Source organism: Lathyrus oleraceus, chromosome 4 (assembly GCF_024323335.1).
Source record: "Lathyrus oleraceus cultivar Zhongwan6 chromosome 4, CAAS_Psat_ZW6_1.0, whole genome shotgun sequence".
NCBI classification, from domain to species: Eukaryota; Viridiplantae; Streptophyta; class Magnoliopsida; order Fabales; family Fabaceae; genus Lathyrus; species Lathyrus oleraceus.
Window position 1 is genome coordinate 497378780 of NC_066582.1, and position 144179 is coordinate 497522958.

The following is a 144179-nucleotide window of genomic DNA, read 5'->3' on the forward strand; positions in this document are numbered from 1 at the left end:
TGAAGGGAACTCATCGGCAAAGAACCAATTCCCTCTCATATAAACCCTAAGAGTGCTTTACAAACCCAACCGGGCAATTCAATTTCATTCGATCTCTCCAGTCAGGTTTGCCTTATTCCCATTACTTTATGCTTTTAATTTGAATGCTCTGAATGTATGAGGTATTATGGGTGAATTTGATATCCTTTTGATGCATGTGTTTGACAAGAGGTTTAGGCCTCCTACCCTTGGTTGCTTTTTGTGAGCTTTTTGTGAATTTTAATGGCATGATTCATGTGGTTACATTTTGATTTGGGGGCAACTCTTGATTACCCTATCCTGTTTGCTCTAACCTGTTTTATGTTTGTTATGGCATTGTTTTCTCCTAATCCCGTCATATTACTCTAACCTGTTTGTTGAGTTTTTGTGAGGGCTCACATACTCTTGCAGGGATAGCTTGCTTGGTGTTCCACTTTATATGTGGCGTACCACCTGGAAGTCTATTCCGATTACCTGTACTGACTCGCTTTCTTTGATGGTGTTTAGCTTGGAAAAGTATTTGGGTTTCTTATTTATCTAATTGTTGTTACTTCGGATCTTTATCCGTACGGTAAATCTCTCGATCCCTTTACTTTTCCCGCATGTTACCGATTTCTTAGGTTTCGTATAGCCTCTCATGGCATGTCAATTAAGGTTGCACGGTTCCTTCATCTAGGACTGCCTTTTTGCATGAGCATCCCTAAACACCCCAAATTCATTGATTTTTCTTCTCCTAAGAACATGTTATCTCCTTCTACTACAGGCGAGTAAGTCTCCAAAGGTCGAGCATCCGGTAGATTGCGTAGTAACGTCGTTCAACCCTTACCCCATAGGTGGTCGAACTACGTTTTGCTCTGATTTTCATCCCAGATGAGATACGTAGGCATAAGACGCGACGTCTTAGCGAGCACACTCCTCTTTAACCCATAGGTAGCCGAGCTACGAAGACTCTGATTCTCAGATTCAGATGAGATACGTATGCAGTGGATGCGACGTCCATGCGAGTCATTTTCTTTTGACCCTTCTTTTAGTAAGTAGTACATTAGATAAACATACACACTTTTCTCATCCCTTCAATCATGTTTGCACAAATAAATTTTCAAAAAAAAAACAATAACCTTTGCAACAAATGTGAAAAGGGCTTCCTAGGAGTACCTAGGATGCTTTGGGTGCCTAACACCTTCCCATTGCATAACCAATCCCCTTACCCAGATCTCTGACATTTTTACTAGTTTTGATTCGATAAAACTTTTAGGTTTTTGTTCGCTTTCTAACCATTCCTTTGGATAAATAGAAGTGCGGTGGAGACTCAACTTGTATGATTTACCTTGGATTTAGTCAATATCTCTAATGGTAACGAATACCCCGCTACACCTAGCACCCGTCAACAACAACCCTTTCACCTTCTCGTATGCACAAAAGTAAGTTGTTTAAATTGCTATATATTTACTTACTTCTTTAACGATTATTATCTCTAACTAATATTTTTACCTTTTTGGTGCAGATGGTCGGCACGTGGTATGAGTTATAACAGATGTCCTAGACATTGTATTACCCAGTATCGCAATATGTTGGATCACCTTCGACCGACAGACATAAGGATGATAACCTCATTATTTCGTTTTAAATTGTTAACTTTTTCTACCAAGTTTATAATCCAAGTTACTTTCACATTTCAGTTCATTTGGCGTTCAAACCTAAATTTGGATCATGACCATGAAGTCAACGCAGAAGACGCAGCCGTATGGACTGCATGCACACCGATAATAAGATTCACAACTGTGGAGATGCACAACAGTGATCGTGTGAAGTTGTAGTTTGGTATGCTTCAACGCATCCCAGATCCCCCAGCAAGCCTAGGAGAATGACATCTGCGCAAAGGTAACGACCAATGGAACTTCAATCCATGGCAAAGCTTCGCAATATCTGAGTTCCGCAAATGGAAGCATCGTCATGACCATGTCTTAACTGACGTAGTGATGCCAAATGAAGAAAAACCAAGTCGTACTTATATGGATTGGTACAGATCGGTTGGTTTTCAGTTCATCGCCGAGGATATGTACCTGTACGACCCACGTCAACAAACTTACACACCACACACCTCAACATCTAACCCCTAACAACATTGTCAGACTGGATACCCACAACCCCCTGTCCGTTAAACTTTCCGTTCCACAAACACACAAACATACAACCCAAACATGCTATACACCCAAACCAATACCAAGAGCATACCCCATACCACCATCAACAAATTGATCATCAACCAAAAACCCAACATCGCTTCGCACCCAACACATCACCCTACCAAAGCCTCCTTAGCCACAACACTCAACGATCATTCAACACCAACCGTCCATCCTCCTACCATAGCCAAGAAACCCAAACCTCATAAAACCAAAACCTCCAACAACCCTATCTCTACCAAACACCCCAACAATCTTTCCAACCTTTCCTCGACGCATCATTCACACCCATGTCTCCCTTCAACCGTCTCGGTCGCCCGCCAATGAGTCAAACACAACCCAACTACTTTGGCATGGGTCATGAACTCGGTTATGGCGGTACACCTTCGATGCATACTAAAGACTATGTCGATTTGTCTAACTATCTCAAAATGTCATCTCCTGTAGTTGGTAGTGATGCTCCTGGCCCCTCAGATGCTCAAACACCAGTGGTAAATCATCAATGCGGGTTAGAGCCACAGGTTAGGGTAGCTAGGGGATGTGGGACCGAAGGTCGGTTAGGTGATCCTGGTCATCACCATTAGGTTTTTTTGTGTAAACGGGAATTTATATTAATATCAGTTGGTCTTATTTCGAAATTATGTATCACGTCGACCGTTTAACAAAAAAAATGCAAAATATACTGAGGTGTCAATCCAATTGACGCCTCCTTTCAACTGATATACATGGGCGTCAATTGAATTGGCTGCACCTTGTGCCCTAGCCAATCCAATTGGCGCCTCTACTTTATTTTTAATAGGAGTCGCCAATTGGATTGACGCCTCCTCCTAAAAGTGGGGTACTTTGAGATTTTTTTTTGAAAACAGAGTTATTTTGACAATTTTCTTGAAAAACTGGATTATTTTCGTAAGAAATTCCAAATTAACGAGTCTTTAAATAAAATATTATATTTACTAAAATATTTACTTTTCTTACTCGTTAACATTTCAATGTTGATTTTTATTTATATCCTTGGACCAATATCCCGAAAACCAATTTCTTCCACACTTTTGTGTATGTATTTTAAATTAATTTTATTTATTGATATACAAAATTAAGTTTAACTATTTATTTATTGTTTTTTCATATTCACATAATTATAATTATTTAAATTAATATTTTAAGTTACAATAAAATTTAATATAAATAAAATATTAAGATATGAGTTAATTTTGTGGAACTCAATATTAACTTTTAGAGTTTTACTATAGGAGTTAAAATTAATTGAGTTTATTTTAAGATAATGTGACTCAGAAAAACCAACAAAATAATTCAAATATGTATTGCACCACCGTTGAATGTCTTCTAAGAGACTGAACAATCATGTGTTTGATTTTGTAGTAAAAAGAATTTTAAATAAATTGATTTTGTAAAGCTGACTCAAATTAAAAGCGAGTTGATAGTAAATTAATTTAGATTTTGATAAAGTTTTAATAGTAAATTTCAAATTAAAGATTACGTTTTAACTGTTTTAACTTAATGCACAAATTCTAATTTCAAATACAGTTTTAAAAGCATAATTAATTATATTATTGAAAAATAAAACACCTTAAAATGATTTCCAAAATCAATTCATAATCTCTAGAATTCTTTCAGTCTTCTCTAAAAATTAAACTAAAATACCTTAAGAGAATAATCTCAATGTCCACTTATAAATAACTCATATATAGTCAAAATAAAACTCTAGATAAAATTGACCTAATAAATAAATTATTTGCACTTACATTGTTCTATTCAACTGAATTCATTATTTATAAATTAAATAATAAAATCAATTTATTTACCCTTCCAAATAATTCAATACCATCAATCCATAATTCTGGTGTGGAAATCTTTTACATAGTGAGGCATAAACATAGCTAGTAATGATTTTTTTATAAAATATCTTAATTTTATATAAAATACACGATTTATACTAACAAAACTCTTCGAAAGAATATAAAATATGTAGGGTCATGGCCATATTTATTTTTTAAAATATACTTTACTGAATTTTGCTCAAATGTTAGTATTAAAGAAGTGATAAAAGTTAAAAGTAAATATTCAAAATAGTTATTTTATAAAAATTATCTTCTATAAAAATTAATGTATGATAAAAATAATTATATTTATAGAAAAGATTGAAAATTATTAACAAAATTTTAAGCTTAGATTGAACTATTTTATAAATCGTAAATTATATATATATATATATATATATATATATATATATATATATATATATATATATATATATATATATATATATATATATATATATATATATATATATATATATATATATATATATATATATATATATATATATATATATATTCCTCATATGTGTGAGCATGTGAATAATTATTATTTAATTTTTTTAATTAAAACAATATAGACAAAATTTAAAGTAAAAAAGTTTTGACCTATAAACCATTTGAATTATCTTTAAAAAATATATGTTAGTAAAAATAAACCAGAAATTCATAAGAAAATCATAATTATTAAATTTGTCTTTTTTAAAAATCAAAATGTGTATAAATATTTTACTAAATAATAGTTGTGCACAAACACCAATTTGCAAATTTGCAAATGTGCATGTCTGAACTAACTATACCTTACTTATCCACTTATAATATGAATGTGTTCCCAAACCTTCATGCGATTTGGGAGAGTTGGATCCCCTCTAAGGTCGTGGTTTTTAAGTAACTTTTGCGAGATAGATTACTTTTTAAGAAAAATCTATTTAAGCGGAATATTATTATCGATTATGAGATGACATCCTTTACTTTTTGGCAGGATCATGTAGAGTTAGTCTTCAATTTGTCTGTGACCTGTAGCTTCATTTTTAGTGCCTGGAATAGGATTTTTAGGTGATTAGAGGATGCATCTAGCTCTTTCCAAGGATCTTAATTTTTATTTTACTTTTATTTTTCTTCTCTTTAGGTTCTAAGACTAAAATTACAGTTGTGTTTATTATGATTTGGCATGTTGTGGTGTGGACTATCTAGTATGTTTGTAATGATAAGATTTTCATCGGTTCATCAATAAATGTGAAAGAGATGAATGATAAAAGTATTTTTTTGACACGGAATTGGTTCCATCAAAAACTTAGTTGAACTCTCTATCATTCTCCAATTGGTTTCATAACCCTATCACATGTCTGATTGAATAACGATAGAGATTTCCGCCATGACTCCATGGTATTATGTGGTTTATTGATATTTCTTTGTGACTCTTGTCTGGGTTCTCTGGTTCTGGTGTCTGAGATCTAGTTTGGTTCTGGTTGGGTGGTGTATCACTGTGTGAGTAGAAGTGTAGCTCTCTTGTTTCTCTTTTTATTGGTTGTTTTGATTGTGGTTGTCTGTAGTGGTTGTTTATTTTGTTTTATTTTATATTGTGTGTTTGTTTGTCTTTTGCTGCCATGTAAGCTTGGCACTTCTGGTGCTTGTTGTATCTTGTACTTTCATTTGTGGGCTTAAGTCCTTATTTATTTTTATATTATTTGATCATTAAGAAAAAATTACTAAATTTGAAAAATATTATATATCAAACATCATATTGAAAAAGATTTATGCAGGAAAAATCAATTGATGCAACTGATGAAAGATTCACCGCATAAAAATTGTGTTTTATCGTCGATCATTGACACTTAAATATAAATAAATAAATACATCAAAAATAAAATAAAAAGTAGGCAAACTAAAACTGTGGAGGAGAATGAACTATTTTTCGCACCAATATAATTCAAGGGGGAATAAACTAACGTCGGCTACCGCCGCCGTTAATATTTAAATAAATAGTGTCAGTCATATGAGACATTAATGTTTTTTATAAGACATTAATGTTTTTATAAATAAATAAAAACATTTTCGAACTTGGGAATGTAATAACATCGAATTTGGTCGACGCTATTGTTACATATATTAAAAAATAAATATTAAATAAATAAATATGTGAGTCGTAGCACCCCAATTTTGTCAAGGGATAATTTTTTCTCAAATAAATTAATATGACTTTTACCTTTTATATCGCATTTTTAGAAAATCTCAAAATATAAATAAATTAGATTTATTTTGTTATCACCTTTTATTAGAAAAAATTTAAAAAAAATAGTTTTAGATTTAATTCTCATCTTAGTTATTTTCTTTTAAAATTTTAATAACACAAAAAATAATCACTAATTTTTGAAATTTTGAATATTTAACTAATTAAACATCTGAAGGATAAAATTGGAATTGAGCTTCAAACAACAACTCTAATGTTAACGCTATAAAAGGTAGGTTAAGAATTAATAGTTGGGAGGAGCCAATATGGGAGCCGCCACTTGTTCTCAATTTTCCTTTCACGTGTTTAAGAAAAAATAGATAGAGAAAAACAAAAGAAGAGGGGGATCTCTCTCCATCTCTCCCTCACGTATTTCATAGAGGATGAGAAAACTCAACCACCGCCTAACCTAGATTTTTGGCGTTCCTCTTCTCACCATCAACCATCGAATCTTCCTCTGCTTACGACCTAATCTTCAACCTCTAATCCCTCAACATAACACATCATTTTCACCATTTCACCTTCAACACACTATTTCACCTTCAACATACAACAAACATAACTTTCATAATCTTCATTATCATCGCATGACCACTCCCTCATTTACATCACCACAATATCAAAACCATTTACTTCATCTACATCTTCAAATCAACAACGACAATCACAAACCTCAACAACCATGAACAAGCTTCAACAACCATAAACAACATAACAACAAAAGACAATCAAAAGATAACAAGAAAAGAATGAAATAGAAGAAGAATGGGGGGAATTTGAATTATCATTGAAAGCTCGCCTCCAACGACACATATTTGGCCGTCCTCTGTACTTCTAGCCACCACGCTCAACCGACATGCCTCCTGTCGCATCTCAAAAAATACGATTCTTTGCGAAGTCATGAAAAAATGATTCGAACAGAATCGCTATCAAACTTTATTTAGTCTAAAGAAGGAAAGGGAAAAATTGATAAAATCCTTTAAAATAAAAATAAGATGGTCGTCGCAACCAAATTCGGGTTCAGGAATCGATTACGCAAGGGGAAGGTATTAGCACCCCTCACGTCTGTTGTACTCAACGGGGACCTTTTAGTTAAATTTGCGATTGAATGTTAGCTTATGTTGATTATTTTCTTCGAATGTTCAAAAGTGCAACAAGGAAAAGAAAATGGGTCGTAATTTTTTTTATTAGGGTGCTTGACAGGATTGCAAGTCTCGCTCCTACGTATCCTCAGGTACAATGAGGAACTCAAAGCTTCATAGTTCATGGGGAAGGCTACTGTTTGTTGGTTTATTTGTTTTAATGAACAAGTATTTAGATCATATTCTAACGTTTAAACATTGGCTTGCATGCTCGCGGTGGAGACTTAAGTTTTCTTGTGAAAGGTTTTCGATCGCACGAGGGCGAGAAAATAAGTTTGATGTGTTGTATGTTTTTTAAGGGTGAATGATGAATACTTGGTGAGAACGAGACGTGAGCCTCGGGACCGGTTATTCGGGGTATTACTGGAATGCTAGACTTCAATGATACCTTTTTTATTGAATGTATTCATAAAAGTGTTTGATGGACAATGAACATTCAAAATATTGTTCAAAGGTTCCATTGGAATGCTAGACTCCAACGGCCCCTCCTTTCGTCCAAGTTTATATGTTAAGTGTTTTAGAAACGAAAGAAAGAATAAACAGTTAATCCAAGACGTGTGCCTCGAGAGCGAGTATTCAAGGATCCAAGGAATGTGAGACTCCAAGGATCCTCTTCTTTCGTGTTTGTTTAAGAAAAGATATTTTAACGCTACGTTTTAATTGGGAAAATATTTTAATCGAAATGAGAATGATTTAATCGGATTAAAAAAGAAATACTTGGTGTTGAACCAAGATTTTAGAATAAGTCATAAATATTTATCCATTTATTTAATCAATATTATTATATATTTATTTACTTAATTTTACAACAAATAAATAAATAAATAAATAATCAATTAAAAAATAGAATAAATGATAAAAAAAAATCTAGATTTTATGGTCAATTATTCACTTAATTATTTAATAATAGGTTTTTACTTAATTGACTAGGAATAACCAAATAAATAAATAACTAAAAATTAAATAAGCAAAAAGAAATAATAGAAAAGGTCTTTTTAGAATTATATTTTTAAAATTGTCATTTTATCATTTACTTTAATTAATTTTATGATTGAAATAAAAAGAATTTATTAAAACAAACAAGAAAAGATATTGGACAAACATCAAAAGAGGCCTAAAAAGAAGAGGAAAACGTAGTAGAAAGGAAGTGCAAATAGTCACTCGGTCCAAGCCCAAACCAAACAGCCTAGGGAGAGCTGGTCAATTGTCAATCAAAAGGGAGGGAAAGTCAATCTTTCTGACTCCATCCCTAGCCCTTTGATCAAGTAAGAAATGGGATCTACGTGGGATCCCTAGTTTACTAGAAGTCAACAAAACGTGGTAGCACCAAGAGCTGACCACTTAGTTAGGAGAAGCCATATAGGTGGCGCACATGCAAACAAGGAAATAGTCATGAACATGATCCAGAGAGAGAGAGAGAGAGAGAGAGAGAGAGTAAATTCCATTTGAACATTTCAACTCTCTCTCTTCAAAACAAAATACGTTGAGCTCTCTCTCTCTCTCTCTCTCTCCTTTCAACTTCTGGTGATATTCCTCGTTCAACCTTGCCGATATGAGACGATGGTTGGTGGCGGCACAACCATCCTTTCTAGGTGTCAACCACCCCAATCACAAAAAATAAAACACAACCCCCCCTATTTTACCTCCTATATTCGAATCTGGCTTCAATTTATCATAAAACCAAGCCAATCGAAGGTATCAGCATACCCGAAGCCTTAATCACACAAAAATCAAACCAAACCCTAATTCATTCAATCCTCAACAACTAACAACGATTCAAACAACCAACATACCAAAACAAGTATGAAGCAACACAAATCATTTTAAACAAGCCAAGTCAACAACAAACAAGTCTAATAGTTAAAGGTACAAGGCAAAACAAAATATTCAACATTTCATGTCAAACGTGGTGGAATTTTAAAAAAAGGAAGAATAACTACCTAAAATTTCAAGTGAAAAGGTTCTTTATCTTTGCTCTTTCTCTTTGTGCACTACTTGGTCCTCTTCTACTCCTTCTAACCTTTACGTTGTTGTGTACTGATAAATTTAGGCTTAGGTTTTTCTGACTCTGAATTTCAGTGTGAAATTCATAGTAGAGTGAATATGTGAGTAGAGCTTTAGGTATAAGGTTTAATAGTGGAGAAAATATAAAACTAAGTTAGTAGAAAATATCACCCTGATACTCACGAAGATTAGTTCATGTAGGAACTAATCTATAAGCAAGTTGGGTCTACCTAGAATTTTTGCAGAGTTTTTGACTCTTTAAATGTTCGGTTCATCCCCCTTTTGGAATGAAATAGGAGCCAATTTATAGGGTGAAAAATCATGACTCATACGTATGATTTTCTATTATAAATTATCTTGCTCGTGTGAAGAAAAGTTGAGGTGAAATTGATAGGATGAATCCGTTAGAAACATTGGTTATTTTGTGGGATTTTTGTGATTAATTTAATGCGTTTGAGTCCCCCTTCTATTTTGCATCTTTGTGTGGTCCCAAAATTGGCTATGTGATGTTATGTATGGATACAACCATGTGTTGCTCTTTCAATTTGATTTTGGATGTATGGCGATGATATTTTTTGTGTTTTGCAATATGTATGAGTATGATATGCATGCTGCTACTTGAAGGGTCCCACTTGATTCCTCTCTTTTTTATGTCATGATATGATATGATACTGTTGAACTTATATTCATCCTATATAGTGTTGTGATGCTTATGATATGGTTGTTTATTTGCAAGGATGATCATGAAGCATATGGAAGTGGCGTGAAGATGCTAAAGTTGTGCGTGAAGCTTCATGGAAGGACCTTATCACACTTGCATTTGCACTTTAATTTTCTATGTTTTGTACCACAAACCTTGGTGTACTATTTTATTTCAAAACTTAATGATCAAAATATACTATTATTTAAATGTGTAGAAAGGAATATTTAAATTTAAATTGTTTCAAAAACTTCTTATCATGTACTCTATTACTATACTATATTAGAATGAAATGCAAAAGTTATAGACTTAATATATTTTAACAATACAAAAACTGAAGATAATATGCAAAACTACTCCTAATAAAATATGTTCTAAAATAGTACTTAAAATCATCTAATTTGATCATGGTAACAATGCTCTTTTACTTGAATATTCCTTCCTTTTCTCTCTTAGTCATGCCAAAAAGGTTTAAGTGTATTAAGACCAATAAAAGAGAATATGAGGGAAAAGAGATACAAGGATCAAAATTTGTAATGAATACCTAAATGGCCAAAGTTAAAAGTCAAATCAATATCTTGACTTTAAATGCAAAAGGTGAAGGAAATAGTCAAAATCGAAAAGTCAAATCCTTGACTTTCAACTTTATGGATCTTATGCAGATGAACTTGTAACTAAAAAAGAAAAAAAAAGGCATGATCAAATGCAATGGTCATGATAGTGCTGATGAAAATGAATTATGTAATTGAATGAACTGATAGGACAAAATTAAGGTATGACACCTCCTCCCTTCATTCCTCCGTGAAATTGACCGCCACCATTGTTCTAGTCGACGATCACTCAAGTTGTCGATTCTTCATTTGTGTGTGTGTGTGTTTCAGTGCATTTTGTTGTGTTTCTTTCATTTTTCATTTTGTTGTTATTTTTGATAAATGAAATGTGAATGTGTATTAAATATGGTTTAAAAAGTCAACATGTTTATTTTATTATTATTTATTTTGTTTTTTTATTACTTGCTATTAGTATGAATTTTAGGGTAGAATGATTTTGCTATTGGGCCGATTTCCCATTCAAATTTGATCCATCTAACAATCCCTACATATACCCTCCTATTTTACTTTTTGAACCTCTATTGTTTTTGATTTTTTTTTTTACCTTTTTTACAAAAACATTTTCTTGGATTAAAAATGGATAATCGGGTGTACACCCGTTTTATCCTTGGAACAATCAGTGTGAGGCGTACGCCTCATTTTAACTCGAGAGTTTGTCTTTCATAAAAAAACAGACATAATAATAATGGTGTTTAAATTTTGTAGTTAGAATCAGTTGAAAAAATGATAATCGGGTGCCCACCCGTTTTGTTCCTCGAATAATCGAACACGAAGCGTATGCCTTGTTCTATTTCGAACGTTCCTATTTCGCATGCTAATAACTATTTTTAAACTTTTTTTTTAATTAAAACTCAGATTAAAAAGAGTTAATTGGATGTATATCTCCTTTGTCCTCAAGTAGTCTGACGTAATATGTACACATTATTTAAGGTCGATTACTCGTCGTGCGTTAAAAACATATTAATTAAAACTTGGATTAAAAGGAGATAATTAGATGTGCATCTGGTTTGTCCTCGAGTTATCTGAAACATGGTGTAAACCTTGTTTAAGGACAATTATATGTCTTTCGCTAAAAATAAATAAATTAAAACTAGGATTAAAAAGGGATAATCAAATGTACATCAACTTTGTCTTTGAGTAATCAGACGCAAGGTGTACACCTTGTTTAAGGTCGATTATTCATCTTCCACGCAAAAAAATGACAACCAATCAAACAACTTTCTTTCCGCCATAGCGTAAACAAATATTTTTTATTTTTGATCAAAGGAAAATGTTATATCCATTCTAATGCGATTTATAAATAACACTTCATTCCGCCCATGCGCGACCAACAAGTAACATTTTTTTGCTCGAATGCGACCAAAATATTCTTCCACTAAAATCAACCAATAAACAAAAAAAAATTCTACCAAGAATTGCATAGCTTAAGTTCCCCATCGCACCTGGGGATACATAGGAACGGGATTCAACGTCTCGTCAAGCACCCTAATAAAAACCTTATTTTAGATATTTTCTTTTCATATAAATGCTTTTAATAATTATAAGAAACCAATTATTTAAAGCTAGTATATATTTCAAAACTAATTAAATTGTTCATGTTGGTTACAAAGGATGTTGTGGGGTGCTAATACCTTATTCGCGCATAATCAACCCCTAAACCTAAATTTGGTTGTGATGACCATATTTTTGTTCTTCAAGGGTTTTATCGATGTTTCTCTTTAAAAAATAAACTTCAGTGACGAATTCAATGCCATTCGAGCATTCATTCGCTCAGGTATTTTTCACACTACAACAGTTGGTGACTTCACTAGGAACCATAGAGGATCAAGCCTAGTTTAGTTAGTTATAGGTTTTAAATGTTAACTTTGTTTATATTTCTTCTTATATTTTTATGTTTTCTTATTATCTTGCATTATTTTATGCTATGTATAATTCTGTATATATTCATTTGTGGGTTTGAGATTGTTACTTGAGCGAAGCTCTATTCCATAACTTGGAGAAAAACTTAAGTTTAAGTTCGGAGATTGCGTCCCTAGATGCACACCTTGTATGGTTAGCATGAAGACTCCACCTAGAGTAGATATTTTTGTTTGCGAATCTTTATCAAAAAATCCCAGAGCTAACCTTTGTGAGTGGTTTGGGTAGAAAATACTTAGAACTATCATGTCATAAGGATCCTTCCTATATAGGTTATTCTATCACACAATCACTTATACCATCCCAAATACATACCTTTATGAGCCCACACATGACATTGCATTGCATGCTTCATCATGAAATCTTTTCCTTAGCATACACAATTTGTTTTTAGGGAAATTTAAGGCTAATATTATTGACAAGCATCTGTTGAAAAGTGAAAATGGGTTCAGAAAAGAGGAAAACTTTGCAACTGAAAGCCAAGCTACTCGAATTTGGAGAATGAGGATCAACTAAGTGACATTGATCTTTGGTTAGATGAACGGGTTGATTTGTACTAGATTGTGATTATGTACCCGTTTTTTTCATTTTGGTTTATTAGTTTATGATTTAAACTTTAGTTATGCAAATTGTTGTTCACTTGCTCTGCTAGAGTTAGTTTTGTTGTTTCTTTGAATATTGTGGAATATGTGTATAGACTCCTAATTTCCGCATATTATATATTGATGATAACAATCAAAGTAGGTTTTTACCTCCTAATATTGTTATTCCATTTTGTTTGGGAAGTCTTGAAAAGAGAAATTAAATGTACGTTTTATTCGAAACAGGTTTTGGTAGTTCTAATTTCTAAAAAGAGAAATTAAAAGCAGGTTTCATCCCAAATAGGTTTAGGTCCCCAAAAAAAAGTTTAACCTAACGTCGGCTATAATCAAACCTACATGGTTATGTCAAGAACTTGAGTATTGCAGAAAGCAGGCTAGACGCAACTGAGCATGTTTGTACCATAGCGTCGTCTTTTGGGTATGAATGTCCCATTAGCGTTATCCCTAACTGACACTAAAGTTAGCGCCGGCTAGGCGCTACACTTTGCTTCGAGCTTTTTATTGTCTGCCCCAACCCCGACGTAGTCCGACGCTAACACTATTTAGCATCGATTTTATATGTTTTAGCAAGGGTTTTATCGATGCTAAAATAGTGTTTTCTTGTAGTGGATCCTTCATACTTGATTAACTTTCACAAAGATTATATGAACACTCTTGACATTCATATCTCTAAGTTAAAAATAATTAAGTAGGAACAATTGTAGCATCCAATTTTGTTTGGGGATGATTTTTCTCAAATAAATTAATATGATTTTAACCTTTTACGTTGCATTTTTATAAAATCTCAAAAAATAAATAAATTAGGTTTATTTTGTTATCACATTTAATTATAAAAAAATAAAAATAAAAATATGTCGTTTTATATTTAATTTTCATCTCTATTATTTTCTTTTAAAATTTTAATAACACAAAAAATACTCACTCATTTTTGAATTTTTGGATATATAACTAATTAAATATTTGAAGGGTAAAATTGAAATTGGGCTTCAAACCAAAACCATAATGTTATGACTATAAAAGGTAGGTTAATAATTAATAGTGAGGGGAGTCAATAGGGGGCCGCCACTCATTTTCAATTTTCCTTTTACTTGTTTATGAGAAGAAAAAAAGAGGGGAAAAAAGAAGACAAGATTTCTCTTCATCTCTCCCTCACGCATTTCATAGAGGAGAAGAAAACTCAACCACCACACCACCTAGATTTCTGGTGTCCCTATTCTCAACATCGACCACTAAATCTTCCTCCCTCACGACCTCATCTTGAACCTCTACTCTCTCAACATAACACATAATCTTCACCATTTCACCTTCAACATACAACAAACATAACCTTCGTAATATTCATTCATCATTACACCACCATTCCCTTATTTTCACCATAACAACCACAACATCAACACCATTTACTTCATTATCATCTTCAAACCAACAACAACAATCACAAAACTCAATAACCATGAACAAGCTTCAACATCCATAAACAACATAACAACAAAAGTAAATCAAAAGTGAACAAGAAAAAATGAAACTGAAGACGAAGAGGGGAATTTGATTCTCCGTTGAAAGCTCACCTTCAACAACATAGATTCGGTCGTCCTCAGTACTGCTAGCCACCACGCTTAATTGTCGTGCCTCCGCCCTTCATTTATTGTTTTTTATTTTTAAAATTCATTAATCAAATTATGAATTAATTTCAGAACTTGGTTAATATTATGTATTTTATTGGTTAATAAAATTGTAAAATTGGTTAATAAACTATAAAAAAAAAGTATATGGTTAATAACATATAATTTTATATGATTAATGCAATAATAAAATTGATTAATCAAAAATATTATATTTTTGTTATGAAATTAATTTTTTTAAAATATATCTTTTATAAATATTTTTTTTATTTAAAATAAAAGTTTAATATTATTTTATTTTAAAAAATACTATTCACCGTATAAATAAGATGAGGGTTATAATACCTCGATACACATTTTATTTTACTTAAAAAAAACCTTAAAATGTTTATGTTTCGCATTCATGACTCATGCTTTTTATTTTATAAAAAATATATATATTGTGGATGAGTCAAACGCCTTACGAAATCCAATGAATGCTTTGCAAATTGCTGTATAAGCACTAGTACTATTAGTTTAATTAATGTCCTACGTGAATCGTAATGAAGGCTAAATACACATTGCAATTGTTCACATCGAACGATCAAAGTATGAAAGTGAATAAAGTCAACGGCAGACAAAAAATTGATGTACACGTTGTGTATGGATGCATAATTTGATAAAACATTGTACCTTTGTCTTATAATAATTTTGTGAAAATAAACAAAGTTTTACAATTATAACTTTTTTTTTGTACAAATTACTTTTACTTTTCAATATATTACTAATTATTATTACTTTGTTATATTAACTTATAATATTATAAATAATATTATTGTTCACTTTTGATTTATGATATTAAAAATATAGAGTGAAGATCTATTTTAGTCTCTCACAAAAACAACAAAGTCTAGATTAATCCCAAAAAAAAATTTAATTCAATCCTTTATAATATTAAACGAAGTCATATTAATCCCATAATCATTGAACTCTTTTTAAATATATGATGTTTATTGTTACCTTGTGTACGAGACATTAATGGTGTTAGTAAACGGCCACCATAAAATTTTAATAACTTTTAAGGGACGAGTTAGTCATTCATTAAAAAAAATAGGAGTTGAACTATTTTTATTTTTTTCTTTGGCAAAATAGAAAGAGAGAACTAGGATTTTCTCTTCAATCTCACACTTTCATATTTTTTTGGTCTTTAATTTTTTTCCTCCCACATAACTACACTCGTTCGTTTCTAGCAAGATTAATTTCTGATGCCGACAGTGACGACAAATGATTCAATTGGCGAAGACAACATATAACATATCGGAGACCGAGACAATGGTAAGATTCTTTATTATTATAACCTTAACATCAATTAATTTATTTAGGACATACGACATACTTGTATAACAACAATTAAATTCATCTAAAATTAATTTATAAACTTTATAATATGAAGAATTTTATACAAATCTAAGTAATTTCACAACGATTAAGTTTTGATGGAGCATGATAGCATACTTTCACTCATAATGCATATATATATATATATATATATATATATATATATATATATATATATATATATATATATATATATATATATATATATAGATAGAGAGAGAGAGATCCACTATATTCATGGAGGAAAAACAAAGTCAATAGCATCCAAAATAAAATTTGATGGTACTATAATGTATGATTGAATATATGAGACTAACATGACCCAATTAAATTTTATAAGGGATTAAATAGGGGTTTCTTTAAGGACCAAAATGGGTATCAATTTGTGCCCTTAAATTTTAAAAATGAAAGTATATATATTACAGCAGGGTAACTTTTATGTTTAGGGAGCAAAAGACACAAAATTTTAAATTTTAAGGGGGGATAAAAAAAAAATTACAGCAGGGTAAATCGAATTTCGCTAACATTGTAGGGGATATCGTATATTTAACCCAAAAATAAATACTTTTCTAAAATAAGTAAAACCTTTGATCAACATCAAGGGAACTTTTCAAACAAATAAAATAAACCCTTTTGAAATTAAAAAAAAACTTGGTCAACACCAACTTTCCATTTCAAATCCAACTTCCAAACATTTCACAATCACTCCAATTTTCAAATCATTTCATCTCGCAACACAAATAAAAATGCTTGACCTAACATCAAGCCATCAAAAAACACTTGACCATTATCTAACATCTTTTCGCAAATAAGGATGAAAAAGTAACGTGGTGTAGGTCACGAGCACCCGAGAGTTAGGATACGAGATGTAGATTTCGATCATCCGAACACTCGTCATCCTCTAAAAAACTCTTAATACGGTTGTTGCAAATCATTTTCTTAATAAAATTGGATGAAAAAGGAACGTGGTGCATGTCATGAGCTCCTGAGGGGTAGGATACAAGATGTAGATCTCGACCATCCAAACACTCGTCATCCAACCAAAAATACCTAAAAATATCAAACCATTTTCCCAAATAAGAAGAAAAGGGAACGTGGTGTAGGTCACGAGCTCCCGAGAGTTAGGATACGATATGTAGATTCCGACCATCCGAACGCTCGTCATCACCCAAAAATATATCCAATACATTCAGACCATTTTGCCTATTGGCATACCTTGAAACTTTTTTTAAACGAAATATGTTTTGTCTCGAGACGATGTAAAACAACACCTCATCCACATATGTGCGAGTGAGAAAAATTATGTTTTCTCGTGAATGTTGATATTTATAAATCCATTATGTTATGATGCAAACATCCCGTCCTCTAACTGTTTTGGGTAAGCAATATTTTTCGTCGATTGTGATAAAATAGCTTTTGCTAAAATCGACCCACAAACAAACATTTTCTACCCAGAACTACGTATTCTTGAGTTCTCCATCGCATCCGGAGATACGTAGGAGCGAGATTCAAAGTCTCGTCAGGAACCCTAATAAAAACCTTACATTTTAGTCCTATTATTTTTCCCTTTTAATAACTCGAGAAAGAAAATATTTCAAAAGCTAACACTTATGTACAAACTAACTAAATAGTTCATATTGAGTACAACAGACGTGAGGGGTGTTAATACAATCCCCTTGGGCAATCGACTCTTGAACACAATTTGGTTGTGACGATCATATCATTGTTGTTCTTTTATGGGTTTTATCGATATTTTCCATTTCCCTTTTTCGGTAATAAATAGTGACGACTTTGTTAGTCATCTGCGAGCGTGCGATACATTTATAAGATCATATTTTTCGAGATGTGACAAAAGGTAGATTATATGAACGAACCATTTATCATGGAATCCAAGAAAGATAAGTTTTTTATGTCACTGATCCTTCTTACCCAAGATGGTAAATTGTGTGGATCTATGTACTTGTAGGTGCTAAAAGATCAGTCTATGGAGTTTTGATGACGACAACGCATGACAATAGCTTTCAACTTTAATAAGCACCTTACAACTAATTAGTAAAAGGACACAAGACAAAATGAATATAAAATATTAAAATATTTAGAAAATTCTTGAAGTTCCATGAACTAAGGTGTGAAAGCTCTCCAGATCGTGTCAACCAGTCTATCTGAGTGGACCAAGTATTATAAAAGTAAGGTAGTAACTTTAGAGTACTATGGCAACTCATAAAGACACACATTTAAAAAGATTTTCTAAACCAAAATCAAGATATTAGAACCTTTTTCAAAAACTTATAATCGATTGGAAATATGTGTCGATCGATTGGTAAATTTTTTGTAACTAGCCAATCGATTGTGACATTATGACAATCTATTAGAAAGACGACAGTAGATTGTAAAATCAATAAGGATAACACACTAAAGTCTTGTAACGGATCTATATCCAAAATTTCCTTTTAGATATTACAATCGATTGTATTTTAGTTCTCCAATCGATTTGAGCATTTTGCCAATCGATTGGAAATTGATTTCGGCCAATGGATCATTTCCTTTTTTGGTGGCTTCAACTACTATATAAGAGAGGGTCTTCCTCACTTCAAACCACACCATTTTATAACATTTTCATATTTCTTTATCTTTCTTTGGAAAATGTTTGTATTCACTTCAAATTGCCTTAGTGTTACTAAGTGAAGATTTACTTGTGAGGAAGACAATTTTTGTAAGCGGTCGTGTTGGTCGTTTATATTCTTAATGGTGAAATACCTTTAAGATTTAGTTTGGTTCTTTAGATCAACTTATCATGAAATCTTTATTCTTGATTTATTAAGTTTTGCCGGAAAAAACTTTGTTTTGATTATTGAGATCAACCATAAATCTCTAAGTGGTTCAAAGTTTAGTCTGGGATGAAAGTTGTCATTTGATTAGGGATATGCTTGTTAAAATATCAAGATTATATTGTATTAAGGCTTGTGGTCATAACCTTTAAATGCTCATAGTCTACAATGGAACTCTCAAGAAGATCTCTTGGGATCAGAACTATGCCAACGTTCAGTCAAACCTATATAAATCTCTGGTGCAATCCTTTTAACTATATCTCTTTATCTTTTGCAATTTACTTTAAACATTTTATTTTCGTTGCGATTACTCAACCAAAATTTACTGATACGATCTTAATCGAGAAAGATTAAAATTAATCATGAATTTTGAATACCACAACTTCCTCACTTCAAACCACGCCATTTTCTAACTTTTTCATATTTCTTTGGAATTTATTTCTTTCTCTTTCTTTGGAAAATATTTTTATTCACTTCAAATTGCCTTAGTGTTACTAAGTGAAGATTTACTTGTGAGGAAGACAATTTTTGTAAGTGGTCGTGTTGGTCGTTTATATTCTTAAGGGTGAAATACCTTTAAGATTTAGTTTGGTTCTTTAGATCAACCTATCATAAAATCTATATTCTTGGTTTATTAAGTTTTCTCAGAAAAAACTTTATTTTGATTATTGAGATCAACCATAAATCTCTAAGTGGTTTCATAGTTTAGTCTGGGATGAAAGTTGTCATTTGATTGGGGATACGCCTGTTAAAATATCAAGATTATATTGTATTAAGGTTCGTGGTCATAACCTTTAAAAGCTCAGAGTCTACAATGGAACTCTCAAGATCTCTTGGGGTCAGAACTATGCCAATGTTCAATCAAACCTATATAAACACTTGTCCAATAAATTATTCTACAAGGAAAACACATTTCTGATAGTGATGAAAATCAATATTTAAATTGTGAGACCCCTTCTTTCGCAACACATGTGTGTCTCTCGTATGAAAAAAATGATTCAGGCGGTGTGCATGCTAGTATTCATGATCATCAAAAGAGGATATGGAAAAACTAGTAAATAAATATTTTATATCACTTAGTAATATATATTTATTCATTTTACTTTTTTATCCTTTTTATTAATATTTATTTTTCTCCATCATGTAGAGATGTCGAAGGATACCCTATGATGCATAATTTTAGAAGTAAAAGTCTGAAAATTAAAAACTCATAAAGTGAGTGTTATATGATGCATATTGTTGATATTGAAGTTTGAAATTGTTGTTAAAGATTGAATTTTGAATATTATTGTTGTTGTTGAGATCAATAGTTTAAATATTTAACGTTGTTGTTGTTGATTATTCTAATTAGTTTCAAATGTTGTTAAAATTATAGGTGTTCAACGACACATTATAAATAACATAAGAGAGCTTTTGGATGACCTACAAAAAATTGCATTTTTGTTATTATTTTTGTTGGTTAATCATTTGTTTTAATTTTGTTGTAAAATTATAAGATGTGTGACGTTTTGGCTTTGCAATTGGTATTAACAATTAATATTTTTTGTACAATATTTGTGTTTGAGTTTATTTTTTTTGAAACGGGCAAAAATATATAATGCTTCTATTTTAGAAATGGGGAAAAAGTTTTATCCTACAGGTTAAAACGAAAATATAAAAAAATAAAAAAATAATAGTGATTTCTCCTCTGATAATATTATAAACTAAGACAATAATACTACTATATTAACTCGGTTTTTCTGATAATCAGAAGAGAATGTGGGGTATTATCTAATTCTGAAAATTAATAAAAATGTAGTTGATGGTGATTGAACACGTGACCATTGATTCTTTCTCCTTGGTGAAACTTCAATCTTCAATCGAAATAAAAAATTATGCATATTTTATGATTTTCTTCGTTACCTCATATATATATATATATATATATATATATATATATATATATATATATATATATATATATATATATATATATATATATATATATATATATATATAAGACTGAAGTTAACTCTAATTTCTAACTAGATAAAATGAAGTTTGTATGATTCTCGAGAGAAAAAAAACACAGGTGTTCTGATGATAAGAGAATTTAAAAAACAATATAATTTCACAAATTTTCAAATTGACCAAACTCTTGTGTGGCATATCTTAAACCACATTGCGTCCTATATCTACTACCACCCACCCAAAAGATAAATATTTATATTCCTATAAAGAACAAAAACACCCCTCAACTATATGAACATCTTATACCAAATCATTTTGTTTTTAAATGATTATGTTTTTGGCTCAAGACTAACGTTTTTATTTTATAATAACTTAATATATTGTGGATGAGTCAAACGTCATAGACTAGATAAAATCTAATGAATGGTTTCCAATTGTGTCCCACGTGAATCTCATACACATTGCTCGGTCAAAGGGGTGAAACCTTGAAATCAACCTTAAGACAAAAAATAATGTACACATTTTCTATGCATGCATAATTTAATAAAACACGGTATTTTTGTCGTATAATAATTGTCATTTGTGAACATAAACAAAATTTAAATATTATTACTTTTACTTTTAATCTATTACTAATTATTATTATTTAAAAGTACTAACTAAATAATATTATAAATAATTGTCACTAGTGAGTTTTTCAATATTCACTAGATTAATAAATTTAAATGAAAAATAACTATCATTTGTAAAAATAAAAATACGAATTATAAATTAACTTTTACTTTTCATTGTATTGTTAATAATTATTTTGTAATTATGCTAATTAAATAATAATAATAATAGAAATATTACTATTGTTCATCGGTGATTTATGATATTGAAAATATAACAATATGTAAGATAAATAATTAGATAAAATTACAATTATCATTATTTTATTTCTATTAAACCTGTAAAATTCTTAAAATATGATAAGCATTGAGTAACTAAAAAGTATTTTAAATGATAATATCCCCTATCTAAATACAGGAATCTGTTAATTATTTGGTGGTCTTTTTTATAAAATAATCTTTGAATTTTCAACTATATTAATATTATTTTACCAACCTACCCTTGTTTAAGTTTTTTTTCAATCTATAACAAATATTTTATAAAATATTAATTATTTCTCTTTTTTTTACAAAAGAGTTAGTTATTTTAAAATGAGATGAGTACTAAATAATAATAAATATTTGATAATATTATATATGAGACATATAAAACAAAAATGCAATATCTTTTTGAGATAAAAATGATTAACAACAAAAATATATTTTAAATCTCTTTAAAATGGGAACTTATATAGTAAGTTTTGATTTTTCAATTTGTTGGATATACATACTTTGAATTGAACACGAAGATGGCTTGGAAGAAATGATCTCTCTGCTTATTTTAATTTAATTTCAGTAGTCTGCAAGAAAAGTATTGGTTGGCTATCATATCCAATTTAAAAATCAAATCATATTTACTTATCATGTCAATATCAACAAAGACGTCTTTGAACTAGTCATTTTGAATGTGCTTAGTTAAAAATGAGTTTTATGTAGTTTGATTTATGTATGCATATGTTTTATTGTTCTAATTTATGTGGGGCTAATAATAATAATAATAATAATAATAATAATAATAATAATAATAATATGAATTATTATTATTATTATTATTATTATTATTATTATTATTATTTTAAGTTTTACAGAATAATGTTTAAATAATTTTAGCAATTATTAATAGATATGGGTACTCTTTAGTATTGATACCTTCAAATTTGCATCCGAAACATGAGAACAAGTGGATAATTAAATATTTTATTATTTTTACATGTACATAATCGATAAGACATTAGACAAAATATTTATGGGTAGCGATAGTTTTTGTCATCTTTAGTTGCGAACGAGTGTGAAAAATTGTACATGAATAAATATTTTTTTATTTATGTAAAAAATAAAATAATCAAATTTTTGTATGATTTATAAAATTATAAATTTGGAAAAAAAAATTGTTTTATATTAGTTTTTTCAAACAATTTAGTATAAAATCATATATTATTAAAAAAATTATAGTTTCCCACTAGAGTTTTAAAATTTTCAATATAAAATAATAAATTTTGAGAAAAATTATGATTTTACACTAATTTTTCCAAATTCTGATCTAAATTAATAAATTTTGGAAAAATGTTTAATTTATACCAAACTTTTGAAAAAATCGATATAAGATGTAATGTGTACCAGATTTTTAGGAAAATCTAGTAGGCTACTTTTTTGGAAATTATTTTTAAAATAAAAAGTAAATATGATCAATTATTTGATAAATTCGTTATGTATCATAGGATGTGATTAGTTTTTTTTTAAGAAATTTGGTATATAAAGTAGATGTGCACCTAATTTTTTTTAAAAATGATTGATTATTTTGTTTTCAGTTATTTAAAAAATACAAAATTAACACTATTGAATTCTTTTAATCTAAATTTAATGCACCAGTCCTAAACATTTTTTTGCTAAATTAAATTTATTTGAGTTAAATATACAAATCTGCTTAAAATGTAAACTTACCCAAAAATAGTATATATTTATAATAAAATATAAAAAGTTATGATTAAATTTTTTGAGAAAATAAATATTTTATTTATATTACATTATCAATAAAATAACAATAACATTAAACCAAATTAATAAATTTCAAGAAAGCATACATGAAACTACATCTTTAAAAAGCAGAGAGCCACAACAAAATATTTAACCTATAAAGATCAATTTTTTACTAACATTATAATATTTCTATCTTGGGAGAGAAAGTTGGGTGCCTATGGTCGGCCTTGTCCTAGTGGAAAGAAGTTTCGTTCCTTGGAGCTAAAATTGATAATCCCTCTAATTAGTTTATGGGTGGCCAAAGATTGAAAGTTGAATCTGGTTTTCTTATTTCTTAATAGAAAGACACTTGGATTAAAAATACTTCTCTTAGATCAAGATTTTCGAGTCTCTTTTCCATTTTTGATTAGGTCTATCGGTTTGTAGGAGAGGTAGGTAGGTGGGAGGGGAGTTTTGTGTTTTGGAGATTAAGTGGGTGATGAACTTCCTTTTTGATCACAAACAGTTTTTTTTAAAGATCTTATGTCGACGATTGTGGATTGTACTCCTTCTTTTGATAGAGATGAACGTAGGTGACGCCATTCTAATGATGAGTCTTATTATGTGCCTACCGCTTATTCTCCCCTTCTGGCTCGTGAGTTCCCCTCCGACCGTCAAATCACTTATGTGAAGGTAGTCCTTCAAGATCAAATCCCTGCCAGAGAAATCATGCTTGGGAGGGGGGTCCCTTTGGGCTCGAGGACCTTCTCTTGTCCTTTCTGTTTGATATTTCTTGAGACTTTTTCTCATCTCTTTGTTACATGCGAGTTTGTGGATACTTTTTGGTATATGATATTTAGTTGGTTGGGTTTGTGGTTTTACCTAGAGTTAGCTTGCCATTTTTCTTGATTTTTTGTCCACTTAGTGAGCGATTAGGATTATGGGGGGTTACTTGATGATTTTGCATGCCATGATATGGTCGATTTGGAAATACCAAAATGATATTGTGTTCTCTAACTCTTCGATGATAGTGAAAGATGTTGAAGACATGAGCATCCTTTAGACTTGTAAATGATATCTTGATAGGTCTATGGGCAAATCTTGTACTTTCTCGGTTTGGCTTGAGAACCATATTCTTATCTTGAGACAATAGATGAATGAGTTTCTTCGTCCTCCCTTTGATGTGTTCTTCTCGTATTTTGTCAGATTTTGGTGTTGTTGTTGTTGGTCCTGACTTGGAGAGCTCTAGCTTTGTCCTGATTTTTGGTTACTTTTGATTGTTGTATTAGTTTTGTTTTCTCTTTGTTTCTTGGTGGTAGTCATTCTTGGTTGTTTTGTCACTTAGGTTTATCTGGCTGAGTTAGCTACATCTTTGGCCTTTTCTTGACCTCTACCGCTCGTGAAGAGATATTGTTTTTTGGGTACACTCTTTTCCCTATGTACCTTATAGGGGTCAAGGGTTTTTAATGAGGCCTCTTATTTTATTATTTGGTGGAATTATCACTTGTCTCCTATTCTTACTTTGCAGAAAACATAATATTTTTTAGAAAAGATTACCCACAGAGGTGATCAAAATGCTAGATTCCCTAAATAGGGTCCATGTTTCCCTTAAATGCGATCAAAATTCTAGATTCCCTAAGTGAGGTCCTTAATGCCCTCAATGGCAATAAAAATGTTGGATTTCCTAAGTAGGATCCTTTCCTCCCTCAGAGGTGATCAAAATGTTGAATACCCTAAGTGGGATCTTTGTCTCCCTCAGAGGCAATCAAAATGCCGGATTCCCTAAATGGGATCCTTGCGCCCTCAGAGGCGATCAAAATGTTAGATTTCCTAAGATGGATCCTTTCCCCCTCATAAGAAATTAAAATTTTGGATTCCCTAAGTGGGATCCTTGCCGCCCTCAGAGGTAATCAAAATGTTGGACTTCTTAAGCGGAATCCTTGTGGCCCTTAGAGGCAATCAAAATTTGAGACTCTCTAAGTGGGATCCTTGTCGTCCTTATGGGTGAACAAAAATATGGACTCCCCATGTGGGGTCCTTGAAGCCTTACAATGCGATCAATGATGGATTCCCTTTATGGAATCCTTGTCGCCCTATTAGGCAATCAAAATGTTGGATTTCCTAAGAGGAATCCTTACCACCCTGAGATGTTGGATCCCTTGGAGGAATCCTCGTCCATCAAAGCATGAGATCTTAAAGGATGATCTCGAATAGAATGGAGGCGAGGTAATTAGCCCCATGTTATTGACAATCATGATGAAGGATTTAGGGATGCTTTTTGGCCCCTCCATAAGATAAATCATTGTACCTTAGAACATAAATCAAAAGATGAGGATATAGTGATAACATTTAACAAGCATGAAGAGGAAAGACACTCAATATTTAAAAAAAAAAAGGTATATTACAAGGAGAACAAAAGACAAGGAGTTATTCGTCATCCACTAGCCTACCATCCTGAACCACCTGAAATGGATCCATCTTACTTAAGTCCAGATCGAGGAAAACGTGGGCCACTTGTCTTCTTTCTCTCTCAAAATGATGGCCAGAGATTGCCACCACTTCTTCCTTGAGTGACGATATCCTTTACTCTAAACTCTTTATGGTGTTGTGAGCCATCTTGAATGATTTCTATAGACGCCTCGCCTCTTAAAACTAAGTGAAAGCTTTGGAAACCATTTCCTTGGTGTGTGCCTTCATAACATCTTTCCTTTCTCTCAGCGCCCGTACTTCCACCATACCTTCATGAGCGTTCTTCATTGCAAATTTCACCTTGGGATGTAGTCCTCAAATATTATGAGAGTGTTTCTCCCTCTGAGCTTTCCCAACTATAAGGCACTTCAGAGGTTGGACCTCTAGTTGGTTAGAAAACTTCACAGAGGGCATGCCAAGGAGCAACTGATAATAACCCATGAAAATTCTCCGAGAAGGAGAAGTGGCGATCGGAGAACTCCACCGTGTTAAAGGAATGATTATTCCACAAAAAAGGCTCGGGAGGGACACACCCACCACCAGTTGTCTTGCCCCCTCTTTCTATCTCACGGCTTCCGGATGGCCCGGAGGGACCCTCCTCCCTCTATGGAAACTTACGAGGGCGAGTCTCGCTATCCTAGGAGGTTTCACATTGCCTTTCCCCTCCATCAGTATCCACACTCTGGGTAAGAGGCTAGACAAACTCTTATGTTGTTGCATAACCTGTATCAAAACCAAAAACTCTCTTATATCATCAAAAGATATATTTGTCATAGCCTTTGTAGAGAAGTAAATATTGTTATCACATATTAAGCATGAGAATAAATCAAAAGGTATTCTTTCATATTATGATACATACCTAAGTACTCCTCCACCCCATTTCCATCTTCATGTTCCTAGGTAATGTGAATGCGAGAATCCAACATCCAAAAACATTTAAAAAGATATATCACTTACTGATCAAGGGGGGGAAAGAATGCTCGGGTCCACCCTTTGGATAATTCGAGGATACAATGCCCATGAGAGTGAAAAGAGGGCCTCCCTGTACCCATGTGCTCACTAGAGAGGCGTCGACTTTCCCTTTCACTTGCACGAACTTATCCTTCCAATCCTCATAGGGATCCACGAAGGGCTTCAACAAAAATCCACCTGGAAAAGGGCGCAATGTTTACCCATCCATTGTCGGAAAGAACTTATGTGCTAAAAAAGGTAAGATATACCCTCACAACGGGGGACACGCCCATGCTACAACAAACTATCTCAAAATCCCTAAGCATACTCCATATGTTTGCGGTAATCTGAGAAGGGGCGACGTTGATGGTCGCCCGGAAATCTACCTTAAAAGTGGTAAAGGGGACCAAAACCCTCAGCTCATTAATAACAGGTAGGTGAAGGTAAAAGTAAGGAGTGGATGGATCACCGAAGGTATCCATGTTGGCCTTTTTTTTCTCCAAAAACGCCTCCAACATCACATCCTCCTCAGGCCCTCTACTAGAAAACCTAATGCCACTATGAAACCTACTGATCATATCAGTATTAAAGTAAAATGATGCAATATCACGAACGTGAATCAGTTTGGTTTTTTTATCCATTATTATCCTGGGCAAAAAAACAGAAATTGCAATGTTCCTATTCTAGGAAGAATAATGGAATTCTCACATTCCTTCATTGTTATTCTAGACCCTGTATATTTTATGGAAGGTAAAAGTGGAAAAAAAGAAAAGAAATAGAATTTTTTGAGACAACACATCAGTTTTCTGTAAAAGCCTAGTAGTGAAAACCATAAATTCATCCAACGAGGTGATTTCCACGAGAATTGGAAAGGTCCTTACATCTAGGGGCGACCTCGGGGGCTCCACCCTGAGTGATGTCTCCCCAACGACACCCTCATAGAGCATGGGGGCTCTCCCTTGGGACAAATGAGGTACACGATTCGGTTATCTCTAAATAGTCATGTGAGAATGAGTTATACCACGACTTCTTAGAAAATAGGTAGTCAGCAGTCTCCCCTCGTCGTGGGGGAGTGGTTACTACCTCCATGGGTTTTCTAAATCCTAGGCCCAAAGACCTCTATAAATACTTCTCATTTCAACAGGAGAGGACAAATTAGAACTTACTCACAACATCCAAACCATAACGCTTGCATAACAAAGCCTCACACCTTACGTGAGCAGGGTCTCCAAAAACACAGTAACCTCACAGTACAGGACTTCTTGCCACTGCGGACAAATTCCTCCCATCATAAATTGTTATCAACCTATTTAGATCTCAGAGTGGCATAGATAACACGTACACTTATATTTTATATATATATATATATATATATATATATATATATATATATATATATATATATATATATATATATATATATATATATATATGATTTTTTTAATATATTATCTATCAATATAAAGTCTTACGCTAGACGAAATGTAATTAATGTTTTTAGATTGTATAACTACTACTATCAATTACTAGTTTTGTTTACGAACCACGTGAATCATGATGAAGGCTGCATACACATTTCACGTGTTCTAACATATATGATTGATCAAAGTGATGAAAGCTGGAAGTCGTAAAAAACGATTGTTGTTGGACTAATGAAATATTTTAAATAACATATATTCTACAATAGAGAGAGTAGATCTTGTAGATTACCTACTGTCAATGACTTTGGAAAATAATAGTACTCTGGTTATAAGTTTCAAGTTATTTTTGAATTTTTCATTAAATGTTACACATTATTTAACATGTCAATAAAGGTTGATCTCCTCTCTTCCTCTTTCTCCATGAGCTAATAATGTTTCATTGAATGCGTTTCAAGACATTAATAAAAGTTTTAATAGATTAAACTTTGCAGGCCGTGCTTCTCTTCTTTGTTTGTTTAGTGTGGTTAGCTTTTTTTATAGAAAATTTTATCCTATACCCCTACAATTGTACCCATACCCCTACATTAAAAAAATTTTGACCAAAATACCCTCATATAAATAGGGTATATTTTCCCTTTCAAAATTTTTTTACCATTTTCGTTGAAGACTTCCGGAGAAGACAAATATTTGGCGTTTTTGCACCGTATACCGGAACACTTAAGAGTAAGTCTTCCGGTTTGGATATTTGTATACTGGAACACTTCTCTAAAGAGTTCCGGTTTGTTGTCTTTAATGGACACTGAACCGGAAGTCTTTTAGAAAGTCTTCCGGTTTGTATACTTGTATACCGGAACACTTTCTTCAAGACTTCCGGTTTGGTTGATGTATACCGGAACTCTTCTTGGAAGTGTTCCGGTACGTATTTTTTTTATTTTATTTTTTTTAATTTTAATTATTTTTTTTAACATTATTTTTGCAGTGGTTCGAAGAAGAGGTGCAGATGGCCGGATTCCAGTCCGCACGTTAGACCGGGGTGCATCTTCATCTGCAGCTGCAGCTGAGCCGACTGGATATCCAGGAGGGCCGTACGATACGTCTCTTTTGGTGAAGTACGAGCATCATGTTGCTCGACATATATGGTTCGGTGAGGTAAGTAAACGGGCTATATTTGAAAATGAATAATAGTTGAATATTTTATAATTTGTTTTCTAATATGTGTTTTAATTGTTTTTAGGAAAGAGGACCAAAGAAAGAGTTGAAGGTTGCCGGACATGGACTGAAGTTGACTTCTAGGGTTCCATTGGCTCTTTCACCACAGATGGAGAGTTGTGTATCTAGATCCGGTTTAGCTTCACTGCAGAGAACGAGTCTGAACAAGATAGACACAAATCTTGTCTCTGCATTTGTGGAAAGATGGCATCTAGAGACATCTTCATTTCACATGTCGTTTGGTGAAATGAGCATTACTTTAGATGATGTCGCATGTCTACTTCACTTGCCCATTAGGGGTATCTTTTGGAGTCCTCAGAATGTGACTGAAGAGCTAGCTGTTGAACTTGCTGTTGACTACCTAGGAGTGTCACAGGGTCAGGCACAGTCACATGTTCGGAGCTGCAGGGGGTCGTATTACAAGTTGGAGTGGTTATATGATATATTCGTACATCATAGGGCTGCTTCCAGCTGGGCATATGCGACTAGAGCATATCTATTGATGTTGGTGGGTTCCACCATATTTGCTGATAAGACCTTTACACTTGTAGAGGCACGATACCTCCTCCTGTTTAGGGACTTGGATGGATGTTCAGGATATAGTTGGGGAGCAGCTGCACTAGTTACCCTCTACCGATATCTTGGAGATGCGTCCATGTACAGTTGCAAACAGCTAGGTGGATATCCTACTCTCCTATAGGTATATAATTTAATTTTGTTAATTAAGTGTTGGATTCATTTTATAAAATATTGTAACTTAATTTGTTTTATTTATTATGTTTTTATTTTGTAACAGTGTTGGATTCACGAGTATTTTCCAACTGTTGGAAAAAGAGGGGAGAATTGGAATCCTGCTGGAAACTGTGGTCTTCCCCGAGCGATGAGATGGTCGTATAGACAGGGAGTCCTGAAGGTCAATGATTTACGACCTATTTTGGACGAGCTGACACCTACCGACGTCATCTGGCGACCATTTGAGGATCATAGAGCATGGCGTGTATTTGATGAGATATGTCTTTACAGGGGCTGTTTGAAGTGGGGTGAAACAGTTGTTCCATACTTGCCTGATAGATGTTTACGTCAGTTCGGGTATAGGCAGTATGTTCCATCCCCACCTCTAGATTGTATGATGGCGACGGATATTGATGTTGATTGGATCAGTTACCATCAGAGTGTTGTCGATGTGATCGGTTCATCTACCGTGGCCACCACTCCATCTGAGGTAGAAGATGGTTATCTGGAGTGGTATTATCGTGTTTCCCATCCACGGTTGGTCCCTCCCCATCGTGACGCTCCTAGAGAGGTACCCGTTCCTGTATATGACGCCGGGCCATCTAATCCTGATTGGGCTCGTGTATCTACATTGATTCGTCGCTATCTGAGACAGGTTAATGCTGAAGAGGAAGATCCACAGTTTTCTGATTTATTTGAAGCTTTGCATATTTCTCGTTCACATTGATTATATGTATTAAGCTTTGAATATAATAGACATAATAATATAGATTTCATGTTTTGATTACATATTTATGTTGTGGACACATGTCTTTCTTCACAAACAACTCTTTTAATTTCTCCAGTACCCAGCAAAAATTCTCTGTTTGCTCAGACTCCATATACGCAAATCCAACAGCAAAAGTCAACTCAGTCGATGTCATGCCAACAATTTCAAACAAAGGTTGTCTATATTTGTTTGTCTTGTAGGTGCTATCCATAACTAACACAATCGGAAATATATTCAACAACTTAACTGAATCAGGATGTGCCCAAAATATCTCTCTCACCACTTCCGAGTCATCCTATTTTCTACTCCAATACACATATCCTGCATCCTCAATAAGCTTAAACAAATGTTGTATCTCACTCCTTGGACCTCTTATCTCTTTTTCTATCACACTCTTATGCTTGTATACTTGCGTAATCCGAGTGACATTCTCAGGAAACTTGTCTTGCAAGGAAAGCAAAATGTTTCTAGGTGCTACATGTCTCTTTTCCAAATCAGCGACATGTTGCTTCTCATCTGTGGTCAACCTACCAATAAACGAATGAACTTCTAATCTATCAGGTAAACCATGATTATGTAACCCACATTTTACATCAATCTTCCAACCAGATCCATCTTTCGCCGGAGTAGACCGGATTTTAAATGGACATCCACATTTCTTGGACGCACTTTGGGTACCACTATCACTAATCTTGTGTTTCCCACCTTTATCACAACCAAATATTATTTTGTTACTTCTCCCTCTCTTCCCCGTTTCAGTATCTGAACGACTGATAATAACAGTTACTTTATTGTCGATTCCAACCTTTTTAATCCATCTGATAACCTCTTCTCGTGTACCAAATCTTTCCGTCGTCATAAACGCATCAGTAGTATCTACACATATTTTGGGAAGATTTTCCATTTCTGTAAAAAAAAAAAAAAAAAAAAATTAAAAAAAAAACGTACCGGAAGACTTTAGGAAAGACTTCCGGAACACACATAATGCATACCGGAACACTTCTCCAAAGAGTTCCGGTATGCAAATTTTTTTGAATTTTTTTTTTATATGAACCGGAACTCTTTCCTTAAGTGTTCCGGTTTGCTTTTTTTGTGTTCCGGAAGTCTTTCCTAAAGTCTTCCGGTTTGGAAAAATACATACCGGAAGTCTTTTTGCAGGAGTTCCGGTGCGAGGGGTGTGAAAGTGTAATTTTTGCAATTTTCAACCAAATGGTAAAAATGAAATGGTAAATTGGTTAAAACCAATTAAGGATAAAATGGGAACTTTTAAATTTTTATAGGGGTATGGGGTTAATTGTAGGGGTACAAGGTAAAATTTTCTCTTTTTTATCTTGAATAAAGTACATATCAATTAGGGTCGGTCCAATCATTTCGGATGACCCGTTCTAATTTCAAAAATAGGTCCAAATTTTTTTTAAAAATACAATTATAATTATTTAAAAAATAGATATCAAAAATACAATTATATATTAATAAAAAATTAATTTAATTATAATTATTTTAAGTTTAGATCAATCTTGATTTTTGTATGTATTGAGTTTTTGTCATGATTTTTTTTAATTATTAAGTTTCTTTTATAATATTTTATTTATTTTTATTAATATTTATGAAAAATAAAATAAAATTTTTAAAATTTGGGACCATGTGCTATAGGACTTGTTGCACTTGCACAAGGCTGACCCTGCTACCAACTACATATCATCACGAGGATATATCAACAATCAAAAGGGGATGGCAAACTATTACAAGCAGAAGCAAATGATATTAATACAAAAGGTTTTTTTTATCACGGTTGAAAAATGGATATCATCATAGTTGGTGGTTCGTTGTAACAAATGGTATTATAGAAAGTGTATTATTTTTCACTCCAGGCTAGTGGTCGTAGAGAGAAATTAGGTAGTGCGTCATATTTTACCACACTGAGTATTATCAACCATGGTGAAATGTTATTAGGTCATGAATTCAATTCTTAGTCAAATCATGGGTAAAAAATAATTTGCGGACCATACTTCACTATTGAGAATGTAACAAATGTGAGTAGTGTGGATAATAGTCACACATTTGTTGGAAATATGGATACTTGAGCATTTATAAGTGAGAGAATTCACCCACCTATCACCAGGGTCGGTCTTGAGTAAGGGCAAGACGACCCTTAGTCTATGACCTCTAAATTAAGGGGCCTCATTTTGTTTTAAAAAAGAAAAATATATATCAAATATTATATTAAATAAATTATAAAATGAAAAATAAACATGAATTTGTTATTTGTCAAACAGTAGATGATTGGTTTTTAAACATGGTGGTAAAAGTTGTGGGTTCATTCCTCCTTGTACTTTTTTAATTAATGTTGCATAGTTGTTGACGTGTCAATGTCATGTACGATGTTGAAGGCGCGCATACCGTTGAAGCTATTGCTGGTTTTGTAAACATGGAAGGAGGTATTTATGTGAACTGTATAGAAGATTCTTGTATGCTTTTTCAAGAATCTTTAGCGTAAGATCATTCTTTCTTTGTTAATTTCATCATTTCATACACATTTTTTACAATTACTTACTTTTACAATTTTGAGTAATGTTATGAATACTTAGTAGTATAATCTAACCACTCCATGTTGTTTTTCAATTTTATTCATGTCTTATAGATTGTCACTATTATAGTATATATTTCCTTGGTAGTTAGTCATCTATTATGTTCTTCATATCATTTTGAATGTTTTTAATTTCATTATGTTAATGTCAATATCTTATATGTTATCATTAGTATAAACTATATTGTTAATGTAGGTACCATCGTGAAGATAGTTTCTCTTCCATCTAGTGTGATAGTTTTCTCCCTGATAACTTTGATAAGGCTGTTTTAGATGAAACAAAATATGTTCCAGTGGAGTTTTATGCACCGTGGTATGTATAGATTAATGCGATTTTATGTAATTTTATGATATGGTGATCTTTTTTCCATTTTCAATATTTTTTAATTTTATTTTCTTGACAAATTTATTGTTGTATTTAGGTGTGGTCATTGCAAGACTCTTGCTTATGTAAGGATATTCTTTTGTCTAAGACTTCTACCTTAGCTAACTTATAATCTTAATTTGGTAATTTTCACTTATGATTAACTATATCAAGATTTATCATTATACTGTTTATACTATTTATTTAGACTTATGAAAATGTTTTCGCAATATTCAGGTTGGAGGAGGAAGTAGTTATAGTTAATGTTGACATTGACGAATACACGAATTTGGTAGAAAAGTGAGTGCAATAATATCTTTTTATTTGACGAATACAAGGTTGCTCTTTTTTAAATAAACTTATATTTTTTATTAGGGGTTCATTTTTTATATTTGTCATGGACCTCTAAAAAGTCAGGACTGACCTTGGTCATCACTGCCACATCATTAAAAATAAATTTTATATCATAATCATCAATGCCACATATGTAAAACTGAAGGGGGACCAACAAAATCTGAAGTGAAGTAAAATTTAGGGACAAAAAGCTTAATTTTGAAATATGGGGACTAAAAGTTTAAATATACCTAAATAGAATGATCAAAAGTGCATTTAAGTCAAATCTAATTGAAGTAAAATGTCCAACGTGTACGAGCGTCTTTAAAGTCTTAGATGTGAATGATGTAGTGTCATTAAACACCTCTATAAATTTGAAGAAAATGTAAGATCACTTGATACGAAATAATAAAAATTATTATGCAGTAAAAATCATTAATATATTATTACAAATATATTTGAAGAAAATGTAAGATCACTTGATATAAAATAATAAAAAATTATTATGCAGTAAAAATCATTAATATATTATTACAAATATATATTACCTGCTTCGAAGAATTAACAATGTCGGCAGAGACAAAATTTATCATGTGTTTTATGACATAATATTCAGACTTGTATCCTCCTGATTGTTTCCTCGTCTACAAATTTATTTTATATTGTGATTAATAAAATACAAAATACTGTAATTATAGATAAATAAATGTCACAAATAATACACTTATAAAAATGGTCTAAAATTTGGGCTTTTTTCTAAGTCCTTTAAATATATTGGTTTCCTCCACAACAGTATACATTAACAATTTAAACATTACACATTAAGTTAATGACAAAGTTAAAAAAATATTACTAACTCTCATAAAATATAAATTTACATACAAATTATATGTTTCATATTTGGTTCAAGTAGTTTGTCTAAGGAACATGCCTCAATTATCATACTCTATTGAGGACAAATAATTATCACCGGTCACTGACCACTGAAAGAACACTAGGATAATTAGTAATTGATAAAATATGGAACCTAAATATAAGAGAAATCACAATTTCAAAATTACTCACGAATAGAGAAACAATGTTAAATAAAAATCTGTATTCCCATCTTTTAACGGTGATTGTAAGTATGTTTCAATCACATTGGATTGATTCGATGTAATTTACATAATTAATGGGTCCAAGAATCCATAAATATTTCACTCTATAAAGAAAATATGCATGTACCTTCATTCAAAAAATGAAATGAGTCTTAACATGAAAAGTATTTAAGTGCAAAAAATTATACTGACATTGATTAGCATAGAAAATATATTTATGTTCACCACAATTGTAGTATAGATATGTCCAACCACTTATTTCCATACAAAAAATCTTTTATATTCGTATATTCTTATATTCTTAGGATCCTTTATATTTGGATCATGTTGTAATTAAAGAGGAATGAGTTCTTTAATATCCATGATCAAATTACCAATTTTCTTAGCAAATCATCAAAAGGAACTGTGGTCCCATTTTGAGTATGGACGGCTAAACCACTACCTTTTGTGCTTGTCCCACCTAAAATAACTTTTTCAGGAAATTGATCAATTATATTTGTACTTGGTTGGACAATTACGGTCATCGATACCAATTTTTGAATCATAAAAACCACAACAACACACAACGCATATATCATGTGTATATGTGGAACAAAGGAACCTTGACGGATCATATCAACCAAAAAACCCTATACACAACATGAATAAGATATCATTACCAAATCAATTTAAATAATATTTAATATTTTAATTATAATTTTTAAGTAGAAAAAAGATTCTACTTACAATTTTCTTAGTGATTGCACGTGGAACATCTGAAGTATGCTTTCCACTTTGTCTTTGTCAGACCCTTTTCCACTTCTCATATCGTGATGGTAGAGATGGATTGCATTCACGACTTAGTAGTCATCTTTCAATTATTGTCTTTTTCATTAATCATTTTTTCTCAAATTTTCTATAACTCCCAAGAAAAAATCTAAGAGGATTTTTATTTTTATTTTCATTTTTTTTATTTTTTTCCTTTTCTTATTTACTTTTAACCTATTATAAAGACAATGAAAATATTAACGTACATGGTTTAATCTATAAAGTATCAACAAAATACAAGAAAATTATTCTTTAAAAAATAAAATTACTAATAACTAAAAACTCAATAGAACCACGAGACATTATAAACTTCTTTCAAATCTCTTTATCAATAAAATTATTTTTCATACTTGGATGTTCAAGACCTGATTTAGGATTCTTAATGTAATCATGTGTGAATTGTGACTTAAATCTTCTCCAATGCTCACCAATATAAATGTATCGGCACTTACTTCAAACTAAAAAATTGACTACAATTATATGAATAAGTAGGTATTAGTAATTAAAAAAAATATATTATCAAATCATGTAAATTAAAATTAATATCTAAGGTTTTGTCAATATACTTTTTTTTTAAATCTTTTGATATCAGGTCCTAATCATCTATCAAAATACTCACTTCAGTACTCCAAAAAACACCGCATAACCCCTAAAACGGGAAGCATTCTTACCATAACAAGTCCAGATTTTATGATCAAACTTGATCGATAACTTAACACCCGTGTCACAGATTTTTGTTGATTTAGTCATCATAGTAGCACCTCTAATTTTTCTTTTTCTTTTATCCTCATTAGTAAAACACTCATTTGTATGAGTAGCTTTAGATGAATAATCAATCTATGTTCAAAACACCAATAAAATAAAAACAACGAAAACACATTAACTTTTATAATTTATGCTCTTAACAACAACAACAATATCTTTATCCAAAATTATTCAATGCAACAACAACACTAAAAACCTTCGTTAAACCTTCAATATCTCAATAATAACAACAACACTAAATCTTCATTACTTTACTTCAGTAACAACAATACTTTAATATCTCAACAACAACAACAGCAATATTAAAACATCATTATCTCAACAACAAAACTTCAATACAAAGATATATAAATGCATATTTGAGGGTAAAAAAAGTAAAGATCATATAAAGAAATTATGTCATTTTGTCATGACTGATATATTGATTGATGCCATGGAACTGCTTATTTTCACTGCCATGTTATTCAGTTCAAAAACTTTGGTACCTTTAGTGATGCTTATTGTTACTCAATATTGGGTAGCCACTTTATCTATAATATGAAGAGGTTCTTAAGCTGTACTTTTGTAACTAGTGACTGATTTGTGGAAAGTTATTATATAATGTTATTGATATGTTTCATTATTCGAAGAAAAGACGTTGTCGTAATTTGCATCAGAGATTAATGGTGAAGTTATGAAAGTAATATTGGAGATAAGATTTATACTAAGCTAGCTAGATTGATGGGTTTGTACATTCCTTGTCCACACTAGTATCAACTTGAATGGTTTTAATTAATGTAACATCAACCTCTTCATCATTATGTGTTTCATCATGCAAGCCAATCATTTCTTCAATTTCGGTTATGTGTTTCATCTTGATAGGGTGCATTCTCATAAATGCCAACCACCTCTACACAACCTCTAGGCTTTGTCTTTATCACTGCACACCAACCATGTTTGTCTACCCATATTTTGGGGTAAGGTACGTAACAAACTTGTTTGGCCTTTTGTGCAATTATGAATGGGTCATAGAAATCATAATATAGAAGAGTTTGAGCTGAAGGATCTTCTTCGTTGATAGAGTTATATTGCAAAAATATACTGAAAATGAAGAGATAATTATTCTTATTATGTTTAACTTTGTATCGTAACTTACTTTATATACTGCTTAACCTCGTTGGAATTAATGAGAATGTGTACATGAGCAGACCTCCATTCATCATCATTCAATCAATATATTTGGGATTATCAATTTACTCGTGATCGAATGAGGAGGGAGATTATGTCGCCTTAGAGATATAGTTATGTTGGTCTATATATTATGCTTTGGATATGGTTGAAAGGTTGTTTGACTTATAACCAAAAACCTTCAAGAAAGCATTTGAAAGAAAAGATAGTAAAAGAAATGATTGAAGGTGATAAATGATGAAATGCATTTATTGATGAAGACCATACTTCATTATCATTTTGAGTTATAACACATAGATGTCAAAACGACTCCTTTACATGGAGACCTTAAAGAGACAATCTATGTGGAGTAATTTGGAGGTTTTGTAGAGGACAAATTTAAGTTATATTTAATAAAAAAATCTGTGTACGAATTGAAATAAAAAAATCTAGAAAATAGTATCGTCATTTTGATTAATTTCTTCTTCAGTATGGTCTTGTGAGAGTGATTATGATAGTTCTTCTTAAGGAATGAGGAAGTCTTTATCTATCTTCTTTTATATCTTGATGACATCTCTAGAAGATGAACGAAAGGAAATAAAGAAGGAACATCCCCCTTTTATAAGTACTCTTAATCAAACTTAAAAATATGAAAGGACTAAATCCAACGATTGGAAAGTTTGGAGTCCATAGAGCCACCAACGAGTCAATCAAGTAACATCGTATCACACTTGAATAGGCATGTTTCCCTCAAAATCATCACCCTAGGCTACCTAGACCCGAGGCTAGGAACAACAGAGGAAAAAATGAAAAGGATTTAAAGGTTGTGGTAAAGTTACACCATGTTAATACATTCATTGAACTCTTTTAGGTCCTTATAAAAAAGGAATCTCATAATAATAATGTCCTAAAACATCGAGCTAAGTTTTGTTTCTCCATTGAATAGTTTAATATCGATCTCCATGGAAATATGGTCTTACCTATGACCAAAGGGAACCACCAAACCTTCATGATGCCAAGAAACAAGTCATAATTTAGCCTTACCGATTAAGTATTCAAGGAAAATAATTATTGACTCGGGAAAAATTCATCTCATATGACAATGAATTACTAAATCTTATGAGATAAAGAGAATCAAAGATAGTCACATCCTAGAAGAACACATGATCTGAGACATGCAAACGCATGAGGACCTTATACAATAAAATCATAAAAGTTCCTTGGAATCGTCCTGTAGAATAGTTGTCTCTAAAAATATTCTAGGACATCTAAACCAAAATGTGAAGTTTAAAACAAATGGCCCATTAGCTCAGTTGGTTAGAGCGTCGTGCTAATAACGCGAAGGTCGCAGGTTCGAGACCTGCATGGGCCACTTTTTCCAAATTTATTTTTTATTTTTCTACCTATTTTTTTAGAACTTCCAATTACATTTGAAATTAATCAAATTCCAAACCTACATGGGCCACTTTTGAAGATGTTCCATATGGTTTATTAATCTTGTTAATGTCACAAATTCCCGCTTCATGGACCATATTCATTCTTGTCTTCTATATCAGTTTTGCAATTTGCACTTAAATTTCGTGCTTGTCAAATTGAAAAAATGAGTCATTATGTCTATTGCTGCTAAACTTTTTCTTACCGCTAAACTTTTTCTTACTGCTAAACTTTTTCTTGTGCATTCGTTCTTAAATTTTAAGTGAGAATGAAAAATACTATGCAGTAAGCCAATGGCCAATAAGGCTCTCAAACCCACCGTTTTTCTAGAATAATTCCAGTTGTGATCATATTGCATGATAAATAAGTCATTTAATCAAATAAGCTGTCCAAAAATTAAATTTATTATTAAACCACGTATGAGTAGCTAATAGCACTAGATAATCAGCGGTTGTATGTATCAGCGCAATACATTTTCATTCTAATTTTATTTTCAAGAAACTATTTGTTCTATGAATGTCAAGTAACTAATTATAAGCAGAGGTCAGAATAAGAGGAAAACATTCCTCTATGCCAAACAAAGACTAGTTTCATAATCCATAGCTTTTACAATCTACATGTAATCCACTGTCTACCATGTCCAATGTCCATGATATTGCCAATAAGCTCATGCTTGATCTTCTCCCTGCAAAATATCAATGGTGTATATTTGTTTGTCCGATTCTAGAGAGAGAAAGATAAGCTACAAAAATGCTTCACGGGATTTTGTCGGTAGCTCTAGATCAGGTTCAGATTCACTTAGAGGTAAGAAATACTGATCCACCATATCTTGTGACACCTTTTCCAAGGTTGGAGGATCCCACTGCATATATTTAATTCAGTCATAATATGAATTTGGATTTTAAATACATTTTTGTGATATGATATCAAAGAGACAAAATTAGTCTTGCATTAAGCCAATGAATTTAAAATCTGAAGAAAAAAAAATGTAATGCAAGTGAATGGTACCTTTGGTGCCATGTCCTTGTCCACCACACGTGCCCTCACTCCCTAAAAGAAATTCAAAACAACTGATGTTGAGAAAGACAAAAGAAGTTTGTTTCAATTTCTAGAAATTCAGTGTTTATACCTCGCAGAAGTCATTGGATATTTGTTTAGATATTGCTTGTAAAGTCATTCGGTACTCGCGCAACAAGCACTGATCAAGGGTCTGAAATCTACCTTCTCGTATCTGTCACAATTAAAAGGATTACATTATAGAAGCATTTTATAGAAAATGTGAACTCAAAATGCATAGACATCATCGGTCAAGCAAAAGGAACTCACAGATCTCAAGGAAACCTTCAAGCTCAATGGAGAAGCTTCTTTAAGTCTATTTAGAGTAGAAATGCACCATGGTTCTTTTGTTTCACTTGCCGCAACTTCCTATTGGAAATTTAATGATGATAAGTATAAAAGGAAATTATATATTATTCATGCAAACATAAGTCACAACACATGCAAAAGAAAGGAATACATCTAAGAGAAGCCAAAACATAAACAACTCAATTAAAGGCAGGAATTTCCCACATTACTTATAAAAACTATTAAGAAGGATCTCGGGATTAACGAATTGAATAGAAACATGGTCTTTGGTAGAACATTATGGCGTAACTTGATCCATAGAACCGACCCCATTTAGTAGGATAAGACGTGATTGTTGGTTGTTGGTTGGTTTAAACTCTCATGCAACATATGAAGAAAAAATGAAATTCTCAATATAAATAACTGAGTTAAAGGCCCTTAATTATCATTTTTCAGAAAAAGAATGTAAATCTTACCACGGCATCAACAATCTCTTCAACTGTGTCATGGCAAAAGCATTTATCTACAATTTCAAGCCTGAAAATAAAAAGTGAAAAGTAGAAGAGTTATTTGATAATGTGAACCAAAATACAAGAGAATAACCAAATAAAAGATAGACCAAACCTTTGTAGTACGCTACTGCTGTCTGGATATACAAGATCACCATACTGTTCTAAAGTGGTTTCTATGACAGATGGGTCATCAGTAACCAATTTCCCCAGCTGTTCTTCAATTAGTGGAAGCCTCTACAGGACAAAACAAACAAAGGTTGTGAATGTCATATAGCAAAAACAAGAGAAAGAAAAAGAAATAGGGTTTAATAAAACTAAACTGCAAGTAGTGAATAATGTGTAGCAAGCCCACAGGCAACCATCTCTACTCCGTTGAGCTTCTCCCCTGTCAGAGCCAAGTACTCTCCTGCATACAATAGCAACTAATGAAACAAAGAAAGACTAACAGAGGAAGTTCATCAATTGTATCTTAAGTCACCCCTGATTATAGCCAAAATTTGTATAGAAAAAAATAAGTAAAATACGAGCAAAGAAAATTAGAACAGAGACAAGGATAAGGTATTCTCATGAACAGAAAACTAAAAAGAACAAGGCAATAAAAGAAACTAGGAACGTAGCAGGACTGTTCAATCCCTTTTCATGTCGAAGAAAGCTGCCTGCTTAGAAATGCAAAAATATATTGCAGCATTTCTGAACTTGAATTGCCTGTGAACACATTGCTAGATAAGATTGTCAAGAAGAAATCTGGGAAAGTTAAGGGATTGAGTAAAATGTTCAAAGAGTGAATCATAATGAGCGTGCTAGCAGAATCCGGATTCCAAACTCTTTCTCAAGACTTGTGGAGAAGTGATAATGTTGTTTAAAAGTAATTGTAACTCAGCTCAATGTCACTAAAGTTTCTATAGCTACCCCTGATCACCATTAATAGCCTCACTGTGGAAAAACTATCGCTGTATGAGGAAGTAACAGGTATAAATCAAATATCTCCATATAAATGGTGGAGGAATTATATCTTTTAGTCAATTCTGATATATCAATAAAACTCTTTGCATTATTAATCAAAGTGAAGCTTATCTTTGACGAAGAGAACCGCAAATCATTTTACAAAGTCGCATTCTAATTTTAATAACCTGGTCATATACAACTGTCAAAACTTGCAACTGTCCTCCCCCTCTAAGTGTACACAAACAAGTACAATATTAAATATTTTCAAGACTATATCAATCAAAATGAGTTAGATAGAATCTCACAATCCAAGCAGAGGGATTGAAAGTTGAAACTTTAACTAAAAACAGAAGATGGGGCATGTATATAGTATAGATAAAATAATACCTAAGTGACCAGGTAGACGTGAAAGGTAAAAAGACGCTGCAGCATCGGGATGGAAACCAATAAGAACTTCAGGGGTAGCAAAAACCTGCAAATCAGTGATAAGTTATACTTAAGTAGGTACATGCTTATCTCTCCCAAAATGAAGATAAACTCCTTAAAGTAGGAGAGGATAGAATTCACACTTAGGCATACAACTTATTACTTATTCACCACTCCAAACTTCAATTTACTAATTGCTTGTTCAACTCCCCTTCCCACCTATGATTTGATGTGATACCAGACCTAATACCACCATTCAAATATGGTGCAGAAGGGATAAATCATCTACGTGAAAGTAAGTAAAGTTCTACACACTGATGTATAATGCTGAACTTACTAAGACCGCATCCGTGATGTTTTCCTAATCAATGCAATTACATAAACAAATACTTTGATATATGCACTGTAGAATTATCATTGGATAAACAATCAATATCAACATTTGCTCAGTAATAGAGTAAATAATCCGAATCCGAAGTCCTACTTTGATATGCACTGTAGAATTATCATTAGATGAACTACCAATATCAACATTTGCTCAGTAATAGAGTAAATAATCCCAAGTCCTACATCAGTAAGACAAAGTGAGTGCTATAGTATAAGCATTTTGTACCACAATGCTAGGCATGTTATCATATTCCCAAATCATATAAGTCCCTACTCACAAATAACAATCCACCAAATACAAGAATAATGTGCAAGAGGTTTATCAAGTACATCTATATATAAGGAAGTTTCTATACTACATACAGTTTTGTCTGTTGCAACTCGGAATGTCCCAGGAATTGAAATTCCTGCCCCACCACCCATGGTAATGCCATTCAGAAGAGCTACCTGAACAAACATATCACTCGCAATAAATTAACAAGTAGAAATTATTTTTCAAGGGAAACGGCAGATATGATACGAGTGTATAAAACTTATGTCTAATTAAATGAGAATAAATAATTGACAAGCCTTCATATACAGTACTCACATGTGGCTTCAAATATGTACCTAGCAGGTATATAAAACTATATATTGTTCTAAAAAACTCTTTGCAGGCTTCCATGTTCCCTGCATATATATAGAAAGGGAAAAGTTAAAAGAACTATGGAAAAAAAACTGCAAATTATGTATCAGCAAATAACACAGTTAAAATACAAGGAAGAAAATGCCTAAAACCAAATTGTTAGAAAAATCTGAAACTTAATCTATGGGATCCAACATACAGTTTCTCTTGAGCATTCTTTATTTTTGCATCGAAAATACAAATACCAAAACTAGAGGGAGCTGAGTCTTAAATGCCAGCACATGTAATAAAATTCAAGGCAGTGGAACTTCACCATACAGAACTAAAAAATGAAAACCGTTGATATAACTTACCTTCTTTTAATAAACGATAAAGCGCAACAATATCTCCACCAGCTGCAAATGCCCGGCCACTGCCCTTAAGAAAATTCAAAATGCCATATAAGTTTGTCATCCTTATATACATAAACAGACTATATCACAGGTAGCATGAGATGTATGTAGAAAAATGTAGGAAGAAAAGACAACAGAGAATATGTATAATAACTATTACCTTTACCATGACAAAACCAATATCAGGGTTATCTTCCCAACTTCTATAAAGTTTATGCAATCTACTAGCCTGAAAAACCAAAAAGAATGATCATAAAAAGCACACTAACCTTCCCCTCACTTAGTGCGTACAAAACGAGAATAAAATCACAAAGGCTTTGTTTGATAAAAATAACGATTAGCTGATAAGTCAGTTTATAGCGAATGAACTTATAGCGGGCGACTTGTAAGCTAGTTGATAGCGGATAAGCTAGCTTATAGCGAATGAACTTATAGCAAATGACTTGTAAGCTAGTTGATAGCAGATAAGCTAGCTAGTTGAATTTGTTTGGCAATGTCATTTTTTGAGCTTATAGCTTATGACTTATAAGTTCATGTTTAAAAAACTAGTTATAGCTTATAACTTACTTTGATAAGTTAATTCAAGTAGCTTATAGTTATTATTTTTTCTCTCAATTTTACTCCTAATTGAAAAAATGAAATATTAATTAGACATATTTGTTTATGTCATTTAAAATTTATATAGTTAGTTTAACTGTTAATTTTATCAAACACTAAATTCGATAAACTAGTTAATTTGCTATAGCCATAAAATGAAATATAAGAAGTAAGAATTGAAGTGAAAGAGGATAGTAAAAAGTAACCATGGAGGTGTTGATAGCATTAAGAGCGGAGGTTCTGTTAAGAATGGCGAGTCTGGAGTATCCACTTCCTTCAACCAAAACCTGTCAAGAAAGCGAGAGAAAGTGATTGAATTGAATGAGAAAATGATAACGCGAAGAATCGAAGAGAAGAGAGAAAGGAAGTTACGTTATGGTGATGATCGGCGGAGAGAGCTGGGGTTTGGCTTAGCTGCTGCCGCCGCTGGTGATGGTGGTGGTTTGCCATTTGTTGTAACAACCTCCGTACTGCCTTTGTTCTGCATTGCATCGCCATTCTGATTCTTTGATTTTATTCCATCTCCATTGTTTCTCCTTTTTTTAAGGGTTTAGTAATTCATTCATTTAATTAATTAAAACAACAATCAATATACTTTTTTTATTTTAGGAAAAGTTTAACCACATGACATCCCCAAAGAATTAAAAAATAACACATTCTTATATCTTTATAAAAATTAGAAGTATTGTTTTTTTCTCATTTTAGTTTCTATTTTTTTTTATGTTAAATCAATTTTATATCGTTTAATATAAAAAAAAAATATTTTTTTTTATCATTAAAATCTCAATCTTAGAAAAAAAGAATTGAACTCAAGCGAATTCCTTTACTATGGTGTTGAATGGGTGACACACAACTTTAATGCCTTCATCCTAAAATGTCTTTTTAGTTTTATTTTTCTCGAGGCTTCCTATGTCATATCACCCTTACGAGTTAGACTTGTATGACACATGGGAAGACTCGCCCTTTACATATTGCTTGAGGTGTCCCTCCTAAATTAGTCTCTTGATTTCTATCTTGAGTTGGTAACAATCCTCAGTGTGGTGTCCCTTGACTTTATGGAACTTGTACCAACTTCCTAGTTCAAGATTCAGTACATCCGGCTTCGGAGCAGGCGACGTAAAAACGTTGTGCAGGTGAAGAACTTTGCGCCAGATCTCTTCACGACGAGTGTTCTGGGAGATGAAGCTATTTGCCATCTTGTCTACTATCTTGAACGCAGACTTGTATTTTATGGGAGAGGTATAATTACTCTTCCTCTGATGGTGTAACCCTCGGCGTTGGGAATATGTTTCTTAACATCACGTGCATTCTTTTTGGCGTTTCTCTCCTCGTCCTTTATATGCATTCTGCTCTGGTGACCACTTTCGCCAATGAAAGTGTTGGCTTCTAGGCGAGAGATTCGTTGAAGTGTCATGCCTTGAGTCCATTTTGAACGCCTCCACGAATATTTATTAGTTTTATGAGACGACCATGATGGTGGCTTCGTTAAACCGAGCGAAGTAGTCCCTAAGCGACTCTGATGGACATTGTCGTATGTCGAATAGGTTGGTGGTGGATATTTTCCTATAACGGCTGGTGGCAGACTGGTGTACAAGTTTCTTTACCAACTCTTGATAATTGGCTATGGAGGCACGGGGTAGACCCATATACCATTGCAGGGTGGCGTCCTTAAAAGTTCCAGATAGTAGCTTGCACTTAAGGGAGTCGGACACTCCTATGATGGTCAATTGTGTGTTGATGGAGGCAACGTGCTCGTAAGGATCACTGCACCTATCAAACTTGTCCAGAGATGGGGTTTTGAATCCCTCGGGGACAGATGTAACACCTTAAACTGCTAAACTTATATACAAAGATTTAATCGACAATTTAAGGTGTCACTACGACAACCATCCAAAACTCACCAATACATTTGATAACAAGCAGCGCAAAACCATATCATAACAATTTTAAAATTAATCTTCACAAATAAAGTATTAGAATTTAAACTACCTAGTTCAGCATTAACTCAAAACATAGCAAAAAACACATTGTTCCCGATGTTACAAGATCAGAGCACTAAAACCACTAAATTGCAATAAAATGATAAGTAAATGAAGAATAGCTCCAACAAGTCACCTTCCATACAAAGCAACAACTTTACTCTTGATTATCTACAAGATGTCCATGGTGGACAATATTAAGCAAAAGGGGTGAGAAATAAACTTCGATATGAAATAGTGTAAAGAATGCAAGGGTAGATACACATACAACATATTATACATTCAATACAGAATTAACATCATTGCAATCTCACACCCATTTCACAATACTATATACATATATGCAAAGAGACCCACAACACAACGTGACACCATACATGTGGTACCAAAATATTTGGTTCTCTCAGGATCCGGGTCCCCCTTCTAAACATATGAGTCCCCCCTTCTGAGTTTGGGACAAGCCATTAGTCCCCCCTTTTGAACTAGCGTACATGTCTCTTTCAACGACACGATACAATGATGCATGTCAATACAAATCAATACAACTACAGTAGTAATGCTTATGGTCCCCCCTTCTGGCCGTAACCAACATGCATTGATACATAATAGTAATTCCCTCTTCTGAATTACTATTCAACAATCATAACAACAATGCATACAAGCATACATATAGTCCCCCCTTCTGAAATATTTATCATCATCAACAATACATAATTAACCATCATATAATCATGAATCTCACAATAATACTAATCATTTTCACACCATGTAACATCACAAAACAATATTATATGCATTCCATACAATAGTCACACCACATAAACAATAACATGAAAGTACATCACTTATCATTCGACAAAAATAATTCTACCACGATTAATTAAACTCATAATAATTAATTAGCAACACCAACACAGCCAAACAGTAGCCAATCATCGATTAAACCACAAAACAACATCATAATTATGAATCGACAGCTCGAACTACACAAACGGGGACAAAATCGCTCCTTCTGACTGCATGACGGGCAGTCCATCACCAAGGTGGCGTCTGCCATCTAATTAAATTCCATAATTCGTCATTCCAATGATGACCGGCTTGAAAAACCAAGCCTGGAGACCAAAACGGTCTCCCCGTCAGCTGTTTAAGGTGCGTGACGGTCAACCCGTCAATTTGGGTGACGCCCGTCACCCTGCACCAGATTGCAGAAACACGAATTAGCCATGGGAGTTCACTTGAGACTCCAATTTTTTACTTTCCAATCATTCTAGAACATCCAAAAAATTATACCACATATCATATCATCATCATCATAACATGATAAATCACAGATCAACACAATTTATTCTTCAATTTCATGAAATTCATATTTATGTTTCAAACCTTCAGAACTTCAACAATGACATATATCATATAAGCATAAACATAATCACACATATACGAATTTAGTCACGAAAATCAGATAACAATACATTACATCATTAATTTTCGGATTATCATACCACAACAAAAAATCATAATATATTTCATTCAACTCCTAAAGAGAGTAAAAGTCTCTCTTCAACTCTTTCATGCAAAGCATCAATATAGAAGCACTCCCCACTTATGTCAGATTCCTAGCAGTTATTCTGAATTTGATTAAGGTTTGTGGTTTGAGTTCTTCACTCTTCGAGCCCCAGTCTCTTTTTTCTACAAACACGCTAACTTTACGTACTCTCCCTCAAAGGCTCCATTAATTCCTTTTTATCTCTAAAAACCTAATTTAATATTTTTACTAAATACACTTTGGCCTATCTCTTCTTATAATTCTCACTACTTTCTTTACCTCTTCTTATTCCAATTTTCCACCCAAAACCTCTATTTTCTATCTATTTTAATTAATTAAAAATAACTATTAATTCTAATTATTTTTAATTATTCTAATCATTCTATCAATCCACCAAAACTCTCACTACACCCCCACCATACACCACATATACATACAACTCATAATATATTTAATTAAAAGTGCACCACATACTAAATAATTAAATAAAAACATAAAATATTTGATTAAATAGATTAATTAATTTTCGGGGTGTTACAACTCTCCCCAACTTAGAGAATTTTCGCTCTCGAAAATTACCTGAACGGAACAGAGTCGGATAGACTCTCTCATCTGACTCTATAGCTCCGACGTCATTCTTCCACCAGCAGGTCCTCCCCACACCACCATCACCAGCGCAATCTCCTTGCCTCTCAAGTGTTTCACTTTGTGATTCTCTACTCTCAAGGGAGATGTCTCAACGGCCAAGTTCTCTCTAACTTGCACACCATCCATTTGAATCACATGAGACAGATCAGGAATACACTTCCTCAATTGAGAACATGAAAGACGTCATGGAGATTCAAAAGAAACTACGGTAATACAACTCTGTAGGCCACTTCTCCTACTCGTTTCATAATCTAATAAGGACCAATAAACTGTGGCGTGAGCTTTTGAGTCTTCAAAGCTCGGCCAACACTAGTTACTGGAGTAACTCGCAAAAACACATGATCTTCCTCTAGAAACTATAGTGTTTTTCTCCTCTTATCATGGTAGCTCTTCTGACGACTATACGAAGCTTTCATCTTCTCTTGGATCATTTTGATCTTCTTAGTAGTCTGTTGAATAATCTCATGTCCAAGCACAATACTTTCACCAGAATCATACCAACATAAAGAAATTTTACACCTTTTACCATACAACGCCTCAAATGGTGTCATTCAAATACTTGAATGGAAACTATTGTTGTAAGTTAACTCAACCAACGACAAGTAATTGTCTCAATTACCTCCCTGCTGCAAACATATAAGCTCTCAGCAAATCCTCCAAATATTGGATAGTCCTATCTTTTTTAACGTTTGTCTATGAATGATAAGCAGAACTCAGCCTCAGCTTAGTACCCAACGCTTCCTGCAAACTCTACCAAAACTTCGATGTGAATCTAGGATCTCTATCAGAAACAATACTCGAAGGAATACCATGCAAGCTAACAACCTTTTTAATATACAACTCAACTAACTTCTTTAAAGGATAATTAATCTTAATCAGAATAAAATGAGTCGACTTAGTCAGTCTATCAATAATCACCTAGATGGAATCACATCCTTTAGTTATCTTTGGAAAACTCGTCACAAAATCCATGGAAATGTTGTCTCATTTCCACTCAAGAATTCTCAATGGTTGCATCAGACCCAACAACTTCAGATGTTCAATCTTCGACTTTTGACAAGTCAAACAAGCGTAAACAAACTCAGCTACCTCCTTCTTCATTCCTTGCCACCAAAACATTTTCTTCAAATCTTGGTACATCTTAGTGGCACTGGGATGAATACTCATACAACTTCTATGACCTTCCTCAAGAATACTCTTCTTAAGTTCTGGCACGTCTGGTACACAAACTATGTCTCTGAATCTCATCACATCATTCTCGTTGACTCTGAAATCATATTTTTTTACCTTGATTAATTAACACCAACCGATCAACCAAACTCAAATCAAACCTCTGACCTTCTCTGATTTCTTCAAGGATATCACTAGTCAACTTCAACATACCAAACTTCACACTATTATGAGTCTTTTCACACACTAAACTTGTGTCTCTAAATTGCTTAATAAGTTCCAATTCTCAAACCATCAGCATCAATATATGCAATGATTTATTACTCAATGCATCATTTACAATATTGACTTTGCATGGATGGTAAGTCAAGCCAAAATCATAATCCTTTAAAAATTTAAGTCATCTTCTCTGTCCTATATTCAAACCTTTCTAATCGAACAAGTACTTCATACTTTTGTGGTCACTTAACATTTCAGATCTAGAACCAAACAGATAATGTCTCCAAATGTTTGACACAAACACCACGGCTACCAACTCCATATCATGTGTAGAATTCCTCTCACGAACCTTCAACTGTCTAGGAGCATAAGCGACAACCTAACCATTATGAATTAGCACACCACCTAGATCCATCTTTGAAGTGTCACAATACACCATAGAGGATTCGCTCGGATTCGGCAAAATCAAAATTGGTGTTGACGTCAATTTCCTCTTGAGTTCTTGAAAACCCTTTTCACACTGAACATCCCGCACATAAGTCACTTGGTCAACAAGTGGTATCAAAATATAACTCATATTATAATACTAATTATCTCAGGAGGTAGAATGATATCTTTAAACACTTCTTCAAATAGAAGTCTTCCAATGAATAAACCTTCATAATTTGGCGGTGAAAGATATTTCGTATGGAAAATAAGAATGAAAATATTTCTGACAACTTTTGACTTTGATGTTCATGATGTTATTAATTATGGTCATTTTATTCTCACTCATTTGATAAATAATAAAATGGTGAATAAAATGAAAAACTTATGGACCAATTAGGAAAGAGAAAAAGTGCAACATAGTTTAAAAGGCAAATGTTTGATGGTTCGTGCATTAAGCATTAAAGAGCACAACTATATATTTAATTGTGCGCTACTAATAAAATGTGGAACACCCTTAAAATAATCTATGAAGATTCTATTAAGATCAAAAGAGATATGATAAACACATTAGATCAAGAGTCTCATATGCCAAGAGATTTTGAAGGAAATCTTCAAAACTAACTCTCTAATAATATTAAGACTCTTGATAACCTTTTCAAAAATTGTTTATCTAACGAGTTTCTTGGATTTAAAAATGGATTATGAGGATGTGCATTCTGTAAATATGGTTTTTTTTATAAATTACGAAAAATATGACATAAGTTGAAAGTAGTAAAGAAACTTAAAGAAAAATAATATATGTGAAAAGATAGATTTTTAAATAAAATAGTAGAAAACATAAAGGTCATCACAAAAAAAAGTAACGACTCAGACTCATTTGATAAATCAGAATAAAAGGACAAGAAAAATCTATATTTTATAATAAACTAAAAATATGATGAGGTAAATAAAGATAAAAACAACTCTTCCTTTAAAGAATATATATGATGACGTAAATAAAGATAAAAACAACTCTTCCTTTCAAGAATTATATTCTATACACAAGAATTTGAATAGAGAAAATGATAGTTTAGAAATGATTGTTATTATTTTCATAAATCTTGTCTCCTCTTTTAAAAAAAAAAGTTGATGTTCATGGTGGTAGTGACATAGATACCTAATTTACATCGACACTCATTTGAATATAAAATAACTCTATTTTAGGCATTCAAATGCTAAAATTGGCTAAGTAAGAGCGTAAGGAATAGAAAATTCTAACCACCATATTTGATCAAAAGAACTCTCAATTATCATAATAGAGACCGATAAAGTGTTGGGTTCATTATGTTGATATTCAAAGACTGCTTGCAGTGCTAAATACTGATTTCATGGTAGTTTCCACATGTATAAATTATTTTCCATAGTAGTTTCCACATGTATAAATTATTTGTGAGATTCCTTTGTTTGTAGATGTAAACAAAAATGAAGAAAGATACATGGCAATGATGGTTGACTACATTAAATGAGCTTCAACCAATCTCAATTATACATGTTCACCGAATAAAAAATAACGAAGAATATAGGGAATGAAAAAGAAGAAAGTGATTGGAGATTATCTTCGATTATAAGTAGGCAAAAATAAATAAAAAAACTTATCATTTGATTGAGCGTGTACTAACTTAGCATTCTTATCATTTGATTGAGCATGTACTAACTTAGCATTCTTATCATTTAAACTTTGACGTTCTCACCTATTTTCATAATTTCTAAATTGTCTTGGAAAAGTTTGCATCAAAAATGCCAATGAAATTTCAAATAATTCATTCAAAAAAATTGATAGTTTATTTTTAAATTTTTATATATTTTGAAAAATATTGTAATTTATTAAAAAATTTAAAAAATATTGAAATTTATCGAAAAATTCAAAATTTTCTTGTGTACAAAAAAAATTGAAATTTTCAGGATATTTTTGTTCAAATTTTCTGGTATTTTTTACCGGAAATTTCGGAAAAATTCGGTATTTTTTCAAAATTTTCGTTAAACACAATAGAAAATCCAGAAAAAGAAAATAGTAAGGGTATAAAGATAATAACAGTCACAATAAGGGGTGTGGAGTTGGTAGGATAATTCCGACCAGAGTCAGCCCAATTTTATTTACAGGAAACTATTTGTTCTATGAATGTCAACAATGACTAATACCAATGGTGTATATCTATTTGTCCGATTCGAGAAATAGATACAACAAACAACCCCGAAGTTTTATCCCACTAAGTAAAATCGACTACATGTTTCAACTTCCGCCGTAATGTTCTATTCAAAAATGTTTCGCGGGATTTTGTTGGCAGCTCTAGATCAGGCTCAAACTCACTTAGAGGTAAGAAGTACTGATCCACCATATCTTGCGACACCTTTTCCAAGGTTGGAGGATCCCACTGGATATATTTAATTCACAATCATAATATGAATTTGGATTTTAAATACATTTTTGTGATATGATATCAATAGAGAGAAAATTAGTCTTGCATTAACCCAATGAATTTAAAATCTGAAGAAAAATAATGTAATGCAAGTGAATGTTACCTTTGGTGCCATGTCCTTGTCCACCACACGTGCCCTAACTCCCTAAAAGAAATTCAAAACAACTTATGTTGAGAAAGACACAAGAAGTTTGTTTCGGTTTCCAGAAATTCAGTGTTTATACCTCGCAGAAGTCATTGGATATTTGTCTAGATATTGCCTGTAAAGTCATTCGATACTCGCGCAACAAGCACTGATCAAGGGTCTGAAATCTACCTTCTAGTATCTGTCACAATTAAAAGGATTCCATTATAGAAGCAGTTTGTTCTAAGAATAGAAGAGAAAGCAAACAGGAATCTAAGGAACGCACAGATCTTAAGGAAACCTTCAAGCTCAATGGAGAAGCTTTTTTAAGTCTATTTAGGGTAGAAATGCACCATGCATCTTTTGTTTCACTTGCCGCAACTTCCTATTGGATATTTCAGAAGGATAAACATAAAATGAAAAGATAAGTTATTCATCCAAGTCAAAACACATGCAAAAGAAAAGAATACATCCAACTCCAAGAGAAGAACAAATGATATGGGAAGGATTTGAACTTATTTGATTTACATTTTATTTTCTCGTGAAATATGTGAAGGATTTGATATAAGTGAAAAACATAACAATTCAATTCCAGATTTAAACTCTCATGCAACATATGAAGAACAAATGAAACTCACAATCTAAAATTTGTTGAAGCCCCATAATTATCATTTTTTCAGAAAAAGAATGTAAATCTTACCAATGCAACAACAATCTCTTCAACAGTGTCATGGCAAAAGCATTTATCTACAATTTCAAGCCTGAAAATAAAAATTGAATAATAGTTATTTGATATTGTGAGCCAAAATATAAGAGAATAAAAGACAGCTCAAACCTTTGAAGTACACTGCTGCCATCTGGTTGTACAAGATCACTATATTGTTCTAAAGTGGTTTCTATGACAGATGGGTCATCAGTAACCAATTTCCCCAGCTGTTCTTCAATTAGTGGAAGCCTCTACAGGACACAACACTCAGGTTTCAAATGCCATATAACAAGAACAAAGATTAGTTTATTACAATTGAAATAATGAAAGAAAGAGAAAAAGAAATAGGGTTTAATAAAACTAAACTGCAAGTAGCGAATAATGTGTAGCAAGCCCACATGCAACCATCTCAACTCCGTTGAGCTTTTCTCCTGTCAGAGCCAAGTACTCTCCTGCATTGAATAGCAACCAGTAAAACAAAGAAACACTAACAAGTGATTCATTATTCAGTTATATATACATATATAGTCAATACTTGATGACCCTTGACTATTGTCAAATTTTGTATAAAAAATCAATATATAAAGAGAAAAGAAAATTAGAACAAGGGCAAGGAAAAATTATTCTTGTGAACCGAAAAAATTAAAGAGCACATTGCCAATAAATGCCGAAACTAGGAGCGTAGAAAGACTGGTCAATCCCTTTGCATACCGAAGATGACTTGTAAACAACCTTATCTAGCTCTATATAGCTCCAAAGAAAGCTACCTGCCAAGAAATGCAGAAATGTATAGAACCTTTTCTGAACTTAAATTTCCTGTGAACACATTCCAGATAAGATTGTCCAGAAGAAATCTTCAAAAATTAAGGGATTGAGTAAAATATTCAAAGAGTGAATCACAATAGAGGAAGCCAGAATAATCCAGATTCCAAACTCTTTTTTAAGATTTGCAAATAAGTGATAAACTGGTTTAAAAGGAATTGTAACCCAGCTCAATATCACTGAAGTTTCTACTAAGAAACAATCCCAATTTAACAAACCAATAGCTACCTCTGGTACCATTAATAGCCTCACAATGGCCAAACTTTCGTTCTATGATGAAGTAACAGATATAAAGTGAAAATCTGTCTAAACAATGGAAATAGGAATTATATCTTTTAGTCGATCCTGATTGTCCCAATAAGACTCTTCCATGAACAAAATCAATCCAAGTGTAGTTTATCTTTGACAAAGAGCGTAGCAAATTGGTTTACAAAGACGCTTCTAATTTCTAACATCTTAGCCACTACCATTGTCAAACCTTGCAACTCTCCTCCGCCCTCTAAGTGCACAGACACGAGTACAATATTAAATATCGTCAAGAACTGAAGAACTACATTTGTTAAAATGAGTTACATAGAATCTCCCAATCTAAGCAGAGGGAATGAAAGTTGAAACTTTAACTTAAAGCAGAATAAGAGACATACATATTGTATACAGATAAAAATACCTAAGTGACCAGGTAGACGTGAAAGGTAAAAAGATGCTGCAGCATCGGGATGGAAACCAATAAGAACTTCAGGGATGGCAAAAACCTGCAAAACAGTGATAAGTTATACTTAAGTCAGCATAAGGAACCAAGTGTTATGTGGTACCATGCATAACTCCCAAAATGAAGACAAACTGGTAATAGAATAGACTAAATAATCTGAAGTCCTACATTACCAAGACAAAGTGAGTGCTATAGCATAAGCATTCTGCCCCACATAGCAAGGCCCATTATCATATTCCCATATCATAAATCTAAGTACCCACTTACAAATATAAATCCACCAAATAAAAGAATAATCAAGAGGTTTATCAAGTACATATATATAACTTATAAGGAAGTTTCTATACTACATACAGTTTTGTCTGTTGCAACTCGGAATGTACCAGGGATTGAAATACCTCCCCCACCACCCATGGTAATGCCATTCAGAAGAGCTACCTAAACAAGCATATCACTCACAACAAACCAACAAGTATAAATTATTTTTCAAAGGAAACAGCAGATATATGAGTATGTAAAATATGTCTAAAATGAGAACAAATAATTGGCCAGCCTCCAAATACTGTACTCACATGTGGCTTATAATATGTACCTAGCAGGTATATAAAACTATATACTGTTCTAGCCATTTCTTTGCAGGCTTCCATATTCCCTGCATATGTAGAAAGGGAAAAGTTAAAAGAACCATGGAGAAAAAAACTGCAAATTATGTATCAGCAAATAACACATCTAAAATACAAGGAAGAAAAGACCTAAAACCAAATTGTTAGAAAAATCTGAAACTAAATCTATGGATGCAATCAACAGTTTCTCTTGAGCATTCTTTATTTTGGTACCAAAGACATACACAAATTTCAAAAGCTTAAGAAGCACAACAACCATGAGGGGTATTGAATACACTTGCCTTGTAGAATTTATTCTTTTCAATCAAAAGTTAGCACACCATTCAAATCTATGGAGGCCTAATTGCTTAAGCCCATGTACTGCATTTATTATATGGATGTCAACCACATTGATCTTAATTTCCAAGGTTTCTACCATCTCAGAATTTCCGGACCAATTTGAAAACATAGTCATCTACCAAACATACATTTTAGAACCACAAACACAGCTAAGAGAATGGAATAGGATTCATGGAGTAAAACTTCCCCATACAGATTTCACAAAGGAAAAACCATCCTATTTCTTACCTTCTTTTATAAAACGGTAAAGCGCGACAATATCTCCACCAGCTGCAAATGCCCGGCCACTGCCCTTAAGAAAATTCAAAATAACATACAAGTTTGACATCATTATAAACATAAGCAGACCATATCACAGTTAGCATGAGATGTATGTCAAAAAATGTAAGGAGAAAAAACAATAGAGTGGATGTAGTATTATAGTATATGTCTCTCTAGCACCGAACCTCTGAAGAAAGGTGTGTCCATGTTAGTGTCGGTAACCGAACCTCTGAAGAAAGGTGTGTCCGTGTTAATGTCGGTAACCGACACTTGTGATTAGGTTTAATTTATTCGTTTTTCAAATTATTACTGTGTCGACGTGTCAGTGACGTGTTTCTGGTATCCTGGTATCCGTGGTTCATGTGTTGACGTGTGGGTGACATGTTTCTGGTGTCCGTGGTTCATAGGTATATGTATAATAAGTATTACCTTGACCATGACAAAACCAATATTAGGGTTATCTTCCCAACTTGTATAAAGTTTATGAAGTTTTGCAGCCTGAAAAACCAAAAGGAATAATCTTAGAAATCAAGCTATCCTTACCCTTGCTTAGTTCGTACAAAGTAAGAATTGAAGTGAAAGAGTATAGTAAGAAGTAACCATGGAGGTGTTGATGGCATTGAGAGCGGAGGATCTGTTGAGTAGAGCGAGTCTTGAGTATCCATTTTCTTCAACCAAAACCTGTAAACCGAGAGATTGAAATGAATGAAGAAATGATTGAGGAGAATGAAGAGAAGAGATGAAGGAAGTTACGCTATGGTGATGATCGACGGAGAGAGCGGGGGTTCGGCTTAGCAGCCGCCGCTGGTGGTGGTGGTGGCGGTGGTGGTTTGCATGTAACAACCTCCGGAATGTCGTTGTTCTGCATTGCACCCACATCCTAATTCATTTTTTTTATTCAATCTTCGTTATTTCTCTTAAAAAGAATTTAGTCAAAATCAACCCAAATAAAAAATGTTAATCTATTAAAAAAAATAAAAAATGGAATAAGTTGAGAAATTTTTACAAAAATAACCCATTTTTTCAAAGAAATTCCCAATATACTCCTGGTTTCAAAAAAATTCTCAAACTACCCCATTTTTAGGAGGAGTCATCAATTGAATTGGAGACTCCTCTTAAAAATTGAATGGAGGCGCCAATTGGATTGGCTAGGACAGGTGCCCTAACCAATTGGATTGGCGCCCATGTGTAGGACTTAAGAGGAGACGCCAATTCAATTGGAACCTCAGTGTAAAATGCAATTTTTGTGTTATAAATAGATGCGTTGTGTGAGTCATTGTTCCACATCTCAATTAATCATTTGACAATCATGTTTGATGTTCGTCGCCGATACGGAAAGGTGATTTATGCGAGAGACAAACCTCAGATGCTGGTGCTGTTCTGAAACATCACTATGTTCGATCAACTGAAGAGGGAGCTGGTTCGTTGGTTAGATGGGAAAATACCATAAGGGGAAAAAATTAGAAGTATTGAGAGACTCGATAGTATATTTGGTTGGGTGCGAATGAAGACTGATAAGGATGCTATGGAAATGATGTTCGGTCGAGATGACATCAATTTGATTGTTGTAATCAGTTAGAAATATTTATGTTTTCAGATAGCTTATTTTGTACTGATGTTTGTTGTGAACCTCGCTGTAACAAAAAGTTAATGATATATAATGATTGAAGGTTACAGAAATACAATGTTACAAAAAGCTTAAGACCCAGATGATGCTCCTCGATTGGGACAATTGTTCTTGTTGTGTCCTGGTTGACGACAGATACTACATAATCTTACCAAGGCGGTTATCGGCAAATTTCGAATTCCTTTGAATACCCCGTTCATGCATTCCACAGGGTTTGTTGTCATGTGGCCCCATCGATAACCTCCGTCAAATTCCCTTGTCCACTACTCTACTGGTATGTTATTTAGCCATCTCCATGCGTCTTCATTAGACAGTCTAATTTCATCACGATAATATTGAAATGACAGCTGAGTTAGAGCATACCCAGCATTCACCACCTTCTTGCGAAGATTCTTATCTTTTATAGCACGCATGAAGTTTTGTGCAATGTGTCTGATGCAATAGACATGGGTAGAAGGAGGATCATGTCATCTGTTGTCATGGTTGTTGTAGGCACTCTCAATGGCAGCATGTCTATCATAAATCAAACAGAGATTGGCTTGTGGAGTCACATGCGTTCTGAGATGTCGAAGAAAGAAACCCCATCCACCAGCCGTTTCACCTTCAACAAGAGCAAAGGCAATGGGAAAGACATTGTTGTTGTCGTCTTGTGCAACCGCCATGAGCAAAGTACCTTTGTATTTATCATATAACCAAGTGCCATCAATTTGAATAATAGGTTTGCAGAATGCGAAACCTTTGATGCACTGGTCAAATGCCCAAAAGAGACAGTGAAAGATTCTATTACCTGTAGCACAGGTTCCGTCTGGCATCATCGCTGGCAATGTCTCCATAATTGCCACAGTTCCTGGGACATATGTTTTTAGTGCTCATAAAAACCGTGACAATTCCTTGTATGAATCCTCCCAGTTGCCGAAAACTTGTTCAACAGCCTTTGTCCTCGCAATCCAGGCTTTCTTGTAAGATGGAGTATAATAATATGTTGTTCTGATATGGGATATAATTATACTCACATTCACGGATGGGTCTTTATTAACCAACGGCAGAATGTCTTGACATATCAACGTTGTGCTTAGTTTGTGGTGATCTTGTTCAACGTTAGTTGCAATGCAACTATGAGGTGGGTCTATTGAAGCGATCTCCCAAGAGTCGATTTTCTTTTTGTAAGACGCATCCAAACGAAACTTACAAAGCATGTTACGACATTCGATAACATACCTTCTAGAATTAGTGCGTTTCACTGTAAAATCAGCAGAGTTGTTCATGTGAAATTTTTTGATAGCTAGAACACATTCTTCTTTGGTACGAAACATGTCTCCCACCTTTAATTCACCTTCTGATCTCGGATACGGATTATAGAAAACAATGTTGGATGTTTCATCGTCGTGCAGATCCATATTTGTCATATGTTGAGGCGGATTGTAGACATGACTAGGAGGTATTGGTGGTGGTTGATCATCATCTTCAATGTCGTTGTTTAGCATGCGATCAACCTGTATCTCGGTCTCCTCTTCTTATTCATCAACGACATCCACTTCTGCTTCTGCTTCTGGGTTGACGTTATCTGACCATTGTGGATCAAATTCACCAGATTCATCCTGATTGGTTATTTGTGACTGCTGAGATGGTATACATGGTTGAAGAGTAATGTACAACTCAATACAGTTGCAGCCTGAATGTTCATGACTAACAAGCATGTATTCAACATCTTCATCGTCTCGTACCTTTAGGGGAAAAACTTGCATTGACTATTCTCAAAAATATTGGATTTTGATATGTGATCTTTGACACAATTCCCGATCCTATACAGGATTGTATTCTTTTTTTCAAATGCAAGAAGGTTGCATTTCTCTTGATCGTGAGTCTAATGGTATCAGTGTTTCGAAAATAAAAACCATACAACTCAGACTCGTATGTTTCACCGTTGCAGTGAACGTTAACAATGTATTTGGGTGAATATGACATTGTGCAGATGAAAACTATTTTCTTGCTGTAGACGAATGTGAGTGAAGTGTCTTGGATGTTGATAGTAAGACACTTAAATAGAGGAGTGAAGTGTCTCACATGCTAGCTAGTTCGGAGTGACGTGTCGCACATGCAAGCTACTCCGAAGTGACGTGTCGCACATGCAAGCTACTCCGAAATGATGTGTCAACCATGCAAGCTACTAAGAAGTGACATGTTTAGCATGCAAGAGAGAGGACAGCCACGTGTCAGACAAAATGTATATCCTCACAATGGGTGAATCACATAGAGGAACGGTTGTAAACATCGCAACATATGTAAGTTTTTTCTTTTGTTAACTTTTTATCTTTCACCTTCACCAACCCCCTTTTTATTTTAACATACCAACTTAGTCAAGTTTTTTGTTCATTTTATAGGATGTATCAAGGTTCCGGACTCGGGTCCACGAATATGTCCATATGGACCCGATGATTCAACCTTATGTTGAACTCGCCGGTTTTGGTCATATAAGCAAGATTTTGTCTTGGTCCGTAGATAACAAATTCATTCTAGCTTTATGTGAAAGATGGAGACCAGAGACACACACATTTTGGTTCTCAGCCGATGAGTGTACCGTGACGTTAGAAGACGTCTACATGCTTTTGGGACTGCCCATTGAAGGTAAGGCTGTTAATGGTAAAACCAACTATGCAAATTCAATTTGCATGGATCTCTTGGAGACTGATTTGTTAGATGATAACGCAAGAGGTCAAGGTATACTACTTCCACGCCTTAAGTTATACTATAATAGTTTACACTTAGATGAGCATTCTACCGAAGATGCTTGAATAATAAAAACTAGGTGTTACATTATGTTGTTAATTGACTCGTTTTTATTTCCCGAAGGTAGTGGTTCTAGCATGCATATTATGTATTTACCTTTACTTAGACATGTAGATAGAATAGGAAGTTACAGTTGGGGATCTGCTTGTCTAGCCTATCTCTATAGCTCGTTGTGCAAAATCTCACACAAAGACACATCTACATTTTCTGGATGTGCTGTTTTGCTACAAGCATGGGGTTGGTCAAGACTACCGTCCCTAGCACCAGTCAACAACAACCCTTTCACATTTCCGTATGCACAAAAGTAAGTTGTTTAAATTGCTATATCTTTAGTTACTTCTTTAAAGATTATTATCTCTAACTAATATTTTTTGACTTTTTCGTGTAGATGGTTTACACGTGGTATGAGTTACAATAGATGTCCAAGACATTGTATTACTCAGTATCGCAACCTATTGGATCACCTTCGACCGACAGACGTAAGGAAAATAATTTAATAATTTCGTTATATTTTGTTAACTTCTTCTACCTAGATTATAATCCTATCTTCTTTCACATTTCAGTTCATTTGGCGTCCATACCTTAATTTGGATCATGACCATCAAGTCAACGCTGAAGATGCGGCCGTATGGACTGCATGCACACCGATAATACAGTTCACAACTGTGGAGATGCACAACAGTGATCGTGTGAAACTGCAGTTCGGTATGCCCCAAAACATCCCAGATCCCCCAGCTAGCCTAGGAGAATGGCATATGCGCAAAGTTAACAACCAATGGAACTTCAATCCATGGCAAAGCTTCGCAAGATCGGAGTGTCGCAAATGGAAGCACCATCATGAACATGTGTTAACTGACGCAGTCATGCCAACTGAAGAAAAACCAAGTCGTACTTATATGGCTTGGTACAGATCGGTTGGTTTTCAGTTCGTCGCCGATGATATGTACTTGTATGACCCACGCCAGATGACTTACACGCCTGACACCTCACCATCAAACCCCCAACAATAGTGTCAGACCGGATACACCTAACCCTCTGTTCGTCAAACGTTCCGTTCAACCAACACACAAACATACAACCAAAACATACCATACACCCAACCTCAATACCAAGAGCATATCTCATACCACCACCAACAAATTGACCATCAACCTGAGACTCAACATCGCTTCGCACCCACCCCATCACCCTACCAAAGTCGCCTAAGCCAGAACACCCAACAATCATTCAACACCAACCGCCCCTTCTCCTACCATAGCCAAGAAGCTCAAACCTCACAAAACCAAAACATCCAACAACCCTATCTATACCAAACACCCCAACAATCTTTCCAACCTTTCCTCGACGCATCGTTCACACCCATGTATCCCTTTAACCGTCCCGGTCGCCCATCAATGAGTCATCCACAACCCAACTTCTCTGGCATGGGTCATGAGCTCAGCTACGACGGTACACCATCGATGCATACTGAAGACTATGCTGACTTGTCTGACTACCTCAACAAGCCTTCTCCTATAGTTGGAAGTGACGCTCCTGGCCCCTCAGATGCTCAAACATCGGTACCGAATCATCAACGTGGGTTAGGGCCACGGGTTAGGGTAGCTAGAGGATGTGGGACCGGAGGTCGGTTAGGTGATCCCGGTCATCACCATTAGGTTTCTTTGTGTAAACGATAAATTTTATTAATATCAATTGGTCCTATATCAAATTTATCTATCACGTATACCATTTACAAAAAAAATTGCATTTTACACTAAGACTCCAATTGAATTGGCGCCTCCTCTTAAGTCCTACATAAGGGCGTCAATCCAATTGGTTAGGGCACATGCCCTAGCCAATCCAATTGGCGCCTCCATTCAATTTTTAAAAGGAGTCTCCAATTCAATTGGGGACTCCTCCTAAAAATGAGGTAGTTTGGGAATTTTTTTGAAATCAGGGGTATTTTGGAAATTTCCTTTAAAAAGTGGATTATTTTTGTAAAAATTTCCCAAGTTAAATGTGTTTGAATGTCTCTGAATTATTTATATAGTTAACTTCATTATTTAAGCAGTAAAAACAACAATCACTTATCTTTCATTATTTTAGGTAATTATTGTTCTATAGGATGTTGAGAAAAAAGGCACACTTTTTTTTTGGTGATAACTTTCAACTTAATAATATCGGCTTTTGTCAATTTAACTTAAATTTATTGATAACACAATTTATCTTTTAAATGATCAAATGAGATTTAAATTATTATAATTATTAATTATTGAAATAATAATACAATTTGAAGATAGATACTGTACACAACCCCACACTTATTCAGGTTAAGGAAAGTCTCTCTTTTTTGTAAGAACCAAATTTACTATGCAAAGGGATTTTAAGTAAAAGCATGTAGTCAATTAAAAGCATGATTTCCTCTTTTGGGTCAAACTAAATGCATGAGTAAGCCAATGTTTTCTCCTCAATGAGTTCTTGGGCAGTTTTATCCAACTTTTCCCTTGACAATTCATCAATCTTGAGCCCTATCAAATTATCAAATACAATAATATATCAAATAATGTACCATAACATAACATTAAATACATTTTTAAACCAATATAAGAATAAAAAATGTACCTTCTACTATACTCCACTCTCCTTTGTCACATGTAACAGGAAAAGAGTAAATGAGACCAGGTTGAATTCCATAAGACCCATCAGAATATACTCCCATTGATACCCATGTTCCCTAAAATAAATCATGCAAATACAACAAACAATAGATAAACAATAAAGAACAAAGCATTAGTGATGAAATTCTAGTTAAGATAAATTAAGAAAAAACGAACCTTAGGTGTACCTAGAACCCAATCATGTATATGATCACAAGCAGCACTTGCTGCTGATAACGCACTAGACAATTTCCTTGCTTTGATAATTGCACCTCCACGTTGCTGAACAGTTGTGATGAACTCATTGTTTAGCCTATCACAAATAAAAAAATAAAATTATGAAGAAAATTGCTTCAAAGTATATTTTTTATGCACACATACAAAAACATAGTTGATTGCATATTTTTCAAATTTTGTAGAATAAAGTCTCGTCAAATTCTAGAATTCAGAACATACATCATACAAATATATTGGAGATTTCGACATTATAAGGAGATTTCGATTTTTAGAATCTGAACATGCTTTAAGATTACGTCAACTACATTTAAGTACACTTCTCCGCAATAGTAAGTATTGCAAAAAATCACGAATATATGGAGATTGAGAAGATTTAAAAGCGAGATACCAATAATCATCGGCAACTAATTCTCTGACAGGTTTTTGGCCGTTACTTAATGCGACGGTTGCATGATTGACATCTGGATATTGAGTTGAGGAGTGATTGCCCCAAATGATGACATTTTTCACATCACTAACATGAACATTAAGCTTCTCAGAGATTTGGCCTAATGCTCTATTATGATCAAGTCTTGTAAGACATGTGATGTTTTTCTCAGGGATTGATGGAGCAAATTCTTTCAATATTAGAGCATTTGTGTTTGCTGGATTTGCAACCACTAGCACCTGCATTTTGAAATAATTGGTAACTTAGAGGAACTAGCATGCATAGTGATCCAAATTTGTGTGAAGAATCTTCTTATTCATTTTACATTATGAAGATATAATCAAGAATTTAGAATTGTTCATGGTTCACTTCACGTTGAAAAATCGAACCGAACTAAAATATATAAAACTTCGGTGCATCGATTATGTTCTCTAAATCTAAACTACATATGAAAAAAACGAAAATGTATTTTTTTCAAACTGAATCGACAGAACTGCATTGAAAAGAATCAAACTGTGATAAATAGTTTACGAACTAAACTGAGTGAGTTTGGTTAACTTCGTGAACTATTGAGTTCGATTTTTTTTGAATTGTAACTTAGAATTCTCAGTGTTTCTTACTTTACAATCTGCAGCAGCATGTTGTTCCAAAGCTGAAGCTTGAGCTTTGTAAATAGAAACATTCTTAGACATTACATCTTTTCTTTCCATTCCTTCTTTTCTTGGGATTCCAGCAACCATAACAGCAATGTTAACATCCTTGCAAGCTTCAACAACATCAGTAGTAGCAACAACACCTATATTGCATTACAAATAATATTATTAGATATGCTTGATTGTGCTTAGTTCAAATTTAACTTCAAAAACGTGCCTTTAAGAAGTGGGAAAGCAGCATCAATTAGTTCCATTTTGACCCCTTTAAGTGCCTCAAATCCTGGTTCAGTCTCAAGCATATGTAGAATCACAGGTTGATTTGGACCTAACATCATCCCTCTTGCAATCATTGGAACAAGTGCATAACCAATTTGTCCTATTTTCAATCAAAATCAAAATAAAAAATCACATCTCAGTAAATTTACATGTAATTATGCAATATCGACCCTTAAAACTGAAAACGTTTCTGATTTCTGATATGACATATATAACTATCAACTTGTTAGTGTTAATTAGTATTGTGTCTTCGTGTCGGTTTCAATTAAGGGTGACAAACATGTATATGTCTGTTCCATTTAAATTTTACCCCACAAAAGTCTAGAAAAATGGGGCGGGAGGGCATTGTATAGGGCCCGAGCTTAAAATTTTCACCCGCTTGCGAAAAAATGAGGACGAGAGCAGACCGAACCAATGGATACTGCACCTTTAAAATTTAAAATTTTCAAAAGTTTATGTTAATGTTTGCGCCCGCAATAAACGGAGCGGGACAGACATAATAAAGGATGCTGGCGAAACAGATATTAAGGCTGACTGAGTCCATTTTATCACTCCTAATTTCAATCAATTTTGACAAAATACATGTTCACACTGGGTCATTTTTATGCAAAGCGCCCTACAACGTATAGTCTCACATTTTTTTTCATGATTAATCTATAATGAAAATTGCATCTATATACATATTCCACAAATAATTTGCAGTCAAATCTTAAAAAAATCAACTACTCAACTAAAGGTAAAATCAAGAACGTATAAAAAGTTTGAGATGGCTCTATGCACACGTATGAATAATTTAAGAAATTGAATCTAATAGGGAACAAAATTATGTGACAAACATAAGATTTCATAAGATTAGGCAAAGTTCAACTAGAACATAATAAATATATAAAAGAAATGAGTCATGCCTGCAGCACCAGTGACCAATATGGTGACAGGTTCTTTATCAACTTTGAGAAGACCACACATGTATCTAACGATCTTCTGAAACAAAAACGAACAAAATAAAACAAGAATAGTTTTTTTAAGGATTGTTTGGTCCAAATTTTCCAAAGCAAACATTTCCATGTTCATTTTTTGTAATGATCTTAAGGAAATAATCTAGATCACCATTTTTTTATATAGGAACTTTTTAACATCAGTTTGAAATTAAAGAATCCATGCACGTTGAGATTACTCTTAAGTAAAGCAATCATCATATACTAGAACTACGTCCTCAAGAAAAAGAAAAGCACAAGAGAATCACATATACCTTAACTAAAAAGAAAAGTACTGTTTTTTCTAATAAATTTTGTCACCGAATAATTAAACATGCAAAATATAAGAGAATAATTGACAACTCAAACCTTTGAAGTACACTATATTGTTCTAAAGTGGTTTCTATGACAGATCGGTCATCAGTAACCAATTTCCCCAGCTGTTCTTCAATTAGTGAAGCCTCTACGGGACACAACACTCAGGTTTCAAATGCCATATAACAAGAACAAAGATTAGTTTATTACAATTGAAATAATGAAAGAAAGAGAAAAAGAAATAGGGTTTAATAAAACTAAACTGCAAGTAGCGAATAATGTGTAGCAACTTTTCTGAACTTAAAATTACCTGTGAACTCATTCCAGATAAGATTGTCCAGAAGAAATCTTCAAAAATTAAGGGATTGAGTAAAATGTTCAAAGAGTGAATCACAATAGAGCAAGCCAGAAGAATCCAGATTCTAAACTCTTTTTGAAGACTTGCAAATAAGTGATAAACTGGTTTAAAAGAAATTGTAACTCAGCTCAATATCACTGACGTTTCTACTAAGAAATAATCCCAATTTAACAAACCAATAACCATTAATAGCCTCACAATGGCCAAACTATCGTTCTATGATGAAGTAACAGGTATGAAGTGAAAATTTGTCTAAACAATGGAAATATGGACTTATATCTTTTAGTCGATCCTGATTGTCCCAATAAAACTCTTCCGTGAACAAATCAATCCAATTGTAGTTTATCTTTGACAAAGAGCGTAGCAAATTGGTATACAAAGACGCTTCTAATTTATAACAACTTAGCCACTACAATTGTCAAACCTTGCAAGTTGCAACTCTCCTCCACCCTCTAAGTGCACAGACACGAGTACAATATTAAATATCGTCAAGAACTGAAGAACTACATTTGTTAAAATGAGTTACATAGAATCTCCCAATCTAAGAAGAGGGAATGAAAGTTGAAACTTTAACTTAAAGCAGAATAATAGACATAAATATTGTATACACATAAAAATACCTAAGTGACCAGGTAGACGTGAAAGGTAAAAAGATGCTGCAGCATCGGGATGGAAACCAATAAGAACTTCAGGGATAGCAAAAACCTGCAAAACAGTGATAAGTTATACTTAAGTCAGCATATGCAACCAAATGTTATGTTGTACGATGCATAACTCCCAAAATGAAGATAAACTGGTAATAGAATAGACTAAATAATCTGAAGCCCTACATCAGCAAGACAAAATAAGTGCTATCGCATAAGCATTCTGCCCCACATTGCAAGGCCCGGTATCATATTCCCATATCATAAATCTAAGTACCCACTTGCAAATATAAATCCACCAAATACAAGAATAATCAAGAGGCTTATCAAGTACATATATATAACTTATAAGGAAGTTTCTATACTACATACAGTTGTGCCTGTTGCAACTAGGAATGTACCAGGGACTGAAATACCTCCCCCACCACCCATGGTAATGCCGTTCAGAAGAGCTACCTAAACAAGCATATCACTCACAACAAATCAACAAGTATAAATTATTTTTCAAAGGAAACAGCAGATATATGAGTATGTAAAACATGTCTAATCAAATGAGAACAAATAATTGGCCAGCCTCTCCAAATACTGTACTCGCATGTGGCTTAAAATATGTACCTAGCAGGTATATAAAACTATATACTGTTCTAGCCATTTCTTTGCAGGCTTCCATGTTCCCTGCATATGTAGAAAGGGAAAAGTTAAAAGAACCATGGAGAAAAAAACTGCAAATTATGTATCAGCAAATAACACATCTAAAATACAAGGAAGAAAAGACCTAAAACCAAATTGTTAGAAAAATCTGAAACTAAATCTATGGATGCAACCAACAGTTTCTCTTGAGCATTCTTTATTTTGGTAGCAAAAATACAAATACGAAAACTAGAGGGAGTTGGGTCTTAATTTCCAGCACAAGTACAAAAATAGAACTTCTGAAAACTAGTCTTTTCTCCCCCCAATCAAATGCTGTACTCCCAAAAACATACACAAATTTCAAAAGCTTAAGAACCATAACAACCATGAGGGGTATTGAATACACTTGCCTTGTAGAATTTATTCTTTTCAATCAAAAGTTAGCACCCCATTCAAATCTATGGAGGCCTAATTGCTTAAGCTCATGTACTGCATTTATTATATGGATGTCAACCGCATTGATCTTAATTTCCAAGGTTTCTACCATCTCAGAATTTCCGGACCAATTTGAAAACATAGTCTTCTAGCAAACATACATTTTAGAACCACAAACACAACTAAGAGAATGGAATAGGATTCATGGAGTAAAACTTCCCCATACAGATTTCACAAAGGAAAAATCATCCTATTTCTTACCTTCTTTTATAAAACGGTAAAGCGCGACAATATCTCCACCAGCTGCAAATGCCCGGCCACTGCCCTTAAGAAAATTCAAAATAACATATAAGTTTGACATCATTATAAACATAAGCAAACCATATCACAGCTAGCATGAGATGTATGTCGAAAAATGTAAGGAGAAAAAACAATAGAGTCTATGTAGCATTATAGTATATGTCTCTGTAGCACCGAACCTCTGAAGAAAGGTGTGGTCACGTTAGTGTCGGTAACCGACACTTTGTGATTAGGTTTAATTTATTCATTTTTTAAATTATTATTTTATCGACGTGTCGGTGACGTGTTTTTGGTATCCGTGATTCATGTGCCGACGTGTCGGTGACATGGGTGACATGTTTCTGGTGTAAGGATTACCTTGACCATGACAAAACCAATATTAGGGTTATCTCCCAACTTGTATAAAGTTTATGAAGTTTTGGAGCCTGAAAAACCAAAAGGAATAATCTTAGAAATCAAGCTACCCTTAAGCTTGCTTAGTTCGTACAAAGTAAGAATTGAAGTGAAAGAGTATAGTAAAAAGTAACCATGGAGGTGTTGATTGTTGGAAATAAACATTTTTGTGTTTAAGAAAAAGATGTGGGAATATTAGAGGCTTGAATAAAGATTCGGTGGGGTAGGAGAATTATTTATGGAAAGAGAATTTTATATTTTTTTTGTTTGATTCAAAAGTGTTGGATTACATCTCTATTTATAGTAATCTAGGGAGAACTCTAGACACACTAATTTTAGAGAGTTCTCAACTCTAGATATTCAAAGAGTATTCTAGAAAATATTACAATCTTAAGAAATATCTAGATACTCTAAATACTTGTATACATGCGTTTTCGACGCCATGGGATTTGGTGTACAAAATGTTTCTTCCGACAAATAACGACATGGGATAAACGTTTGGCTAATAAGTATGGTTCGACACTTCGACAAAATGGAGGTTTCGACATTTCGACAAGATATCTGCAGCTGGGAAGACACCTTTGACAGACATGGAGAACATTGTAGTATATCGACAATTCGACAAAAAGCCTGAAGGAAGACGTCATTTCGACTTAAAGTACAAATTCAAATTCAAAAGAGTTGTGACGTTTGGCAGAAGACGCGTGGAAGCATCTGGCGAAAGGAAGAAAGCCATGTGTCACAGTTTTAGGATTTGGTCGTTAGTAACAGTTATGTTATTTGTATATAAATAGGGTAGTTATCGGAAAAAGGGTGTGAAAAATTACTTGTACAGAATTCCTGAAAACACTCAAAGTACCCGTGTGAGAGAAAAAAGTCATATTTGGAACATGTATGTGTAAACAAACACCAATTTCTTTCAAAGTTATATTTCATAGAAAACAAAGTTCTTTATATTTTCCTTTTACGCTTTCCAGTTTGTTACCTTTCTACGCTTTATTTTCGACACTTTACATTTCGTCAGTTTATTTTCTGCCATTTTACCTTATTTCGTCAAATTTACATCTCTTTAAACGCTTTAATCAACATTTCTTCGACATAAAACATTTAGAGAACCAAAATGAAAGATACAAAAGTCGTTCTAAACATCTTCAAAGACCATCTAGATCTGCACATGTCCTAGGATTTGTGTGGTTGATCCTGCAAGTAACCCAATTCTACAAGTTTTGGTAAACCAGAGGTTGTTCGCCAAAATTCACAGCGAACAAATTGGCATGCCTAGTGGGACCGTGCAGAAATCTAGAAATTTAGATAATCACTAGTCAAAGTTTGTTCTTCGTTGAATGAGACTAAGAAGCGGTAAATTAGCCGTATCCGACGTAGAAATACCTAAAAGAACAAGAGTAAGGAAAATGGCGAACCAGCCAAATAATCCAAACGAATCCATCCCAGTATCCAACCCTGCCCCTTCGACAGAAGGCAATATAGGATCGGTCCCTGTGTCAGAGGTTGTACCTTCGTCAACAGGGTCAATGCCAGCGGTTTCGATATCGCAAAACGCGCCTAGTTCGTCCTTCAGGGCACAACAGATGCCCGTTGGGACACCCCCTCCTGTGGGGAACACTTCTAGGCCTTTTGTAACAAATTTCACCATGCCTCCGCCTTGTAGGGAACAACCCTTTGGAATGCCAACTTCGGTAATGGCAAATTTACACAATTCCCCGTTAATATATTCGGATTCGATGGCCAACGTGTCTTCACCCTTACAAGGGTCAGGATATGGTGGAAACATGAGTAGACTGAATCAACAACCACTCTATGTGCCGCCAATAACAAATAATTCTACGCAGGTAATTAGACAACAAATGAACGAGAGTAATCATGATATGGTCCAAATGTTGACACAACAAATGGGAGCGGTGTTTAACCCTCTAATACAAAACACCACCCAAACAAACCAATTATTGGCAGCGCAGATGACGCGCATTGCTGATTTCTTTGGAGTCCCTCAAACTCGACACAGAGAACAAATGATTCATAACCCAGTGGTAGCGGTCCAGGAAGAGCCTACGATAAACCAGATACCGTTGGATAATCCTCAAACAAACGTCAGAAACCAAGAGGATATAGTCGAACAGCCTCGTGTCGAAATCCCTATTCCACAAGAGCCTAGAAGGATAGTAATCCAGAGAGGCCAAGACGCGGATGCTGTATTGCAACAACGGATACGGTATAATAATCCGCCTGTCGAAAACAATTTGGCAGCCATGGTCGAAACGATAATGGCACAAAATGGGATGAACATGGGTTTACAAAGGCCTAGTTACGCATCCCCACTCTCGGAATCTATTCTGCAAGAAGAACTGCCACCAAGGTGGAAAGTCCCTAAGTTCACAAAGTTCTCAGGGGACACTAGTGAGTCCACTATAGAACATGTGGCACGTTATCTGATCAAGGCAGGGGAAATAGCCCGTAATGAAAATTTGAAAATAAAATATTTCCCTAGTTCCTTAACAAAAAACGCGTTTACTTGTGTAAGACCCCAATTTTGGGCCCTAAGATCCCTCATGGCCCATATCATTCATATCATGGCCTCAAGGATCATTGCATGCCCTGGTTTCCCTCCTAGTGGGTAGATTGCCTGGTGAGTGTGTTTCTTGATCACCAAGCATGCCTTGCATTTGTATGTCTTTGCTTTTCATATGTTTACTAACCAAAAAGTACAAAAATATTGTCTGTCTAACCTTGTTGCTTGCAGTTGAAGCAATCATCAGCAATTAGGTCAAAGATAGTCAACAGTCAGTCAAAGCAGTGGATGGTGGCCATTCTTGCAGAATTTGGGCACCATGATCAATAATCAAGAGTTCATACATCTTGGGACATCATTTGAAGTCAAGGTCTCAAGGAATTAGGGTTTGGAATTCATCAGAAATGCTCCAGTCATCCAAAACCCTAGAAAAGTCAAACTTGGTCAACTGTGGATTTAATCAGTGATTTGATGGATAGAATTGATCTGAAGGAGCTCATTCATGCTTGTACAAGCCTCATATATCATGTTCAACCTCATCATGGAAGAAAATCAAGTTAATCAGAAAATTTCCAGAAATAGCAACTGGACTTGTAATTTCAACTGCCAAAAATGGAAACTTCTTGATCTTAAACTTACATCATGATACAAGCTCCAAATGAATTTTTGCCCAACATGAAAGTTGAATATCTTGTTCTCCCATTTTCAAAAAGTCCAAGAACTCCCAAATCCCATGTGTGGTTGTCAAGATATGATCAATTCAATTTCAAAAATTTGTGAACTTCAACAAGCCATATCTCATGAACCATAAGGCCAAATTTGGTGGGGTTTTTTCCTACAAACCACATTTTTCCCCCTCTTTCCAAAAATATAAATTTCATTCACTAAAACCTTGCCAATCAAAATGGCATTTTTGGACCTATTTCATTTAAAAATCAAGTTTGACTCATAGTTGACTTTTTGATTCTTTGACTTTTTCTCACTTTGGCCAATTGGGAAATGTTTAGAATCATTTTTGAAACTTGCTCCAAGCCCTAAATCATGTTCATACCACCATTATATCACCATTTTGGACCAAAATGCAAAAGTGGCAAATTGTGCAATTGGCTTCACATAAACCAAAACCAAGTGAGCAGTTCATGAGCAGAGTTCAAACAACATTGGATGGTCTGCTAGCAGCCTGTTTTAAGGCCCATTCGACCACAAACATACACCCTCCATATGCAATGCTCATAATTAGTAAATTTAGCAAATAGCTTCACATAAGCAAAACAAACTTGGCAATTGATGTACAGACCCAAAACAGCATAAGTAATGATCATTGGCAGCTGGTTTCAAGGCCCATTCGACCAGCACTTGCACCTCCATTTCCACTTTGTCCAAAATTAGCAATTTTGGCAATTGGTCTTCATTAAGCTAAATCAACTTAGCACATGGATTAGTAATGTTAAACAGATGATATAAAGGCCATTTGCTGTCAATTCCACAACCCTAGAAGCAGCCTCCACGACAGAAATACTCTCACTCTCATTTTTGCTTTTTGGGCACGATTTGCATTTTCTGTCAAAAACTTCAATGCACTCGAACTAGCTTTCCTTGTTTCATGGTCTAACCAACATTGCAAGCTCATTTCAAGCATTATTCATCACCTGTGCAGCCTCCTTCTCACTCTGTTTTCAAAGCACACAACAATGGCAGTTAGAGCTGTGAAGTTTTCCAAGCACTACTGAGCCAAGGTTCTTCAAGCATTCATCACTATCAACCATTATTTGTAGCTGTTTGAGCTTAAAACCACCAAAACAACACTGCACCTCGAATTTCTCCAAATCAAGTAAGTTTTTCGAATCCTTTATTTTTCCAAATCATGCCATGTATCATGTAGTTCCTCCTTTGCTGATTGTTGTGAGCTGTAAGTTTTTGAAAATGGTTAGGTATTGGTGAAGATATGTCGATCTATACATTGGTGTTCATGTTTATTTCTGTTTGTTGCTCCTCATTTGGTTTTGTTTAAATGAATATGGATGATAGATTATGCTTGTGTTTGGTTTGCTGAAGCTATTGATACACTTGATTGTTGTTTCTGGGGATTTCGTTCTTGGTCGATTTTGCATGATGATGATGATACCCTGTAGCTGCAACCTTAAACTGTCCAGAAATTTTTCATGCTTGTGTTTGTTTGTTGCTGAATGATGTTGCCTGTACCAATACCATGTTGTTTGTGTGTTGGTCGAATTTTGTTTGGATGTTGGTGATATGATGAAATGCCATGCTGCTGTTTTGAGACCCTAGAGCCATTTCCCAGATTTTCTTGTTGGCTGCTGTTGTTCTATGTTGCATGAATATTACATTTGTGTTACCATGTGGTTTGCATGATTGTGTTTGAGTTTCATTTGGCCATGATGATTGATGAAGATGAACAATTGCCCAGCTGTGCTAAAACCCTAAGGGTTTATGTTGAACCCAGAAATTCGTGCATCCATTGGCTGGCTTACTGTTTCATTGGGCAACAGCCAATGAAAACATTCCGTTGCCTGGACCAAAACGCAGAGTTTTGGATAAGTGATGCGTTATTTACAACAATGCCACCGTTGACCCCTTGTTTGACCATATGCCATGCTATCTTGTTCATACTTCATCCAATTATTCATCAAACTTCAACAATTCATTTCTCATTCATTATTCATCCAAAAATCATGAAATTTTTTGCATAATCTTCACATGGATGTCTAGTATTTGATCCTGATTTTTAATTAATTTTTCACTGGCTGGATTTTAATTGATAATTGATTTCTTAACATGTATGCCAAAGTGACACCCTTTGCCATTTCTTTTGTGAAATAATGATGATGCATCCTTTGGCCCTGAATTTTTGTGTGGTGAAACTAGACTCATTCATCTTCATTTTGGTATAAAGATTGTGCATTTATCATTTGTGGTTTGCTAGTTATGATTTTTTGAACTAGGGTGTGACAATTTGTGTCACACCAATGATGTGCATTTTCTTGATTTTTGTTCACATGTCTCCTTACATCCAAATGACCCCAAATTTTGCATGAATGATCTATTACATGTCTAGTTTGTGTATGAATTTTTTGGGAATTAATCATGCTGTTTTCCATTTGATTGTGAATTTTCTTCCCTGCCTAGTCAATGGTTGACTTTATGTGATACATGTTGCCAAATCTTTTGTGAAATTCTCAAATCTTATTATATGATCATGAAATTTCATATGTGATAACTAGACATCTTGAGCTTTGCATTGGTGTTAATCTCATTCTTTTCTCTTCTGTTTTCAATTTGATATGATTTTTTGAAGTTGACCCATGTTTGTTGACCTTCATTGTGCATGCTTGAATTTGGTTTGACTTCTTGATTTTAATTGACTGCCTTCCTCTCATCCAAATGCCATGAAATTTGACATGCTTGCCATGCTAGATGTTAGGATTGAATGTGATTTATTTGATGATTTTTGAGATTGTTTGGGTTGACTTTTGAATGAGGTCTTGCTGTTGACCTATTTGTGCTTCTTATTGCCATGCTTTGCATTCTTTTGTGCATAAAATGACATTGATGCATGATTTGAATGTGGCCCCAATTGTGATTTGCTTACTAAATGTTTGACCTTGACTTTGGTTGACTTTTCTTGGCTGTTTTGACTTTTTCTTTCATCTTTGACCCTAGGCTAGTCCTAGTGGTCTTTTGAGCTTACAATTGAGCTATTGTTTCAGGTTAAGCACCAATGCCTCAAAGATCATTCAAATTTGGTTGAGTTGGATTATATATTGTGCTAACCCTTGTTTTGTAGGTGTGACTCATATGAGTTTGGCTTTGTGCCTTGGCACCTCTGTTTATGGTTGACTGTTGTGTATCCATTTCTTTTGGTTTGAACTGTTGACTTGTTTACTAATAAGTTTGACTTTTTCAGGTACACTTTAGTTGCTTTAGTTGCTTGCTTTGCTATTTAGCATTTGCTTTGAGGTATAAACCTTTCTTCTTCATGTAGTCTGGAGACCCGGTCTGTTATTTGACCGGGCAAACTGTCTGAAGTCCTCCTTAAGAGGCAATGCCTGTGTGTGTTTAAAATTGTCCCAAGCAGGAAAAGTCCTTCAAGTAAGGCAATTGGTGGAAGGTAGGGATAAGTAATCTATCCCCCACTATTCAGTGTGTCCTCTCTCTGCTCCCATTACATGGTTGAAGCATTGAGATAAATACCCAAGATCTAATCGAGTCAATAATGTGGAGAGAGTTCCTACTTTCTGAACTCCCACACTTTCTTATATGCTCTCCCTGATTAGGGATAGAAGCAATGAGGTACACCCCTCATCTCCTTTTCATCTGCTTCACCTTAGCCTCTCAATGGCAAGGTTAAGAGCGACCTTTACCCATTACAGTGGACTTTCATAGTCAAACCCTCTTGTGTGAGCCCCTTTGTTTGGCTATAGAGTGTGTTGTTTGATATTCATTGATTGATTGATTGCTTCATGTGCATTTGTTTGCCTGTATGTTATGCATTTATCATCATCATCAATTGCCATTAATGCATGATCATCTCATTTGTTTTTGTGATGCTATCATTGTTGTTTGCCCATTGAGGACAATTGTAGGTCCATTGCTTTGGCCTTTGTTCCTGTGATATGGAAGGATAGAGTGTAAGACCTCATTGGTCACTCATATCTTCTGTCTTATCTATTTGTATGTGAGGATACAGTTATAAGTCCCTGTAAGTTGGCATCTGTTATCCTGTGATCATAATATGATCTGTTTGATGTTGTATGTGAGGTTGCAGTTATAAGTCCCTGTAAGTTGGCATCTGTTTTCCTGTGATCATAGTTTGTTTATCTGTTTGTGTGAGAGGTTGCAGTTATAAGCCCCTGTAAGTTGGCATCTGCTTTCCTGTGATCATAGTTTGTTTATCTGTTTGTGTGAGAGGTTGCAATTATAAGTCCCTGTAAGTTGGCATTTGATTTCCTAGGACCATACTGTGGAGTTAACCTAAGTCCAGACAGATTGGCAGTTAACTTCCATTTCTCATCTTTGTTTTTCTTTTGAGGAGATTAGTGTAAGTCCATTGAGTGGCATCTGATATCCATTTCTGTTTTAGGAGACTGGTGTAAATCCATCTATTGGTATCCGGTATCCGCTTTTATTTCTTTGCCTGTGGAGATTAGTGTAAGACCATTGAGTGGCCTCTGATATCCCGTTCTGTTTTAGGAGATTGGTATAAGACCATTGATTGGCATCCGGTATCCGTCTTTCTTACTTTGTTTGTTTGTTTTTGCTTATTTCCATTCCAAAGGACACACTTGAATCATCTGCTATATGATTTCAAGAAGTGAACTTTCTAAGAAGTTTTACAATCCCATCCTCATCCATTCATCATTCATTATGTCCTAAACCTTTTCACACTTTATTTTCAAACTTGACATAAGTGTTGTGCAAACATCTTCATGTTTTCTAACTAAAAACCTGGACCCAAGTCCTTGACTCTTTTTCAAACTCCATTTCATAATACTTCTTTTGAATCAATCTTAATCATACTTTGACTTCATTTTCATAATCACAATCAATTAACTTCACTCATTCACTTGTTTTGGCTCTGTCCATTGTTAATCTTTTCACATTAGCCATAGGTTTCAATTATCTTTGTGGTTGATGTAAATCTTGCCTATCCTTAGTGAGTCGACAGTAAGACTTCCGTACTTCAAACAGGGCTAACCCCTCTAGTACGTCGAAGCTATCCTCGCATGGTGGATGTTGTTTTTGGTCGAGTGTTCTCCCATTGATAATGAAAAGCCTCAGTGCTTGTGTTTAAAACTGAATCCACCAACTTTTGGAAATCTTTTAGCCGAACTACGGCGTTTTGATCCTTACCTTTGATGGAAGGTACGTAGGCAGCGGGTTCATCCGTTCAAACCCAATAAAAAATGTATATTCTTTTCTCATCATCCCAATCATGTTTGCACAATATTTTTGTCATAACAAATAACAATTTAGCATAACAAGTGTGAAAAGGGCTCCCTAGGAGTACCTAGGACGTGATGGGTGCCTAACACCTTCCCATTGCGTAATTTACCCCTTACCCAGACTCTCTGATCTTTTTATTAGTTTTCTACGTGTAAAACTTCTTAGGCTTTTGTTCGCTTTTTAGCCAGTCCTTTGGATAAATAAAAGTGCGGTGGCGACTCGAAAATTTCAATGTATCTCTTAGCTTATGATTTAATCGATAGATCATATAGCGACGAATACACCGCTACAACTTGGTTTACATCTTTGCCTGCAAACTCAGTATACACGTGGACCCAATTAGAAAGGTTGTTCCATGAACAATTCTACATGGGACAAACAAAAATAAGTCTGAAAGAATTAGCCAGTGTTAAGAGAAAACACTTCGAACCAATAGATGATTATTTAAATAGGTTCAGATTGCTAAAGGCTAGATGTTTCACCCCGGTGCCAGAACATGAGTTGGTCGAAATGGCCGCAGGGGGACTAGATTATTCTATAAGGAAGAAACTAAATACCCAGTATCTGAGGGATATGGCACAATTAGCAGATAGAGTGAGACAAGTCGAAAGGTTAATGGACGAAAAATTCAGGGCAAATAAGAATAAAAAAGAGAGGGTAGCCTACGTAGGGGTTCGCCAAGATGATGAGTACGACGAAAACGAACCAAGTAACTTCGACGAACAAGAGATTGACCTAGCAGAACTAAAGCAAGACCCGCCTTATTCGTGCAAAGTACTAACTCCGTCGAACGGAAACCCAGTCGAAACCAACGATAAGTTCCCCAAAAGGACTTATACGTTCGACATCACCAAATGTGACGAAATCTTCAATCTGTTGGTTAAAGATGGTCAATTAATAAAACCGCCAGGCGCTAAAGAACCGCCTATGGAACAACAGAAAAAGAGAGGTTTTTGTAAATACCATAATTTTCTGGGCCATAAGACGTCTCGTTGTTTCCTTTTCAGGGATCTCGTTCAAAATGCTATCCGTGACGGAAGGCTGAAGTTTGGTGACAAACCCAAACAACAGATGAAGATCGATTCGAATCCTATGCAGGCAGTCGAAGCCCACTACGCTGAACCATCCATCGTGAACATGGTGGAGGCCGAAGTTGCTCCTGATGGAAATTTGGAAATGGTGGAGGCCCCTGGAAGTTTCGACGCAAATGTCAACATGGTCGAGATTGCTGAGGATCTCGCAAGCCAGAAAAGAATGGAAATTACTGAAGGTTTTGATAAGAAGGACGGTGACAATGCTGTCGAGAATGTGGAGTTTCGACAAGAGGATAATTGGGACCGCTTGGGACAGCCAAGTGGGAAATATGATTATCTTGTGAAGTACAATGCGCCGGCAAGCTCTCAGATCGACATCAACATAATCCAACCAAGCGGTTGGGGAGATGCTTCTTCAGACAACAATGAAGAAACAGTCGACGCAATTGAGCATTCCCCTAATACGAAAGAGAAGGTTACTGAAGACCTCATTATTGAAAACAAGGCTGCTGAAGGCCTTGATTCTGACCAAACAAAGAAAGGTAATATCTCCAACTGCGTCAACACTATGTGGCCTTTCAGTAAAGAAGTCACAAAAATCAAAGCGGAAGCCGCTAACGGTCCTTTGAAGCCCGTGATCAGTGGGATTCTGCGTAGGACAATGGAAGACCCCAGAAGAAATTGGAACAAATGTTGTTGCAAACATGGTCCCAGGACCATATCTTGGTGCTGCTGCCCAAAGAAAGAGTTCGATCAAACACCAAAAGGCGTCGAAGGCGAAGAAGAGAGACTCATTAGAAAGATGAACGAATTAAGCATCGCCGACGAACGAAATGTTGGGGTAAATATGGTGGAAATATCTCAGAAGGACCAGGCCGAAGAGGGCGAAGATCGTCGTCGGAAAGAGTACCAAAGGCTGGCGTATCCTAGAGAGGAGGAAAACTTAATGGAATTCATCAAGAGGTGCCAAAGGATGAAAACCGAAGTGATGTTGTGCCCACGCTGCAGTACAGTCTTCGACAGGAAGGCAGCAACCAACCTGGAAGCGGTAGATAAGACCAAGAGGAAAGAGAATTGGGGAACAGTGAGATATGACCCAAGGAGAAGTGATCACCACCAGTGGAGGCACGGAGAGAGACGCCAGAACACCTATAAACCATCTGACAAAGCAACGGACGACAAATGGGTTCAACCCATTAGAGACGCCCAGGGGCAGAAGAAATGGGGAAAGTTTGAGGTTCAGAGAGGCGCGTCGATGAAGGGCAAGAAGGAAATGGAAAAACACAAGCCAAGACCATACCCTTCAGAGAATTACAAAGGCAAAAACCCCATGTCCAGATCCCAATGGAGGAGGTTCCAGAGGCAGAAGAGGGCAAAAATCGAGGTGGCAAAGAAGAACGTGAATGGAAAAGACGAAGCAGAATCTAGCAACAATCGTCAGACAAGGAGCAGAAAAGAGACTCCCCTCCAGATCAATCCCAGCAGAGTTGTCGAATCAGTTGCGTCGAAGGCGAAGATGCAGGAAGATGACGAAGTAACTGACAGTTTCAACTCTGACTCAGAATCATCCTTCAACGTGATCTGCAACGTGGTATCTGTTCTCCCTAGAGACTATGATAGAGTCATGGAGGTCGAAGATGAAGAAGACGAGATGGAAGAGGAAACAATGGCACACAAGCCCGTCTGTTACTACGTGATGAATAACGGGTGCGTCGAAGAGCAGAACGCTTTCTTCGAAAGACCAGACGACTCCATGAAAGCGCATTTGAAACCTTTGTTTATAAAAGGGAAGGTGGAAAATGTCGGTGTGAATAATATACTGGTGGATGGGGGAGCGGCAGTGAATTTGATGCCCCATTACATGCTGAAGAAGATTGGAAAAGACGATTCAGACGCGAAACCTCATAACATGGTGCTGTCGAATTATGAAGGGAAGATAGGAACAACTATGGGAGTCATCCAAGTGAACTTAACTGTGGGAACCATAACAAGGCCTACAATGTTCATAGTCATCGCTTCAAAGGCCAACTACAACCTACTGCTTGGTAGGGAGTGGATTCACGGCGTAGGAGTTGTACCCTCTTCAATGCATCAGCGAATAGCCATATGGAGGCCAGATAGGATCGTCGAAAACATCGAGGCTGACCAAAGCTACTTCATGACAGAGGTAAACAGTGTCAATAGCCAAAGCTTCGACAAAAACCTGGCTCACATACCTCTTTGCAGCCCAGCAGAATTCGACTTGAAGACGACAGACAATGCCTATTGCTCCATGTACCTGCATCCTACACATGGTTTCCAGTGGGATAAAGAAGTAATTGGCGAAACTTACATATGGGGAACCACTCATACAGCGCCGACGGGATGGGGAAGCGAATTTGACGATGACAAGTGAACAATCAGCGATCGAAAAGATTACGGCTTACATAGCCGAAAACAAACTCAAAGAGGCCCTCGAGGCTGAAGTAAAATATATGGCTGTCAAAGCCAACCAAGAAAACTCCAACAAACAATGTCCCCAAGAAGACGTTGCGGAAGATCACGATAACAACCAAATGGGCGGATGGCAACACCAAAAGCTTGACGCCATTTATGACGACGAACCTCTAGGGTTCGAAAAAGATCCAGTGTCAACTAACGAGAAGATGGTGGCGCAGGACCCATTAGAAGAAATAAACTTAGGAGTGGGGGCAGAGAATAGACCAACCTACATAAGTGCAAAAATGGACCCCCAGTTCAAGGTCGAGATAGTCCAGTTGCTGAAAGAGTTCAAAGACTGTTTCGCATGGGATTATGACGAGATGCCTGGTCTTGACAGAAGTTTGGTCGAAATGCAGTTGCCGATAATGGAAGGAAAGAAGCCAATAAAGCAGACTCCGAGACGCTTCGCACCAGAAATCCTGTCGAAAATAAAAGAAGAGGTTGAAAGACTTCTAAAATGCAAGTTCATCCGCACAACCAGGTATGTCGAATGGATTGCAAATATTGTTCCAGTAATTAAGAAAAATGGCAAACTTAGGGTATGCATTGATTTTCGAGACTTAAACTCGGCTACCCCGAAGGATGAATATCCTATGCCAGTGGCAGAAATGCTCATAGATTCTGCAGCCGGCCATGAGTACTTAAGTATGTTAGACGGATACTCTGGCTATAACCAAATTTTTATCGCTGAAGAAGATGTTCCTAAAACGGCTTTCCGTTGTCCTGGAGCAATAGGAACGTACGAATGGGTAGTAATGCCTTTTGGTTTAAAGAACGCTTGAGCGACTTACCAACGTGCCATGAATTCCATCTTTCATGACTTTATCGAAACTTTCATGCAAGTGTATATTGACGACATTGTGATTAAGTATGTTTCAGGGAAAAGTCATATAGATCATCTTCGACAATCCTTTGAAAGGATGAGGAAGTTTGGTTTGAAAATGAACCCACTTAAATGTGCTTTTGGTGTGCAGACGGGTGATTTCTTAGGCTTTGTGGCCCACAAGAAGGGGATCGAAATAAACGAAAATAAAGCCAAGGCCATAATGGAAGCGAAAGCGCCATCAACCAAAAAGGGGTTGCAGTCTCTGCTAGGGAAAATCAACTTTCTCAGAAGATTCATCTCCAACCTCAGTGGGAAGACACAAGCTTTCTCTCCTCTACTTCGACTAAAGAAGGAAGACTTCGCATGGGGGCAAGAACAGCAAGCGGCTTTCAACAAAATCAAGGAGTACCTGGCTAGTCCCCCAATCCTGATGTCTCCTTGCAGAAAAAGAAGTATGAGATTGTACATTTCGGCGTCAGACAAAACATTAGGAAGTATGTTGTGTCAAGAAGACGAGGATGGCGTCGAAAGAGCCATTTATTATCTCAGTAGAGTCCTAAATGATGCCGAAACTAGATATAGCATTATAGAAAAGCTATGCCTATGTGTATATTTCTCTTGTATGAAATTGAAGCATTATATAAAACCTGTCGATGTATATATTTCTTCCCATTTCGACGTAATAAAGTATATGTTATCTAAATCTATTTTACATAGTCGAATTGGAAAGTGGGCTTTAGCGTTAATAGAATACTCCTTGAAATATCTGCCTTTAAAAGCGGTGAAAGGACAAGTGGTCGCTGATTTCATAGCCGACCATTCTATAAACGAAGATGTGGAGTACGTCGAATTAGAACCTTGGAAATTGTATTTCGACGGTTCCAGTCATAAAAAAGGAACGGGAGTGGGGATGCTGATTATTTATCCTGACAGAATTCCAACAAAATTCAAGTACAAAGTTGAAAGTTTGTGTTCAAACAATGAAGCAGAATATGAAGCTTTGATCGCTGGACTTGAAATCTTGTTGAAATTGGGGGCAACGAGAGTCGAAATAATGGGTGATTCTGAACTGGTGATAAAGCAGTTGACGAAAGAGTATAAGTGCGTGAAAGAAAATTTAACCATGTACTTTGTAATAGCCAATAGACTTCTCAAGGAGTTCGACAATGTCGTCTTCAGGCACATTCCCAGGTTGGAGAGTCAAGAAGCGAACGATCTTTCTCAACTAGCATCCGGATACAAAGTGTCGAAGGAAAAGTTAGAAGAAGCCATTGAAGTCAGAGGAAGAGTCGTATCCACCAAGTTGTCCCCATCAGATTTGGAGTCAATAAGATTAGGATACGGTGACGAAGAAAACTTTGAGATATTCAACATAGATGATTCAGGAATTACAGACTGGAGAAAGCCTATCAAGAATTATCTACAAGACCCAAATCAGAAAGCAGAAAGAAGGATAAAATACAGAGCTTTGAGTTATGTACTTTTGGGAAATGAATTGTTCAAAAAGACTGCAGAAGGAGTCTTGTTGAAATGCTTGAGTGAAGACGAAGCCTACGTAGCCTTGTCGAAGGTACACAGTGGAGCGTGTGGCGCACACCAAGCAGGTCACAAAATGAAGTGGCTATTATTTCGGCAAGGAATGTATTGGCCAACAATGCTGAAGGATTGTGTCGAATTCGCAAAAGGTGGTCAAGAATGTCAAGTACACGCAGGCATACCCCATGTCCTTGCAAGTGAGTTGCACTCAATTATAAAACCTTGGCCATTCAGAGGATGGGCTTTGGACTTAATTGGGGAAATTCGACCAGCCTCCTCAAAAGGACAAAGGTACATTTTGGTCGGGATAGACTATTTCACAAAATGGACTGAAGCTATACCATTGGCGAATGTGGATCAAGAAGCAGTCATAGACTTTATCCAAAAATACATAATTACAGATTTGGGATACCTGAGACAATAACAACAGATCAAGGATCTGTGTTCACTGGTAAAAACATGCAGAAATTTGCACAAGAAACAAGTTTTAAGCTCCTTACTTCGACACCTTACTATGCTCAAGCCAATGGGCAAGTTGAAGCAGCCAACAAGGTATTGATAAACTTGATTAAGAAGCATGTGGGGAAAAAACCCAGAAATTGGCATAAGACTTTGGATCAAGCTTTGTGGGCTTGTCGAACGTCCCCCAAAGAGGCAACGAATTCGACTCCATTCAAGTTGACTTACGGACATGATGCAGTTTTGCCAGTCGAAATATATTTGCAGTCGGTTAGAGTGCAAAGGTATCATGAAATCCCATCAGATACATATTGGAGTATGATGATGGACGAACTAGTTGATTTAGACGAGGAAAGGCTGCGCGCGCTAGACCTAATAAGAAGACAAAAGGAGAGAGTCGAAAGATTTTACAATAAGAAAGTAAGATTCAAGACCTTCTTAATAGGTGACCTTGTGTGGAAAGTAATCCTTCATATGGATCGAAAGGATAAATTAATGGGAAAATGGTCTCCTAAATGGGAAGGACCTTTCCAGGTTTTGAAAACATTTTCAAACGGCGCGTACGAAATAGAAGAAATAGAGAAGGATAAGAGAATCCTAAGAATAAATGGCAAGTATTTGAAAAAGTATAAGCCTATATTGCAGGAAGTAAAAGTAGTAACAGAATAAGTGCAAACATAATTGTGATAAGATGGGCCAAATAAAAATGGCATTCAAAAGTTATTACAAACACTACAAGAATAACTTTGTGCAGCCACGTGATTTAGTGACGTGAAATGCACGTGGCAAAAAATGCCAATTACGACGTGAATTTCACGTGGCTAAAGGTAAAATATAATAAAAAAATGGAATGACAACTTTTCAGGTTGGGGGGAAATGAAAATAATTAAAATTTGGTAGTGACATGCAGATCACGTCGCTATTTTAAATTTAAAATTCAAATAATGTTTTGTGAAATGTAATTCACGTCGCAACTAGTGACGTGACAAGCATGTGGGTACAGATGACCGTTGAATGGTTTGTGGCGTGTAAATCACGTCGCAAATAGCGACGTGACAAGCATGTGGGTACAGATGACCGTTGAATGGTTTGTGGCGTGTAAATCACGTCGCAAATAGCGACGTGACAAGCATGTGGGTACAGATGACCGTTGAATGGTTTGTGGCGTGTAAATCACGTCGCAAATAGCGACGTGTTTACCACGTGGGAACCTTTCCTTTACCTTCCCTCTTCTCTCCCTCTTCCCTTCACCGTTTCATTCTTCTTCTTCTTCGTTTCCTCTTCCCTTCCACCTGCAGACCCATTTTCCCCTTCAACCCATTTCTCTCCTTCAAGCTTCAGATCCATTGTGAAATTGGAAATTTAAAGGTAAATACTTTTATTATTTCAACTTAAACCCATTTCTGTTTAATATATATGAATTTTATTTTAATTATTATATTTTTTTTTTAAGAAATAGCTAAGAGTGAATTATTCATTCAAGAATTTGGAGCAAACAGATTCAAAGTCTTCATCCAGGTATATTCAAAATTGTGAAATTTAATTTTTTTTTTAATTATTTTCAGATTAGTTAAATGTATTGAGTTTGGACTGGATTATGTGTTGTACTTATTATGTATTAAAACCGAATTTGTTTGGACTGGATTTTGTTTTTGTGCACATTATGTATTAAAATAGAATTTGTTTAGAAATTTAATGTATTATATATTTAGAATTTGTTTATAAAACATATACCCTAATGTATTATTAAAACAGAATTTGTTTAGAATTTGTTTAGAAATATAATATATAATAGTTTTAAAAAAACAGAATATTTAATGTATTATATATTTAATGTATTATACAAAAAAAACAGAATATTTTATGTATTAAATTTTTATAGTTTAGAAATAGATTTTATATAATATACTATTAATACCAATACTATCCTCTCTATTAATACCCTATTTATAAAATCATTTTTAATTATTTCTAGAGAAATTATAAATTTCAAAAGAAAATCATGTCAAGCTTGGAAATATTAAAACTTTGATATTACTTTGTTTAGAAACTATTTAATGCCTTTATATATGTGCACATTATATTTTTTAGAAATATAATATATAATTTTTTTTAAACAAAATATTAAAACAGAATAATATTTATAAAAAAAAACGAAATATTTTGTTTATTAGAAAAAGTAATATGAATCATGTCTAAAAATAGAAGTTGTATTATTATTTAGATAATATGGTTAGTTTAAAAAATATAATAGATTAGTGTTTTGAGTAAAAATTGATAAGTGTGTATATATATTATTTAGATAACTAAATAAATAGAAGTTGTATTATTAATATTATGTTTAAAATAATGTATAAAAAAACAAAACATTAATTTCATATATATTAGGGTATATGTCTAAAATGTTTTTTTTTAAATAACACATATTAGGGTATATGTTTTATAAATATATGTTTAGTTTAAACAATAAAGTATATAATAGTTATATTATATATTTATTAATAGTATAATATATTTTTTTTAAATTGTACGTAATAATTAGTTGGATGTACGATAGAATGATTTTTAAATTGGACGATAGAGGAATATCACTTTTGAAATTAAAATAGTAACGATTTTGTAAATGTGCAGTATGGAATATTTTCATTACTATCGTAGTTGGATGTACGATAGAACGTATCCAGGAAGACGTGGACTTAAACCGAACTTTGAGGAAGGAGTTAAAGGGTTTATCACATGGGCTTTCGCTCAAGAATGTTGTCTAAGCGAAGGAGGAGTAAGATGTCCTTGTCTAAAATGTGAATGTAGACCTATAATTAGTGACCCGGAGGAAGTAGAACGTCATTTGAAGAGAAGGGGTTTCATTAAAAATTACTGGGTTTGGACATATAATGGAGAACAGTTGCCGAGTAATGTACAAAGGACTACGACTACACATGCTTCTAGCAGTCGATCACATATGGAACACCGGGAAGAATTTAGTTTGATCAGTGACATGGTTGGCGATGCTTTTGGGGTTAACGTGACCTATGATGAACCTCAAGACTTCGATCAGGAAGAGTTGCCGAATGAGGAAGCTCAAAAATTTTATCAATTGTTGCAAGAAATGAATACGCCGTTGTTTGAAGGGTCGTCAGACTCAAAATTATCGATGTGTGTGAGATTATTGGCCGCCAAGTCCAATTGGAATGTTCCTGACCAGTGTTTGGAATTCTTTGCAAAAATGATGTTGGACGCAACTCCTACGAAAGACAACCTTCCCACAAGTTTTTATGATGCAAAGAGGTTGGTGTCGAAATTGGGTTTAGAGGTAAGAAAGATTGACTGTTGCACTAATGGTTGCATGTTGTTTTACGATAATGAGTTTGGTACTAATGATGGATCGTTGGAGGAATGTAAGTTTTGTAAGAGTCCGAGATACAAAGTTCGCAGTAAAGCCATTAACCGTAAGCAAAAACATGTGGCAGTGAAGTCCATGTTTTATTTGCCGATCATACCAAGGTTAAAAAGAATGTTTGCTTCAATGCATAGTGCAAGTCAAATGACATGGCATCATACAAACCAAACAAGTTCGGGCACAATGCGACATCCATCTGATGGTGCGGCATGGAAGCACTTCGATATGATACATCCTGATTTTGCAGCAGAACCTAGAAATGTCAGACTTGGACTATGCTCTGATGGTTTTACTCCATATGTCCAAGCGTCTGGAAGTGGATATTCTTGTTGGCCAGTTATTGTTACCCCTTACAACCTCCCTCCTGAGATGTGCATGACAAAACCATACATGTTTTTGACTTGCCTCATTCCAGGTCCAAAGAGTCCAAAAGCTGGAATAGATGTGTATTTACAACCTTTAATTGATGATTTGAAGAGGTTATGGATTGGAGAATGGACTTATGATATATCTTGCAAACAAAACTTTACTATGCGAGCAGCCTTGATGTGGACTATAAACGACTTTCCCGCATATGGCATGTTGTCCGGTTGGGGGACACATGGAAAAATGGGATGCCCGCATTGCATGGAACACTCTCATGCGTTCACGTTGGAAAAAGGGGGAAAAGTTCGTGGTTTGACTGTCACCGCAGATTCCTACCGAAAGATCATGTCTTTTGAATAAATAAGAATGACTTCAAAAAAGGCATAAGAGTAACAGACTTGCCTCCCCCTCGTTTCTCACCCGGTGAAGTATGGAACCGAGTTAGTGAACTGCCAAAATTCACAGATTATGGTAAAGCTTGCAGAATTGAAGGATATGGGGATACACATAACTGGACAAAAAGAAGTATTTTTTGGGATCTCCCGTATTGGAAAGATAATTTGTTGCGACATAATCTTGATGTTATGCATATTGAGAAGAATTTTTTTGATAACGTGTTTAACACAGTGATGGATGTTCAAGGTAAAACAAAGGATAATGAGAAGGCTAGAAAGGACATGGAGATTTTGTGTAATCGAAAGGAGTTGGAGTTGAAGGTTAAACCGAATGGGAAGTTACTAAAACCCAAGGCTAATTACAGTCTAACTTCCGAAGAAGCTAAAGCGATTTGTCGATGGTTAAACGAATTGAGAATGCCTGATGGTTATGCGTCAAATTTAGCAAGGTGTGCTGACTCTAGCACCGGAAAGTTGCATGGAATGAAAAGCCATGATTGCCATGTTTTCATGGAACGATTGCTTCCAATTGCGTTCTCTTCACTACCTAAACATGTGCTTAATCCACTCACTGAAATTAGTCAATTTTTTAGAGATATCTGTGCATCAAAATTAAGAGTGGATGACATCGTTAAGTTGGACAAAAATATTCCAGTTATTCTCTGTAAGTTGGAACAAGTGTTTCCGCCTGGTTTTTTTGACTCTATGGAACATCTACCTGTGCATCTTGCATATGAAGCTTATCTTGGAGGCCCTGTTCAATATAGGTGGATGTATCCGTTTGAAAGATTCATGGGTGATTCGAAGAGATCCGTGAAAAATAAAGCTAAAGTTGAAGGATCTATATGTGCACATTATTTGCATCGGGAAACATCACATTTTTGCAGTCATTATTTCAATCACTTGATGTTAACTCCAAGAATCATAAGGAATGAATTTAACATTAATGAAAAAAGTAAATTTACCTTATCAGTCTTCGGTATTCCCGGTCGTCCATCTGGTAAGAAGAATGTACATTGGCTGACTCAAAAAGAATTGCTAGCAGCACATGTTCATGTCTTGATTAACTGCGTTGAAGTTAAACCATATCTTGAGTAAGTATACCCACCTATTTAACTTTATTGTTTAAATATGTCAAACTTTTTACTCAAACTTATATTGATATTCTTTGTAGGGCATTCAATACCTCCTACTTTCAAAGCACCGGTGAACATCCGAATACTAGTGACACACATGCTTATTTTCCAGCATGGTTCAAAGAGCAGTTGTCATGCGCTGTTGCACCTACTCAAGAAATAATCCATTTGAGAAACTTGTCTAGAGGCCCTGTTCAAAGTGCAAATGAATGGCACACTTACTTTGTGAACGGATATAAATTTCACACTAAAACATGGACAGAAGGGAAAAAAACCATAAACAGTGGTGTGTTCGTGAAAGGAGTTACAGATGGTGGTGAAGACGACTTCTATGGCACAATAACACATATTTACGAGTTGGTATATAATTACTTGGACTGCGAAAATAAAGTTGTCTTGTTCTATTGTGATTGGTATGATATATCTGCTAGAGGCACAAAAATAGATAAGAAATATAACACAGTTGAGATTCGTATGGATCGAAGGTACAAAGAGTATGACCCTTTTATAATGTCACATATTGTTAGGCAAGTTTATTATGTTCCTTATCCTTCAACTCAGCCACGTAAACGAGGATGGTGTGTTGTAATCAAAACAAAACCATTGGGTCATATCGAAGCCGATGATGTAGTAGTCGAAGATGTCGCTTACCAAGATGATGAAACTTCTCAAGTTAATGATGTGATTGAAGTTGAACAAATTACAAGTTTGTGTGATACAGTGGTTGAGGGCCATCAAGTTGATGCATCCACATTGTTGACAGAAAATGATGTGGATGAAGAATGTGAAGAGTTTGTATCCGAGGATAGTATCAGAACAGATGAAGACTTTGAATAGATAGTATGATGTATTGTTACTTAATGTACTGTGTATTGTTACTTAATGTACTGTGTAATGTTACTTAATGTAGGATGTATTACATGTGTTTATTAATTGTAGATAAAATGCCGCCCCGAACCGATAAGGGTAAGGGTCAGCAGCGCCCGAGGATAACGGTATGTGAGGCTCCTCAGTCGGCCGTATGTCCTCCCCCACAGAGTCAGGTAGAGCCCATGTCTACGACCTCTCAACATTTTATGCCACTGCAGTCATCTATGGGGTATCCTCCCCCACAGACTCAGGTAGATCCCATGACCATGGGTTCACAGCCTTTTCTCTCGCTACTATCATCCCATGGTTATCCTATGGCCCAACTTGGGAACCCATCCTTTATTAGCCCATCTGGGAACCCATCATTTATTAGCCCATCTGGGAACCCATCCTTTATTAGCCCATCTGGGACTTCATCATACCATCAGACTGGGGGATCTAGTTTTCCTCATCCCTCACAGGTACCCCCACCCTTCATGCAGTCTGGGATCTTTCCAGATCCCACACAGGTACCTCTGTCGTCCCAGCATCCCACAAACACACCATCATCATCCACGCTTTCGAGGTCCCACACCCCACCTACCACACACATGCCCTCATCATCCACGCATCATGGGGGATCTCGCACCCCACACCCACCACGTGCCACAGATATACCCGTGCCTGAGGAGCAGGAGGAGCAGGATGACCAGGAGCAGCAGGATGACCATGTTTTAGAGCAACCAACTGCAAATCCCACAGAGTATGAGATGATTGATGGCAGATATTTTATTGAGCCATGTGGAAAATCGTAAGTATCTAATTTATAAATTTTATTTAGTATACATGTTTCCATGTTTCCATGTTTATAATTAACACTTATTCAAATTGTTGTTTAGTTTCTCTCCGAGTAGGCCAGCTGCACAGTGTGTAAAACATGTGATTCAACAAATGTATAAAAAAGCTTGGAAGTCATTCAAAGAACTTTCCAAGGATGAGAAAGATGAATGGTTTGATAAATTTAAGGTAAAATAAATTTTATTGTTGTTATTTTAATTAGTTATTTTATTGTAATATATTATCTAACACTTATCTAACAATTTTTTTGAATGTCATACAACATTGTAGGAAAAGTGTACGTGGAATGTAATGGATGAATATATGATTAGAAAAAATTATCGGGGAAGAACATCTGTCCGACTTTCTGACATGCTTAGGCGTGTCAGACTTGATTGGGAAGAACGAAATATTCGTCCCAACTGGATAGGCAAGGAAGTATTTGACGAACTTCTTGCCTATTGGGCTACCGATAATTTTAAAGCTAAATCTCAAAAAGCAAAAGACATGAGAGCATCCGAAAGGGGGGGTTGCCTTAATGCTACAGGAAGTATAAGCATTGGAGAACATGCAAAACGGATGGTAAAAATTATAACTACGGTTTAAAATTATATTTTGATTTATTATGTGTTTAATTAAATTTATTTATATTAATCAGACTAAGGCACAAGGAAGACCCCCCCGACTTAATGAGTTGTTTGTGAAGACCCGTACAAAAAAATCGGGGGATTTGGTTGATGATCGGTCGAGAAGAACTATAGTAAGTTGTTTCTATTTTATTTTTTTTTGTTAAAATTCTATCAATTTTGTGGCGTGAATTTCACGTGGTAATAATGTTTGTGGCATGAATTTCATGTGGCAACAATATATGTGGGATTCTTTTCATGTCACAACTGTATCTAATTATTTTATTTGTTGTATGTGTAGGAGGAGTATCAAAGATTGCTCACACAATTTCTAGTTGAAAATCCTCAATATACACCTGTTGGTTCTAATCCGCTTGATCCACGCGTGGATATGTATATTTGGAGCTTAGTCACTGGAGGGAAGGGACGTAATGGGTGTTTTTTTGGTGTTGGTCCTTTGGCTGGCAACTACAGAACCGGAGATAGAACTTTATTTGATAGAGTTGCAAGTGGGGAAGGAACGTCCCGTCCAACACAATTGACACCTGAAATGATGGAAACGGTGAGGCAACTGGCTCTAACAGAGGCTAGACGAGAGACGGCGGAGCGTGAGGCGGCGTTAAAGGCCGAATTAGAGGAAATGAAAAAAAGACAACACGATATGGAGGAGCAAATGAGACAATTTATGCAGTCCATGAGTAGAAATCAAAATCAAAGAACAACTGAAGACGATGAAGATGACGACGAATTTGATGTGTAATATTTATTTAGTTTTAAATATTAATTTTTGTATAAATAATTACTTTGCTATTTTTATAATACATTTTCATATGTGTAATTTTAATTTAAAAATATTTCACTTAATTATTAATTATTCTATATTTTATTATTTATTAATTATTTTATCTTTTATTAATAATATAATTTAATAATAACAATATATTTTATCTTTTATTTTAATTTTGTTTTTAAGTTGTGAAGTGTAAATCACGTGGGTAATTTGCCACGTGATTTTCATGTGGCAACATACCATCCATTTTCAAATGTTGTGACGTGATATTCATGTGGCAAAGTTGTGTCATGAATATCACGTGGCAAAGTTTAAGCGCAGAAGGAAGTTAATTCACAATGTTGCGACGTGATTTGCCTTTGGCAAATTAGCGACGTGTTTATCACGTCACAAAAAGTTGCCACACGCGTTCCAGCGACGTGAATCAACACGTCGCTATTTTTGACTAGTGAAGTGATTTTCACCTTTGCCACGTGATAATCATGTGGCAGGGGGGAGTTTTTCTTGTAGTGAAAGAAAGCCTCAAAGGGCTGAGAGTTGCTAAATAAATTCGACTACAACTTAAAATTGGCAAAAGTATCCTTCAAAGTGGCGAATTTCTGCCTCTGAAACTGGAGTCGATGATCACAAAGACTCTTGTGAGTAGAGAGAGTCTCAATCTCCTGACTAAGTTGCTGGGCTTTTTCTGCATGTCGAATACCCACCCTCAATTCTTCGTTAATCTCGCTCTGTTTAGGTTGTTGAATGGATGCCTTACGTTTTTTCTCTTGGGAGATCTTTTCTTGAAGCGCTGCTATCTGTTTCTCCCATTTTTTGATGTTGTCATCACAAGCAGCAACTTCATTGACGTAAGTTTCAGAAAGCTTTTGCAACCTTGAGACTTTGTCAGTCGAAGTCGAAACAGCATTCCATTCAGCGGTTTGTGTTTCAGACTTTGAGGAGATTTGATTGGTAAGGTCTGTCTGACGAAGAAGATCTGCAGTGGCCAGGTCAATAAGGGTCATCATCTCCATCACAAAACTTCCAACCTCAGCAGAAGCTTCCAAGACATTTACTTGTTTCAAAAGTTTTTTAAGGTCAAGGTGAGCAAGGGAGTTCTCTTCCAAAATCTTAAACAAATCAACATCAAGGATTTTTGTTTTAATTTTGTTCAAGATGTGGCCAAGTGATGGTGCTTCAGAAGTGGCCCCAGAAGTGGTCGAACTGCTCTGAGAAGAATCTTGGAAGTTAAAACGGGCGCTAAGCATAACCTTCAGATACTCTAAGGGCCTTTGCACTTTGAGATTTTCAAGCTCCTCGCGAGAGAAACTAGTTGAACCAGTTGATTTGCCACTCCCTCGGGTCTGGCCAGGAGCGGGTTGAATGTTTCGTTCTAAGGTTTGCTCAGCCTCTGTATGTTTCGGCGGGTCATCCCCATCTTTGGCAGCTTCGTCTTCATGATCATCTTCGACCCTAGCCCCCATGTCAGCATCATCACCATGAGTGGCAACATCTAATCTCGGATGAGGAGGAGATTCATCCTCAGAGGTTTCACCCACTGTAGTATCGAATTCTGCTATAGTTTGCCTGACAGGATCACCTGCGAGGATATCTTCTTCTGGGACTGTTTCCTCCAGAATTTTCTCAGGTGTCCTTTCGACAACCACGTGTTCCTAAAAACAATTCTAAGATTTAGAAGAGAAAAGATGCAAGGAAGGTAAATAGATACTGTCGAAATAGGAAGCTCACCTCAGGAATCTCAGTATTAAAGCTGGATCTCCCACTTTCCGTGTCTTTCGATTGAAATTTAGGAGTGGGGGTACTCGCGAGATCTTTCCTGGTCGATTTAACTATAGATCTCTGAGAAGAGACCTTTGTAAGTTTCTTTTTCTTCTGAGGAGGAGGGATTAGTTCTGGAGATTCGTCACCAGATTCTTCAGCAGGAACATTATCTTTTTCTTTCTCCTCTTCACTTTTTCTCTTTTGGACTATCGCGGGTTTTCGACTCACCTAGCCATGCAGACCATAGTCAGTTAGTATCAGAAGGGAGAAAAACGAATAAGGAGAATAAAAGTTTTGTACCTTTGTCGATTGTTTCCTGGCAGCACTGGGTGAGGCTTCAACAGAAGCTTTCTTGGCAGGGATCTTCACAGCTAAGGAAAGAAAGAAGATTCAGAAACAAGTATAAGAGATACATGATAATACAGTTAGAATAACAAAAGAAAAATCGTGTTTTCTGTGAACACCTTCAAGAATGGGATCCTCCACGCGAACGTGTTCTATTCCAATATGAAGGTGTCTTGGGTATTCGCCCAGATGATACTTAGTCGGAACCACACGCTCAGCAGGTTTTTTGTACTGTTGACGGAGAATTTTCATAAAGTCCCCACAAACAAACCAATCTGGAAATGGAGGGCTGAAGGCCACCCCAAATTCAGCAGTTGGCAGAGGAGGAAACTTTGGTTGATGGCAACTGAAAGCCAGGTCATAGCGCGCCTCTGGTCGAAGATTTGAAGGCAATGACAGTCTTTCAAACTTCTCCGTCAGTTTACGTTTTAATTCAGCTGCTGCTTCGTGTATGGTTCGACTAAGATCATCAGGTCTATACGCAGTTTCAAAATATTTTTGAAATCTCTGTATCTCCCTAATGTGTCTTTGAATACCTTTTTTGGTCTGATCCTGCACAAAAGCGAAAGCATTTGTCAAATGTGTAACAAAGGCAGTTACGTCGAAAAATCTGTTGGAGTAGTAATCTTTCCACCATTCGTCAAACTCAGGAGTGCATAGGAATGATGGTCAAAATATAACTGGTCGAATGTTGAGAGAATCATCAGTCAGTTTCTTCGACAGTTCTCTGCCCTCATCTTCAGTATGAAGTGAATTATAAAAGATGATGGACCCTTTCTTGGGGAATATAGGTCGAGGTTTGATTTGGATTAGACCAAACGGTCTAGAAACAAGGTTGGGTTGATAAACTATCAAAGCAACTTGAGTTTTAGTGGTGTTACGGTAAGAAAAAAGGAGCCTAGGGGTTAAGAATGATTCCCAAACATTCAGAAATGTATTTTCATCTTTCTGCATTTCCAAAGGCAATTGTTGGGTAAACCACTTAGGTCCAATTTTCCTATCAGCAAAAGGCGCCATGTGTCGCATTACGCGAAAAACCGGCGGGAAACAAGAACAACAGAGCCGCCACCGTGCGTTATTTATCCCAAAAGAGGGAAAGGAAACGCTCGAAGTAAACCTGGAAAAGACATGGTCTCGCGACCAAAGAGAATGGGATCGGGAGTCGGTTATGCGAAGGGAAGGTATTAGCACCCCTACGCATCCGTCGTACTCGACGGGATCCACGCACAAAAGGAAGGAAAATGGTTGCTAAAACACTGCTCATAAACAAACACACACTGGCTGAAAGAGACACAAGAAAACAAACAAGACTGACTCGGCAGGAGGTTGCATCATGGGCCTACTTAGTCTATCAAGCATAGACATCAGAGTCGGAGTAGTTCGGATCGGGGAAAAACACATGCTCGCTAGGATATCGCATCCTATGCATACGTATCTTCTCGGACGAAGAAGAATCAGAGCATTCGTAGCTCGGCTCACGCACGCAAGACAAAACAACACAGGAAATCGACTGCCAATCGCTGGGCTTACATCAAACTCCACACAAAACCGGCAAACATGGAATCCGAATGCCAATCGCTGGACTTACATCAGACTCCGAACCAAACACACGCACACTGGAAACCAGATGCCACTTGATGGACTTATACCGGACTCCAAGCACACAACAAGAGGATACGGAATGCCAATCACTGGTCTTACATCCAACTCCTAACACACACAAAGACAAAACAAAAAGGGCGCCCAGAGAGATCAGCTCATCTCCTGCCTACGTACCTCATCTGGTATGAGGATCAGGGCGACGTAGTTCCCCTATAGAGGGACACATGACTAGCCTAACCAGATAACAAAGGGAGACACAACTAGGGAGACTACGACTCGAGCCTAGATGTTATCATGCATATCATCCCTAAGTTAAGGTTGCTATCTAACTTGCACAGGAAGCAAGCTATCCTAAACATGACTTGTACAGGAAGCAAGCCGAACTAACCCTAACCTGCACTGGAAGCAAGCTAAACTAAAAAAAGCACAAACACACAAGCACAAATAGCACACACTATATGCAATCAGTTGGCTCAATCAAGGTTAGGTTTTAGTCGAGGGGTCATATCAACCTCGACAAACAAACCACTGTAACAGGGTAATGTAGCTCTTAACCCTAACATTGAGAGTTAGGGTGAAGCAGATGAAAGGTGAGTGAAGATGAGACTTCACAGCTCTTATCCCTGGCCTGGGAGAGCTTAAGACAAGAATGTGTGGGTTCAGAAGGTGGGAACCCTTCTACACATATGACTGACACCATGTACGATGATCTTGGGTTAGTATCTGCAATGCATCAACACAGTGGTGTGAGCAAGGCAGATGACACACAGAATAGCAGGGGATGGATTGCACATCCTTGGTATCTGCCAATGCCTCTTCACTTAGGAGGTCTTTGAATACGTACAAGGACAAAAGTAAACAAACACAAACATTGCCTCTTAAGGAGGACTTCAGACAGGTGCCTGGCCAAGTAACAGGCCAGGTCTTCCAGACTACATGAAGAAGAGATGTTATACCTCAGTGCTTAATCTATCAAGCAAAGCAAAAGCAAGTTCACAAGGGAACTATAGCAACTAAGGTACCTGAAATCAATCCAACATAATCAATACACCAGACAAACAAAAGTCAAACAGACAATGGTCCACAGTTAACTGTACATAAACAGACAAACAATGCACAAAGGTGCAAGCCACATGGCACAAACTCAAGTTTCAAAACCTACAAAACAAATTCAAAGTTAGTCATAAACAAGCAACAAGCCACCTCCAATTGAGGGCAAATCATCAAGCATAAGCAAATTGTGCTTTTAACCTGAAACAAAGCTCAAATGTGAGAGCACAAACCACTAGTACAAGACTAGGGTCAAAATGAGAGAAAAAAACCAAAACAGAACATGAAACTTATCCAAAATCAAGACCAATCAATTAGGAAACAAGTCCAAGTGGTTTCACATTCATATCATCAACCATTATCATTTCATGAAGCAAAGAGTACAAAGCATGCAATTTGAAGTTCATAGAAGCAAACAGAATGATTCAATTCAAATCAACTCAAGAATATTTCAATAAATCACCAAAAAACTCATGGCTAAACAGAACTCATCCAATGACCTACACACCAAATTTCAAGTCATTTGGACCAAGGGAAGCGAGGCAATTAAATTCATCAAGTCAACACAAGTTCAAACAAGCTCATACATGGCAGCAAATTAAGCATCAACTTCAAGCAATCATAAAACAGAGACCAAGCATGGTAAATGAATGAAATCAAAGCCATGGCAAACTTCAATATGTCTATAATACACATGCCAAATTTCAAGTCCATCCAATAAACCTCAAGAATTTCACAAATCAAATAAAATCATGACCCACAAAAAGTCCACATTTTGTCAAACAGGGGAGAAATTATCAAACAAATAGGAAATGCATTCAAAAATTCCAGGAAAACTCACAAGCATACTTAACCTCCAGATGATTCAACATGCAAAATTTCAGGTCATTTCAAGTTCATATGGCATGGTAACAAAAATCATGAAGTTGGACATGAAATGGTGTGACACAAATTGTCACACCTCTAAAGATCATAGCATATCTCACAATCCAGGAACTCAAAAATCACAAACCACATATCAAAATACTCCTTATGATGTCTAGAATAAGCACATAAAATTTCAGGAATTTCCAATTAAGCATCATCATTTCATGATCAAAATGGTAAACAAGGTGCAGCAAATGACATGTTCACATAAACCCTAGCCAAAACAGAAATCCACACGTGCACAATTTTCATAAAAATCATCAAAAAATACTAGACATGGCAAGGATCATCATGGAAAAAATCTCAAATTAATTGGATCAATATTGAATGAGTTATGATTTATTTGACATGGAAGAAAAATAAAAAAGGGTGAAAGGAAGCATGTGAAAAATGGAAGTGTGAATGAAATAAATTGCCAAAGCCAAGGAAGAAAATGATGCCGCCCGGAATCGATCTGGGCTCAAATTCAAAATGGGCGCCATTTAGTGAAACGCCGCGTTTCACTAAATGAGGTGTCACGCTGTGGTTGGTGGCATGGCGAATAAACACAGAAAACATGCAAGGCAACGAGAATAAAGATCTAGCGCGATCTGGAAACAACAATGTTAGGGTTCATCATCAAACTCATGCGTTCTTCATCCAATTTTCCAGCATGAACCATTTGTCACCAAAATTCACAAATGATATATCAATGGATTCCTCTTCTCATGCACATCACTAATCCAACATTAATTAAACCTAAATCGTGCTAACATGGAAGAATCGAACAAAATAAGTTTCACTCATCAAAATTCAAATCAACATAACTCTCTCAAAACTCAATGAAATTTCACGATTCAAAGTACAGTATAATCAGCATGGCAAGATCTATGATAAGCATATCAACATTTCACCATTAGCAAGGTTCGAATTCCAACCTGATTTGAAGAGCAGAAATGGATTCGTGGTTGTTTGGCCTTGTAGTGTAGAAACAACACTTCTTTGATGCTCCAGGAGATGAATGAGTGAAGAATCGAAGCTCAATGGTCTTGGATATAGCTCAAATCAGCAGCTGCCATGGATGATGTTCAATGTAACAGTGCTTGAAACAACTTGAAATCTTTGCTCTCTTGCTTCAATCCAGCTCAGTGATGATTGTAGATGATGATTCAATCGTGGAAATGACAAGGGATTGGAAGAAACTTGCAGAAAAAGTGAAGAGAAAAAGTGGAGAGAAATTGCAATTCTTAGATCTAGATCTGTGTGAATGAATGTTAATGTGTTTTCTGTTTTGATTATGCATATATACCATGGATTAATCATCTTTGCTAAACCAGATTAAGCCAAGCCAAAAGGATTAATGAAATGAGTGTTTTTGTGCAAATTGCTAAATCACCCTCATGTGCATGGGGTGCATGCTACAGTACACGAAATTGGGCCTAAGCATACTCCAAATATCATTTTTAATCAAATGCCATTGATAGAAAATGCTTATTTTTCAAATGGAATTTTCTCTTCCAAATATTCAAATTAATTCACTTTGAAAATGCCATTTTTGTGTGATGATTTTTGATTAAATGTGATGAATGATTTGGATAGAACATGTCAAAAGGAGATTGTAGCAAGAAACCCCACTCAATTTGGCCAAATGGTATGAAAGTTATCCCACTTTGAAGTTCAAAATTTCTTGATAATGATTTGATCATAACTTGCCAACCACAAATGAGAAATGGATGTTCTTGGACTTTTTGGAAAGGTGAGAGCAAGATATTCAACTTTCATGTTGGACAAAAATTCATTTGAAGCTTGCTTGATGATGTAAGCTTGAGGAGAAGAACTTTCCATTTTTGGCAATTTCCAATTACAGGTCACTTACTATTTTTGGCAATTTTTGATCTGACCTCAAATTCTTCAATCTTGATCTTTGAAATTTCAAATGAGACTTGTGTGGACATGAATGAAGCCTTTCAAACCATCTCCCACCTTCAAATCCATGAATTCAAGCACGGTTGACTTTCTAGGGTTTCTGGTAGATTGAACAATGACTGATGACTTCTGAGCACCCAATCTTTAACCAAACCACTTCAAAAGGACCCCTAGGTCATGTGAACATGTTGAACCTACCCTAGGGCTTTGCTTCCTTGAGAAATGCACTTGCTTGCTTGTTTGACTGATCCTCCTAACCAGTTGACCTAATCTTGTCTGAGGACTTGCACTTGGGCAAAGGACAATGCAATGTTATGCAGTGGACAATGTAATGTTAATGACCTAATGATGAAAATGTATGTACAAAATAAGAGGTGCAAATTTGAGGTGCTACACCATGGTCGAAGTGAACTGATACCTCTTGGCGAACATCATGACATAGCTTTTGAAAGCTTGTCGAAGGCTGATCTCTCCATCAGTTGGTGTTAGTTGCACCAACCTTGGCCATTCGACAGTCCTGCTTTTTACTTCCTCTTCGTCTATCTCTGGCTCTATAGGGAGAGAAGCCTCAAAAGTGGCATTAAGCCATAGTTGCAAGAGCCAGAAAGGTCCTGATAAGTTAATTTTACCCTGGGTTTTGGCGTTTTTCAAAAAATGTACACTCTCACTCAGAGATTCGTAAAGGTTCGCCAGGATCATTTCGCTCAAACATAGTTTCGTGCCCGCATGAAGCTGATTGGCTATGGTGATAAATCTCTTGGCAACTTGAACGGAGCGAGAGCAGAACACATATTTGGATAACCATAAAGTCATAAAAGCTATGTGTTCGACGTCTGAAACTTCAGTGGTGCTCTTGTCATGAAAATGAGACGTAAAAAAGGAATAGGGAGCAAGGCTAGTTTCGAAAGCAATGGTATCCCCACTGAGGACAGTAGGGTCGAAATCTACACCATTGGGATGAAGGCCAACAATGGCTGCTGCGTCGAAAAGGGTCGGCGTAACCATCCCACAAGGGAGGTGAAAAGTGTTGTAAGTACTATCCCAAAAGTAGAGAGAAGCCAAAAGCATATTTGGACAGATATTGGGTCCTACTCTCGACAATTGAATAAGGTCGAAAATGCCTACTTCTTTCCAAAAAACCCCTTTAACCTTTTCGACTTTATCTAACCAAGATACGTAGTCAGAAGAGTCTTTTGACCATGGACAGGTTCTAAATATCCTATTGTAATTTAAATAAGTTAAGTCCAACTCTCCAGTGTCCGATGGATCATTTAGTTCTGCAACGTCCTCTCTAGGTTGAGGTTTTCTTCCCGCGCCTATGGGTTTTGTGTGGAAGTAAGATGGGAAAAATTCTTTTAAACTCTCTGGTTTAATCTCTGGATTTGGAAGGGGACCTAACATAGCATGACAATTCCCAGAAATAAGAACAGGGATTAGTACCTGAGATTTATAGATGCATTCTTTTTCTTTCTCATTTGGAGGTTCTGGAACATACTGTTGGTTTCCAATCGTCATTGGTCCTTTTAAATCATGCACAAGAGAGAAAGCTGAGTCTTGTTTCTTCTTGGAATGTTTGCTGCTTGAAGGTTTTTGAGGCGCCATTGCTAGGAAGAACTTAGGAAGATTTCTCAGAAAAATGTGAAAAGCTTGAGAAATGGGTATGAAGAAAGGAAATCTGAAGCGGAAAAGGGTTTAAAGAAAAGGTTTATGGGTATTTATAGGAAGAAGATGTTGAAACGTTTTAGGATGGTAATGATGTTAGTGGGACACGTGGCCATTTCTGATGGGAATGATAAAGAGGTGGAAGTTGAAAAGAGACCATGATGTGAGGAAATGATGGTAGTAGGCTGTGAACGTGGGCTAGACGTGACATTGTGAAGAAAGTGTAATGATGGATCTGCATTGGAAATTGAGATTATCAGACTTGGATTTAATAAAGATTAAATGACATGGCATCAAAACATTGGATGCCAACAAATGACTGTTTCTCCAGAAAACACAGTCGAAACGTCTTTGCTGGGGGGCAATTTGTATACATGCGTTTTCGACCCCATGGGATTTGGTGTACAAAATGTTTCTTCCGACAAATAACGACATGGGATAAACGTTTGGCTAATAAGTATGGTTCGACACTTCGACAAAATGGAGGTTTCGACATTTCGACAAGATATCTGCAGCTGGGAAGACACCTTTGACAGATATGGAGAACATTGTAGTATATCGACAATTCGACAAAAAGCCTGAAGGAAGACGTCATTTCGACTTAAAGTACAAATTCAAATTCAAAAGAGTTGTGACGTTTGGCAGAAGACCCGTGGAAGCATCTGGCGAAAAGAAAAAAGCCATGTGTCACAGTTTTAGGATTTGGTCGTTAGTAACAATTATGTTATTTGTATATAAATAGGGTAGTTGTTATTGGAAAAAGGGTGTGAAAAATTACTTGTACAGAATTCCTAAAAACACTCAAAGTACCCGTGTGAGAGAAAAGAGTCGTATTTGGAACATGTATGTGTAAACAAACACCAATTTCTTTCAAAGTTATATTTCATAGAAAACAAAGTTCTTTATATTTTCCTTTTACGCTTTCCAGTTTGTTACCTTTCTACGCTTTATTTTCGACACTTTATATTTCGTCAGTTTATTTTCTGCCATTTTACCTTATTTCGTCAAATTTACATCTCTTTAAACGCTTTAATCAACATTTCTTCGACATAAAACATTTAGAGAACCAAAATGAAAGATACAAAAGTCGTTCTAAACATCTTCAAAGACCATCTAGATCTGCACATGTCCTAGGATTTGTGTGGTTGATCCTGCAAGTAACCCAATTCTACAAGTTTTGGTAAACCAGAGGTTGTTCGCCAAAATTCACAGCGAACATATCCCCACTGAGGACAGTAGGGTCGAAATCTACACCATTGGGATGAAGGCCAACAATGGCTGCTGCGTCGAAAAGGGTCGGCGTAACCATCCCACAAGGGAGGTGAAAAGTGTTGTAAGTACTATCCCAAAAGTAGAGAGAAGCCAAAAGCATATTTGGACAGATATTGGGTCCTACTCTCGACAATTGAATAAGGTCGAAAATGCCTACTTCTTTCCAAAAAACCCCTTTAACCTTTTCGACTTTATCTAACCAAGATACGTAGTCAGAAGAGTCTTTTGACCATGGACAGGTTCTAAATATCCTATTGTAATTTAAATAAGTTAAGTCCAACTCTCCAGTGTCCGATGGATCATTTAGTTCTGCAACGTCCTCTCTAGGTTGAGGTTTTCTTCCCGCGCCTATGGGTTTTGTGTGGAAGTAAGATGGGAAAAATTCTTTTAAACTCTCTGGTTTAATCTCTGGATTTGGAAGGGGACCTAACATAGCATGACAATTCCCAGAAATAAGAACAGGGATTAGTACCTGAGATTTATAGATGCATTCTTTTTCTTTCTCATTTGGAGGTTCTGGAACATACTGTTGGTTTCCAATCGTCATTGGTCCTTTTAAATCATGCACAAGAGAGAAAGCTGAGTCTTGTTTCTTCTTGGAATGTTTGCTGCTTGAAGGTTTTTGAGGCGCCATTGCTAGGAAGAACTTAGGAAGATTTCTCAGAAAAATGTGAAAAGCTTGAGAAATGGGTATGAAGAAAGGAAATCTGAAGCGGAAAAGGGTTTAAAGAAAAGGTTTATGGGTATTTATAGGAAAAAGATGTTGAAACGTTTTAGAATGGTAATGATGTTAGTGGGACACGTGGCCATTTCTGATGGGAATGATAAAGAGGTGGAAGTTGAAAAGAGACCATGATGTGAGGAAATGATGGTAGTAGGCTGTGAACGTGGGCTAGACGTGACATTGTGAAGAAAGTGTAATGATGGATCTGCATTGGAAATTGAGATTATCAGACTTGGATTTAATAAAGATTAAATGACATGGCATCAAAACATTGGTTGCCAACAAATGACTGTTTCTCCAGAAAACACAGTCGAAACGTCTTTGCTGGGGGGCAATTTGTATACATGCGTTTTCGACCCCATGGGATTTGGTGTACAAAATGTTTCTTCCGACAAATAACGACATGGGATAAACGTTTGGCTAATAAGTATGGTTCGACACTTCGACAAAATGGAGGTTTCGACATTTCGACAAGATATCTGCAGCTGGGAAGACACCTTTGACAGACATGGAGAACATTGTAGTATATCGACAATTCGACAAAAAGCCTGAAGGAAGACGTCATTTCGACTTAAAGTACAAATTCAAATTCAAAAGAGTTGTGACGTTTGGCAGAAGACGCGTGGAAGCATCTGGCGAAAGGAAGAAAGCCATGTGTCACAGTTTTAGGATTTGGTCGTTAGTAACAGTTATGTTATTTGTATATAAATAGGGTAGTTGTTATCGGAAAAAGGGTGTGAAAAATTACTTGTACAGAATTCCTGAAAACACTCAAAGTACCCGTGTGAGAGAAAAGAGTCATATTTGGAACATGTATGTGTAAACAAACACCAATTTCTTTCAAAGTTATATTTCATAGAAAACAAAGTTCTTTATATTTTCCTTTTACGCTTTCCAGTTTGTTACCTTTCTACGCTTTATTTTCGACACTTTACATTTCGTCAGTTTATTTTCTGCCATTTTACCTTATTTCGTCAAATTTACATCTCTTTAAATGCTTTAATCAACATTTCTTCGACATAAAACATTTAGAGAACCAAAATGAAAGATACAAAAGTCGTTCTAAACATTTTCAAAGACCATCTAGATCTGCACATGTCCTAGGATTTGTGTGGTTGATCCTGCAAGTAACCCAATTCTACAAGTTTTGGTAAACCAGAGGTTGTTCGCCAAAATTCACAGCGAACATATCCCCACTGAGGACAGTAGGGTCGAAATCTACACCATTGGGATGAAGGCCAACAATGGCTGCGGCGTCGAAAAGGGTCGGTGTAACCATCCCACAAGGGAGGTGAAAAGAGTTGTAAGTACTATCCCAAAAGTATAGAGAAGCCAAAAGCATATTTGGACAGATATTGGGTCCTACTCTCGACAATTGAATAAGGTCGAAAATGCCTACTTCTTTCCAAAAAACCCCTTTAACCTTTTCGACTTTATTTAACCAAGATACGTAGTCAGAAGAGTCTTTTGACCATGGACAGGTTCTAAATATCCTATTGTAATTTAAATAAGCTAAGTCCAACTCTCCAGTGTCCGATGGATCATTTAGTTCTGCAACGTCCTCTCTAGGTTGAGGTTTTCTTCCCGCGCCTATGGGTTTTGTGTGGAAGTAAGATGGGAAAAATTCTTTTAAACGCTCTGGTTTAATCTCTGGATATGGAAGGGGACCTAACATAGCATGATAATTCCTAGAAATAAGAACAGGGATTAGTACCTGAGATTTATAGATGCATTCTTTTTCTTTCTCATTTGGAGGTTCTGGAACATTCTGTTGGTTTCCAATCATCATTGGTCCTTTTAAATCATGCACAAGAGAAAAAGTTGAGTCTTGTTTCTTCTTGGAATGTTTGCTGCTTGAAGGTTTTTGAGGCGCCATTGCTAGGAAGAACTTAGGAAGATTTCTCAGAAAAATGTGAAAAGCTTGAGAAATGGGTATGAAGAAAGGAAATCTGAAGCGGAAAAGGGTTTAAAGAAAAGGTTTATGGGTATTTATAGGAAGAAGATGTTGAAACATTTTAGGATGGTAATGATGTTAGTGGGACACGTGGCCATTTCTGATGGGAATGATAAAGAGGTGGAAGTTGAAAAGAGACCATGATGTGAGGAAATGATGGTAGTAGGCTGTGAACGTGGGCTAGACGTGACATTGTGAAGAAAGTGTAATGATGGATCTGCATTGGAAATTGAGATTATCAGACTTGGATTTAATAAAGATTAAATGACATTGCATCAAAACATTGGTTGCCAACAAATGACTGCTTCTCCAGAAAACACAGTCGAAACGTCTTTGCTGGGGGGCAATTTGTATACATGCGTTTTCGACGCCATGGGATTTGGTGTACAAAATGTTTCTTCCGACAAATAACGACATGGGATAAATGTTTGGCTAATAAGTATGGTTCGACACTTCGACAAAATGGAGGTTTCGACATTTCGACAAGATATCTGTAGCTGGGAAGACACCTTTGACAGACATGGAGAATATTGTAGTATATCGACAATTCGACAAAAAGCCTGAAGGAAGACGTCATTTCGACTTAAAGTACAAATTCAAATTCAAAAGAGTTGTGACGTTTGGCAGAAGACCCGTGGAAGCATCTGGCGAAAAGAAGAAAGCCATGTGTCACAGTTTTAGGATTTGGTCGTTAGTAACAGTTATGTTATTTGTATATAAATAGGGTAGTTGTTATCGGAAAAAGGGTGTGAAAAATTACTTGTACAGAATTCCTGAAAACACTCAAAGTACCCGTGTGAGAGAAAAGAGTCGTATTTGGAACATGTATGTGTAAACAAACACCAATTTCTTTCAAAGTTATATTTCATAGAAAACAAAGTTCTTTATATTTTCCTTTTACGCTTTCCAGTTTGTTACCTTTCTACGCTTTATTTTCGACACTTTACATTTCGTCAGTTTATTTTCTGCCATTTTACCTTATTTCGTCAAATTTACATCTCTTTAAACGCTTTAATCAACATTTCTTCGACATAAAACATTTAGAGAACCAAAATGAAAGATACAAAAGTCGTTCTAAACATCTTCAAAGACCATCTAGATTTGCACATGTCCTAGGATTTGTGTGGTTGATCCTGCAAGTAACCCAATTCTACAAGTTTTGGTAAACCAGAGGTTGTTCGCCAAAATTCACAGCGAACATATCCCCACTGAGGACAGTAGGGTCGAAATCTACACCATTGGGATGAAGGCCAACAATGGCTGCTGCATCGAAAAGGGTCGGCGTAACCATCCCACAAGGGAGGTGAAAAGTGTTGTAAGTACTATCCCAAAAGTAGAGAGAAGCCAAAAGCATATTTGGACAGATATTGGGTCCTACTCTCGACAATTGAATAAGGTCGAAAATGCCTACTTCTTTCCAAAAAACCCCTTTAACCTTTTCGACTTTATCTAACCAAGATACGTAGTCAGAAGAGTCTTTTGACCATGGACAGGTTCTAAATATCCTATTGTAATTTAAATAAGCTAAGTCCAACTCTCCAGTGTCCGATGGATCATTTAGTTCTGCAACGTCCTCTCTAGGTTGAGGTTTTCTTCCTGCGCCTATGGGTTTTGTGTGGAAGTAAGATGGAAAAATTCTTTTAAACGCTCTGGTTTAATCTCTGGATTTGGAAGGGGACCTAACATAGCATGACAATTCCCAGAAATAAGAACAGGGATTAGTACCTGAGATTTATAGATACATTCTTTTTCTTTCTCATTTGGAGGTTCTGGAACATACTGTTGGTTTCCAATCGTCATTGGTCCTTTTAAATCATGCACAGGAGAGAAAGCTGAGTCTTGTTTCTTCTTGGAATGTTTGCTGCTTGAAGGTTTTTGAGGCGCCATTGCTAGGAAGAACTTAGGAAGATTTCTCAGAAAAATGTGAAAAGCTTGAGAAATGGGTATGAAGAAAGGAAATCTGAAGCGGAAAAGGGTTTAAAGAAAAGGTTTATGGGTATTTATAGGAAGAAGATGTTGAAACGTTTTAGGATGGTAATGATGTTATTGGGACACGTGGCCATTTCTGATGGGAATGATAAAGAGGTGGAAGTTGAAAAGAGACCATGATTTGTGGTGTCTTCTCGCGCACGCTTCTTGTGGTGTCTTCTCACGCACGCTTCTTATTGGGGAATGATTTGTCAAATAAACCGCACATGCCACTGCTTCGGCCCAAAACTCTCTCAGCATCTTCTTGCTCTTAAGCATGCTTCGCACCATGTTAAGTATGGTTCGATTCTTTCTCTCTGCTACTCCATTTTGTGGTGGTGATCTTGGCACTGTTAATGGGCGGCAGATTCCATAGTCTTCACAATATTTTTGGAACTCATTTGAAATGAACTCTCCTCCTCGGTCAGATCTCATGGCCTTAATGGAAGACCACTTTCTTTCTCCACAAGAGCTTTGAACTTCTTAAAGTTTTCAAACACTTCTGACTTCTCCTTCAAGAAATAAACCCATGTTTTTCTAGAATAATCATCAATAAAGAGGAGAAAGTATTTACTCTTACCATAAGAGTTTGGATTGATTGGTCCACAAACATCAATGTGTATGAGCTCTAGCGGTTTTGTCGCTCTTGACGTTGATTCCTTTGGAAAGTTTTTCCGGAATTGCTTCCCAACTAGACATCCTTCACATAGTTGGTCTGGGTGGTTTATACTAGGCAAGCCTCTCACCATTTCCTTCTTTGACAAACATTTTAGACTATCGAAGTTGAGATGTCCGAATCGTAGATGCCATAGCCACGAAGAGTCGGTATAGCAAGTCTTGAGACACTTTGCAACATCATTTTGAATGTTCAAGAGGAACATTCTATTATTTGACATAGACACCTTAGTAATCAAGTTATGTCTACAATCTCTTAAGAAAAGACTATGTTCTTTCAAGTGGATGTCATAGCCTTTCTCTAATAATTGTCCCAAGCTCAAAATATTATTCTTCATGTTAGGAACATAATAGACATTGGATATGAATTGATGACTCCCATTCTTTAAGCGTATAAGAATTTTACCTTTGCCTTTGACCAGTATCTTTGAGTCATCTCCAAATGAGACATTGCCAGTTGTCGCTTCACTGATCTCTACGAACATGCTTCGATCGCCACACATGTGATTTCTTGCGCCGGTGTCGAGGTACCATTTGTTTCTTTTCTCTTCAACTTGGTTTTGGCACGCGAGCAACAAAGTTTCTTCTTCTCTGCCTTTTTCTTCTACAAAGTTAGCTTTCTCCACAACTTTCTTCGAGAATCTACACTCAGATGCATAGTGACCGATCTTGTTGCAATTGAAGCACTTGATTTGTGATTTGTCACACCTCGACCATGAATTTCCTATTCCACGACCTCTTGTTGCTTGTGGATTCCAACTTCTTTCTCCATTGTTATAGTAGTTGTTGTAACTACCTTTTCCTTCTCCTCCATGTCCTCGTCCACGCCCACGATCTTGACCACGACCTCGTCCTCTTTGGCTCTTGTAATTCGCATAATTTGCTTCCTTTATGTTGAGTTGTAGTAGTTGCTCCATAGCCTCCTTTTGTTTAAATTTTCTCTTTTGTTTTTCTTCGTATGCTTGTAAGGAACCCATGAGTTGCTCAATAGTCATGGTCTTTAAATCCTGCTTTTCTTCAATGTTGGTAACAATGAAGTCAAAACTTGGATTTAAAGTGCGAAGTATTTTCTCCATGACTTTTACCTCATCAACATCTTCACCATTTCTTTTAAGTTGATTGACTACGGCCAATACTCGAGAAAAATAATCAGAAATTGACTCGGACTCTTCCATAAATAAACGTTCAAAATCACCTCTAAAGAGTTTGAAGACGAATCTTTTTCACCTGTTCCACTCCTTTGTTGCAAGTTTGAAGTTTGTCCCATGCTTCTTTGGCCGTTGTTGCGTTGGAGATCTTCTCAAATGTATCTTCATCCACCGATTGATAAATGAGGAAGAGAGCTTTCTTGTCTCTCTTTCTTGACTCCCTCAATGTCTCCTTTACACCTTAGCTTAGCGAGGCTTCATCTTGCTCATTGAAGCCTTTCTCAACGATATCCCACACATCTTGAGCTCCTAGTAGCGCCTTCATCTTGATACTCCAATTGTCATAGTTGTTCTTTGTGAGCATCGACATTTGAAAAGGGAAACCTCTATTTGCCATTTTTTAGGACCTTGAAGCTCTGATGCCACTTTGTTGGAAATAAACCTTTTTGTGTTTAAGAAAAATGTGTGGGAATATTAGAGGCTTGAATAAAGACTTGGTAGGTAGGAGAATTATTTATGGAAGAGAGAACTTTATATTTTTTGCTTAATTCAAAAATATTGGATTACATCTCTATTTATAGTAATCTAGGGAGAACTCTAGACACACTAATTCTAGAGAGTTCTCAACTCTAGATATTCAAAGAGTATTCTAGAAAATATTATAATCTTAAGAAATATCTAGATACTCTAAATATTACAAGATTTTTCTAGAAACATTACCCAAAATAAACTAAGCCCAAATAACTAAGCCCAAAATCAAATAATAAAATTAGGTCCAAATCAAGTTTAATATTTCAACATTGATGGCATTGAGAGCGGAGGATTGTTGAGTAGAGCGAGGCTTGAGTATCCATTTTCTTCAACCAAAACCTGTAAACAGAGAGGTTGAAATGAATGAAGAAATGATTGAGGAGAATGAAGACCAGAGATGACGGCAGTTACGCTATGGTGATGATCGACGGAGAGAGCGGGGGTTCGACTTAGCAGCCGCCGCTGGTGGTGGTGGTGGCGGTGGTTTGCATTTTGTTGTAACAACCTCCGGAATGTCGTTGTTCTGCATTGCATCCACATCCTAATTCATCTATTTTATTCAATCTTCGTTATTTCTCTTAATACAGATTTAGTAATTCATTCATCTAATTAATTAAAACCATTGATTTTCAAATCAAAATCGATCCAAATAAAAAATGTTGATAGATTAAAAAAAATCAAAAACGGCACAACTAAATATTATTAAATGTGTTTCAATATTTTTTTATAAAATCGATTTAAAATAGAGATGTGCAAAATTATAATTAACGAGAATATCACTGAATTGTATTTAACTATAAAATAACTAAATGTTAATAAACTAAATTATTTAATTCAGTTAAAATCAATTTATAATCAATTTTTTTTTATGAACGGTTTTAATTATATAAATAAGTTTTTTTATAAAAAGAAGAAGAATTATTCAGAGTGAATAAAAATGAAAATTAAAAAAATTTATAATTATTATGAAAATAAAAAAGATTTTAATGAAAATTAAAAATAAAATATATTGTTATTTTAGAAAAAAATATGTTTTATTCCTTAAATTTTTTTCTCTTATCGTTTCACATCTCTCTCCTTACAACTTTTCATGTTTCTCTCTCTAACCTTACCACTTCTCATGTTTCTCCCTCCCTCTCATATGTTTTTATTTTTTATTTTTTCTTTAATTTTCTCATTTGGCTTGACTGTGTTTATTTATAGGTGATAGAAAATTAAAGGTTAAGTGAATATTTCAATTTTTTCCTCCTTTTTGAGCTAAACCCTAAAACCCCAATTTGTTAGAAAAATATTCAATTATCTCAATTTCTCATAAATGGATTCCTTTATAATTAATTGGTTTCACCGTTCTCTTTATAATATGATTAACTATTTTAAATAGTTTCATCGTTCTCTTTATAGTATAAAAAAATGTTTTCCTGTGCTTTATAGAGACAACTACTTATGCGGCTAATTTAAAAGCATCGAAACTCAACATCAAAGTGAGAGAATTAAAGTTGCTGATTATGAGTTGTTGGAACAAATCCAAGAATTAGGCCTCAAATTTTAAGCTATCACCCTAACATCCAAAATAAGGTAAGGAAAAGTTATTAAAAACAAGTTGTCATCAACCTCCTCATAATTTTGTTTACCCTCAGTCTATTCAAGGTAAACAAAGACGTCGATTTTACAAAAATTGATTTGATTTGTATGATCAAAATTATTATAATGAATCCAAGGATTTAATATTTTATTTGCCATGACTTTTGTTTAAAAAAATCTCTACATATGGGGGATCACTTTGTGGGAGACAATTTTGACGATGGGAAAAATGCTCACAGATTGGTTAATCGTCGTACTTCTTCTGATAGACTTGTTGATTGTAATCATATGGGTTATTCCCTCCGTCATTTGTAACTTTTGATGATAGACGATTTTCATTGTAAATGTAATATATTAAATAATATTAACTCTTATTTTCAATATAATTTACTTCGTATTTTCTTTCATGTTTAGCCAGACCAATATGTGATGTCTGAATTCACCCCTGTATATTAGACCTTAAAAACACAACACATTCTCCCAAGAAAACAAGAAAGCACATTCTGCTACAAGAAAACTCAGTCACAACAACACCAAACTATTCCATTAAAATCATGATATCTAAATATCCTCCATTAGAGAAAATGAAAAATAAAGAACAGAAGAATGGAAAGAGGTGTGATAGAAATGAAATTGGATGAGAGGACAATAACATAAAAATGGAAAAATGAAAATGAAAGAATATAAGAGATGAGAGATTAGAGAAGATGAGGCAAGATGTACCTTACGAATAACATGAGAAGAAGGCGTGATATTACTAGGAGAGATTAGAGAAGGCTGAATCTGAAGCCCTAAGTGTGGAGAAGAGGAAATCACTCTTAATCGTAAGGTTAAGGCATAATGGGTTTGGGTTTGGGTTAGATATGGGTTAAGTGGAGTTTGGTTTGTAACATAACACGGTTCGTTTTGGTTTGGTTTTCAAAATACGAACCGAAAGCTGAACTGAGCTTCACAGTTCTTTTAAAAGTTGTCTAAACACACCTAAGCTAAATATGTTTTTTTGTTGCAGTTTTTGGTTTGATTCAGTTTGGTTAGCAATTTTCTATTGGATTGGTTCAGTTTTGAACCCCATATTAGGTACGAAAATGTAGAAAGGATTTGTAAGGTTATCACTAAAATGCCCACGTCAATGAAGTTAGAGAGATGTAATTTGAGAGTCACATTGAGATATTACTTGTAAATGCCATGTTGTAGGATTTATATGTGGTTGGCGGTTAAAATTGTTTTCATCTAACCCCACGTGAAATATGAAGAGCGTTTGATCTGATCTAATAGTGGATGATGTACCAGTAACTAGGATCAGGTGTATGGTCTTTTGAAGAAGTCCAACTTATTCCTCTATCTATTGAGTCTGTATTTTTGGTTGGGCCTTACAATTAGGCCTTCTTCCTTGAGCATTTGGACGATCCAAAATAGTTTCCCCCCAAGTCCTTGTTGCTACTTGGAGGAGTGAGGATTGTATTGCCATGAGCGCTCTTAATTACCGTCTTGGGTTTTCCATAATGTTTCATAAAGCGAGCTTAACATGTGGCTCTATGTTTGACGAAAAACTTGGCCTTTCTAGGGTACTTGAGTACCTAAGTAAATCGAGGTTCGGTCAGGGTCATTGATAGCATAGGTGCAATTCCATATGTCCTCTAATGTTGATCATGTGGTAGTCGACCAAGCAATATATGAAAATTCAAGGGCAAACTTTCTTTTCATTCCCTCTCTGTGGGTGAAATTTAGAGATTCTCTAATTGCTCTTTTTTTCTTCGATTCCATCTCTTATATCCTGTTATAGTTTTCTTTCAATTATTGTTGTGACACCTCTTGCGACGTTTCGATGGTCTGACTCGCACGTGCATAGGAAATCTCCCTTAAGCGGAAATAGTTACTTCGATGTAGTTCAAATATTATTTAATGAATTAAAATACATAGTTCATATGATCAAATAAATGTTTGGTAACATATAGATCAAAATAAATTTCGTTCAAACTTAAAATATAAAAGACTAATTTAAAATTGAAAAAAAAATACAAACTTGATTTTTCTACACTCTACGGTTGACCTTAGTTGACTAACTTTTAGACCTTCCATGTTTTCTCTTTTACATGCTTTTTAGTTGAATTTTAAACTTATGTTTGGAAATTTTGTCCTGTCTCCTCCACACTTAAATCTAACACCCCCTCTTACTCTCATATCGGCCAAAATGTCCTTGTCATTATTTACATATCCCAAAATTATAGTTGGTAAAAAAAATTTACTCTGGAAAAGCTGTAAATTTCTAAAAATACAGTAGTTATAAGAAAACATCGAATAATTTTTTTTTCGGAATTTGGTGAACACTATGCAATTTTACCGATTTTAAAAAATCGGTACGCAATTTTATCGGACATTTTAAAAAAAAACTCTGGTATTTTCTGGGAAAATCGTTAGTGTTTTACCAAACTTTTGAAAAGTGTGGTGCAATTATACCAGATTTTTCCAAAAAAATCTGGTATTTTATAGGGGAAACGATATTACTTACATATATATTTTTTTTAAATCTAGGAAGCTTAAAAAGTTTGGATTTTTTTTTAAAAATCCAATATATCGGATTTTTAGCCTAGCGTAAAAAGTCCGATAGGTCATTTCATAATGCTTTATTTGTACAATGAAAATATTTTTAGTATGAAATTTAAATGTCCATTTATACTGAGATATGTGTCAGTGGTAGCGGTTGGAGGGTGATGCTTAGGTGTGGATTTTACAATTATAAACTAGCTACTAATTTATATGACCATGACATATTAGGACGTTTAAAAGATGATGAAAAACAATATGGCTACCAAGTACATAGTTGCTGCTTTGAAAGATACAGATCCAAAAAATCTCACGAGCATTACGCAGGTGTACAAGGCAAGATCCACATACAAGACGAGCAAGAGAGGTTAATTAACTGAAATGCAACATCTGGTGAGTCTAATTCATGAAGAGAAATACATGTACTAGACCAGAAACAATGATTAACCAAATGTTGTTACTAATATCTTTTGGACACATCCTAATTTAGTGAAGTTGTTGAACATGTTCCATTTGGTTTTGATTTTTTAATGTACATACAATTTTTTTTATTACATTCCCCAATAATGTAACTTTTCATTTGTTTGATTATGAGAAGTTGTTGATTAATTTTCATATTGTGTTGAGTATTGATTGTACATATAAAACAAACAGGTGCCGATTACCACTAATTGAGACTGTTGGTGTAACATCAACGAAGTTGATGTTTTCGGTCGGATTTTCCTATTTGGAACATGAAAGGGAGAAAAACGTTACATGTGCATTGAAGAAGCTGAAAGTTTTGTTCGCATCCAAGAAGGTGCTACCGAAGTTGTGGTGATGAGACAAAAACTTGCTTTGATGAATGCCATGAAAGTTTGAGTTGGTGGAACACTTGAAGCATTTTTTAGGTAGTATGTGCTGATATTCCTTTATTTGTTCATTATGTGCACGAAACATGGTTGACACCCTATAAAGAAAATTTTGTTGTTGCATGGACTAATAGATTTACTCATTTAAGAAACATGATAACGAATAGGCTTGTGACTTTGATTGTATTACAATACTAATTATCAATTTATAATTTTATTTTCTATTTATGTTTTATAGGGTTGACTTATGCAGAAATTAGGATGTTGTGAACACCATGTTGAAGTTGTAACTAGGCTCAATCATAACATTGTTTTAAAAGATTATTGTCAACATTGAGCATCAGTATAACACTTCATTTTACTCCAGATTGCACGACTTCGTTTTCGAACAATGTATACAACACATTGCAAAGGAGATGGAAATGGTAAAATTTATTGGCTTTGACAAAGATGCATGCGGCCACTAACACATAAGTTACCTTGTGTATGTCAACTTGCAGTTCTTCAGATACAAGGTGAGCATGTTCGTTAGAATCGATTCATGTATTTTGGAAGAAATTAAACATTGAAGAGCATGAAGTACCTCAATAAGATAGTGGGACACAATTGGATTTAGAAGAAGGATGTGAAGAGCTGAATAAATATTTCAATAAATTGGATATAATTGTCCAGAGGGTAATGAAGAAAAAAGTTTGAGAACTAACACATCCATCTATAACTTCCATGTGCCCACCACTAGTGAAGTGGACACCAAAGAGAGAAAATAAGAAGAGTAAAAAGGGTCAAGAGAGTGATGTTCATCGTGATTCTTTGCAGTGGAAGTATGTTGAGGGCTCTCAGGGAAGTAAGACTATAAAGAGATCCTCTACAAAACCAATTGGAACTCAAGCGTCTAACAAGTCTTCAAGAGAGATTTACTTGTCTCAATTTCATGTTTTTATACATGACTATATTGATGACATTATTGATGTGGATCCTGCTGGAAATTGTGGTTTCTATGTTATTGCAACTTTACTTGGATGAGTTGAAGAATCGTGGCATTTGATTCAGAGGCAGTTAGATGGCGAAGTTTATAAACACCATCAATTGTATTCCAATGTGCTCTATGACATGGTCTTTGAAGTTAGGAGTTCGTTGCGAGTAGCTAGATTGAGTGTCTAGGGTCGTGAGAAATAAATGACGATTCCTGATATGAGTTATCATATTGCTTATAGATACATGTGATATTGGTCTTGTTGTTCAGGAACCTTAACATAACTTTCTTCTCACTAGTGGTATCTCCATCTACGTGTGCGAGTAGACATAAGCTTATTGTAGTTGGTTTTGTTAACAACAATCATTGAGTTCAGGTGGAGTTGAAACCTGATTGTCCATTGCCTCTCATTGCTGACTGTTGGAGACAAAATTATAGTGAAGATGCGAGAGCATGTGTAACAACATATGCAGGACGTATAAGGCATTGGGAAGAAGTTGTTAAGTTTACATAATTTATTTTGTATTCATATTGTTAATATTGTAGTACACTATCCATTATATATATATATATATATATATTTTATCGGATTAATTGTGACTGTACACATACTTTTGCTACAATATGTTAATATTGTCTTACTGTTTTCTTTAAAATGTCAAAAACTTATTTAAAAAACAAGAACTTAAAAGAAAACTATTGTCTATCAGATTTTTTAAAATTTGAAAAATTGGTTTGTATCAAAAATTTCAAAATATTCAGTACCTAGTATACGTTATTATTATTTTTAAATCGGGTAGTTATGAAGACAACTTTGTAAGAAACAATTGGCTTGCACCTGATTTTTTGAAAAGATTGATATAAATGCTATAAATATTTAAAAAATCCAATATTTCTTCATAGAAAGTTATAAACGCTGATAATTCTTTATAAAAACTCATAAACTTATGTAGAATCCCACGGATTTTTTACTAATATAACCCAAGTTTTTAAATTATTTCCCAAAATAACCCAAGTTTCAAAAAATTTCCCAATCTACCCCACCTTTAATAGGGAGGCGCCAATTGGATTGGCGCCCCCTCTTAAAAATTACAAGGAGGCGCCAATTGGATTGGCTAGGGCACCTGCCCTAGCCAATCCAATTGGCGCCTGTGTGTATTTTTTAAGAGGGGGCGCCAATCCAATTGGCGCCTCCCTTAAAAAAGCCTCAAATGAAAAAACTTCCAACATGAAAGTTGTAGATCTTTTCAAAACAATGAATTTGGATATAAATTTTGCAACATTTGGATTTTTTTTGAGAAAGTTATGGGCAGTTGAAGTTGGACTTCTGAGTTTTTCAACTGTTGTCTGACCTATAATGTCTTGTATTATTTCATGTGTTTCTTTTAGAGTTATGAAATTTTGTCCAACATAACATTTGAAGTAGACATATTAAATTTTCCAATTCACTTGGTCCCACCTCAAAATAATTAAAAATGAGTGAGTTATGTCCCTGCGAACTTGACCCAAAATTAGGGTTTCTGTCAAAACAAGTGTATGTGAACTTTGCCAAAAGGGACCAACTTCAAGCCCTTTAGTATGAATGATAAAAGCCTCAAATGACAAAACCTTCAACATAAAAGTTGTATATCTTTTCAAGATAATGAATTTGGAGTAAAGGTTTGCATCATTTGATGATTATGAGAAAGGTATGGGCACCTGAACTTGGACTATTTGACATTATAACTGTTATCTGAGTCGTAATGTTTTGTATTATTGCATGTGTTTCTTTTAGGAATATGAATTTTTGTCCAACATAACATTTGAAGTAGACATCTTAAATTTTCCAATGCACTTGGTCCCACGTCAAAATAATTAAAAACGAGTGAGTTATGTCCCTGCGAACTTGACCCAAAATTAGGGTTTCTGTCAAAACAAGTGTATGTGAACTTTGCCAAAAGGGACCAACTTCAAGCCCTTCAACATAACAATAACAAGTCCTTGAATTAGGGTTTTTGACCTATAAATTTTTGTTTTATGATATGTGTTTATTTTAGAATTATGAAAGAAACTTAATGTTTGGAGAATACACAAAGATAAATTTGACATAATACGAATTGATATTAATAAAATTTGGATTTTACACAATGAATCCTAATGGTGATGACCGGGATCACCTAACCGACCTCCGGTCCCACATCCCCTAGCTATCCTAACCCTTGGCCCTAACCCACGTTGACGATTCTGAACCGGTGTTTGTTCATCTGATGGTCCAGGAGCGTCATTACCGCCTACAGGAGAAGATCCGTTGAGGTATGCAGCCAACTCAGCATAGTCTTCAGTATTCAATGATGGTGTACCGGCGTAGCTGAGCTCATGACCCATGCCAGAGAAGTTGGGGTGTGGTTGACTCATGGATGGGCGACCAGGACGGTTGAAGGGGGACATGGGTGACAATGATGGGTCTAGGAAAGGTTGGAAAGGTTGTTGGGGTGTTTGGAAGAGATATGGTTGTGGGATGTTTTGGTATTGTGATGTTTGGGGTTGTTGGCTACGGTAGGTGATGGGGCGGTTAGTGTTTTGGGTAAGGCGACTTTGGTAGGGTGATGGTGTGGGTGCGAAGCGATGTTCGGTCGAAGGTTGATGGTCCATTTGTTGGTGGTGGTATGGGGGATGTTCTTGGTTTTGGGGTTGGGTGAATGGCATGTTTTGGTTGTATGTTTGTGTGTTTGTGGAACGGAAAGTTTGTTGGATAGGTGGTTGTGAGTAACCGGGCTGAGAATGTTGCTGGGGGTTAGATGTTGAGGCTTCTTGTGTGTAAGTTGTCTGGCGTGGGTCGTAGAGGTACATATCATCGGCGATGAATTGAAATCCAACTGATCTATACCAAGCCATATAAGTACGACTTGGTTTTACCTCATTTGGCATGACTGCGTCAGTTAAGACATGGTCATGACGGTGCTTCCACTTGCGACACTCTGATCTTGCGAAGGTTTGCCAAGGGTTGTAGTTCCATTGGTCGTTCACTTTGCGCATATGCCATTCTCCTAGGCTAGCTGGGGGATCTGGGATATTCTGGACCATACCAAACTGCAGCTTCACACGATCGGTGTTGTGCAGCTCCACTGTTGTGAACCGTATTATCGGTGCGCATGTTGTCCATACGGCTGCGTCTTCAGGGTTGATCTGATGCTCATGTTCCATATTAAGGTATGGACGCCAAATGAACTGAAATGTTAAAGACAATAGGATTTAAATGAATGTAGAAAAAGTCAATATAATATGAAGAAATAATGTAATTATTTTGCTTACGTCTGTCGGTCGAAGGTGATCCAACAGGTTGCGATATTGAGTAATACAGTGTCTCGGACATCTGCTGTAATTCATACCGCGTGCCGACCATCTACACCAAAAAGTTTAAAAAAATTAGTTATGGGTAATAAACTGTAAGGAAGGAAGTAAAGACATAGCAATTTAAACAACTTACTTTTTTGCATATGGAAAAGTGAAGGGGTTGCTATTGACCGGTGCTAGAGACGGTAGTCTTGACCATCCCCATGCTTGTAGCAAAACAGCACATCCAGAAAATGTAGAAGTATCTTTGTGGCAGTTTTTGCACAAAGAACTATAGAGATAGGCTAGACATGCGGATCCCCAACTATAACTACCTATTCTATCTATATCTCTAAGTAAAGGTAAGTACATAATATGCATGCTAGAACCACTACCTTCGGGAAATAAAAAGGATCCTAGTAACAACATAATGTAACACCTAGTTTTGATGATTCGAGCCTCTTCGGTAGAATGCTCATCTAAATAAAAACTATTATAATATGACTTTAGGCGAGATAGTAGTATACCTTGTCCCCAATTGGCGCCACCCTTTGCATGCTCAACACGTGGCATTGCTGTCTCCTGCATGCTGAACAATTCACTTATGGATGGCTTGCATGATTGACACATCATCTCTGACCATCTTAGGTGTCCGACACGTGTCTGTCTTGTCTCCTGTATGCTGATGACTACCTTCTTGATAGCTTGCCTGGCTGACACATCAACTCACACTGTCTTGCAGGATTGACACATCATCTCTGACCGTCTTAGGTGTCCGACACGTGTCTGTCTTGTCTCCTGTATGCTGATGACTACCTACTTGATAGCTTGCATGACAGACACATCAACTCTTGACTACCTAGCATGCTTGACACATCAACTCACACTGTCTTGCATGACAGACACCTCATCTCTGAACTAGCTAGCATGCTTGACACATCAAGTCACACTGTCTTACATGACAGACACATCATCTCTGAAATTACTTGCATGCTTGACACGGTATCTCAGACTAGCTTCAATGTGAGACATTAATACCATCTATTTAAGTGTCTTACTATCACATTCATCTGCACTTGCAAAATACTTTTCATCTCCAAAATACTTTTCATCTTCACTCACTTTCATCTGCACTTGCAAAATACTTTTCATCTCCAAAATGTCATCTTCATCATTATACAGTATCAACGTTCACTGCAACGGTGAAACTTTTGAGTCTGAGCTTCATGGTTTTTGTTTTAGAAACACTGATACCATTAGAGTTTCGATGAAGAGAAATGCAACCTTTTTGCATTTCAAAAAAAGAATACAATCCTTTATACAGGGAGGTATTGTGTCAAGGATGACATATCAGAATCCTATATTTTTTGAGAATGGTCAATGCAAGTTTTTCCCCCTAAAGATACGAGACGATGAAGATGTGCAAAGCATGTTTCTTAGTCATGAACATTCAGGCATGGATTCTATCGAGTTGTACATTACTCTACAACCATGTATACCGTCTCAACAGTCTCAAGTAACATATCAGGATCCAGCTGGTGGAGATGATGCAGATGATGCACAATGCTCAGATGAACTCAACCCAGAAGCAGAAGTAGAGGTCGACGTTGTTGATGAAGAAGAAGAGGAGACTGAGATACAGGTTGATCACATCCTGAATAACGACGATGAAGATGAGGCTCAACCACCACCAATACCTCCTACTCATGTCTATATTCCTCCTCAACATATGACAAATATGGATCTTCACGATGATGAAATGTCCGACAGTGTCTTCTACAATCCGTATCCGAGACCAGTAGGAGAATTAAAGGTGGGAGACATGTTTCGTACCAAAGAGGAATGTGTCTTGGCAATCAAAAAATATCACATGAACAACTTTGTTGACTTTACGGTTAAACGCACTGATTCAAGAAGGTATGTTATTGAATGTTGTAACATGCTATGTAAGTTTCGTTTGGCTGCATCTTACAAGAAGAGAAATGACTCTTGGGAGATCGCTTCAATAGACCCACCACACAGTTGCGTCGCAACAACCGTTGCACAAGATCACCGTCAACTGAGCACAGTATTGATTTGTCGAGACATTCTGCCATTGGTAAACAAAGACCCATCAGTGAAGGTGAGTATAATTATATCACATATCCGAACAACATATAATTATACTCCATCTTACAAGAAAGCATGGATTGCGAGGACAAAGGCTGTTGAGCAGGTTTTCGGCAACTGGGAGGACTCATTCAAAGAATTACCACGATTTTTATGGGCACTAAAAACTTATGTCCCAGGAACCGTGGCAATTCTGGAGACAGTGCCAGCAATGATGCCAGACGGAACCTGTGCTATAGGTAATAGAATATTCCACCGTCTCTTTTGGGCATTTGACCCTTGCATCAAAGGTTTCGCATTCTGCAAACCTCTCCTGCAAATTGATGGCACTTGGTTATACGGAAAATACAAGGGTACGTTGCTCATGGCAGTTGCACAAGACGGTAACAACAATGTATTTCCCGTTGCCTTTGCTCTTGTTGAAGGTGAAACAGCTGCTGGATGGGGTTTCTTTCTTCGACATCTCAGAACGCATGTCGCACCACAAGCCAATCTATGTCTGATTTCTGATAGACATGCTGCCATCGAAAGTGCCTACAACAACCATGAAAACGGATGGCATGATCCTCCTTCTACACATGTCTACTGTATCAGACACATAGCACAAAACTTCATGCGTGCTATAAAAGATAAGAATCTTCGCAAGAAGGTGGTGAATGCTGGGTATGCTTTAACTCAACCGTCTTTTCAATATTATCGTGATGAGATTCGACTGTCTAATGAAGATGCGGGGAGATGGATAAATAACATCCCAGTAGAGCAGTGGACAAGAGCATTTGACGGTGGTTGTCGATGGGGCCACATGACAACAAACATTGTGGAATGCATGAACGGGGTTTTCAAAGGAATTCGAAACCTGCCGATAACCGCCTTGGTAAGATCAACCTATTATAGGTTGGCTTCTATGTTCGCAACCAGAGGCGAAAGATGGAGTGCAGTGTTAATGTCTGGACAAGTATTCAGTGAATGTTGCATGAAGGTCATGAAAGAGGAGAGCATCAAAGCTACGACACACGCTGTAACCGTGTTTGACCGTCATAGACAAAATTTCAGCGTCCAGGAAACAATGGGCAACAGCGAGGGGAGACCAAATTTAGCCTACGCTGTTAGACTAAACACAAGTTGGTGCGATTGTGGAAAATTTCAGGCCTTCCGCATACCTTGCTCCCATGTCATTGCAGCATGCGCTTATACTCGTCAAGACGCTAACACCTATTTATCTGATGTGTACAAGGCCAACACCATCATGAATGTATATAGTCGAGGCTTTTCAGTACTACCCATGGAGGATTACTGGCCTCCATATGAAGGAGATATTGTTTGGCACAATGAAGAGATGCGTAGAAAGAAGAAAGGAAGGCCAAACAGCACACGTATAAGAACAGAGATGGATTCCACAGATAAAATGATAAGATTATGTAGTATCTGTCGTCAACCAGGACACAACAAAAACAACTGTCCCAATCTAGGAGCATCATCTAGATCTTAAGCTTATTGTAATATGATATCTAGATCTTAAGCTATTTGTAACATTGTATCTACATCTTATGCTTTTTGTAACATTGTATTTCTGTAACAATCAATCATTATATATCATTAAGTTCTTGTTACAACGAGTTTCATAACCAACATCAGTACAAAATATCTGAAAACATAATTAATTCTAACTGATTACAACAATCAAATTAATGTCGTCTCGACCGAACATCATTTCCCTAGCATCCTTATCAGTCCTCATTCGCACCCAACCAAAGATACTGTCAAGTCTCTCAATACTTCTGATTTTTTCCCCTTCTGGTATCTTCCCGTCTAACCATCGAACCAGCTCCCTCTTCAGTTGATCTAACGTGGTGATGTTCCAAAACAGCATCACCAATTGAGGTTTGTCTCTCGCATAAATCACCTTACCGTATCGGCGACGAACACCAAACATGATAGCCAAATGATTATTTGAGTTGTGGAACAATAGGTCACACAACGCATCTATTTATAATACAAAAAAGGCATTTTATGATGGACTCGGCAATTGAGTTGGCGCCTCCTTTTAAAACATACACATAGGCGCCGATTTGATTGGCTAGGGCACCTACCCTAAGCTAGGGCACCTGCCCTAGCCAATCCAATTGGCGCCTCCATTCAAGTTTTAACAACAGTCGCCATATGAACAACTTTCATGTTCATCAAAAATCCATTTGAAACTTGGAAGCTCATCATTAATTTCAGAACATTATAGGTCATTCTGACAGAAACCCTAATTTTGGGTCAAGTTCGCAGGGACATAACTCACTCATTTTTAATTATTTTGAGGTGGGACCAAGTGCATTGCAAAATTTAAGATGTCTACTTCAAATGTTATGTTGGACAAAAATTCATAACTCTAAAAGAAACACATGAAATAATACAAGACATTATAGGTCAGACAACAGTTGAAAAACTCAGAAGTCCAACTTCAACTGCCCATAACTTTCTCAAAAAAAATCCAAATGTTGCAAAATTTATATCCAAATTCATTGTTTTGAAAAGATCTACAACTTTCATGTTGGAAGTTTTTTCATTTGAGGCTTTTTTAAGGGAGTCGCCAATTGGATTGGCGCCCCCTCTTAAAAAATACACACAGGCGCCAATTGGATTGGCTAGGGCAGGTGCCCTAGCCAATCCAATTGGCGCCTCCTTGTAATTTTTAAGAGGGGGCGCCAATCCAATTGGCGCCTCCCTATTAAAGGTGGGGTAGATTGGGAAATTTTTTGAAACTTGGGTTATTTTGGGAAATAATTTAAAAACTTGGGTTATATTAGTAAAAAATCCGAATCCCACTAAACTAAAAAATCTGGTATTATTTGAAAAAAATCTTGTAATACACGACACATTTAAAAAAATCAGAATAATTAAACAAATACATAATGGTAAAAGCACAATTTCTAGAGGGGTGCCATAAATAAGTGGGAGTTGGCAGCACAAAATCTATTATGTTTGGTTTTATATTGGGGTTACTTTTATATCTCTCTCTTACATTTTCTTTCTCTTCTTTTAATTATATCTTATTGATTTTCTTTCTCCTTAAATATTTATTTTGATGGAAAGATATGAAATGATGGGATTTTTTTTTAAAAATAACCATGTTTTAAAAAAAAAAACGAAAATAACCCTCTTTTCAATTTTTTTTGCAAAATAATCAACTTTGGAAGAGGATGCGTCGGGGGAGTTGGCGCACCCCCAAAAACTTTGGGAGAGGATGCGCCGGGGGAGTTGGCGCCTCCTCTAATTTTTTTGGGGTGTGCCAACTCCCCCGGCGCATCCTTTTCCAAAATTGGTTATTTTGGATTTTTTTTTAAAAGATGGTTATTTTCGTATTTTTTTTTAAAAACATAGTTATTTTAAAAAAAAATCAAATGATGGAAACGTTTAGTTCAAAAATATTAAAAATTCATTTTAAATAAATAATTATGTAAAATTATTTTTAATAAAATTGAGTAAAAAGTAATTTATATTTAAATTAGAATTAATTTTGGAATAAAATCAATTCTACTCGATAATAATTATACGTGTCAAAATTAGTTTTACACACCGAAAAATCAATTCTAAATCTTTTTAAACACAACCACATGTTAAATCAATATAATTTTGAGCTTCTGTTTCATCCTTTTTGAAAACATACATCTAGAAAACAAACTTTGAAATTGTTGATTTTGTAACTTTCAAGTTATCTTTGAAAGTATATGATATTGGAAAATTATATTCTGTTTCATCCTTTTCCTTTTCTAAATTGGAAAAAATATATGGAAAAGTTGGAAGATTTCTAGTTATCTTGGAAGTTAGTTATATGAAATTGTTTTCTAAAATCCAGTAAATAAAATATATGAAATTGAATTATAAAATACATATCGAACCAAAGTGTTGATCAAAGAAATTTCCTTCCTTTAAATCCAATTAAAGTCTCTTATCATTTTCTTTCCATAATTGTTATGTTATTGTGATTATAAATATTGTGTAAATTAATTTTTAACCCAAAAAGACAAAATAGTGGAAAATGCATGCATGTTTGATATAAAAAGGCACATATGGACATTTAATGTAGATGAAGAGTCAACATCAATGTCAGTCTTTTCCTCATTTCAACAATTTCCTTCTCCCTCTCTTCATCTAACATTGCCCTACTCATTTTAAACTCACAATTTCCAAAATTACATGCACTTTCATACCTAACTAAGTGTGTTTTTAGATTCACGGTGAACAAAATTGTTTTCACAGAATTTATTTTTATATAATTAATTTTAAAAGAATTGAGTTTAAAAAAATCAATTTATTTTTAAATATATTTATTTAAAAGTGAGTTGAACAATATATTAAAATATAAGAATCAAATTTAAACATAAAAATTATAAAATTTAACATTGAATAGAATAATTTTTAGAGACAAATCAATTATAATTCTAAATTAGAAGAATCAAACACCTTAAAAATATTATAAAATTAATTTTGTACACTTTAAAATTATTTTTGACAATTTCAAAAGCCAAACTAAACACATTATAAAACTTCTAAAATTTATTTAAACACTTACAAATTAATTACTTTAATCACGTCTCTTTATATATATATATATATATATATATATATATATATATATATATATATATATATATATATATATATATATATATATATATTGAAAGTGATTCATAAAAAATAGAGTATAATCAGTTTTTTTTATCAACAAGGAAACTATAAAGTAAAAAAATAGAAAAAATAGAAAGACAATTTAAACGGGTATAAAAACCTGGATTCTTGATTCAATTATACATTTGAGAAAAATATTTACAATTGAATCTCAACCACACAACTTTCTCCCTATATTAGGATTATTAAAAAGTGAAGACTAATATGCTATTTATAAGAAAACTAAAACCCTAGCTTTCAACTAATATACTAAACAATTTGGCTAACATACAAGCCCAATTTGACATGCTAACAATCTAGCATATTCCGACAGGTACACTAACTCTTTGACTTCGAAAGAGATTGCTACAACACTAACTTAGAACATATAAGCTACATATCTCTACCTTGGAACAAACTTTGAACCACGAAACCAATAGTTGTCATCATGTAGTCCTATCAGCTGCATACAATTGACAAACTTGCAACTTGGTAATGTCTTGGTGATCATATCAACATCATTGTCATGATTCAATACCTTTAGCACTTGGACCTCTCCACGCTCGATTATCTCTCTGACGAAATGCAGCATCACATCGACGTGCTTGGTTCGCTCATGATAGGATGGATTCTTCAACATGTGTATTGGACTTTGAATTTCACATTTAACAGTGATTGCTTGACCTTAAAATTTCAGATCCTTAGCAAAACCTTCAAGCCACAATGCTTCTTTCACAACTTCAGTGAGGGCAATATATTCTGCTTCAGTGGTTGATAATGGAACAACCTTCTAAAAAAGTGTTGCTTTCCAACTAATTGTTGTGCCAAATATAATGAATACATATCCAGAAATAAATTTTCTAGAATCCATAAAACCTGCATAATCAGAGTCGAAAAATCCTTTGATTTCGATTTTGCTATCATCATCATAGGCTCCACCATAAATCATGACTCTTCTTAGAGATCCATTTATGTGCCTTAGGATCCACTTTAATGCTTGCCAGTGCGTCTTCCCAGGATTGATCATATACCTGCTTACAAGGCTTACTCTGTACGCTATGTTTGGCCTCTTACATGCCATATCATATATAATGTTATTCATATAGGCTCTTTCGACTTCAATGTTAAGACTTTGAGTCGTACTCAACTTGAACTGAGGATTAGTCGGTGTTACAGCAGACTTTGAATTCGACGTACCAAATTTGTCGAGAATCTTCTTCAGGCATGTCTCTTGAGATAAGCACAGTCTCGTATGCTCTTTATCTCTCTGGATGTTAATCCCAAGAATTTTGGAGGCAGTTCCTAAATACTTCATGTCGAACTCCTTATTGAGTTCATCATTCACCTTCACTACATCCTCAACATGGTTGCTTTCTATGAGGATGTCACTCACTTAAAGCAACAAAATAACAAGTGAATTTACAAGTCGAAATCTAAAGTAAAACACAATGGTCGAACTGCCTCCTAGTGAAACCTATGTGTACCATGAACTTGTCGAATCTCATATTCCATTGACGAGGAGATTGTTTCAGGCCGTATAGAGAACTATTCAGCTTGCACACATAATCTTCCTTTTCTTTTTCTGCATACCCTTTAGGTTGCCTCATCAGGATTATTTCATTTAGATCATCATATAAGAAAATGGTCTTCACATCCATCAGTTCAAGTTCTAGGTCGGACTTTGCCACCATGGCTAACAACATTCTCATGAATTTATGCTTTACAACATGCGATACACACACCATTGAAGTCGACTCCTTCTTTCTGAGCGAATCCCCTAGCAACAAACCTTTTCTTAAATCGCTTCGACATCACTCATTTGATTCCTTCCTTAACCTTGAAAATCCACTTAAAGCTGACAAACCTGGCCCTTGCAGGTTTCTCGATTGGATCCCAAGTGTTATCATCATGAAGAGATTTCATCTCATCATTCATGTCCTTCAGCCATTCAGTCTTATTTCGACTCCTCACAACTTTCTTGTAGTCTCTATTGTTCTTCAACAAGGACCTCACTTGCAGAGATTAAGGAAAAAGTTATGAGATCTGCATAACCAAGTCTCTGAGGTAGCTTGATGACTCTTCTCAACCTATCTCTTGCCAGCAGGTAGTCATTATTAGTCTCCTTAACTTCGTATAGGTTATGCAATTCAACATCACTATGCTCCACCTCAACATTAATCTCTTCTTGTTCCAACTCCTCTACAGAGTTCTTCGTACTTCGACCAATGCCATTAGTTTTCTTGAAATCCATCTCAACTTCATTGAAAACTATATCTCGACTTATAATACACCTCATGTGACTTGCCTCTAGGTACCATAACCTATAAGCTTTGACTCCTTCAGGGTATCCAAGAAACATGCATCTCAGAGCTCTAGGTTAGACTTTGTCTTATCTAATGTGAGCATAGGTTACGCAGCTAAATACTCTAAATTTTTCGAGATTAGGTGGATTTTCCTACTAGACTTATTCAGGTGTTTTCATCCCCAAGGTAGTTAAGGGACACCTATTTATCAAGTATGATGCGGTCACTGCAGCCTTAGCTCAAAACCCCTTCATCAATCTTGCACTAACGAACATGCATCTAAACCTTTCAAGGATTGTTCGATTGAACCTCTCAGCCATACCATTTTGCTGAGGAGTACATGTAGTAGTCTCGTGCCTTGCAATACCAGACATGCTATAGTAACTGTCGAAAGCTTCATTGCATAACTCAAGGCCATTATCAATTGTCAACCTCTTGACCTTCATGTCAGTCTGATTTTTGGCTAGAGTCTTCTAACTTTCATCCTTATTTTTCTGGATGAATACCCATAATTTCTGGAATAAAATCAATTATGGATAGAAAATACTTTGCACCTGAGTGGGGAGGACTCTTGGCAGGCCCCAAAGATCAGCATGAATATAATCAAGGGATCCATGTGTTCTTTGTTTATCTTTGTCAAACTTCACTCAGTAGGATTTATCAAACACACAAGGTTCATAAAATTCCATCTTTTCGACTTTGCCACCACCTAGCTGGTTATGTTTCCCTAGTTTGACAAGACCCATTTCACTGATATAGTCCAATCTTATGTGCCACAATTTTGTCTTCGACACAGGTTTCGTGGAGGCAAAATATGTTGATTCACTTACAACCTCAACCTCGAGGGTATACAATCTTCGTTTCTCCATGCCTCTCAAGACTTCCTTCGACCCATTCATGAGTTTCAAGATACCTTGCTCTCCCTTGAACGCATATCCTTTCTTGTCGAATTCGCCAAGAGAAATCAAATTTCTCTTAAGGTCAGGTACATTATCTGACACCAGCCAATAAATTTATTGACTCATCATGGAGTTTGAATCTGACAGATCTAATTCTTGTAATTTTATAGGCTCTATTGTTTTCCAGCAACACCGATTCACCATCTTCATCACATAATTCCTCAAACATGTATTTGTTTAGAGTCATGTGTGTAACACCTCAAAATTTGCCCTCCTCTCTTGGGACCAGCTAACATATTGCATATCATTTCTTAGGTCATTAGGCATTACATAATTGCATATCATGTGGTTACATTGTGCAAGTCATCCCAAGTCTTGATCAGAAGATAAGAGGGTGAGATTCAAGCCAGGGTTTCATTGGACTGGATCATTAACTATCTGAGGGTGGTGGTTCAAATTAGGGTTTTGATTCTCAAGGAGATTGATCTTCATCTTGGTTGAAATGGTACATCATCATCATGGTCTTGATATCATCCAGAAGATTCAAGTAAGTGATCAAGATACCTTGAGATCAGGGTTTTGACCACTGGTCAACCCTAATCAGTTGCATTGGGCCAATCAGGGCATGGCATGGAGATGGGGTCTACAATGGATATGGGGATCATTTCATGATTATATTGAGCTTATGAAGGCTAGGGTTTCGTCCTTGAGCCATTTCATCAGAGAATTGAGGCTCAGCTTGATCAGTGCATTGCCAAATTCATCTATCAGTTGAAAAGTCAACTGTGGTCAACTCTGCTTGATTTTATGGATTTGGAGGTGGGAGAGGGCAAGAGACACTTCATTCATGTTGGAACAAGTGTTATTTGACATTGCAAAGCTCAAGAATGAAGAAAATAAAGTCAGGAGAAGAATTGCCAAAAATAGAAAGTGACTTGTAATGGAAGTTTCCAAAAATGGAAAGTTTTTCATCACAAAATTACGTGTCCAAAAAAGCTTCAAATGAAAAGTTGTTCAACATGAAAGTTGTAGATCTTGGTCTCACCTTTCTAAAAAGTCCAAGAACTTGAAATTCCCATGTATGGTTGACAAGTTATGGTCCATTCATTTTCCAAAAATGCCTATAATCAAGGTGGCATAACTTTCACATGGAGTGTCCAAAATGGATGATCTTTTTATGAGCAAACTCCATTTCACATGTACTTTCATGGGGCGTAATCAAAATTCATCAAAAATGGTCAATGCAAAAGGTCAATTTTCAAGTGCACTAATTAAAATCCAAGGGTAAAATGGTCCAACTTGCAAAATAATTGGAATTTTGGCATGAGGATTTTTGCAACACATCACAAATGATATTTAGAAGTTACTTGAGCTGTCATGAGCTGTCATGGTTCAATATTTGACAAGGGCATTTTGGAGCTTTCACTTAAATTTCACATTATGCTAATCACATGAGTTTTTGCTAATTGGTGATTAAGAGAGTGATTAAGGTGGAGTATAAAGTGCTAATCATAACTGAATTGCAAATCATAATCACAATTCTCAAGAACCTAACCAACTTTCCCTCCAAAAATTGCAAATTCTCTCAAAAATCTTCATCACATTTTTGATCCAAACTCCATCAATTCTCCACCAAATTGGAAAATTCTTCTTGATTCGTGCTCCTTACATCTTCCTCTCCAACTGTTTTGGTGAATCCATTCGAGAAAGCTTCAAAACCGCGACTGTTCATACTTTGCTCAACAATGGTGATTGGAAAATTCTTGCAATTGGAGTAACTTGGAGCTAAGGCACACATTGCATTCATCTTCCTCAACCTTGATCTCAATCTGTTTTGGACAATTGGAGCAAGAAACATCAAATTCGAGCACTGCCATCTCCAAGGTACCAAAACTCGAATTTCACCATCGCTTCAATTGTTACATGGCTTTTGTAGTGCATTCATCATAGATCATCATGCTGTGCTTGGTTTCGGATTTGGTTAACTGTTGAATGAGATATTTCGATTCAAAGTTTTGATGTCATTTCTCTTTTTGATCGATCCGTGAGATATAGTAGGAATTAGGGCAAATCGTTAGCATATCTTTGATCCTGGTTAGAAGACGGTTCCAATGATTATCTATTTGTTAATTTTCATTAAGGTTCATGGATTATGATTTCTGGTGATGTTGATGAAGAACGATGATGTTCTTATGATTTTCTGGAAAAATTAGCTTGTTTGATCTTCCAATTGCCTTTGCCGTTTGAATATTGTGTTTGCCGCGCTCAGGAACCAATCAGAATGCGCCGTTGCCACTAATCAAAGTGACGTCGTTTTGGCTATTGTTTTAAAATTTACAAAAATGCCACTGCTTCATTAATTAAATTATTATTTCATTTTCTTTTTCTTTTCTTATTTCATTTTGTTACAAGAACTTCAAAAATGCATAGAGGCTTCATTTTTCATCCAAATTTTGTGAAAATTTTTGCATTATTCTCATGATGATGTGTAGAATTTTATGATGATTTTTGTGGATTTTTTGCATGTGTAGAAAAATAATTGACTTAGGGTTTGTTGAATGTGTCACATTTATGTATGTCTCACCAAAACCTTCATGAAATGCTCATACCTTTATAGAAATGGATGAAAATTTTTGTGCTTATTCTGGACATGTTGATGGTGATTTTCATGTATAGTTTGTGATTTTTGGATACTTGGTGTTGGAGATATGATTTTTTGAATCTAGGTGTGACAATTTGTGTCACACCAAGCTAGGTCAACTTTCTGATTTTATTTGCCTGGCTTAAGAATGTTGAATTGCTCCAATTTTTTGCATGAATGATCATTGATATGTCAAGATAACATGTGATTTTTGCTGGAATTTTTGATGGAGTTTTCTAATTGATTGATAATTTTCTTCTCTGTATGCTCATTTTGTGAGCTTGTGTGACACATGTTGGTAATTCATTTGTGAAATTCTCATATGGTGTTGGATGAAGATGAAATTTGATATGTGCATTGTAGACACATTATAGGGCATTTTGGTTTTGATCCCATTCATTTCTTAATTGTTGTCATTGTTTTATGATTTATTGAAGATGATGCTTGTGTTGATGCCTTGAATTGGCTTGTATAAATGTGTCTGGACTTCTTGATTTTCATTGACCTACTTTCTTTTGTCCAATTGAGCTGAAAATTGACATGCTATGCCTTGAATGTGTCCTGTTTAGGTGTGAATTTTTGTGGAATTAATTGAATTGTTTTGATATGGATTTGATTGAGATAGTTCTGTTTGGTCATTTGAAGTTGCAAATTACATGATTGATACTAAATTGTGCATGAATTGATAATGATGAATGATATGAGTATGGGACCAATTGCATTTGCTTTTAATTTGTTTGAATGTGATTTTGGTTGGTTTGCACTTGCTGTTTTGATTTTTTTATCCCCTTTGGACCCTAGGCTTGGCCTAGTGGTCTAGTTTCTCACATTTGGTTTGGATTTTCAGGTTGAAATGCAAAAGGCTTAAGGGAAAAAGTGCAAGTTGTAAATTGAGATTGTTTGATGTTGTAAACTAACATTGATTTTGTGTTGTAGGGTTTGATGCTTGAGCTTGGGCTCATGGCTTGCACTTATGTGCATTAACTTGTGTTGTCTGTATAGATTGACTTTTGCTGTTTACTGTTGGTTTGTCTAAGTACTGATGATACTTGATTGATTTCAGGTACATTTAGTCGCTTACAGTTCTTTAAGAACTTGCTTGCTGTTGCTTGGTTTTTAAACCAGTTGAGGTAGACTCTCTATACTTCATGTAGTCTGGAAGACCTGGCCTGTTACTTGGCCAGGCAACTGTCTGAAGTCCTCCTTAAGAGGCGATGATTGTGATTGTTTACTTTTGTGCCAAGCAGGTAAAGACCTCTATGAGGCAATTGGCGGAATCTAAGGGATATGCAATCTATCCCCCGCTATTCTTTTGAGTCGTCCCTCTGCTCACACCACTGTGTTGATGCATTGGGACACAAACCCAAGATCTTGTGCTGTTGCACAATCGAGTCAGAGTCTTGAGCGTAGAAGGGTCCCTCCATTCTGGACCCACGCTCCTTTGTCTGAAGCTCTCCCTGGACAGGGATAAGAGCTGTGAAGTCTAATCTTCACTCACCTTTCATCAGCTTCACCTTAGCCTCTCAATGGCAAGGTTAAGAGCTAACTCTACCTTGTACAGATGACTTGCCTCGGCAGTCCACCCTTGTTTGAGCCTCACTTGACTGGATATAGTGTGTGCTTTGTGAATATTTGTTTGCTCTGTTTGCTTGTATGCTTGTATGCTTGCTTTCTTCCTGGATAGGATTAGCTTGCTGTTGTGCAAGTAGGTAGAAACCACAACATAGGGCAATGATGCATGACAACACTAGGCTCGAGTGCAGCTCCCTGGTAGTGTGTCTTCCCTTGGTTTCTGGCTAGAATTTCTTTCCCTTTCAGGGGAACTACATCGCCCTGATCCTCGTTCCAGACAAGGTATGTAGGTAGGAGACCGTGCGAGGTCTCTCCGGGCACTTTTTTTCTTTTTGTGTGTGTTTGCTTGTTATCTTCTTGTGTGTTTGGTTCAGATGCCGATGTAAGTCCAGTGATTGGCGGTCGGGCTCCACGTTTGCCTTCTTGCGTGTGTTTTGGTTCGGATGCTGATGTAAGCCCAGTGATTGGCATTCAGGCTCCATGTTTGCCGGTGTGTTTGTTTGTTTGTTTGGCGTGCGTAAGCCGAACTACGGCAGCTCTGATTCTCGTTCCAGACGAGATACGTAGGCATAGGATGCGACGTCCTATCGAGCTCTCTTTCTCTTAACCCCACCTGCGTTCCTTGTGTGTGTATGATGTTTGTCTGTTTGTTTTAGCAACCTTTTCTTTTCTTAGAGCGTGGATCCCGTCGAGTACGACGGACGTGAGGGGTGCTAATACCTTCCCCTTGCGTAACCGACTCCCTTACCCTTTCTCTTTGGTCGCGAGACCATGCTTTTTCCAGGTTTCTCTGAGCGTTTCCTTTCCCTATCTTGGGATAAATAACGCGCAGTGGCGGCTCTGTGTTGTTTTTGTTTCAGCCCGCCGGTTGTTTTTCGCGGATGCGACAGCTGGCGACTCTGCTGGGGAATTAGATGTTGACCTGTGCTGGTCCATCTTCCCTAAGCGAGTCTCTCCTAGCGTTCTAGGATAGTTTAGGTTGTTTGTTTTGTTGTATTTATTGCATTGATTATTCTAACAGTGTATATATTTGCATAAATATTTGCATGCATCATACTATCATGTTGCCGTCCTCTGTGCAGGTGGTTCCTCTGTTTGGGGGTGGGTGTTCTGAGTGGGGCTAAAACCCAGGCCCGAGTGTACACCTATGACTAGTGTGGTCTCATGTTGCCTCCTTCATGTTAGGTCAATATGTACCTGGCGGCGTGATGTACCACAAGCCGGACGAGGTTCATTTGATAGTGCTTTCCTCTGTGGGGTACTCCACTTTGGCTTAGTTACTTCATCTGAACTGTTGACTCTGGTGACCGATCATTTCCCGGATCTTTGGTTTAGACGATCTTAAGGGAGCTACAATGGCACACCCGAAAGGGCAAACCCATTGAGTATCTCTGCCCGATTGTCGAGACTATTATCCGCCTTAGGGTGACCTGATTAGAATTTACCTGTGAGGGGAGGGTGATTCTTTCAGATGCATGTTCTGTTGGTGACTCAGATGGTGACTTTTGGTTCCGTTGATCAGGGTCCTATTTATGAGTCGGATTTATGGTCATTTATTGCCGAGACGCCGGAGGGCTGTCCGTGTTATTTATCAGTGGGGATCCGTTTATTTCAGGATTCCCTGGGCCGATTCAGATGGTTGTGGGTATCTGTTCAGAGATTGTTGGTGATGATGATGATGTATCTGTCTTCCGTTTATTTCGGAACCCTTGAGTCGGATTTATGGTTGCATATTCCTCAGATGGTTGTGATCAGTTCAGAAACCAGGCTTCGGTGCAACGGATGATCAGATGACTTTGAGGATGGCAATGCATTGTATTCATTCATCAGCATCATTACATATTGCATTTACTTGCATCTAACACATGTTTACCATATGCAGGGACACTTCTGATCGAGATCCTGGTTGAGAGATTTCTGCTCAGATATGAGGACCGGTTTGAAACCTGATGTTGCCTACAGTTTCTTTGATCCAGAGATTGGTGTGCTGAAGGAGATGATAGCATTGATTACACCCGACCATGTGGGGATGTTCAGAGAGGCATACGGTAGTATCCTGAAGATGGTTTTCAGACTCACTGATAGTGACAGGAGCGCCATTCACACTCTTCTCCAGTTCTATGACCCGGGCTTGAGGTGTTTTGTCTTTCCGGACTATTTGTTGGGACCTCTGATGGAGGATTATGCCAGCATCCTGGGTATGCAGATCCGTGATCAGATTCCATTCCATGTTACTAGGGTGGAGCCCGATGTCCTTGGGATTTCCCGTGCTCTTTATTTGAGTCCGGAAATGGTCAAGGAAGGTCTGAAGGAAAAGGGGAAGTTACCTGGATTTCATCTGAGTTTCTTGGAAGCTAATGCCAAGGAACATACGGCTATGGGTAACTGGAAGACGGTTTGTGCCTTGATTGCTGTGAGCATTTATGGAGTTATTCTGTTTCCTAATCAGAAGAACTTTGTGGACCATAATGCTATCAGGTTGTTCCTGCAGAGAAACCCTATTCCTACTCTGATCGGAGATGTCTATTACTCGGTTCATAACAGGAACGAGAAGCGACGTGGGGGTTTGATCCGGTGTTGTGCTCAGTTGCTCTTCAGGTGGTTTATGGGGTACTTGCCTTCTCGGGGCGCTTTTGCTCATATGGATCCCACTGTCAAGTGGTCCTTCAGGTTGATGGGTTTGCGGGCTGATGACATTGCTTGGACTCATAATGGTATGGCTGGACGGGATTTTATATACAGTTGCGGGAGTCTACCTAATGTGCCTCTGGTAGGAGTTCAGGGTTGCATCAATTACAACCCGGTGCTTCTCAGGAGACAGATGGGGTTTGCTGTAGAGGGTCCTCCTCTCGGGCGAGAGATCCAGGAGTCCTTTTACTTCCCGATTGATGGCAATCAGGCCAAGCTGAGGCAAGTATTGGATGAGTGGCGAGATATCCAGAGAAAGGGCAAGGTTCCTTATGGTAAGGTCAACAGTCGGTATTTTCCCTTATTCGATGATTGGCTTCGGAAGAGAATTGAGATTACATTTCTACCATTTCCGGGAGGTGATACTGGGTGTCCTATGATTGAGGGTCCAAGTTCTTCTGTCAGCATGGAAGAATTCCTCGAGATGAAGAGAGCCAGAGATCAGTTGCTGGCAGAGAAAGCGGAATTGGAGATGACTGTTGCTCGGGTTCAGATAGCCAACCAGGAGATCAGGGTGAAGATGGAAGATCAAGACAAGCGACATGCCTTAGAAGCAAAGCGCTTTGAGATGGATACTGCTTACTATGGGAAGGTTAGTCAAGCCTTGGCATCTTCAACAAAGGAGCACGACATCACCAAGGAGAGATTGGCTAGAGCTTCAAAGGTCATCGAAGATGAGAAGAGAAGGCAAATCTTGGTGAGAGATCAGAGGGACGACAGAGTCCGGGTTCTCATTGCTGAGTGGGAAGCCAAGCTGAAGGTTAAGGAAGCAGAGAATGTGAAGATCACCGCTGAGAGAGATCGTTGTGTTGCCGAGAGAGATCACTACATGGTTGAGAGAGATCATTATTTCAGGCAGATGAAGATTCACCAGAAGGAAGTGGGGAGACTACAGCAGGAGAACACCGAGCTCAGGTTCGCCGTAGAGTTCGCGAAGATGGAAGCGGAGATAGGGCCATCTGTGGGACCCTCATACGGCTAGATCTTTCTTTTGTGTGGATTACCGTCAGGCTTGTTGACGGAATTCATTTGCTTGTATTTCTTTCCCAATTCTGGAGGATTGTATTTGAATTTTATCTGATTTGATGTATGACTATGGCCCTGTTTGTGCACTTTTGCTATGCGATGGTTATTTTCATTCTGTGATTAATCTCCAAGCTTTATTTGCTTTACCGTATGCACTTACACAAGCACACACATGGTTGGGGGTATCATGCTAAATCACATATCTCCAATCTGCACGATGAAATCAAATGTGAATGTCAGAGTATTAATGTCGGATTATTATATTGTCTCAATGATGCCAGGATCAAGAGACGAAGTGTTCCTCATGTGGATAAATACTGCATTCATGCATGATCATAATAACTTGTGTTTTATTTTGCAGGTATCTGTTGCTAATGTGCTTGATTGTTTCAGGAATCATTGCTCGTGCTCGCAGAACTGTACCTTTGCACTCAACCCGACCTCACAGATATTTCACAAGACGCAACACTCCCAGACTCATGGATCTTCCCAACACAGATATCCTCGAGCTGAAAGACAAGATGAATGAGCTGATCAACATTATGCAAGGCTTTGCAGTTGGTCAGAAAGCTCTGGCAGATAAAGTCGAGAAGCTCGAGCGAGCTTCAGCAGCAAACAGTGGTATAAACCTGGATGGTGTCTCCAACCAGGGGCTGGGGTCTAGAGATGGCGGAAAGAGGACAACGGTCGGTATAGTGAATAATGCCGCTGGTTTTGGTACTGCTGGTGGTCAACCTGGGCCGGGTCAGAATATGAAGGACGGTCTGTTGCCTCCATTCTACGGGTTTGATGAGGACAGAGAGGAAGACAGGGAAGCAGACCAGTTTTCAATGCATAATGAGCCCTTGGGTCAGTATGGGGTCCAGCCTCAAAGCAAGGAGATTCAGCTGTTGGCTGAGAAGATTAAAGTGCTGGAAAGTTATGCCACTCCTAGGGTGGTCAACATGTCGAATATGGGGCTTGTTGAGGGGATTGTGATCCCGCAGAAGTTTAAGGCGCCCACGTTTGACCGTTACAATGGAAGTTCTTGTCCTGAGACGCATTTACAGGCTTTTGTCCGCAAGATCTCGGCATATACCATGGATCAGAAGCTGTGGATGTACTTTTTCCAGGACAGCCTGTCCGGAGGCTCACTGGAATGGTATACCAAGCTGAAGTCCTCAGATATAAAGAATTGGCAGGATCTTGGGGACGCATTCTCTAAACAGTATCAGTTCAATGCTGATATGGCCCCGAGTCGTACCCAACTGCAGGGTATGTCTCAGAAAAACAACGAGGGGTTTAAAGAATATGCCCAGAGATGGAGGGAGTTGGCTGCCAGGGTACAACCTCCACTTGTTGATAGAGAGATGTCTGATCTCTTCATGGGGACCTTGCAGGGGGCTTATGCTGAGAGGATGGTTGGTTGTCCGGTGACCAACTTTTCTGATATTGTTGTGGCTGGAGAGAGGATTGAGAGCTGGCTGAAGCTTGGTAAGATTCAGGGTAGCACCTCTTCTTCAGGGTCGAAGAAACCTTTTGGTAATGGTGGTCAGAGAAAGAAAGAAGGGGATACCAGTGCTGTCTACGCACAAAGAGGACCCAGTAGGGATCGTTACTTCCAGCACACCGCTGCAGTAACTATTCCTGCTGAACAACAACAACAACAGCAACCGCAACAGCAGCAGCAACAACAGCAAAGGCAGTCGTTCCAGCAGAGGCCACAGAGGGCCGGGTACCAAGTCAGAGGGAGAGCAGTGGACATACAATTTGATAGGCCTCCGGTGACCTATTCTTTTCTGTTCAAGAAGCTGATGGACTTGGGGCTGGTGCAGACAAGGACCCTGGCGCCTTTGAGACCTGATCAAAGGCCGACCAGCTATGACGAGAATGCAAAGTGTGAATTCCACTCAGGTGCGCCCGGACATAACATTGAGAACTGTAAAGCTTTTAAGCACACAGTTCAAGACCTAGTGGATTCAAAGGCAATTAACTTCGCACCATCTCCCAATGTCAATGCCAATCCCATGCCTGCACATGGTCAGAGGGGGGTGAATGCAATCTCCGAGGAGAACCGAGTTGGGTTGTTGTCTGTTGATCAACTGAGGACTCCGTTGGCTGAGGTCAAGGGACTGTTGTTGAAGAATGGGGTTCATCCGGGCTGTAATGATGATTGTGCCGAGTGTTCTGTTGCACCTGAGGGATGCATATTGTTGAGGGAGACTGTCCAGGGTTTGATGGACGAGGGGAGTATTGTGGTTGAAAAGAAGGTTGATTCGGGGAAAAAGGAGGTCTCCACCATAACGATCTACTTTGATCCGGTGGATTTGTCGAATCTTGCGGAAGCGGCTCCGGTTACCATTACGGTACCTGGACCAATTCCATACGACAAAGATGATGCCGTACCTTGGCATTATGGTGAAGAGGTCTACTGTAATGGGGAGAAGGTAGACGACCAAACTGCAAGTGAAACTGCCGTGCTAAAGGTGGATAATGCCGGTCCCAGCGGTTTCACTCGCAGTGGAAGATTATTTGCTCCAGATGCCCTGAGGGGAGGAGAAGGAGAGAAAGAGAAAAAAGAAAAGGCCGAGGCTTTAGCCAGGGCAAAGGGAAAAGCTGTGGTGGATAATAGTACTCCTGTAGTGACACCGGCGCCGGTTGGGTCGGAAGAAAAACTTGATGATGATGCTGAAGAATTTTTGAGGATCATCAAGAAGTCAGAGTACAAGCTGGTTGACCATTTGCAGCAAACTCCCTCCAAAATATCGATCTTATCGTTGCTGTTGAGCTCTGAGGGGCATAGGGAGGCTTTACTGAAAATCTTGAAGAAAGCCTATGTTCCTCAGGAAATAACAATTAATCAGTTGGAAACAGTCGTGTCTAACGTGCATGCTAGCCATGGGTTGGGTTTTACAGACATGGATCTAACTGTGGATGGGAGGAATCACAATCGGGCTCTACACATCGCAATGGAATGTAAAGGAGCCGTGCTTTCGCATGTGCTGGTTGATACCGGCTCCTCATTGAATGTGTTGCCGAAGAAGGCTCTGGCGAAGCTGAATTGTGACGGGCTGATTTTGACTACGACTGATTTAATTGTGCGGGCATTCGATGGGTCGAAGCGGGACGTGTTCGGAGAGGTTGAGCTACCAGTAAAAATAGGCCCAGAGGTGTTTAAGTCGACTTTCTATGTCATGGATATTCAACCGGCATACAGTTGCCTGTTGGGTCGCCCATGGATCCATGCTGCTGGGGCAGTGACTTCGACTTTGCACCAGAAGCTGAAGTATATCTGGGAAGGCCAAGTCGTCACTATGTGCGGAGAGGAGGACATCTTTGTCAGCCACTTGTCCTCGTTCAAATACGTTGAGATGGACGGCGAGATCTGGGAGACACCCAGTCAAGCTTTCGAGGCGATTAAGGAGAATGCTCTGTTTGCTAAAGAGGAAGAGAAACCGTCCATATCTTCGTACAAACAGGCCGCTGAGGTGGTGAAGAGTGGAGAGGCTCCTGGTTGGGGCAGAATGATGGATGTCTCCGCGAAGAAAGATCGCTTCGGAGTAGGGTATCAGCCAGGCAGAGGCTCAGGACAAGGCGGAGGACGCCGTACGTCAGTCACATTCACAAGTGTCGGAATGCTGGATCCGGATCGCATCTGCATGATGAGTGATGGCGCTGATAGCGACTGTGATATGGACCGGTGGATAAAGCCGTGCGCGCCAGGGATGGGAATCCAGAACTGGAAGGCTGAAAAGATCATCCGGGTCACTCTGCTGGAAGAGTAATATTTTTCTTATTTTCAGTTTATATGCATGAAAGCCATACGTGTTGCCCGACACGTAATGGTTCATTGTAAGGGCCACCTCATGTCTAAATTTGCAAATTCGCATCATTAATAAAAGGATATTTTTCAGTTAAAAGCGGTGTTCCCTGTTTTTCATTTATTTTTACAGTTTAAAAATAAAAACAAAATAAAAATGGCAATTTTTCATTTTTCTTTTTCAATTTGTCACACCGGTTCTAAAGCAATGCATGAATCAACATTCATGCAGATGCGATCATTCTCCAGATCTCATTGATAACAATCCTGTTACACCCTTGTATGACTTCGACAATCCAATCTATCTCGCTGAAGAAGAGGACGAAGAAGATTGTGAACTACCAGGGGAATTAGCCAGGTTGTTGAAACAAGAGGAGAAGGTGATTCAGCCGCACGAAGAGCTGATTGAGGTCGTAAATCTGGGTACCGACGAGGTTAAGAAAGAGGTGAAAATTGGGGCTGCTTTGGAGGAAAGTGTCAAGAGCAGATTGGTAGTGTTGTTGAAAGAGTATGTCGACATCTTTGCCTGGTCTTATCAAGATATGCCAGGGTTGGATACCGATATTGTTGTGCACAAGCTACCGTTGAGAACAGATTGTCCTCCAGTGAAGCAGAAGTTACGCAGAACTCGACCTGATATGGCAATGAAAATTAAAGAGGAAGTGCAGAAGCAGTGGGATGCTGGTTTCCTTGCTGTCACTAATTATCCGCCATGGGTCGCGAATATTGTACCAGTCCCGAAGAAAGATGGGAAGGTTAGAATGTGTGTGGACTACCGAGATCTGAACAGAGCTAGTCCGAAGGATGATTTTCCACTACCTCACATTGATGTGTTGGTAGACAATACAGCTCAATTCTCGGTGTTTTCCTTCATGGATGGCTTTTCTGGCTATAATCAAATCAAAATGTCGCCAGATGATATGGAGAAAACAACGTTCATTACACCGTGGGGTACTTTTTGTTACAAGGTGATGCCATTCGGTCTCAAGAACGCCGGTGCTACTTATCAGAGGGCCATGGTGACTTTGTTTCATGATATGATTCATCATGAAATTGAATGCTATGTTGATGACATGATAGCAAAGTCCCAAACAGAAGAGGGGCATTTGGTAGATCTGGCCAAGTTGTTCGACCGGCTGAGACAATTCAGACTGAGGTTGAATCCGAACAAGTGCACGTTCGGAGTGCGGTCCGGTAAATTGCTGGGGTTCATTGTAAGCGAGAAAGGAATCGAGGTTGATCCTGCAAAAGTAAAAGCAATAAGAGAAATGCCTGAACCGAGAACAGAGAAGGAGGTTCGTGGTTTCTTAGGTAGATTGAACTACATTTCACGGTTCATATCTCATCTAACAGCCACGTGTGAACCGATTTTCAAATTGTTGAGAAAAGATCAAACGGTCAGTTGGAATAATGATTGCCAAGCGGCATTTGAAAAAATAAAAGAGTATTTGCAGGAGCCTCCGATTCTGATGCCTCCTGTGGAGGGAAGACCGTTAATTCTGTACCTGACAGTCCTCGAGGGGTCTATGGGGTGTGTATTGGGGCAGCATGACGAGTCTGGTCGAAAGGAGCATGCCATATACTACCTTAGCAAAAAGTTTACCGACTGTGAAACAAGATATTCACTGCTCGAGAAAACTTGATGTGCTTTGGTCTGGGCTGCTCGCCGGCTAAGGCAGTACATGTTGGTTCATACCACTTTGTTGATTTCCAAGATGGATCCAATCAAGTACATTTTTGAGAAGCCAGCATTGACCGGACGGGTTGCGAGGTGGCAAATGATTTTGACCGAATATGATATACAGTATACCTCTCAGAAGGCGATCAAGGGGAGTGTATTGTCTGATTACCTCGCCCAGCAACCTATTGATGATTATCAACCGATGAAGTTTGAATTCCCTGATGAGGACATCATGTTTCTCAAATCGAAAGATTGCGAGGAACCAATCCCGGAGGAGGGGCCTGACCCTGAATCCGAATGGATTCTGATGTTTGATGGGGCCGTTAACGTGAATGGAAGCGATGTTGGTGCTGTTTTGGTTACGCCGAAAGGATCCCACATTCCTTTTGCTGCCCGGCTAACATTTGAGTGCACCAACAACGTGACTGAATATGAAGCTTGTATATTGGGGATTGAGGAGGCGATTGATTTGAGGATCAAGAACCTTGTCATATATGGAGATTCAACTCTGGTGATAAATCAAGTTAACGGGAAATGGTATACGCATCAATCTCATTTAGTGCCGTATCGAGATTATACGAGGAGATTGTTGACGTTTTTCACTAAGGTGAAGTTGCATCATGTGCCCAGAGAGGAGAATCCTTTGGCAGATGCTTTGGCTACTCTGGCTGCCTTGATTAAGGTGCAGAGGTGGAATCAGTTCCCCAGTGTTGAAGTAGGTCGTCTGGATAGACCGGCTTATGTGTTTGCTGTTGATACAGCGCCTGATGATGAGAAGCCGTGGTATTACGATATCAAGCGCTATCTAGAGACTCAAGAATATCCTGAGGGAGCATCGAAGAAGGACCGAAAGACTCTGCAGAGGTTGGCCATGGTGTTCTACCTGAATAAGGATGGGGTTTTGTACAAGCGGAATTTTGACTGGGTCTTGCTCAGATGTGTTGATGATAGAGAAGCAAGCCAATTGATGAAAGAGGTTCACGAAGGATCGTTCGGTACCCATGCCAGTGGGAATGCGATGGTAAAGAAGCTGCTGAGGGCAGGTTATTATTGGATGACAATGGAGGCCCAATGTTTCAATTTCGTGCGGAAGTGTCATAAATGCCAGATTTATGCTGACAAGGTGGACGTGCC

General features: G+C 36.2%; 3 protein-coding genes and 1 non-coding gene across 17 annotated transcripts; 1 reads left to right on the forward strand and 3 right to left on the reverse strand.

The window, feature by feature from the left end:
• The first annotated feature begins 39576 nt into the window (after window positions 1–39576).
• TRNAI-AAU (transfer RNA isoleucine (anticodon AAU)) lies at window positions 39577–39650 on the forward strand. Its single transcript has one exon. It is a non-coding gene; the product is annotated as a tRNA-Ile (tRNA).
• Window positions 39651–40098: 448 nt separating this feature from the next.
• Window positions 40099–110967, reverse strand: LOC127076769 (3-hydroxyisobutyryl-CoA hydrolase-like protein 1, mitochondrial). Of its 12 annotated transcripts, none has more exons than XM_051018549.1 (14): window positions 110822–110967; window positions 57572–57652; window positions 57401–57469; window positions 56939–57002; window positions 56321–56400; window positions 56103–56186; window positions 55707–55791; window positions 54584–54669; window positions 54347–54468; window positions 54212–54272; window positions 53798–53896; window positions 40842–40943; window positions 40721–40762; window positions 40099–40574 (listed from the first exon to the last, which is right to left on the reverse strand). In XM_051018549.1, the coding sequence occupies exons 1-14, from the start codon at window positions 110948–110950 to the stop codon at window positions 40455–40457; spliced, it is 1224 nt and encodes a 407-aa protein (XP_050874506.1). In that variant the 5' UTR covers window positions 110951–110967; the 3' UTR covers window positions 40099–40454. The 12 variants fall into 12 exon arrangements, with proteins under 12 accessions (XP_050874506.1, XP_050874503.1, XP_050874504.1 ...); XM_051018546.1 differs by lacking the exon at window positions 40842–40943 and adding an exon at window positions 53612–53713; XM_051018547.1 differs by lacking the exons at window positions 40721–40762; window positions 40842–40943 and adding exons at window positions 53491–53532; window positions 53612–53713.
• Window positions 63607–67216, reverse strand: LOC127076770 (malate dehydrogenase, cytoplasmic). 3 transcript variants are annotated; one of them, XM_051018558.1, is made up of 8 exons: window positions 66958–67216; window positions 66520–66595; window positions 65556–65714; window positions 65306–65481; window positions 64647–64924; window positions 64199–64334; window positions 63987–64098; window positions 63607–63892 (listed from the first exon to the last, which is right to left on the reverse strand). In XM_051018558.1, the coding sequence occupies exons 2-8, from the start codon at window positions 66578–66580 to the stop codon at window positions 63801–63803; spliced, it is 1014 nt and encodes a 337-aa protein (XP_050874515.1). In that variant the 5' UTR covers window positions 66581–66595; window positions 66958–67216; the 3' UTR covers window positions 63607–63800. The 3 variants fall into 3 exon arrangements, with proteins under 3 accessions (XP_050874515.1, XP_050874517.1, XP_050874514.1); XM_051018560.1 differs by having other exon boundaries at window positions 66520–66592; window positions 66958–67137; XM_051018557.1 differs by lacking the exon at window positions 66958–67216 and having other exon boundaries at window positions 66520–66855.
• Window positions 110968–118439: 7472 nt separating the features above from the next.
• LOC127076771 (protein MAIN-LIKE 2-like) lies at window positions 118440–120153 on the reverse strand. The gene is made up of 3 exons (XM_051018561.1): window positions 119826–120153; window positions 119651–119741; window positions 118440–119566 (listed from the first exon to the last, which is right to left on the reverse strand). Exons 1-3 carry the CDS (start codon window positions 120098–120100, stop codon window positions 118493–118495), a joined length of 1440 nt encoding a protein of 479 aa, XP_050874518.1. The 5' UTR covers window positions 120101–120153; the 3' UTR covers window positions 118440–118492.
• Window positions 120154–144179: the final 24026 nt, after the last annotated feature.

Excerpts from the sequence above, each read along its gene's own strand:
- LOC127076770 (XM_051018557.1), bottom strand. The coding sequence starts at position 66,685 with ATGAACATGGAAATGTTTGCTTTGGAAAATTTGGACCAAACAATCCTT. Across the intron at positions 65,482-65,555 it reads TGCTTTCCCACTTCTTAAAG|GTGTTGTTGCTACTACTGAT; the intron begins GCACGTTTTTGA and ends AATGCAATATAG. Across the intron at positions 63,893-63,986 it reads AGAGTGGAGTATAGTAGAAG|GGCTCAAGATTGATGAATTG; the intron begins GTACATTTTTTA and ends ATAATTTGATAG.
- LOC127076769 (XM_051018544.1), bottom strand. The coding sequence starts at position 110,950 with ATGTGGATGCAATGCAGAACAACGACATTCCGGAGGTTGTTACAACAA. Across the intron at positions 57,003-57,400 it reads TTGGTTTTGTCATGGTCAAG|GGCAGTGGCCGGGCATTTGC; the intron begins GTAATACTTATT and ends AATTTTCTTAAG. Across the intron at positions 53,343-53,490 it reads ACAAGGACATGGCACCAAAG|TGGGATCCTCCAACCTTGGA; the intron begins GTAACATTCACT and ends AAATATATCCAG.
- LOC127076771 (XM_051018561.1), bottom strand. The coding sequence starts at position 120,100 with ATGTTGTTACTAGGATCCTTTTTATTTCCCGAAGGTAGTGGTTCTAGC. Across the intron at positions 119,742-119,825 it reads ACTTTTCCATATGCAAAAAA|ATGGTCGGCACGCGGTATGA; the intron begins GTAAGTTGTTTA and ends TTTTTGGTGTAG. Across the intron at positions 119,567-119,650 it reads ATCACCTTCGACCGACAGAC|TTCATTTGGCGTCCATACCT; the intron begins GTAAGCAAAATA and ends TTAACATTTCAG.